Below are 133,283 nucleotides of genomic sequence, written 5' to 3' on the forward strand. Positions count from 1 at the left end.
TTCTTTTTTTTTTAAATAGTCTCTTCCTTACTGCATTCAGGGTTTTTTTTTAATTAATTTATTTTTTATTTATTTATTTTTGGCTGCGTTGGGTCTTCATTGCTTTGCGCGGGCTTTCTCTAGTTGCAGTGAGTGGGGGCTACTCTTTGTTTCCCTGCACGGGCTTCTCATTGCAGTGGCTTCTCATTTTGGAACATGGGCTGTAGGCGCACGGGCTTCAGTAATTGTGGCTTGTGGGCTCTAGAGCTCAGGCTCAGTAGTTGTGGCACGCGGGCTCAGTAGTTCTGGTGCACGGGCTCAGTAGTTGTGGTTTGTGGGCTCTAGAGCACAGGCTCAGTAGTTGTGGTGCATGGGCTTAGTTGCCCCGCGGCATGTGGGATCTTCCCAGACCAGGGATCGAACCCGTGTCCCCTACATTGGCAAGTGGATTCTTAACCACTGTGCCACCAGAGAAGCCCTATAATAATTTCTTAATGTCTTCAGATGATAATTCCCTTTTAAAGAAAAACTAACAGCAATGTGCTATGAGATTTATTTTACAACATATTTGAAGTAAAGCAATAGTATATACAGAATGGGAGGTGGAAATGGAAATGGAAGCTTGTAAGGGTCTTACAGGATGTGTGAAGCAGTATGTTTTAACCCTAGTCACATTCAGAGACAGAAAGTAGAATGGTGGGGGCCAGGGGCTGGGGGAGGGGTGGAGAGTCAGTGTTTCATGGGGACAGAGCTTCAGTTTGGGAAGATGAGAAAGTTCTGGAGATGGATGGTGGGGATGGTTGCCCAACGGTGTAAAGGTACTTAATGCCACTGAGCTGTGCACTTAAAAATGGTGAAGATGGTGAATTTTATATTTATGTGTATTTTACCACAATTAAAAATTAATGCACAGGGCTTCCCTGGTGGCGCAGTGGTTGAGAGTCCGCCTGCCGATGCAGGGGACACAGGTTTGTGCCCCGGACTGGGAAGATCCCACATGCCGCGGAGCGGCTGGGCCTGTGAGCCATGGCCACCGAGCCTGCGCGTCCAGAGCCTGTGCTCCGCAAAAAAAAAAAAAAAAAATTTGCAGGAAGACAGGATCTGAACCTGCACTTGACCAAATCTCCTCCTCTCCTCCTCCTAATCCCAGCCCTGTCAGATGCAAGTGAAGGGATACACACAATGTGGTCCCTCCACACGCGGGAGCATCACTCAGCCACGAAAAGGGGTGAAGCCCCAACACTCGCTACAACGTGCATGTACCCTGAGAACATGATGCTCAGTGAGAGAAGCCAGACGCAGGACACACAGTGTGTGATTCCACTGATAGGAAACGTCCAGAACAGGCAGATCCACAGACAGAGAGAGTGGATACCTGGTTGCCAGGGGCTGGGGATAGGGGGTGACTCTGATGGGGACAGGCTTCTTTTGGGGTGATGGAATGTTCTGGAACCGGATAGAGATGATTGTGGCACAACTGTGGGAATGTACTAAATACCACTGGATTGTACACTTTACAGAGTGAATTGCACATGAACTATATCTCAATAAGGCTGTTATTTAAGAAAATGACAAAGTAATTTCCAGTACAGCTCGGCTGGGCTGAGTGGTGTGTGTTTGATGATTGACTAAACAAAGGTGTGGGTGGGTGACTAGGTGGGATGATACAAAAGCAGCCCACAATTGAATGTAAATTGGTGCAGACACTATGGAAAACGGTATGGAGTTTCCTCAAAAAACTAAAAATAGAGTTACCGTATGTTCCAGCAATCCCGCTCCTGGGCATATATCCAGACAAAACTCTAATCCAAAGAGATACGTGAACCCCTATATTCCTAGCATCACTATTCACAATAGCCAAGACATGGAAACAACCTAAATGTCCATCGACAGAGGAATGGATAAAGAACATGTGGTACATATATACAATAGAATATTACTCAGCCATAAAAAAAAGAATGAAATAATGCCATTTGCAGCAACATAGATACAACTAGAGATTATCATACTAAGTGAAATAAGTCAGAGAAAGACAAATATATGATATCACTTAAACATGGAATCTAAAATATGACACAAATGAACTTATCTACGAAACAAAAACAGATTCACAGACATAGAGAACAGACTTGTGGTTGCCAAAGGGAAAAGGGGGGTGGGAGAGGGATGGATTGGGAGTTTGGGATTAGCAGATGCTAACTATTATATATAGGATGGATAAACAACAAGGTCCTACTATAAAGCACAGGGAACTATATTCAATATTCTGTGATAAACCACAATGGAAAAGAACATGAAAAAGAATATATATACGTATAACTGAGTCACTTTGCTGTACTGCAGAAACTAACACAACATTGTAAATCAACTATACTTCAAATAAAAGAAAAAAAAAAAACAGCCCACAGTTGAGCCTCACAGCCCCCCCTGGGAGGAAACGACCCGACTTTCCAGATGAGGAAACCAAGGCCTCTGAGCTGTGCCTGACCCGCGTCAGCCAGCAGAGCCTGGCTTCTTTTCGATGGTGTCATCCTCCTCCCTGAAGCCCTCCCTGATGGACCCCGGCTCCACAGGGACGTGGATGTTTAGCTGCTTCTGAGCCCGGCACGCAGCAGGTGCTCATAAAGGCGAGGTGACCACGCTTTGTGGGTGCTCCCACCCCCAGGGACCCTCTTTTCTGAGGCTGAGAGAGGAAGCAATGCTCCCAGAGTCACCGTGGCCAGCCTGGTGGTGGCTTTGTGCTCATGGGGGTGGGGCCAGTGCCTGGCCCTGCTCCGAGGTGGGGATGTGCCCCAGCAGGGACCTCAGGCCAGCCCTCCTTCCACCCCCGCAGCGGCTGAGGAGCTGATTGGCCCACCTCGCAGCCTCCAGCCACCTGCTGCTGTCTGTCTTGGGGCCACCCTCCCCATGCTCCATCCTGTCCACCAGGCCCAGCGTGGCAACAGCGGGGTAAGAGGGGCAGAGGGAGGCCTGGGCAGAGATGGTGGTCCCTGGGATCTGGGAGGGCATCCCTGAGGTCCACGGGTGTCCCCGACTCCTGTGGCTGCCCACACACACCCTTAGGGGCACCCCCTGGCCCACTGGGCCCCTTCCCCACGGCCTGCTCTGGCCCCAGGGATGGGTCACACTAACGCTGGCAGCAGAGACACTGGGGACCCCAAAGAGCAGGGCTGTGGAAGCCAACAGACGGGTTTGGCTCCAGCTCTGCACAACCTCTGGCCCACGGCTCCACCTCCAGCCTCAGTTTCTTCATCTGTCCTATGGGAGCAGAGACGGCCAGAAGAGGTGGCGACCCCAGCGTTGGGGTCTGGAGGCCCGGGACCCCTGCCCCTGCCTGCCAAGGCCAGAACCAGGCTGGTCCCGGCTGCTAGGGCTTGAGCTCCTACACCCAGGGTGTCTGGGGGGAGGCTGGGTGCCAGGAATAGGGGGCGAGGATGGTCCAAAGGGAGACCCCAGGGGGGCAAGGGCCTAGGAGGGGCTGGGCCCCACATTGGCCTGTCCTGCTGGCCTCAGGCACTGGATAAAAATAGTCGCTGGTCTCTGAGAACATGAGCCGACCCTGGAGCCAAGGGTTCCGGTTTGGGCTCTTTGCTCACCTCTGTGTGACCATGGCCAGAACCCAGCCCACTCTGGGCCCCAGCAGCCCAGCAGCCTGTCAGGAGGGGTCCTGAGGCAGGCCTGAGGGGGGCAGGGAGAGTGCCTGGCGGAGGGCTGTGGTCGTGCCCTGCGTGTGAAGCTACCGAGGAAAGGTGGCTCCAGGCAGAGGGACAAGGAAGGCGGTGTGGGGAGGTAGGGAGCCCCCTTCTCCCCAGGTCAGGCCCAGGCCCAGGCCCATACCAGGGGCTCAGCAAATGCAGGCTGCCTCCTCCCCCTCCCCCCCAAGCCGGACTCTGGACCTGCTGCTTCTCAGACGTCTCCATGACAACCAGGGCCTTGGAGGAGTTGGATGGAGGCCTGGGCAGTTGCCAAGTGGACGAGGACCTCTCTGCACTGGCTGACCCCTGCCCAGGCCGGCCCCGGGAGGACAGGGCTCAAGGTAGCCAAGAGGGTACCACAGGATGAAGCCCACGCCCCCATCCTCCTGTTGAGCCAGGTGGCTCACCTTCAGGGACCAGGACTTGGTCTCCCACACTGGACTGACTTAAACCATGCCCCCCATTTCCAACCTGTGTCCATTAGTGTGTTGGGGGTTTGTAAAGAGCCCAGAGAACACAGGTGCTGGGCCACACAGGTCGGGGTTTGAATCCCAGCTTGGCAGTGACGTGCTGTGTGCCTTCATGCAAGGCTGCCTCTGTGTCTGTCTGCTTTCTAATCTGCAGAACGGGAGCAGTCACCTGCCCCTCACCCAGCAGAACTGAGCGGAGGGTGGGATCAGCCTGGGGGTTTCCACGACTGTGACTGTCCCTCTTTTCCTGCCAACAGCGACATCCAGGCTGGCCGACTCCAGCAGCTGGCCCCGTGTGAGTAGCCAGGGCCCTGGGGTTTCAGCCCAGGGTGCCCCTAGAGTAGGGGACATGTTGGCCAAGAGGGTGCATTTCTGCAGCCCATGGGAAGGGTTTGGTCTCCCTTAGGGAAACACCCAGGATGACATGTTACTCCCCACAGGATTCTCAGGAGCCGGCAGCTGAGGGCAGCCCCGCAGGCGGTGTGGATGCTTGGCCCAAGAAAACAGAAAAGGAGCCTGTGGACAAAGTGGCCTCCGGACCGGGTAAGGAGAGGCTGAAAGCAGAAGCAAGTGGGTTTCCGGGAGGCAGGGGTGAGGTGGGGGGGGGGGTGTGGACCAGCATGGGGGTGGGGGATTGGTCCTGGGCTGGGTCCTTGGATCTGGGGGGCAGGGTGATAGCGTGCATGGGGCTCCTGACTGGGGGGTGTCTGGGTGTCACAGGCCGTTACTCAGTGGGCTGTGGGAGCCTCTGCTAATTCATGATAACACCAGCTTAGGTGCCACTAAGCTTCAGCTAATTATCTTCTAGAATATTCTCGGCATCCCAGTGAAGCGGCCAATCCCGCAGGGCTTAGTTCCTCGGCCCAAGGCCGCACAGCCGGGCAGGGCAGAGCTGAGTTTAGCCGCGGGTCAGCCCCACGCGGCCTGCGCCCAGCCCGCACTTGCTCCCGCAGGTCCCCGGAGCCCCGCGCGGAAGAAGGCGCAGGCCGCGCCGCCCTCGCAGCCGCCGCCCACGCCCCCGGTCCTGAGCGAGGAGCTGCTCTGGGGACACCTGACGCTCAACAAGTGCCTGGTGCTCGCCTCGCTCGTGGCGCTGCTGGGCTCCGCCTTCCAGCTGTGCCGAGGTGAGCCTGCGCCGCAGCACGTGGTTACTCCCTCCTGGAAGCGCGGACAGCCCAGGGGGCGGGTCTGTGCGCTCCCACTCTAGGCCGTGCGCGCCCCCTTCCCCCCAGTATGGACCTTGTGAGTGAGGGGGGGTTCCCCCGCCCCGTGCACCTCCTGCTCAGGGACAGACTGACCTTGTGCACCCCGACGGTCGCGCCCGACTCCCTCTATCCAGGACCAGCTTTGACCCCCGCCTCCCATAGACCTTAAGAGGAGCCCTGCCCCCCCACCCCCCAGCAAGGACCTCGGTGCATCTCCCTTTCCCGGTGACCGACCCTCACTGCCCCACGACTCCCACCCCGGGCCTTGTAGGCCCGGGATGGGCGTGTGCGCCCCCGTTCGGTAGCGTGCTGCTTTCTCTGTGCGCCAGGGCGGGCGCTCCTGCGTCCCTCAGAGAAACGGGAGCATCCTTTTGCAGCCTGAATGAGGGAGGTTTGAAGGGAAGGTCATCGCAGCAGCGGAAACTCGGAACCCCTTCCCAGGGCTCGGAGGGACCCAGCCCAGCCTCAGCGTACCCGGTGGGGTCCGGCTGGGCCCCCTTGCATGTCCCCAGGGAGAGGGGTCTCTGGGGGCAAGGGCGGGGATGGACGGTGTGCAGTGGTCGGTCCCCTGGGCCAGGCTGTTTCGCATCCCCTCCCGTCCCCTCCCAGAGGCCGTGGCGGGGGAGGCGGAAGCCCCTGCGCCTGTCCCTGAGCCGTGGGTCCCGCCAAGCTTGTCCCTGAAGGAGCCAGCGTCACCCCTGGTAAGCACTTCCTCAAGTGACCTGTCAGTGGGGCCTTCACTGGGGGAAGGGGCCTGGGCCTTGGAACTCTGTGCCGACCCCACCACCCCACACTGTCCACATTGCAGCCAAAGTCCGTGGCCTGGGCCCCCCCACTGGGATCGCTCGAGCCCCCGGCGAAGGTAGAGGAAAGGGCCGCGGTTCCCAGGAGCAGCAGGGCTGCAGGGAAGGACAAAGGGGAGTCTGAGGAGACCGCTGAGGAGGAGCGCGTGCCGCTTGCCGACCGAGGGCCCAAGGAGAGGCGGAAGAAGGCGGAGAGGCTGAGAAAGGAGAGGCTCCGGAAGGAGAGGCCACAGAAGGAGGAGAGGCCGAGGAGGGAGAGACCCCGGAAAGAGGAGAGGCCGCGGGCTGCCAGGGAGGCCCTACACCGACGCTGGGAGGCGCGCGAAGGGGGCCATCGGGCATGGGCGGGAGAGTCCAGAGACACCGAGCATAGGAAGAGGCAGGCCTGGGCCTCCCCGCGGCGCCCCGATGAGGAGGACCGGCCTCCCGGCCGCCAGAAGCACCACGCGGGCAAGGGGCAGGACTGAGCCAGACCTGGGTCCTGCGCGGGGGTCCCTGAACCTCTGCTCGACCGCCCCACAGTTCCAGCAAATAAAGCGAGCGCTGTGGTCCCCCTCATCACCTGCTCCTTTGTGCCTGGACTCCAGAACCTGCCCGGGGCCTGAGTGACAGGGATGGGGAGCTTTAGGCGGCTGTAGGGGGGGGGGGGCGGGGGCGGGGTCAGGGAGGCAGTGGGTGCCAACGGGGAGGACGCGGCCCTGCCTGCCAGAGGAGAAATGGGGGAAGGAGGCCTCCGCCTGTCCCCAGACATGCACGGACACCCCAACCGCGTGCTTTCTGGTCTTTATTGGGAGCGATGAAGGGGTCCGAATAAATATGGGCCGGCCGGAGCACGGCGCGGGGTCACCGGCAGCCGCACTCGGTGGCCACCATGTTGGGCACGTGGTGCGCGCTGATGCGCTCCTCGGACAGGCTGATGAGGAGCTTGCCGGCGTAGGCCGTGGGCACGCAGCAGGGCGGGCGCGCCAGGGCGGCGCCGCGGGCCTGCATCTTCAGCAGGAGCACCACGTGGTTGCCGTACCGCGGGTTGCGGTCCGATTGCGGCCAGCCGCACGCGCCCTGGCAGTTGTTGGCCTGGTACGTCTCCGGGATGAGCACCGAGCGCTCGGCGCGGAGGTCCACGCTCAGCTCGCGCAGCCCGCACGGCCCGTCGGTGGCCGCGGCGCCGGCGCTGCGCTGCGCCCGTGCCGACCCGCTCCGCTCCCGCCCGCGCCACTCGGCGCGCAGGCCCTGCAGCGCTTTCAGCAGCAGCAGCGCGCGCAGCGGACCGCCGGGGCCGACCGGGTTCCCCGGGCACAGCGCCAGTAGGCGTGCCAGCAGCGGGGTGGTGGCGGGCGGCAGCCCCGGGAGGCCGCGCAGTTCCGCGGCCGCCGCCTGAAGCTCGGCGGCTACCCGGCGCGCTAGGCCCGCGGCCCACAGCGCGGACGCCGGACCCTGCAGTGGCGCGGGGACCCCGGGGGTGGCTGCCGTGGGCGGCAGCAGCAGCAGCAGCGGCTCCTCGCCGTCGAGCAGGCGCTCCAGCGCCGCGGGGTCCGACAGGTTGACCTGGCCCTGCGGGAAACCGGTCAGCGAGCCCGGGTCCAGGGCCAGACGCGGCGGCGAGGCTCGGGACGCGGGTCCCCGCAGCGCGCGCACCAGGCGCGTGAGCGTCTCCAGGAAGGGATCGGCGCTGGGCGGCGCCTCCTCGGGCTCTGGGGACGGCCTGGACGGCAGAGTGGGGGATCGTGAGGGCGCAAGGCTGCGCCGCCCCCCACTCCCCGCGCCCCCAGGGCCGGGCCCGCGCGCACCTGGGCTGCGGGAAGGGCACCGAGTCCAGCTGGCCGTGCGCGGGCATCGGCGTGGGACCCCGCGGCGGCAGCAGGAGCAGCGCCGGGGTCATCCGTGTGAAGCAGCGGGAGTCGGCGCCGAACAGCAGCGCCTGCAGCTGGGCGGTGCTCAGTGGCGCACCTGCGACGGGAGGCGCGTGCGCGGCGCTGCTTCAGCGCCGGAGGTCTGGGGGTCGAGGACAGCCGTCCCCACCACGCTCCGCAGCATCCCTGTCCCTGTCTGGGCGAGACCTACCGTTTCCGCGGCGCCGCAGGGTCAGGGCGAGCCCAGGCCCGCGCCAGGCCGCCTCGGGGCGTCCCACAACCAAGGGCAGGTAGCTGGAGTCCCGGCTCAGGCAGAGGCTCTGCGGAAATGGGGGCTCAGCCAGGCAGTGGGCGCGCAGGGCGCTAGCCCTGCTCTGCCTGCTGCCCTTAGCATCCCTTCAAAATTCCAACCTGGGCACTTGCAGCCTTTTTGTTAAACCCAGTTAAAAAAATCAACAAAACCGTAACCCCTTCCTCGCCCTGAGTGAGGGCTCCTGGTGGCCCAGGGGCAGTCCCCTTCAACTCCCTGGTACCTGGGCGCCGGGCAGCCCGGCCCCGGTGACGGTGACCTCCGGGCCAGGCCCTGGGTACAGCACCATCAGCGCCAGCTCTTCGGGGCTGGCTCCTCCAGGTGGAGGCTCCTGGAACCTCAGCGAGGGTGTCGGCTCCCACGTCACTGCGGCCAGGACAGTGGGGAAGGGGATGCCTGAGCCCCTCCCCCAAGCCTGTCCCAGTCCTGCAGGAGGGAGAGCCCCCACCCCACCCAGAGCCCCGGGGAACCTAGAGGGAGAGGCTTGACGCCCCTGGACCCCAGGTGTAGCGCTTCCTTGGGACACGGGTGGCCTGGGAGGAGTGACAGACACTGGGCAGTGGGGTGGAGCCCTTGGGGTCTCTTGGTCTGGGGATGTCCTGGGGTAAAGCCCTTCCTTGTAGTGTGTCTGAGGCCAGCGGTCCCTGGGGACAGGCCCCCTGGGCAGCCTGGTCAGGGAGTGGGGGCAGGGGCCCTCCTCGGCTGGACCTTCAGGCTGTGCTGGCCCTGCCCCCTGTGGCTCCAAGGTCGGAGGAGAGGGGACCCTCCCCAGGCACTGCAGGAGGACTTGCTGCCCCAGGCAGGGCAAAGATAAGATCACCCACCTCTGTGGCCATCAGCCTCCACTTCCCAAGGGTTCTCCCACCCCGGGGCACCAGAGCCAGCCCCCTGCCCAGGCCCCTGGGTTAGGGCCCCACGTACCTTCCTCCAAGTGCAGGACCACCAGCCGCCGCCCCCCGGGCCCCCCAAGCCATGCCTGCAGCTGCTGCAGATGGGGCAGGGCGGGCTGCCCGTCTCTCGGGGGGCAGACTGCAAAGGTGGCCAGGTCCCGGGGCCCCCAGTGGGCACGCCGCACAGCCTCTAGGAACGCCCGCTCGTAGCCGCTCAGGGCCCCCACCACCCTCAGGGGAGCACTGCTCCTGTTGCCACCCCCATCCAGGGTCACCAGGCACAGGGGGTCCCGAGGGCTGCCTGGTGGCCAGACGCCAGGGGGTGGCCAGTCCCAGTCTTGGTGCAAGATGAGCCCTCCGCCTCCGCCGCCTGGGGTTGGCTCCCTGGGCAGGGCCGGGGTGCTGGGGACCTCTCCCCTGAGGGTCCTGGCCCCCAGCAGGGCCCCCATTGCCAACAGCACCAGGGCCAGCTGAGAGAGAGGTGGACCCTGCATCATGGGAGCTTGGAGGGGCCGGGCTGCCCCAGCTTATATGAGGGAGCAAGAATGTTTGTGCCAGAAGGCGGCCCCTATCTCCTTCAGGGATGTGACCTTGGGGGCCAGTGCCCGCTGTGAGCCCGGGCAGGCCAGCAGCCTCCTCAAAGCCCCTTCTGTTCCGGCTCAGCTGCCTATCTATCTTCTTCTCACCAGTGCTACAAAGTGTGGCCTGTGACCCATTTGTCAAAATGTCCTTGACAAGTTTTCTCCTTTAGAGCCAAGAGCAGGAATGTGAGCAGGGAGTGTGTGGCCCAAACGATCAACAATTTGGGGGGGTGGAGGGTGCTGGAGGAGGGCAGAGGTGCAGAGCCCCTGCCCCACAGGACCACTGGGTAGGTGGGGGGCGAACCCCCACACCCACTGCACGCTCGCTCACCACGCCTTCGGGGCCCACAGAGACCCCCAAGGAGAGCGAGCAGCCTTTGCTCTGCTCTCCTCCCAGAGGGCGACCCCAGACCCACTGCTGGCCAGCAGGGTCTGTCCTCACCCAGCAGCCTCCAGGGCACAGCATTGCCAGCGGCCACCCCCTGGGATCCTGGTGGGGCCCCGACCCTGAGCCACCCCCATAGGTGGCAGAGGGCAGCCGTGCGTGTTCACCCACAGCGAGTGGGTGCTTCCCGCCCACCCGCCCGCCGGCCAGCCCACACAGCAGTGCGCTCCAAGGTTAGCAGAGACTCTTTAATGGGCTCTGGGAACACGGCCCAGCCCTGTACAAAAAACTCAACTTCACTCTGCGGGGGGGAACACAGGAAAACAAGGCCAGACTTGCTGGGACAGGGGTGGCTTTTCAGTTGGTGGGGGGAGGGGGAGGAATGTTCCCAGGGCCTTCGGAGGGCAGCGGGGGCCTCAGCATCGGAGGCATGGGAGTTGGGGGATGCACCCCGGGATTTGAGGGGTGAACTCCAGGAGGCTGGGGATGGACGCCAGGAGCTGGAGGATGGACCCCAGGAGCTGATGGGTGGACCCCAGGAGGTGGGGGGTGGACCCCAGGAGGCTGGGGGTGGATCCCTGGGGCTGGGGGGTGGACCCCGGGAGCTGGAGGATGGACCCCCGGGGCCTGGGGGTGAACTGCAGGAGCTGGTGGGTGCACCCCTGGGGCCTGGGGGTGAACCCCAGCAGATGGGGGAGGATGGACCCCGGGGGCTGGAGGGTGGACCCCTGGTGCTGGAGGGTGGACCCCTGGGGCTGGGGGATGGACCCCCGGAGCAGGGGGGTGGACCCCAGATGCTGGTGGGTGGACCACTGGTGCCGGTGGGTGGACCCCAGGAGCTGGGGGGTGCACTCCAGATGCTGGGGGGTGGACCACTGGTGCTGGGGGGTGGACACCGGGAGCCGGTGGGGGCAGCTGAGGAGGGCCCGGAGGCCCCGAGGACGCAGGCCCACTGGGCGGCATGGGGGGCAGGGGCAGGCCTCCTGGCGGGGGCGGGGGCAATGACTCGGGCAGTGGTGGCCGAGGGGGCAAACCATTCATCAGCGGGGGTGGGGGCCGCTTCACCCCAGGAGGCCCTGCAGGGAGGCTCGGCGGGGCCGGTGGCTTCTCCATCTTAAAGTGGAACTGGAGAAAAAACTGGACAGAAAGGAGAGGCTGAGCGTGGCCCCTGGGCCTCGGGCTGGGAGAAGGTTCGGCAACTGCCTGGACCTGCAGTGACTCACCTGCTTAGTTTCCCGGTTCCAGTGAGTCCAAAACTTGCCTTCAGCCTTGTCAATCTCCCTGCTTGGCACCTGCGTGGGGTGGAGCAGGGGGCAGAGACGGGCCTTCAGGACCACGAGATGGCCTAGCTGAGGAGGCCCTTCTGTGAGGGGACAGGGTCTAGCTTAGGGGTAACAGAGTCGACTGATGTCCTTGCTCCACCGCTCAGCAAACCTGCAAGCCCGAGAAAGCCGTGATCTACGCTATGCCATTAACGTCCATCTGGGGACCAGATCCGGTCATGGAATCCATGAACAGCCAGCAGCAGGGACACCTTACTGCTGGGGCCATGTCAGGGGTCTCTGCTTCTGGGCGGACACCCACCTCGATGCCCAGCCCCCGGCCCTCGCGCTGCCTTGTCCTTTGCCACCCTCTCAAGAGGCAAGGGCCCAGAGGGATACCCCTGGCCCTGGCAGGAAGGGGCATCCTGGAGTGGGCTGGAGGCCAGCTGCCCGGACGGAGCAAACTCCTCGGCCGGCTCCCCACCTCTCGGGGGTCCAGTGCGCTACCTTGAAGGCAATGGTCTCGTAGGGCTCGGCGGCCATGAGCAGGTACTGCCAGCGCCGGTCCGGAGGCTCGATCCTCTGCTCGTAGGCGGACATGAAGCGGTGGCGGGGCATGATGCCCTCGGCAATCTCGGGGTAGTCGATCTGTGGGGACACGGCCAGGTGGCAGCACCGCCTCTCAGGGAGCCCCTTCCCTCAGAACTGGGTCCCCAGCCTTTGCTCACCTGGAAGAGGAGGCTCTGCTGACCCATCTCCGTGTCCCTCTGCTTGGTCACTGCAACACAGGAGGTGTCAGGACCAGCTAAGGGGCCCTGGGGCTGGCCTAACACCACCCACAAACGGGAGAGCAGGCCTGGGGGTGGTCACCTGGCTGGGGAAGCACAAGAGCCATCCGCAGCTGGATGGGCACCACCCAGGGCTGGGAGGGCTGCACCCCGGGTGCCATCTGCCCCAGATCACACGGGTGGGGGTGGGGGTGGGAGGGAGACCTCCCCACTGCCCGCCCCCCCACCTGGGGAGCATCGAGTGTGAGGGTCAAGACTGTGCCCCCACTTCTGGGAGAGGGTGCCCACTGCCAGAGCTCTGTGGCTTTGGGCTGCTTTCCACACGGGTGCTCAGTGTCTCCCCGCTACACCCAGGAAGACGCCAGATGGCCTGGACTGGCCAGAAAGCCTGTGGTGGCCTCCCCAGGGAAACAGTGCCATCCCTGTCCTGGCTCACCAAGCAGGCCCACTCCAGGGCCTTTGCACGCCACGCCCCGAAACGCCACCCACACGCAGGATGTCCCCACCTTAGCAGGACGCCTACCAGGTGGCCTGCCGTCCCCCCCCCCCCCCCGGCACACGGTCTCCTGTATCCCCTGTGCTCCAGCTGGGCCGCCTGACTGGCTTTCCGAACCAGGTGACACAGGCGCTGCTGCACGCACAGACCCTCCCCCTCCCCTTCCTTTCTCCTCAGGTGAAGAAGAGCCAGCACCCAGTTCCGTGGTCAGAGGAGAGAGCCACACCAGGGCTCGCGCTCACGTCCCACAAGCTCACCCACCTTTGCTAGGAGCGTAAAGAATAACGACACTGCTCCTCCTCCGGCATGTGTGTGAAAGTTCACGGTGGGAAGGCGGTCCCAGCCCCCAGGGAAGAAAGCCCTCTGACAGGAAGCCACTCCCCAGAGGCGGATGGTGTGGGTGTGGGTGTGGGTGTGGATGGGTGTGGGGTTGCCCGCCAAGGCCACAGAGCATCCTTACCTTTGTAGCCCGGGCGGCCGATCTTCACGAACTTCTTCACCTCCACCTTGACCTTCTCTGGCGCCGGCTGGGCGGGGGCCTCCTTGGCCTCCTTGGCTGCTCGCCGGGCCCTGCAGGTGGGACGGACATGGGGCTGAGGCCCCTCCATACAGGCCGCCAAGGCCATAGGCCCAGGTGCCAGGAGTGCCACCCCCCCGCCCTGCCCCAGCCAACCTTGGAGCTTCGAGGTCAGGGGGGACGGGGGTCAAGTGAGGTGACAGCTCTGGTGGGGGTGAGCGCCGGGCATGGGAAGGGGCGCGAGGTACTCACAAGTTGGTCTGATGCTTTTTCCCTTGGGTGTGCGCGAGGTAACTCCCCTAGAACGGGAGAGGGACGCACAGCTCAGGACAAAGCGAGCGGGGAGGTGCCGATAGGCACCCGATCACTGCTGAGTAGATGAGCGCTAGTGGGTCTGCACACAGGGGAACGAGACCCCCAAAAGCCGGGGGTGAGGCGGGCCTCCGGAGGGTGCGACGCGGGCAGTCTTGCAGCTGCTGGGGTGCAGTGTGGGCTGTGGACACTGCTTGGAAGTGGTGGGGAAACCCAGGAGTGATCATGTCCCGTGATTCCATCTCCACGATGCCCCAGGGATGAGACACGCGAATCAGTGGTTCTCAACGGGGGCCGGTGGGGGGGGCGGTTTCTGACCCCCGGGGACAGCATGCCCAGGACGGTCCTCCCCGGAGGATGAGCAGCCCCAATGCCGCGGGGAGACCCTCCCATGTCGGGCTGTTCAATTCAGTGCTGCCGACCGGGGCGGGCAACCACCAGAAACAAAGCACGTCCTCCACACGAGAAAAGGGACAAAGGGACCTACTCGTGCCAGGAGAGGGGCCCAGCGTGAGGGAGCATCAGACTCTCGCCTGCTTCAAAGGCGCAAACTAGAGCCACACCGGCTAGACTTCACGACCCCGGCCCTGACGTGGAACGTCCCAGGGTGTCCCCACGTTCCCAGATACACATCTGTGGCAACGGTGCCACCGGTACTGAAGAACTCGCCAAGTCCACAGCAGCACAGGTGGGGCGGGGTGGGGGGTGGGGCAGGGGCGGGGCCACACCTCGTTGTTGTGCAGCGTCAGGCACAGCTTGCACTCGTAGGAGCCCAGATGGTTCTTCATGAAGTAGGGGTCCTGCGGAGGAAGCACGCTTGTTATGCGGTGGGAGGGGCCCTGGGGACCCCGCACGGGCGCTGAGAGAACACCACTCTCTTCAGGGCAAACGCTCGTGGCGGGGGAGGGAGCGCAGAGGACAAGCAGGAGCCCCCCAGGCAGCACCGCAGAGCCCACTGGGTGGGGCTGGGGCTGACCACACGCCCCTGCAGCAAGCTCGGGGAAGGGTCCTCCGGGAGCCCCGGCCCCACGTCCTCGGCAGCCTGGGGTCCAGGAGGCAGAGCCGAAACAGCACCGCTGCTCATGCATCTCCATGGCGCCGACCAGGCCAGCCCTCCTCGTGCCGCAGCACAGCCTGACGCGGGCAGAGAAGCAAGCGGGCCAACCCGAGGCCCTAGGAGACCCCGTCTCTGCACATCCCGTGAGTGGGGCAGGGGCTCCAGGGCCAACTGGTGACCACTCAAGAGGCGCAGAGCAGACGGCAGGGGTTCAGGTCCCAACTCCACCGCCCAGAGAGCGTGTCGTCATTGGCGATGACAATCCCACCCTCAACTCTGTTTCCTCATCTGGAAAATGGGAAGAGTAACAGAACTGACCTCCCAAGCCAGGCCTCTGAGGGGCTTTGGGAGCGTCCGGCACACGGTGCGGGCTCGACACACCTCAGAGCGTTTCAAAGTCTAAGAGGACCTATACACTGAACACCAAGGGGCACATCGAGGGCAACTCTGCCTCCAGGGTCCACTGGGCAATGTCTGGGGACGTCAGTCGTTGTCACGAGTTGGGGGCTCCTGGCATCAAGTGTGGAGGTGAGGGTGCTGCTCCACACCCAACAGCGCCCGTGATGGCCCCCACGCCCCAGGGAATGACCGGGCCGCACCTCCAAGCTGAGAAACCCTTAGTCAGTTATTCGCGAAAACCTTGAGTCTGCTCCCTGCTCACGCTGGACACCAGGATAAATCCCCGATGCTCAGCTGGTGTAAACCAGGGGGGCCCCCATCATCTGTATCACCTCCTCTCCCTCCCACTCAGGTGTGGACTGAAATGTGTACAGCATCCCAGGACCACAGAGGTCAGGTGGTCATGGAACCCAGTCTCCTGGGGTCAGTGGAATCCCTATCCCTGGGGTCTCACCGGAGGTGATTCCGCCCCCCAAGGGACACTGAGCGACATATGGGGACATCTGTGGCCACTGTGACTGGGGAGCTCCTGGCATCTGGCGCGGGGGCAGGGCAGGGATGCTGCTGCACACCCCACAGCGCCCAGGGGGACCCACATACGTATCCCCAGGGCCGAGGCAGAGGCCTGTCTCCCTACAGCTCTGTACGGATAAGCTGCTGTCTTTCGCTGCCCGTGGTGCCATCAGGGCCCCCACCACTGGCGACTCCCCACACCTCTGGCTAAGTATAGCTTCCTGTGCTAACAGACCCTTCAAACGTGGGGCTACGAACAGCAGCCGGCCTCTGGTGGACACTGAGAGCTGCCACTCCAGGTGAAGCTCCCTGGTGCAGGGTGGGCACAGGCGGCGGGAGGGCACGTGTACCTTGTTGATGTCGATGGTTTCCAGGGCCAGCTGCCGGAGGCGCTCCCTACGGTCCCGGTTGCTCTCAGAGGAGGAGGCCACGCCCCCACTCCCGGTCTTGCCTCCGGGGCGATGCTGGAAGTCCATGGTGAGGACCTTGGGGCTCTACCAGACCAGAGAGGAAACCTGTGGAGGCCAAGGGGCGGCTGTGAGGCTGCGCAGGAGGCCTCGCCCTCCTGGTTCAGCCTCATCCCCCAGAGCTCTCGCAGCTCTCAGCCTCATGCCCACGCTTTACCAAGTCTCTTCCAGTGGCCGAGGGTCCACTATGGGCCAGGCACATGGAAATGAGGAAGAAGGAGAAACAGGGCATCTCCAGGTGACCTGGTGGGTGGACTGAGGAAGTCCCCCCAGCCTGAGGAGTGCAAAGGCCCAAGGACCCAAAATGGCAAAGGGCAAAATGAGACCAAGGTCTCACTAATTAGTCTCACCTCCTCCAAGAAGCCTCCCCAGACCACCCAAGCCCATGCTGTTCACTCCCTCCTCTGAATTCCCTTTCTGATTGTCTTACACTTATTTCTCTCAGCCTAAATTCTGCTTCTCCGGCTCAGCTGTACATTTGCTGGAAACAAGGAACACATCTACCAACCTATCCCCCCGCCACTGCCTAACGCACAAGATGTTCACGGCTCGTTCGCGGCTGAGGAAGGCTCTCCCGAGCCCTTGATGTCTCTTCCAGCCCAGCCACTGTTTCCCACCCTCCTTCAGGCTCAGCTCAGACCCAACCTCCAGGAAACTCTCTCATCTTACACTCCCTTTCCCACTGGTCAATGTTGGCCCCAGGCCCCTGGCATCTTGTCTCTGTTGGGGTAAATTCACAGGGATGGGGCCCAGGAGTGACTATGACCCCTGCCAAAGATGGCCCCATCTCAATCTCAAGGGTTCCTGGACGTGTCACCTCACGGGGCAGAGGAGACTTTGCAGGTGGGGTTAAGTTACGGCCCCTGAGAAGGGGAGGACCCTGGATTCCCCAAGGGGCCTAGTGTCATCACAGGGTCCTTATAGGAGGGAGGCAGGGGGGTCAGAGGCAGAGAGAGACAGGAGATGCTGCGCTGCCGGCTGTGAGGATGGAGGACGGGCCGCGAGCCAGGGATGCGGCGCCTCTAGAAGCTGGAAAAGGTGGAACCAATGCTCCCCTGGAGGCTCCAGAAGAAATAAAGCTCAGTGAGACTCACAATGAACTCCTGACCTCCAGAGCTGCATCATGAACTTAGGTCGTTTAAGCCACTAAGTCGGTGGTGGTTTGCTGCACCGACCACAGGAAACTAACAGTCCAGGCACCAGCCAGCTCTGCCACCGACCGGCAGTGTGACCTGATGAGTTTACAAAAACCTCACACGTGGTGAGGCTGCAGAATCCCAGGACTAGACTTTTTATTTCACGCCAAGTCCACCCAGAGCCGCCAACTGGTAAAGGCAAAACACTACCAGAGCCAAGAGTTCCAGTCAGTTTGGGGGGAGCCCAGTTTCTCTTCAAGCAGCCAGAACAAGCTCTTGTCCTAGCCGGGAGTACGCGCCACAGGTGTCGTGAGAGCACCTGTGGAGAGGATCCGACTGGCTCAGGAAACCCAAACGCAAGCAAGTACTTAATCACTCACCACGTTACAGTGAGTGCCAGTAGCTATCAGAGACTGAGATGAGGCCAGAGAGAAAAGGGGGCAGGTCCATCAAAACCCATCTGCTAGGGCTTCCCCGGTGGCGCAGTGGTTAAGAATCCGCCGGCCAATGCAGGGGACATGGGTTCGAGCCCTGGTCTGGGAAGATCCCACATGCCACAGAGCAACTAAGCCCATGCACCACAACTACTGAGCCTGCGTTCTAGAGCCCGTGAGCCACAACTACTGAAGCCCGCGTACCCAGAGCCCCTGCTCCACAACAGGAGAAGCCACCGCAATGAGAAGCCCACGCGCCACAACGAAGAGTAGCCCCCGCTCGCCGCAACTAAAGAAAGCCTGCGCAGCAACGAAGACCTGATGCAGCCAAAAAAAAAAAAAAAAAAAAAACCAACAACAAAAAACCCACCCGTTAAGCAGCAGGCAACACCCCTTCCCCTGGTCTGTGTCCAGCAGGCAGGAGACCCAGCTGGTGCTCCCAGCCCAGGGGAGATCAGGAGTCTTTTCTGGGAAGAGAGCACCAGAGACAGTATTCTCAGACACTGACAGTTGGGGGCCCCCCACACTCCCCAAACCCCAGCACTCTGCCAGGCCCACTGAGCTCGCTAGATGAGAAGCACTACTCTCCATGCAGACTGGTAACTTAACATAAACAGACGCAAAGAAACGTGTGTATCAGAGAAAAAAGAAACCTGGTGGAAACATCAATAGAAGATGTTAACGTCCTCCCGGATGACAGGAGACGTTACCACAGTCCTCCCGGATGACAGGAGACGTTACCACATCGTGAAACTAGAATAGACGCCAAAGGAGAGCATGGTGAATTAAAACCAGACGAACCCTGAGACTTCCCTGGTGGTCCAGTGGGTAAGACTCCACGCTCCCAATGCAGGGGGCCTGGGTTCCATCCCTGGTCGGGGAACTAGATCCCACATGCTGCAACTAAGAGTCCGCATGCCACAACTAAGACCCGGTGCAGCCTAAATAAATAAACAAATAAAGTTAAAAAAAAAAAATAAACCTTTAAAAGTAAATACGTGATGAACCTGACAAAACAATGAATACGAGCGCTTGAATGTAAGAGTTAAAGAAGGCTTTCATAATGGAGAACAGGAAAATGAACAACAATAACAACAATAATAGCAAAATAATAACAGGCAAAGCAAGAATCTAGAAATCACGAACTGAAAACAGAACGAAACGTGGGCACACTACTATATTTAAAATAGATAACCAGGGCTTCCCTGGTGGCGCAGTGGTTAAGAATCCGCCTGCCAATACAGGGGACACGGGTTCGAGCCCTGGACCAGGAATATCCCACATGCTGCGGAGCAGCTAAGCCCGTACGCCACAACTACTGAAGCCTGCGCACCTAGAGCCCGTGCTCCGCAACAACAGAAGCTGCCACGACAAGAAGCCCGCGCACCGCAACGAAGAGTAGCCCCTGCTCGCCGCAAGTAGAGAAAGCCCGTGCGCAGCAACAAAGACCTGACAAATCCAAAAATAAATAAAATAAATAACTTTATTCAAAAAAAAGATAATCAATACGGACCTCCTGCATAACACAGGGAACTGTGCTCAATGCTCTGCAATGACCTATATGTGAAAAGAACCTGAAAAAGAGCGGACACATGTACGTGTATAAATCACTTTACTGTACGCCTGAAACTAACACGATGTCGTAAATCAACTATAGACCCACATAAAATAACAATTAAAAAGAACAAACGTGGAGAATATCATCAAAGGAATAACCTATGAAATAAAAGAAAATACCCCAGAACTGAAAGAACCTAATTTTCAGACAAAACCAAAAAAAAACACTCTCAAACGAAGAAACCATTAAATTTCACAGCACTAATGAAAACCTAAAGTTTCTACTAGACAGAAAGAAAATCAGAAACAAGAGGTCGGAAACCAGAACGGGACGAGACCCTTCAGGACAGCAGGGAACTCCTAAGACGGGCAATGCTTTCACAGCTCCCACCGGGGGCTTTTGATCTGGAACTTTACACCCACCCTTCTGCCTGTGAGGGTAAATAAAGCCGTTTTCAGCTAACCGAGAGCTCAATATAAAAAAATGAGTCGAGGGCTTCCCTGGTGGCGCAGTGGTTGAGAGTCCGCCTGCCGATGCAGGGGACGCGGGTTCGTGCCCCGGTCCGGGAAGATCCCACATGCCGCGGAGCGGCTGGGCCCGTGAGCCATGGCCGCTGAGCCTGCGCGTCCGCTCCGCAACGGGAGAGGCCACAACAGCGAGAGGCCCGCGTATCGCAAAAAAAAAAAAAAAAAAAATGAGTCGACTTCTTCAAAAGCTACCTGATGAGCTCTGATGGAAGAAAGGAAGGGGAGTAGATGGTCACACTGAAAACAAGCCAGCCCAGGGGAGCCCGGACAACAGGTTCTAGGACAGCTACTCAGCTGCAAGGTGGGGCTCCAGTCCCGACCGGAGCAGGAGGATGACAGCTTTGAGAGGGAAGTTTCCACGGGGGAAAGGAAAAAAGACATCCATTTGTTTCAACCTGTTGGAAAATACAACCGCTAGGCGTGTGATGTGAAAACGCTTTGAGTACAAAGGTTTAACAACAAGCAAAGAAAATCAGGCGAATAGGAAAGGTGAAGAAGTTAATGAGCTTTGGGGGGCAGGAAGAAGAATGGTATAAGAAACCTAGACTGACAGGCGGGGAAGTCACTTAACCTCGGGGCTTCGCTTGCGAAACGGGCCCAGCTAACGGGCTCTGGTGGCCTCGGGCGCGGTGCCGGGCGCTCCGCCTCCGGACCTTCCTTTCCACTCGGTGGGCCTGGAACTGGGGCCGCCGTCACCCCTATCCAGGTGAGTCCCGGACCACAGATCCAGCAAGCCAACGGACGAGTCCTCGGGCGCAGGGAAGGCGCCCCGGACCACGACCCGACCGAACCAATGGGCCTTTGCAGCCGGAGCTCCTAGCAGGCGAGGGTGTGGGGGTCGGGCCTGCCCAGCGCCGGGCGCGGGCGCGGAGCCGGCGCCCGCCCCCAGCCCGCGCCCCTGCCGAGGCGCCCCTCGCCTACTCCCCTCCAGGGAGCCCCTCGCGGTCGCCGCCCTAGCCCCGCGCGGCTCTTAACTCTCACCCGCGGCCGCACCGCCGTCGCCTGTTCGGCCACCACCTCTGCCGCCGCGCCGACTTCGTTCTGCACATGCGCGCCGCGGGCTAAGGAAGCACTTCCGAGGGCAAGCGGGGCGGGGTTCTTCCGTGTGCGCATGCCCGGCCCGCCCAGCGGCGCGGGCTAGACGCTTCGGAGGCTGGAGGACTGCGGGCAGCAGGAGTGCAGGCCGGAAGCCGAAGCGCGCGTGCGCACCGGCTCTCACTGTCCTTATCGTCGGCCAAACTCGCGCGGAGCCAGTTCTCGCGGGATAGCGAGTTGCTTCTCGTCTCCCACTCCCGTCCGCCTGTTCCCTTGAGTACTGGGCGCTATAGGTCGTGGGGGTGCTTTATCGTTTCCACCCCGGGTCCACCTTGTTGCTTGGTTACGTGACAACCGTCCATCTTGCCTACTGCTCTGTGCGCCCCACGAGGGCTCTTCTCGGCCCCGGCAGCCCCCGGGACGCTTCTGCCACTCGCCGGTGTAGGACAGGCTGAGCGGCCCGGGAGCGCGCAGGCGTGGTAGCTCCGGCCGCGCTTCCGGGACGACGCCGTGGGACTCTTTTGGCGCCGGCAGCGGCGCGAGTGAGGACGGCGGCCCGGAGGGCGCGGCCCAGCGCTCCGCGTTCTGGGTCCCAGCGGCGCCATGCGCTATAACGAGAAGGAGCTGCAGGCGCTGTCCCGGCAGCCGGCCGAGATGGCAGCTGAGCTGGGCATGCGGGGCCCCAAGAAGGGCAGCGGTGAGCGGCCCGAGGCGCCGGAGCGGCAGGGCGGCCGGGGGGCGGGGGTGGGCAGCCGCGGAACGCGCGCGAGCCCGCCTTGTTCCCGCAGTGGTGAAACGGCGGCTGGTGAAGCTGGTGGTCAACTTCCTCTTCTACTTCCGGACGGACGAGGCGGAGGTAAGGCGGCGGGGAGGGCGGGGCCGGGGTTTGGGGTTGGGGTCGGGGTCGGGGTCGGGGTCCGGAGTTGGGTGGGGGCGGCCGCAGTTGGGGGGCGGGGTGTGGAGTCGGGGGCGGGGCGGGGGCAGGTTCCCGGTGCCCGCCCCCATGCCCCTGTCTGCCCCTAGCCCGTTGGAGCCCTGCTGCTGGAGCACTGCAGAGTCACTCAGGAAGAGCCCAGCGGCTTCTCCATCAGTGAGTGCGGCCTGGGGCGAGGCTACTTGACCCCGTCCCGCCCCGCTCCACCCCGGCGCGGCCCCGCCTGAGTCCCCAGAAGCTGAGTCCAGTGTCCCGGGCAGCCCCACTCGCGCTGGCTCCTCTGGGTGGGGACCCAGGCCGAGCGCACTACCCCAGAGGCCGCCCTTGTCTTGTTGGGGAGCGCTGCCCTCTCGGGGTGGATGCCTCGCTGTAATTGTTTCATTTCTCCTGGGATCAGGGCCCTGTGCTGGGGGACTGGGAGGATTCTCCTGGGTCGTCTTGAGAGGGTGGGGTCTGCAGGCGAAGACGGAGCTACTAACTAGTCTTCTGGGGAGGCTGCAAGAGTGCCACAGACTAGGGGGCTTAAACAGCAGAAATTTATTTCTCCCAGTTTTGGGGGGCAAGAAGTGTGACATCAAGAGTGTTGGCATGGCTGGTTCCTTCTGAAGGAGAATCTGCCCCCATGATCTCTCTCCCGGCTTCTGGGGGGTCGCTGGCGACCGTTTTCACTCCATCTCTGCCTTCCTTTTCATGGGATCTTCTCCCTTGTGTGGTAGTGTCCAGGTTTCATTTTCTTAAGAACACCAGTTCTGTTGGATTAGAGGCTCACCCTAGTGCAGCGTGACTTCAGCTCAACTGCTTGTAACTACTTAGACCTGCAGTGATTCCACATCCGGATAGATTCACAGTCCTGGGAAATGTCTCATGTTTTTTAAAACTCGAACATACATCTTTTGGGGGACACAGTTCAACCGACGCCCAGCTGGTGGGAAGCAGTGGGCCCAGGCGGGCCGGGGATGGAAAGGGGACAGTCGTGGACAATGGCAAGAGGAAGTTGAGGGCTGGGTGGGGGGGAGGTGGGAGCGAGCGGGGACAGATGGGGGCTATTCCTTCCGCAGGCTTTCTAGAGGACCCAGAGAGAAAGTATCACTTTGAGTGTTGCAGTGAGGAGCAGTGTCAGGAGTGGATGGCTGCTCTGCGTCGAGCCAGGTGGGGTGCGTCGAGCCAGGTGGGGTGCGGCCGCCTTGGGGGCCTGGGGCAGGGGCGGGGCAGGCCCTGTGGACTCACACCACCCTCCTCCCTAGTTACGAGTTCATGCGGAGGAGCCTCATCTTCTACCGGAATGAGATCCAGAAGATGACTGGCAAGGTGCGCGTGGGTGCAGGGGTGGGAGTTGGGGGTCTTCTGGGCCTAGGCTCATGCCGTCCCCCCCCCCACCATCGTCCACCCACACAGGATCCCCTGGAGCAGTTCGGCATATCAGAGGAGGCCAGGTTCCAGCTGAGCGGCCTGAAGGCATGAGTCTGGGTGTGGGGCTCCTCAGCTTTCCTGCTGGGGGCTGGATGAACCCTCCCTGGGTCCCCGGTTTCTTGGCCAAGCCTGGATTTGTCGTGGGAGGTGTCTTGGTTTACAGATTTTAAAAGCCCCAGGATCCGCAGGGGCTGCCTTTTTGAAGAAACCATCCAGCAAGCCCCTTCTGGATGCACTGGGACCCACTGGACTGTGGCATCTCAGTGCCACATGCTGCTGCCAGGGGACAGGTGTCCCCTCCCAGGAGCTGTGCCCAGCCCCTTGGGTGCGTCCATCCAGGCCTGGCAGGTGCCTGAGGCTGGTGCAACTCTCCTGCCCCGTGCAGGCTGAATGTACAACATTAGGTGATGCTGTGAAGGGCGTGGGCCCATGCTGGGGCTGCTGTGAATTCTCCTGCTGAAGGGGCAGGCCCCGGCCAGACGCCTCTGGGCAGAGCTGGAAGGTGCGCCTTTCGGGTGGCCAGTTTGTTCTGTTCAAATAAAGGTACCTCTTTTTCACACGGGACGGCGGTGCAGTGAATGCAGAGAGGGACCTCTGTCCTCCGCAGGCTGCCGGTCCCGCAGAGTCACAGCGGGGTCCTGAGGGAAGTGAAGCCCTGCCCAGGTTCAAGGTTTAAGTGCCCAGTAGGAACAGAGGAGAGGAGGCCTAGAACCCAGAGCCAGGAAAGGTGGGGAGGCTGGGGCCCAGCCCACAGGGCCTCTGGGGCTCACAGGCCTCCCTCCGAGTGCAGGCGGGACTTCGGGAAGGGTTTTGTTGGTGGTGTGAAAAGTACCCAAGCAGTCGGTTTCAGTTAGTCAAGGAGGAGGCCCACCCTGGGTGGGCCTGACCTAGTCAGGTGTTGGCCCTGAAGGAGGGGCTGGGCCTCCCTGAGGTGGGGCTCACTGTCTGCTGTGGTCACAGGGCCTGCCTTCCGGAGCAGGTGGGGCTTCTGCTGGGAGTGACCGTCCTCCCCAACTGGGGATGGCTATCACGGCCCGGGACCCCCTTTGCGCTCCAGGACCTTGCCATGTCACGGTCGGGAAGAAACACTGCCACCAGACCAGGTTCAAGTGAAAACAGGTATTTTATTACAGCGTCTACAGGTGGAAACGCAGTGCAGTGGGGTTCCCTTGGGAAGAGGGGGTGGAGCCAGCGCCCCAACTGAAACATAAGCTACCAGAACAAGAAAACAAAGCCCGTCTCCGTTACAAACCAAGGCAGGGATGCGAGAGCCAGCGTGGATGGATGTGTAAATGAGAACAAACAGTCCTAACTGTAGACGGGCCGGCTGGCAGGATAAATAAGGGCAGGGGGGGTGGGGGCTGGTTCTTAAATAGGTCACGATTCATAGCTGAACAGAAAACGCATCCCCTGACTGGAGGCTGTCCTAGTTGTTAGGTTTTCCTGAGCAAAGCGACAGCAGCCGTCAGACCTGGAGCACCCGCGTCGGCAGCAGCGGTGGGGCTCCCGCAGGGCCGCTCCCCACGCACGCCAGCCGGCGCCCTACTCCCATGGCTGGCGTCAGCAGCGGCGCTCAGGCTGGGACCGGAGGGTGGGTGTGGAGAGGCCGAGCTGGGCCCCGCTGTGGGGCAGGCCCTGCGCGGGTCGTCCGTCCCCTGGTGCCTGCGCGTGCGTGCAGAGGACAGACGCGGCGCGGTGGTCCTCCCGAAGTGACGCAGTGTTTGTGTACAGTGTCCTTTGTTCAGATGGGGGCTCCGCTGGCAGCGCCGTAGCTTTCTCGGGAGCCCTGTGTTCCTGACACGGGGAGGGGAGCCTCTTGGAGAGGCCGGGGGCCGGGGGTCAGGACAGCACCGTCGTGCACTGGGAGCACCGACCTGGGGGGAAGGGGGGCAGGGCGGGCGGTCACAGGAGGAAGGCTCCGTCTCTAGCCTGATTGCTGCCCCACACAGTGTAGAGGTGGCTGCAGGCAGCGCACTGGCCCGCTCTGACCCTTGTGGCCTGCGTCCCGGGGGTCAGGAAGCGGGGCCGGGCCTCGGCCACCACACCGACCCCACTCAAGGGCAGGCAGAGGACCCGTGGCGTCCACCTCTGAAGGGTATGTGGAGTCGGCCAGGCCGGGGAAGGCTCACGTTAGGCCACCACACAGAGGCCCACCCTCCCGCGCTCCTTGACGGGTGCCGCCTGGGTGGCAAACACCTGAGGATGGGGCTCCGACTGCCCACGCTCAGCCCTCGCCGGGGCGCCCACCTTTGGCCGATGTTGGCCCTTTCGGGGGACCGAGAGCTTCTCGGGAGGCACACAGACAACATTGCCCCACCCAGGGACCCAGGACCAGTCACAGGTGCTGTGCTCGAGGGACCGAGAACCCTACCGGCCACCTCGGAGCCTCAGGGAGCAGCCCTCCTGCCCGGCCACCCCAAGCGCATCCCTTCCCAAGCACCACCGTGGCCGCTCGGGTGGAGCAGGTGTCACCTCAGCAGAGTGGGCAGGAGGGCCCTGGGCCAGTGCCGCTGTGCACTTGAACAGGCGGGAGAGTTTCCCCTCACTTTCCTTTCCTCCTTTTCTCTTTAGTTTACTGTGTATTCGTCATACAGTCTAAAAATAAATGAAGTCCGTCTATGAAATTTATAAATTTTCATCATCTCTCTATAAAATACTGTCACCTGTCAGCGTGACTCCCTTGTAGACAAAGCAGGCACCCACAACTAACCCGCCTGCGTCCCCGGCCACCACAGGAGCCGACCCTGCGGGGGGGGGGGGGCTGCGGCGTGAGCCCAGGGCGAGCAGAGACGTACAAAAGTAAATGCACCTGTCACACGAGTGAGCCAGCCAGGCAGGCAGCAGAGTCGGGTACCAGACCCTCCTCACAAGCACCACTGAGAACGGGTCCCCTCCTCGAGGCTCCGCCACCGCAGCCTTGCCGCGCAGGACTGCCGTTCCGATGCCAAAGGCGCCATCCCGAGGGCTGAGCCGAGGCCGTTCACAGTGATGGCGGGGCGGGGCGGGCCTCCACCGGAGACGCCGCCTTTGGTATGGGAAGAGCGGCGGGAATGAACACGCCAGGCGCTAGGACCTGGCGTTGGCGTGGTCAACCTCGAGAGTCAGCACCAAGAGCACGTGGAGGCGCGAGCCTGGCGATGAGATAGCACCGGGCCGGCTGCCAGCGTCTCCGCGGTGGGCCGGTCCTTCGGCGATGTCTTTACATATATTCTCTCATATAATATAGTATCTACATCTCTCGATAGGTTGCCTTCACGACTTCGGTGAAATAAAATAAGTCAAAATTGTTTATACTTTTTAAAAAACGATAAATACTTTATCTAAGACTATCGACAGTACAGGCTGGAGCCAGGCCCCAGCGCGCCGTCTCCGCAGCTGTGCGCGGCGCTGATTCACAGTAGAGCCTGTCCTCTGGCCTCCATCCGTCCTCGCCGTCCTGCGGGGGGGCCCCGCGCCGCCAGCCCGCCCCATCCTTGCATAGTCTCGCGGTTGAGGTAGAAATCCTAGTTACCTGCGGACACGGCGCGGGAGGAAAGGCAGCATAGCGTTAGCCTCGCGCCCAGACGAGCCCGTCGCACCCCCAGGCCAGGGCGCCAGAGCCACCTACGGACGGACGGACGGACGACAGACGGCAGACGAGGTGGTGGCAGCACCCTGAGCCACGCCTCTGGGCCCTGTCAGAGGCACGAGGTCCTGTCCCCAGGCCCTTCCAGTGCGTGTGGGGCGCTGGCTGGGTCCTGGCCTCCCCTCCTCCCCAGGAGACCCTCCCCGGTCCCCACGCCGGGCAGCGCTCCAGGACAAGCCTGCATGCCCCAGGAGTGAGGCCGGCGCGGCCAGGACGGCAGGCAGGCAGCGTCCACTGTGCGCCTGGTCCCCGACCTCCCAGTGCACGTCTGCCCTCTCCAAGCTCCTCTGACGGTGCGAGGCCACTGCAGGCTGAGCCGCCCTACCTTCTGGGCTTTTCCAACAACCGAGGCACAGCCCATCCCCAGGCCTCGGGTAGGGCTGTCCACTGACCTGCATGCACCCTGACCAGGAGGCCGTCAGACTCCAGCGGCCTCCCATCTGTTTCCACTTAAAAACACGACAGACAGCCAAGGACAGCAGGCAGGCAGGACCCCCGCTCCATTCCTGGCCCCAAGGGGATGTGGACATGGCACCAGCAGTGGCCAGGCCAGCTGCACCGGGGCCCAGGACCCTCCCTGGAGGCCTCGCAGACACCTGCCCCCTCCAGCTCCCGAAAGCGGGCCCTTCCTACGCTTGTCTCCGCTGACCCCCAAACGGACGGTCTGAAAGGCAGCCCGTGCGCCTCGGAGGCCGGAGGAGCCGGGCCTCGGCCACAACTACAGAGCCCCGCCACCGGCCCGGCGTTCCTGCCTGTGGGGCTGGCGCCACACTCACCCTGCTGCCCATCGGCCCCTGCAGGCAGGCCCTCTAGCTAAGGAGCCCAACAAACGCGACCCCCACGTCCAGAAGGCCTGCCGTGTACCAGGTGCCTTAAACGCGTTGAGCTCTCCCCAAACCCTCATAAGGCGCGTTTATGGAAACGGGCTGAGGGGCCCAAGAGCGCACACAAAGGCAAAGCTGGGATCCTGAGCTGCCCCCATGACCCCACGCCGGGGCTGCCCAGGTCCCAGGCTGCTGCAGACGCCAAGCCTAGGGCGGCGGCAAGCTCGAGCTAGGCTCCACCCGGCCAGGACGCCAACCCTGACTGACTGACTCCTCCTGGCCCCCTCCCTGGGCGACCTGGGGGGAGGGTCCACCGGCAGCGGCGGAGGGGGCGGGGCCAGCCACACCCTCCCTCTCTCTGCTCTCGCCGCCCGGGTTCCCTTGCCTCCCTGGCTCTTCGCCTTCGCACCTCCCGGCCGCAGGAGAGCAACCTTGGCCCCCGGGCCCCTCCACGGAGCCCCGCGGGCCCGCCTGTTTTCTGCAAAGGAAGGTCAGTTCAGGTTCTCGTATGGGCCGCCTGGTCGAGCTCTAGCCTTACCTTACAGAATACGAACTGCTAGCTAAGCAAGGTCTTTATCGCGGCTTAACCCCCGCAAGGCGCGCGGCATACGGAGGTGGCATGCCAAGGGAAACCCACACGGCGGGCGGCCCCGTGGAGCTGGCCTGCGGGATCACGGGCGCGGCCTGGGCCAGGGCCAGCCCGGGCAGGGGCGGGTGGTGCACCGTGAAGGAGGGGCGGGACACCTTGTGCGGAAGTGAGGCGAGCTTGATGGACAGAGAGGCGTTAGCAGGCGGCACAGAGGCAGCAGAGGAGGCAGGTAAGAAAGCTTGGTTAGCTGGGAGGGACGCGAAGTTCTGCAGGAGCACGGGCTCAGAGTTAGCCGGGAGCAGCGCGGGGGGCGGAGGCAAGGCGGCGTTAGGAGGGGGCGGGGCGTGGAGGGCGGGCGGCCCCGGAGGGGGCCGGCCCAGGTGCGGAGGGGGCGGGGGCGGCCTCGGCTCCGCAGGGGGCGGGGCCTGAAAGGAAGAGGCCGGGGTGCTGGCCACCGCCTGCAGCGGGGTTAGGCTCAGCGTGGCGCTGCGACATGCAGCCCCACTGCCGAAACTGGCTCCAAACGGATGAGCGGAGGCGGGAGGCACCGCGTGGTTAAAGGCACCTGCAAACAGGAGAGAAAAACCCAGCTTCAACAGGCGGGCATCACCAGCCAAGCCAAGGAAGGCGCGCGGAGAAGGGGAAGCCGACGGCGGCTGCAGCTCCAGCTCCGCGTGCGAGCGGCACAGGTGAGGGTGAAGCGCAGGCAGCGGGAGCGCAGGCGCTGGGATAACCTGCAGGACGGCTCCCCTCCCCTCCCCTGCCCAGCCCAGCCCCGGCGCCCGTGCCCGGTGAGGGGCCGGCTGTGGCTCCCTGCGCTCCTCTCCACCCCGCACGCGCCACGGTGCATTTGGCGGGCGCCGCGGCCCTTGGCTCTTCCCCAGCGCCGGCCCCAAGGCTGCCCAGAGCCCGGGCTGCGTCAGGCCTGACAGGTGACCTCCGCGGGGAGGAAGGAGAGAGCTCCGTCTGGCGCCAGCTCCCCTGAGAGCGAGAGGGACGCCGTCAGACCAGAGAGCGTGGCACAGGCCGACTCACGCCTGAGCGCTCTGCCCACACGACAGTCACGTCTGCGTTTCGCGAAAAGGAACGAGGTGACGGGTGCAAAGTGGACCCAAGGGGATACGCGGGCACAGCCTCTCCCCCCTCAGGGGGCCCTGGAAGGGAACCTGCAAACAGCGGTGGTTAAACCCAGCGGTCCCGGAGGGCGCCGGTGAGAGCATGCGGCCCGCGGCCCATCCCCCAGCGGGTCCCGCACGGCCAGAGGGCGCTGCCTACCTCCGACTGCACCGCCGGCCACCCCGGAGGAGAAGCTGCCCATGGCGTGCGAGTTGGTCAGTCTGGTGGCGGCGGTTGAGACGTGCACCAGGCCGGCGGCGGGCACGGAGCTGAACAGGGACTGCAGCACAGACGGACCCAGGTTGGCCTGCAGGGACATGGGGCCCAGTGCGAACTGCGGGCCAGGGGCGAAGGCGCCCAGGAAGGGGCGGTGGGTCTGGGCGGACGGGGCCGTGCCCCCTGCCGAGGACGCCGCCGGGGCAAGGCCCGGGCCGCTGAGGAGGCCCCCGGGGGGGGTGGCAGCGGCGGCGGCGGCAGCAGCAGCAGCGGCCATGAAGAGGTTGTGGCCGTTCTTGACGTCGGGCTCGCGGTCACGGCCCTTGCCCGCCTTGCCGTGCGTCGCTGAGGCCTTGTCCGCGGGCCCGCACACAGGTGGGCCCCCCTCGCCCTTCGGGGCCAGTCCGTCCAGCTGTCTCTTGTTCACGAAGGGGCCGGGGTCTGCGGCGCCGCCCTCCTTGCCCCGCGGGCCGGGAAAGCTCAGGGGGGTGCCCAGGCCGGCCGCCTCGGGGGCCTTGTGGGAGAGAGAAGCACCATCGCTGAAGCTGTGTAAACTGAGGTCGGCCGCCAGGCCCCCGCCCAGGGCGAAGCTGCTGGCGGGATGGCTGCTGGGGCTCAGCCCGCCCGCCCCCGGCAGCGCGCCTGGGAAGCTCTTCCTGGGGTGGGCAGCCAGCTTGGCATCACCCGCGCCAGGTTCCTCCAGGCCGGGCCGGAAAGCGAACAGGGAGTTGTGGCTCAGAGCGGAGGTGGCCTGCAGCGGGCTGTCGGCTGCCTTGGCCAGGCCGAGGTCGGAGATGGGCGAGAAGGTGGACTTCCACTTGCTGCTGTTGACCGGCTCGCTGGCTGGCACCTTCCTTCCCACCAGGCCGCCCCCTGCCAGGAGAGGCAGCGGCTATGAGGCCTGGGCTGGGTGGGGCAGAGCGGAAGCTACGGGGACCAGACCACCGCCGGCTCGGAATGACCCCTGCCCCCAAGACAAGCCCCCATGGCGGAGGACGGGGCAGACCTGGCGAGGGTGGGGCCGTGGGAGAAACTCAGGGAGCAGGGCTGCTTGTGCGGGAGGGCCGGTGTGTCAGCACAGAGCACCACATGTGCCCCATCTACCCAGGCAGCACCCAGAGCGCCCGCCATGTCCACAGGGAAAGGGGCCAGGAGGCCGGGCGGCACCCACACCACCCAGGGACCACTCTGGAAGCCCCGTGTGGCTCCTCAGAGGCCGGGCACCAAGGACTCAGGCATCGGGAGCACCAAACTCACCATTTTCCAAGGTTTTCGGAGGAGATTTGCTTTCTAAGGAGATGGTTGCAATTTTTCTCTCAATTCTATTAGGAAAAAAAAAGAGATGATAAATGTTTGCAATCCACGGGCACACCAGAGCGCTATACGTTTACACCGAATTGCCCAGCGGGGTCAGTAAGCCGGCAATGCGTGACCCGCTGTCAGGGCCCCTGGGCGCCCCCATGCCCGTGCGGTGGCACCTGTGCCGGCACGATGACGGCTGTGGTGAGAGCCAGGCCCCGGCGGAGGAGCAGGGATGCCGTTTCCCAACACGCAAAGACAGCCGCGAGTCCCAGACAGAACTGTCTCCATGCTTAACGTGCTCTCAAGCTCTAGGAGACCGCGTCGTCCACAGAGGCAGATGCGCAGCACCTAGCACGTTAACTCCCCAGCAAGCTGTACCCATAGCTGTACCGAAGTACAGAGCAGTGTGTGCTTCATGTGTCAGGATTTTTGTGGACCGTCCCGAAGAACTATGACCTCCAGAGACACAGAACTCGCCAAAGAATCCAGAACTTGTACAATGTACTTTTCGTATGTGGAAGGGTAAGTCAACAAGACACTGAAAACACAGGCAACTGAAGAAAACACAGGGACGTCCCCCGGCGGTCCAGCGGGTAAGACTCCGTGCCCCTAGTGCAGGGGGCCCGGGTTCGATCCCTGGTGGGGGAACTCGATCCCACATGCATGCCGCAACTAAAAGTCTGCATGCCGCAACTAAAGATCCCACATGCCGCAACTAAACATGCCACAACTAAGACCCAGAGCGACCAAAATAAATAAATTAAGAATTAAATAAAATTAAAGAAAGGGACTTCCATGGTGGCGCAGTGGGTAAGAATCCGCCTGCTGATGCAGGGGACACGGGTTCGAGCCTGGTCTGGGAAGATCCCACAGGCCGTGGAACAGCTAAGCCCGTGCGCCACAACTAGTGAGCCTGCATGTCACAACTACTGAAGCCCGCGCGCCTAGAGACCCTGCTCCGCAACAGGACAAGCCACTGCAATGAGAAGCCCGTGCACCTCAACGAAGAGTAGCCCCCGCTCGCCGCAACTAGAGAAGGCCCTCACGCAGCAACAGAGACCCAACGCAGCCAAAAATAAATTAATTTTAAAGAAAAATAATAATAAAGAAAACACAGATACACAACACACGGGATCTTGTCAACACTGAACACTCTTATGCCTCAAAGGACACCAGCAATGGAGTGAACACACCACCCACAGGACGGGAGAACACAGCTGCAGATCCCGTACCTGACAAGGGATCCGGTACGTAGACGTCTAAAGAACTCTCATGACATAACAACAGCAGCACAAGACAATCCGACTCAAGAGTGGGGCCGGGACCTGAACAGACATCTGTCTGAGGAACAGATGATGCTGAATGTCGTCGACTGCGAGGGAGATGAGGTCAAAACCATGGCGACACCACCACACCCTCACAGAAATAGCTACCGTACTAAAAACAAACCCAGAAAATAACAAGTGCCGGTGAGGATGTGGAGAAACTGGCACCCTTGTGCATGCTTGGCAGCAATGTGAGATGGGGCAGCTGCCGTGGAAAAGTCTGGTGGTTCCTCAAAACGTTAAACCCAGACTCGCCACATGAGATCCAGCAATTCCACGCCTAAGTACTGGGTAAATTGCAAACACATTTTCAAGTAAAAACACATGTAGTATAGGGACGTTCATAGCAGCACGATTCACAACAGCTGAAAACGAAGCAACCTAAGCGTCCACGGACACACGGTGGATAAACAAAACGTGATATATACACACAGAAAGGAAGGAGGTTCTGACACCTGCTACACCACGGATGAACCTGAGGACAGGATGCTCAGTGAAATAAACCAGACACAGGACACATGCTGCCTGATCCCACTCACGGGGTCCCTAGAGGAGTCAGATCCACAGAGACAGGAAGTAGATTGTGGGGGCCAGGGACTGGGGGAGGGGCTGGGGAGTCAAGTGTTTAAGGGTACAGGGGTTCTTTCTGTGGTGATGAAAATGTTCTAAAACCGACAGCCGTGATGGCTGCACAACCCCACGAATACGTCAAAGACGACTGGGTCGCACGTTTCAAGCGCGCAGTGTGGTATATGAATTATACCTAATAAAGCTGTTATTGAAAAAAAAAACCCAGGAAGAAAGCACTCTTCACCGTCAGCTGAGTGGACACCAGGCACTGATGGGAGCCTGCACGCCTGCCTCTTGGCTCTGCGCTGTGGCGGCCGCCCTCCCCTTCTCTCTGCCACCAAGAAACACCCGCCTCGCGCCGCCGCCCCGGGAGCTACAGACTCAGGGGTCAGCCCTGCCCCACACGTACGTGGCGAGAGGCTCTCAGATGCCCTGGGCCCTTCACGGGCTGTTTCTTACACAGTTAAAGTGAACGATCCAGGAAGGGGCCTGTCTGCTCCAGGAAGTGCCCCAAGTGAGGTCGGGACCCTGTGCCCACCACCCAGCAGCAGGTGGGAAGCTGCCTGCCCCGCGTCCTGGCCACAGGGACCTGCCCCGTCGGCCCCACTCGCCTGGCACTGCTGGGCTCGTCCTCAGAGCCCTGCTCCTCATCCGAGGTCAGCGGGGAATAGTGGGCCCCGTTGGTCTGGCTCAGGGGCTTCTCCTTCTTGAGCACGGGCGGCTGGTCGTTGTCCTGGTAAGGGACAGGCGAGCTCTTCAGGGAGCTCTCGGGGGACGAGATGGCCGTGATTTCCAAGGGCTGGTTGATGTTGCTGACCTGAGGGGTCAGACGCACAAGCCCGTCAGCAGGCCCCTGGAGCGCCCTGGACCTACCGCCCCCAACGCCACTCCCAGCCTCACCATGGAGTTGAGGTTCAGGGGGGACCCTGAAGACTGGGTGAAGAGGCCGGCGACGGACGGCAGGGCCCGGCGCTTGGGGGACACGCCCGAGCTGAAGCCGGGGGTCCCTGCCGCTGCCCGCTTCCTCCTGCCCCTCTTGCGGCTGTCCTGCCCGTGGCTCTGGCCGCCGTCACCGCGGGCGCCCGAGGACAGAGGGCTGTGCTTGCTGGAAGGTGACTGCTTGGCGCTGCTAGAGCCGGCCGAGATGGTGAAGACGATCCTTCTCTTGGCTTCACTCTCGGGATCCGAGAAGCCGGCCTCAGAGGGCAGGTCTCCTTTGCTGGTGTCGGGGAGCGGGCCCTGGGCGCCGAGCCGGGGACTGGCGCAGAGCTGGGGGGCGGGCGAGGCCGAGCCGCAGTTGCGGGGCTGCGCCAGCAGGGGGGGGTGCTGAGGGGTGGAGCTGCGGGACCCCACAGTGGCAAAGAGGCTTCCGGAGCTGGAGGACTCGTCCAGGGCGGGGGGCTCGGCTCCAGAGACGAGTGGTGCCGGGCTGCCTGCCAGGGCCCCACTGATGGCCACTGAGCCGGCGTAGGCAAAGCCTGTAGGAAGGACACGCTTTCTCAGGGGAGCTCGTCCGGGAAAGGATGCCCACCTGGCCGAACCCGGCGGAGCGCAAGGAAGCTCAGCTCTCCGCATGCTCAGTGCCCAGCACCTTGAGACGGCACCACGGAACCAGGTTCGGGTGAGGACAAGTGGGGACCCCTGGGCCGTCACTTGTGTGCTCTTCCCACTTCTGGGCCTGGGTTGGTTGGGCCCTGGAGCTCACGCACAAGCCGGTGGACCCCGGGCACCACCAGCGGTGACGCCCTCCCCACGCGAGAGCAGCAGCGCCAGAGGCGGGACGCCCGTCCCAACAGCAGCCTCCTCACTGTGCTCTTTATCCCCAGAAGAACAGGCATAGATCAGGCCATGTGGACACAGGCAAGCAACCTGACCACACATGCCCGCTGCCCCCGATGGGATCCATGGCTGGGCAGTGGTGACAGGCACCCTCTAGGTCGCAGGGCCCCGCCCGGAAGCCTCACTCGAAGCTCTCTGAGGAGGAGCAGAACCGGCTGGAACGCGGTTGGATGAGGACGCCATCGCCCAGAGGACTGGCATGGGCCCAGGCCGAACACAGCCAGCTGAGATGAGCAGAGCGGGACAGCCCAGCTCGGAGGCCCCGAGCCCCGGGCCACGCTGTGCAGCTGACATGCTGAGCCCACCCAGCACCTCTGGGTCCTCGCACGGGAGGGAGCCCTAACCTGCGGGGGCCAGGGCGAGGCTTCTGCTCCCAGCAGCGTTGCACCCGGAGCCGTGGGTGCCAGCACCCATCTGCTTCTCCAGTGTGGACGAGGACTCTCGGGCCTGCGGCACGGGGCTGGGGGTGCTTCTCTGCGGAGAGAAAATGCAGGTTCTCAGCTGATCCGGCCATACGCCACAGGACGTGCCAAGGGCCCGAGGCCACGAGCACGGAAGGGCAAGTGGCCGCTCAGGGTGTGAGCCTGGTGGGCAGCCACGGGAAGGTTCTCACGAGGTGAGGCACAGGTGTCTGACCTCGGTTCTAAGGGATGGCCCTGGCTAACAGGCAAGCATTGGGCCAGGGATAAATGGGCAGGGAGAGCAGTGAGGGCAGCCGTTATGATCTGACCCAGCAACTCCACTCCTACATGGAGCCAGACAACAGCAAGTACCCACACAAAACCCGCACACGCATGTCCTCATTAGCACAATTCACAACAGCCCCGAAGTGGAAACACCCCAGATGACCACCAACAGGTGACGGATGCACACAATGTGGTCCGTCTGTATGGTGGAACATCTCTCAGCCACGAAAAGGAGAGAAGCCCTGACACTCGCTACCACGTGGATGGACCCTGAGAACACGATGCTCAGTGAGAGAAGCCAGACACAGAAGGACACACAGTCTGTGATTCCACTGACAGGAAATATTCAGAACAGGCAGATCCACAGAGACAGACAGTAGGCTCCTGGTTGTCAGGGGCTGGGGAGGGGATGGGGGTGACTGCTGGTGGGGATGGGCTTCCTTTTGGGGGTATGGAATGTTCTGGAACTAGAGATGGCTGCACGACTGGTGAATGTACTAAAACCCACTGCACCGAACACCTTAGGTGGGTGAGTTGTGTGTGAGTGACATCTCCATAAACACGAACAGCCCACTCCACAGGAGAGTGTCATTTCCAAGTCCATGCGTGTGACGCTGAATGCACATGTGAACTAGAAGGAAAGGGAGAAGTTTCTACAGAATCTGGAAGTTTTAGTCCCTCTCCGTTTGCACATGTCACCTTTTACTAAAAGGATCTAAAATAAAAGTGGCAAAATGTTACTGGAATTAAATGTGGACATCAGACATTCTGTTTTTCTCGGGCATCACGGTAAGCTCCAAACTTAACCACGTGCAATTGAACAAGAAGGCTCTGGGCCTCGAGGGGAAGAACAAGAGCACCGGCTCTCCTGGCGCCTACACACGGTGCCTGGGGACGCCAGGCTTCCAGGCCGAGGGCCTCACTCACCACCTTCTCGGCGCGGCTGGGCAGCACCACGCTGGCCAGAGGGATGCTGACTGGCAGCTTGCTAGGCTGCACGGTGCTGAGCGGGATGCTGACGGGCAGGCTGGTGATGGCCTCCCCACTGCTGGCGTAGGTGCGCTCCTTCAAACCCTGCAGACACACCACCGGGCCAGCCTGCTCCCGCTGACCAGGAAACTGGGCCTTGAGCACCGCCCCGAGGGACACAGCAGCCCTCCAACCAGTGACAAGTCACCCCCACCCCAAAGCGATCCTCCCGACCTGCCAGGGCCCCCACCCATCACCCCAGCACACACCCCATCACAGGAGTGCAACAGGCTTTTCCCTTCCCCTGTTGCTCAACCCGGCCTCTCCTTTCCCCAGAGACAATCCCACTCTTCCAGCCTCACCCCAGGGTTAGGGCGCGGCCAGGCAGCCTCCCACCTTCCCTCTCAGCCCTACTCCACCCCACGCGTGGGCACTTTCACAAGAGCGGTGGCCTCACCTTCTCACTGCCCTTCTCTCCCGTCATCTGCAAGGCCGCAGGGGACGAGGGCCGAGGGTCCTGTGGGCTCAGTTTGATGCCGTTGGCGATGCCGGGGCTCTGGTACGGGAGGCCGTTCTCCTTGGCATGCTCAGCTCTGGAAACGAGAGGTGTCCTCGGTCATTTTCTGGGGAGCCCTCAGAGCCACAATTTTGCGTTCAGAGCTGGCCGCCTGGGCCTAACAACCCCCGAGATTCTCTTCCAAACTGACGATCCCCCGCTCAGAAGGCCCCCCACCACAAGCTCACCGTGAGTGCAGCTCGCTGGCGGTCGCCCTGCTGTTGGCTGTGTGGTCCTGGCTCAGGTGGCGCCGCAGCACCAGCTTGGCCGGGGAGAGCCTGGTGTAGTCGGGCAGGGCCAGGCCGGACAACTTCTCGAGCCTCGGCCGGCCACTGTGGTTCGGGGTGCAGGGCACGACCTCCTGGTCCAGGGGGGAGGCCAGGTACTGGGGGGTGTTCTGCTTGGGCGAGGGCCGGCTCAGCGCGCCGCAGAGCTCATAGCCGGCCGCGTGGCCGTTCATGGACAGCTCCGGGCTCATGTTGCTCAAGTGGGGCAGGGAGAACCTGGCACAGTCCAGCTCCAGGTGTGGCCGGCCGGGCTCGGCCTCCGGCTCTCGGCCCAGGCCACCCTTCCCGCGCAGGTGCAGGGACAGGGCGTCGTCGGGCGGCACGCAGGACTTCAGCTGCAGGAGCTCCTGCTGCCGCTGGCTCTTCTCCAGCTCCACAATGCTGATCTGGGGGACGAGAGGAGGCGTCAGGCCTGAGAGGCCCCATGCCCAGCACCTCACTGGCAGGGATGGTCATGCAAGAGCGACAGGGACGTGGGCCGGCTAGAGGGACATGGGCCGGCTAGTGTGACGGGCAGACGCGCCGGCCTGAGGAAGCGAGGGGCCCAGGCTCCGTGGCTGTCACTGTGACTGCGAGGGTAAGGTATAGGCCCCGGGGGCTGGGGCCTGAGGCATCGTTTGGCTCTCCCCACAATGAATCAAGGGCCCACAGCTTCGGGCCGCCTCTCGGTGACACAGGAGCGTGAGGGCCCAGCGTGCAGCCTCCTGAGACTCCTGCACACAGGCTGGCAGCAGGGCCGGGCCACCACAGGAGGCAGCGCAACACCGTATCCCGTGACCTACAGCCGCTCCAACGGCTACTTGGGGGACGCGTGTCTTTAGGGACATAGCCTCCAGAGCAGCCTCCGGTGCAGAGGAATTCACTGCAGTGCCATTCTGCAGTAACCCATCCCTGAAAGAGCCCCCAGGGCCGGGCAACAGCGAAAGCTTCACGTAAATCACGAAACCTCGCTGGGGAGACGCAAAGTGGTGGGAGGCCTCGGCCTGCAGACGGGCTTCCGGAAAGCCTGCACCTGCGTGCTGATCTGTCCGTCCTTCCTTCCTGCACCATCCTCTGCTCACCTCGTCAGTATGAGCCGCTCTCATGGTGCAAGCGAGGGCCGCCACCGGCGGCCTCAGAAACAAGGCGCTCGCAAGCCTGGGCGGTGCGGCGGGGACTGGGCCTAGGACGCTGGTCCCGGCGCCCCAGCTGAAGCCCGGAGCCCCCCCCCCCCCCACCTCCGACAGGCTTCCTACCTGCAGCTCCAGGCAGTGCCTCTGCTTCTCCGAGATCTGGCTCTTCAGGGCCTGCTTCTCCTTCAGCAGGCCCTCAAGGGACAGCGTGGACCAGTCCAGCTTCAGCTCCTCGCACCGTGCCTTGAGCTGTGGGGATGGGTGGGCAGCCGTGAGGCGTCGGAGGCCCCTGGACGCCCCGCGAGGATCCTGAGGGAGGACGGGGACGGGGGGCGGGGGGCTGCCAAGACCCACTGCCGCAGACTCGGGGGCTGCCCTCGGTCATCTCTCCATCCCGAGACCCGGCCCGGCCTGGGGGGCCCCGCCTCGGGCAGACCGCCAGTCCCGCCAGCGCACCAGCCGCAGGCTCTGGCTCCTCAGCTCCCGGTTGCCCTTCTCCAGCTGCTCCGTCTGCTCCCTCAGCTGCTGGTTGTGAGCTGAGATCTCCTTCTGCGCTTGGATCAGGTCGTTGTAGGTCAGCGCCTTCACTCCCAGCTGAGGACAAACGACGGCAAAGGGGGGCTCTCACGGGGGCCAGGGGCATCGCGAGGCAGGAAGCCTCCCTCTGACCACCTCCGGGCCTCTCCATCAGGGAGACTCAAGGTGAAGAGCACCAGGAGGGCACCAGTCCCTCTGGATCTTGGCCAGACGTCCGGCTGGGCCCTGGGCCTGCCTGCCCTCCATCCCGCACCAGGGCCGTCTGCGTGGCCTCAGGGTGGCCAGGGCAGGGCGCCTACCTCATCCAGTTTCTGCTGGAAAAGCCTCTTGATCTCCTCCTTCTGAGCTTGGCAGTGGCCGAACAGCTGCTGCACGGCGCCCAGCAACCGGGCGTTCTTCTCCTGCGGGGCAGGGCCATGAGCGTGAGGCCCCCGGGACGGGCACCCCGCCCGACTTGCAGCCCGCCTGGCGGACACGGTGGCAGACACGCACCCGTGAGGAGGTTGGCCAGACCCCCATCCGGGCCTCACCCCGGAACGTAGCACCACGTTACCAGGAGCCACAGAGCCTGACGCTTCCCGCCCTCAGGAAAGCTGGGGTGCCCGCAGCAGGCCCGCATGAGGGCGGCCGCACCTCACAGCCCCCCACCCCAGCTCCGCCACCGAGGCTGCAGGGCACACTGTCCCCAGACGAGGACGCCTCAAACGGGGCAGCAGGGCCCGGCCAGCCGCGGCCCCGGGGCCATCGGACCCCGTAGGTAAGGGCAGCTGGGTCTGGCAGCACCACGTGCGGCTCACCTTCTCCTGGTCCAGCAGCTGCTGCAGGTTGGCCTTGTACTGAGGGGTCTTTGTGTACGCCAGGAACTGTAGGTACTGAATCTTGAAGGATTCTACGAGGGGAGCCAAGACAAGGTTTTAACTCAGAAACCCTCCAGCTGAGGCTCGAGGCGGGGGTGGGTGGAGTTCGGAAACGATGCGCAGGTTCCCCAGGGCCCGAGCGGTGCTGGGGTCGCATGGTGCCATTGTCGTGCCGGGGCCCGTGTCCCCACACTGCCTCAGCATGTCCTGCCGCCACGTGGGGCTCGCGCCCACGTGGGGACCCTCACAGCTCCTGCCATCCCCAGCCCGCGTTTTCGTTCTCCCCAAGGACACATGGGTTGTGGTCAGCCAGTCTGCCGGTCTTCTCGGTAAACATATGCTACCAATGTTGAATTGAGAAAATTGTACAGGAGTTTCCTTCATCCACTTTCTGAAGGGACGAGGCATCTCAAGGCAGCCCAGCCACGTGAGCACGAGCTCGACTCGGCAGGACAGGGCCCTGCTCCCTCGGGGCACCGGGCTCATCCCGGACAGGTCTCCCTGACACTGCAGACACGGGGCTGGGTCCTTCTCTGCGGGGCACCCTGGGCACCGTGGGTGGTGGAACAGCATCCCTGGCCTCCACCTTCTTGACGCCAGGAGCCACCCCTCCAGTTGTGATGATGCCCCCAGATGTGGCCTCACTTCCCCTGGGGCAGGACTGCAGCCTCAGACTGCCGCACGGGCCCCGCTGACCCCGAAGCCCAGGCGTGCCCTGGCAGGACTGAGCCTGAGCCCTGGGGGTGGTGCGCTTGGCCATGCAGCGTGGGTTTCCCAGGGGGTCTGCGAACAAGCCACCCCGTCCGCCCGGCCTCCCCCCGCGCCCCCCTGGGGCGGCTCACCTAGCAGCCGGTGTAGGGCAGGCGGGGCGGGCGCCAGCAGCAGCTGCTCAGGGGGGCGTCGCTGCGTGCTGGGAGGTAGCTGGTAGGGGGCGCCTGCGGGGAGACAGCGGGTCACGCTCTCTAGACGCCAGGCCCTGCGCGATGCCCCAGCTGCCCAGCCAAGCCGCCACCAGACCCCAAACCACGGCACTTCGCCCTGCCTGAGCGGGGCTTCTGCACGGGACCCCTGGAGAGCCCTCGGGAGGCTCTGGAGCTGGAGCCCCCCCACCCCCATCTCCGAGTACTCAGCACAGACGCTGTCGCAGTGGCTTCTGCCCGGGCCAGCAGGAAAAGGGACAGCAGTGAGGCTCCCCGGGACCCCAGAGCACAGCGGGGCGGGGGCGAGGAGGCACTCACCCTGCGGCAAGGGTGACGCCGCCCGCGACACAGTCTGGGCGTGCAGCAGGTCCAGTGCGCTCTGGGTCTTCTTGGGCTTGCGCTCGGGGTTGGCGGTGCTCATCTTCTTGGGACGTCCGCGCTTCCGGCCGGCCATCTTCCGGCCCTTCTTGTTCAGCTTCTTCTTCCGGGCCTTGGAGGGAGATGGCTTCTTGACAGTGGTCGCCCCGGCTTTCTCTTCCTCAGCACCAGAGTCCTAGCGGAAGACCACATGAGGGACCAGCCGGCGATGTGGGCTCCCGGGGGCAGCCTGGCTCCCTCCTCCGAGACCGGGGCCGCCCCATCTGGCCGGGGGCGGGGCGCTCACCATGGGGGTGTCGGCGGGCATGGCCGTCTTGCTCTCGGGCACCTTGGTGGGGGTGGTCGTGTTGCTCTTGTTCTCCCGCTGCTGCCGGCGCCGAGCTGCCTCTTGTTCCTCCTGGGGAGTAAGCGGGGGGCTCGTCCTCTGAACCGTGGGCACCGCGGAGACCCTCCTGCCTGCAGGGGCCCTGCAGCCCTGGCCCTGGGGGAAAGCGAGGTACACACACCCCACACCCAGTCTCTGCTGGGAACCCAGTGGGCCCCCGGACGGCCTGGCCTGGCCACCCCCGTGGCGGGTGGTCCCAAGGTCCCCACAACCACCTCCCCACCGAGGGGCACGCTGTCCACAGGCGAGGGCTGCGGGACACCCACGGCAACAGGAGGGAGGACAGGGCCACCCTCAAGGCCGTCCTCTGTCTCCAGGTGGGGGTGGCCATCACCATGCCCTGACCCAGAGGCCCTAGTACGGCAGGAAGGGCCTGGGCGGGGGGCTCCTTCAAGGCTCACGTGCTTGTCTGAGCCTCCAAAGAGAAAGTCACTGGGACAGACGTCCCACGAGGTTCAGAGACAAAGTGATGAGCACGAGGCCGCGGGACATTTTGAAAGGCTGTAACTCCAACCTATCTCCCCCCAAATCTCTCAAGAAACGTGGCCAGGGTGCAGCTGCTCAAGACGTGGCCGCCACAGCCAGGGGGCCCCAGCGCCCAGGCCCACGCCCGGCTACTCGGGATGCCTCGGGCCCTGGTCAGCTTAGAGATCAAGGACAAATACACAAACTTACCCTGAGTTTTGGATTTTTCAGACTAGAAAAATAGTTTTCAAGCTAAAAATGGAAAAGGAAAAGAAAACGTCTCATTAGCAATGGAAAACCCTGTCAGGACAAGAGCCACACCCCAGACCCACCGACGTCAGGCAGTGACGGGCGCGGTGAGCGCTGAGAGGCGGGTCGGGGAGGAAGGGGTGCCACTCACTATGGTGCGGTCGATGGTGTGCAGGTAGTAAGACACCGGCTTCCCCGTCCACGACACCGAGCCTTTTAGAGGCGACAGCTCCACGACGCGCATGATGGTGCCGATGTCTGCGCACAACAGGGCGCAGGGGTCAGGGGTTGCCAGGGCACCAGGGGGAGGGGTATGGCGGGGCTCAGGTCCCAGGCGTGTCCCAACTGCCAGCTGGGGAGGTGCCCACGGCCCTCCCCACACCCAGGCACCTGGCCAAGGACAAGGGCGATAAGCCCACAGGGCGGGCTCCAAAGGCCCGTGGGGGCCAATGTGGCAACCAAGCAGCCGCAAGGATGCCCAGCGCCTGAGGGTCCTGCCACCCCGCGGGCTCGCACACACCGCTGCTTGTCCTTGTCACTGCTCCCTTGGGTCCCGGCACCACAGTCCTGCCCAGGGCCATGTCTGGGGATGTCTGGGGTTGTCACAACTGGGGGCCTCCCGCATGGAGTGAGCGGCCACCGCTCCACATCCCACAGCACCCGGGACGCCCCCCGCCGTCACCACTGCTGGCGGGTGACCCCGCTTTAACCCACGGCAGGTGCTCATAATTACATGTGTTAAGAACTCGGCAACACGAGAGCTCTTACCACTCAAGTTTCTACTGTTTATTCTGAAGTTCAGAGGTGCAAAGGGCTTCGAGGACACGATTCTGCCACCTAAAACACAGAGAGGGATCAGTGCTGGCCGTGGGGACACCAGTGCGCGATACAAGCAAGAGCCTGGTGAAGCTTAGAGCACCAGGATGCAAAAGCATCCAGAGAAACCAGCCCTCTGAACACAGAAAAGCCGAGGGACTGGGAGTCCTGAGCTAACCTCACAGCTAAAAGCAAAGAAAGCGGCGCCTGAGGGCTCCGACCCATCTCACGATTTGCTTTCCTGCAAAACGTGCTCAGGGCCTCACAGTCCCCTGGGTCTCGTCGTGGGGCCCACTGGGCAGCCCCTCTACAACTTCTGCGCTGTCTAGATGCGCCACACCCACACCAGGCCCGGACCAGAACCAGCCCTGACCCCAGAGACAGACAGAACCTGAGGGAGAACCGGGTCCGGACACACAGACAGAACCTAAGGCTGGACCAGGCCCTAACAGAACCAACAGAACCTGAGGGAGAACCAGGTCTTGATCCACACACACAGACAGAACCTGAGGCAGGACGAGGCCCGACTCCAGGGAAACAGGACCTCAGAGAGAACGGGCCCAGACTCCACACAAACAGAACCTGAGGGAGAACTGGGTCCTGATCCACAGGAACAGACAGAACCTAAGGCAGAACCGGGCCCTAACCTCACACAGACAGAATGCGGAAGGGTCAGGTCGGGAACAGCTGCACAGAAAAGTTTTTCCAATTAACTCCCGGCACGTGTGCAGTCATTGTAGGGAAAAGAACCACAAGGACTCGCAGCCTCCTGCAGTGAGATCACCATGATTGACGATGTCACCCTCAGGTTACAGACGCTTCCCCCATCCTGTATGAAACACTGTCAGGAAACGTAATACACCAGAACGTTCCAGCGTAGGAAATACAGAACCAAATATAGAAGTCAAAGAAAACGCGTGGTGAGTAAACTGAAGCAATCAGGATGAGCCCTCTGCTCGCGCATGCGCTCACAGCTCCCCGAGCCCCAGCCTGGCCTCTGGGCGCCCCCCACCCCGAGGAGGCGGCGATGCCAGGTCCCGGGCTGGCCAGGGGCGAGTTTGGGCAGTCGGCTGGTTGTGACAGCAAAGTCACAGCAGCCAGAGGCTGAGGGGGTCCCCTGGGCGCACCTGAAGAGTGTCGAAGGGAGGACGCTCAAATTAGGAATGTGTCCCCTGCAAGGCTTCCGGGACAACAGGTAACCTGAGGGGACTTCTGTGGGCATGTCACCAGGGGCCCCGAGCCGGCCGCGTGCAACACCCAGGCACTCAGGTGGGACACGGGGTACAGAGGGCAAGGTCAAGATGACCACGAGGGATGAGTGAAGAACGGGCGACATCCCACGGGACAATGAGGCCCGATGCCCAGCGGGCCGCGTCCACAAAGATGGAGGGGCCACGACCCGAGGCCCTAAGGCTAGAGAGTTGGGACTGCACAGCCCAAGAGGTGCCTGTGGCAGCTGGCAGAGCAGGAATCCACGCTCCTCTCCTGGGTGGGGCACGGGGATGGGCGCCGAGTGCTCAGGAGAGGGGCCCGGGCAGGGCGCTCGTTCCCACAAAACCATCAGGAGTGACCCTGCCACACGCTCAGGCTCATGCTCACCTGCACACGCACACACGCAAACACACACGCAGCCGGCGGTGCTGAGGGCAGCTGGAAACTCTCTGCGTCCATGCTGGGTGATCCTTTCCCCTCTCCCGTTTGCTTGAAATGTTTCATAACAAAACTTGGGGGACACACCCCGTTTCTGTCTCCCGCCACAGAGATCAGGATGGCACGGGGGCCTCCCCGCAGCTGCGGGGACAGGGAGCAGTGGGGGGGCGGGCAGGACAGAGCGCAGCACATCTGCCCTGCCGGGGCTCCTGCGGCACGTCAGGGAAGACCTGACGTGGGAATCGGGGCAGCAGCAGCGGCCGGAGAAGCCACCCTCATGAGCCCAAGGATGAAGACGCTTTCTGGAGACCTCCCTGCAGGACAGGTGACTCCTGCCATCTCATGTCACGACTGGAGAAGCATGGGGACACACTGTCAGGGCTGCATCCCTGGCCAGGCCCCAGGAAAGGGAGCGGGCAGAGCCCAGCGGGGCCGTGGGCATGTGGGGCAGCATATCCGACCTCACGCTGAGGTCATAGCCCACGGGGGGCCCGGGAGACTGGTCCCGTCCTGCCAGGAGGACCCCGAGAAGGATGGGCACCCGAGGCTGGAGTTCTCACACGGGTGGCGACAGCCCCCGGCCGAGGACCAGAGCCCGGCCGTGTGCGACTGGACGTCCAGGGAAAGAAGCCCGCGACTCCACCAGCGGTGGGATGACCACCACGCTCCTGGAGCAGAGCGCGTCACAGGGCACAGACGGAGCCGCCGTCATCCTGAGTGTTCACCACACATGGGAAGCTACCGGCCTCCCCACGGGGAAGAAACAAAGCAGCAGGTGAGAAGTAGGCACGAGGGCACAGGACAAGGGGAAATGTGGGCCCTGCATGGGTCCCCCACTGCTGCCCTGCTTGTCAGGACCATCGATGGTGCTGGGACAGAAAGTGCCCAGCTTTCTGAGGGAGGCGGACTGGGGAGGACGGCCTGAAGAAGCAGCCACTCCTCCGTCTCCTCTTCCTGGAACACACCGGACCTGCTCTCCCACTCTGAGCCTAAGCGCAACTCACCACGGGACCCAGGGGCGGGCACGAGAACACAAACTAGGTTCAAAGAAACTGGTCAGCTCCCAGCTGTGTAGAAGGCTCCCACCCAGGTGTCTGCATCGGTCTGATGCTCCATGTGCACGAGGATGCCCCAAGCACAGCTGAGGGACACCTCATGTGTGCTGCTGGGCCTGGGCAGGCGCAACCCACTCTGGTGGCTAAGCCGAGACCTTGACGCAGCTCCCTCCCTGCACCTTCAGTGGCCTGGAGGGATCTCACTTGGGGACCACCCTGCTCAGGCTCACCACGCCAGAGGGAGGAGCTCGGGACACAAGAAGACCTAACAACCCCTGCCCGCGTTCCTGAGGAGAGGAGAGTCTGCTCAGACACCAGGAGCTCCCGTCGCCCAAGGTAACCTGTGAGTCTAAACGCTTTCATAAGCACGGGAGAACACGCCCCTCCTACTTGGACACAAGAAGGGTGAGGTCCCCTCCGGCGTCCGGGTCTCGACTGGCCTGGGGACCGAGTGTGAGGGGGAAGGGGAAGCAGCGGGAGCGGCGCTAGCCAGGCAGCCCGGGTCCAAGTACGGGAAAGACCCGACCAGCAAAGGCCGCAGGGGCTGGCCAGGGGAACCCCCGTGCCCTCAGTGCCCCCAAGTTAGGGTTCCAGATCGCGTGGGGACACCCAATCAAGTTTCAGTTTCCCATACACCGTGAAGAATCCTTTAGAAGGCAGGACGTCCTTGAACTAAGAAGTCACTCCCTGTCTCCACAACCGAACGAACCAGACAGCCTGCAGCTCCCCTGCTAATCTGGCCCCCGCCCCAGTCCTTCCGGCAGCTGCAAGCTGGGGCCTGAGCGGGGGAGGCGTCGGGTCTATTCCACCACACACGCTGAGCTGTGAGGCACCCTCCCACAACCTAGGTGACGGTGAGAACCACCATGGATGGGACCCGCTGCCTGAGGCCTTCCCACCAGGGCCGATCCCAACGGCAGTCCGGACCCCACCACCTGCGATCAGGGCCACAGCTGCAGAGCCCCGAGCAGGCGCAGACGCGGGATGCACGGGGTGGGGGTGGGGGGTGGGGGGAGTCCGTTACCTTCCTTCATGTTTGCGAACCGCTCCTTCAGCTGGTGATCCACCTCAGGACCAAAGGCAAAGTTATTCACAAATATAACACTGCAAAATAATATTCCAGTTGAGTGAAAGGAGGTTCTACTTGCACACACACACAGAGCCGCCGCGCCTACGCCGCCTACCGCCTCTGCCCGCACCACCTCCGCCCAGCCTGGGGACGGGTGCCAGGGCCCAGAGGCTGTGACTGCCACCCTGGGTGCCGTGAACACAGACACCGCGACAAGCAGCCCCCTGGCTTCCTTGGGAAGGCGTGCACGGACACAGGCCCAGGGCAACGGGCTGCCCCGCCTGCCCCTCCGGTGCCCCGGGGTTGGAAAGCGGGCAGCTCGAGCACCACCTGGGCAGAGAGGTGCGAGAACACCCGGGCAGGAAAGCAGCACAGACCCATCAAGCTGCACTACCACCCGGGGGCCCAGCGCCAAGTTCTTCCGAGGCAGGGCCTGGCCCATCCTCTCCCATTTCTCAAACGTTCTCTGGCACCCGATGGCCCGAAGAAGCGCTGCCTGAAGACGCCCACCGGGTGGTGGGAGGCTGCTGCCTGCACAGGCCCCCAACCTGTCCCCTCCTCTGCCTGCCGGCTCCTGCCCCCACGGAGGACCCCCACCAGGGATCCCTTCCCCATCTGCACGTGATGGGCAGCAGCATGCTGTCTGCCATTCCACGCCACTTGACTGGAATCTCGGGACTAGGACAGTAACGGAAGATCTGACCGGGGTGAGGATGGCCAGGGGCAGTAGGAGAAGCACTGAAGGTGTAAGCCAAGCTCTCTCGCTGCCGACTGCTTGGAAAGAAACCCAGGTGCGGTGCGGTTCAGGTTGGGGCCGACGGGCAGAGCCCTGATGAGAGCGGCGAGCTGGGGAGGCTCCGACAGGGAGTGGGGCCGGCCTGGAGGGGTCCCTGCTCTGGGACGGAGCCTGGGGAGGCTGCACGCCAGGGCCTCAAGGTGGCCAAGGTGGGTAGAGGGGGTAAGCCAGGACAGACCCTGGGCTGCCCGAACTAGAGTCACCCGAGAAGAAACAAGGAAGCTCCCTGAGGCCCGCAGAAGCCAGGATGAAGACCCCTGAGCGCAGAGGAGCTCATCAGGGCGGGGACGCCTCCAACAGGAAGCAAAGCGCCTAGGGCGCTCGCCGTCTGGGGGACACCGTCTGGGGGCCCTGGCAGAGCCCGGCCTTGGGGCCTCGCGGTGCTCTGGGCGAGCTCTTCCTTGCCAGGCCACAGCTGCTGGATGCCCCCCATGGGAGAGGCCCCCACAGCAGCTGCTCCAGAGTCCCCCGACCCCATCTGATCTGATGGGGACACCCACGGGGTCAGCACGGTCCCCTCAAGAAAAGGGGGACGGCGTGCCCAAATCAGGTGAGACATTCTCACAGGAGAGCGAGACGAGGACAGGCCTTTGTGAACGAGGGACGCCTGCTCCCTACCTGCCCGCACGGAACCCAGTGGTGGGGCCTCGGGGCGCCATGCAGCGAGCACATGCAGAAAGAAGGGAGGGAGGCCAGACCACGAGGTCGAAGGGAAATGGTGTGACCCGAGCCCCGCCAGAGAGCTGAGAGAGTGACACGCCCGCCCCGCAGTCACCAAGGCCCGGCCACCCCCACTGAGCCACACGAGCACCTCGCGCTCCACAGGTGCTGCCACTGCTGCCGCCAGGTGCGCAAGCGCGGGGTCCAGCCCGCTCCCCGGCCCCAGGCCTGGGCAGGACAAGGGAAGGAGCCATGGAGGCAGAGCCGCCGGCAAGCTCAGGACACGCGGCGGTGTCGGCCTGGAGACTGCTTGCCACGGTGCTACCGTCCATCCCGGGGAGGCCCGAGAGCAGGAACCTGCACTGAGCCCGGGCCCTCCCCGCACTCTCCGGGCCCTCCCTGCACTCTCCAGCCCCTGCCTGCTGGGATGACCCCCGGGGAGGGGGAGCGACCCGGGGTGGGGGTGGGGATGGGGAGCTGTGCCACCCCGTGCCATCCTGCCTTGCCCAGCAGGCCCCCGCGGCCCTCGCAGCCTCACTCTGGCCCGGCCGTACCTCGTGTTGGCGATCCGCTCTCTCCACTCCTCCGAGAGGAAATCTCCTCTCTCCAGCTGAAAGGAGAAAAGAGGGATAGCCCATCACTCAGGGGTCTCGCTCGCCTCTGCACCCCACCCCTGCCTGCCCCCCAAAGAAGAGATGGAATGAGCAGAGGCCCTGAGTGGGGAGGCCGCGGCGGGGCGGTGGCATTGGGGCCAGGCTCCCACAAGGGGACGGCGGGGAGGCCGAGACCACGCCATGCCCATGCAGGGCCAGCAGGGGGCGCCCCGAGGCGGCCGTGCTGGACAGAGCATACGCCGCAAGGGCTCAGCTCTCCTGCACCACCTCGCCTGTCTCCTGGGCAGCAGGGCTGTCCTTACGCCCTCAGCACTGCTCTGACCACTATCTTTGTTAGCCGACTAATCTCATTGTGCCTCAAGGCCAAAGTCTGCCTGAGACAACTCAGACCTTATTAACCTAACCGCCCAGAACTGTACCATTTAACAAACCAAGAAATCTGGCTTTATAATTCTTCAAAAAAAGGCTATCATCCCACTCCTGGGTGTCCACCCCAGAGAAATGAAAACAGACCTCCACAGGAAAACCTGCACACCCGTCCGCAGCAGCAAAGGTGGGAACCCACGTGTCCATCATGAACGTGAACAGATAAACACCCTGTGGTCCCTCCACACATGGGAGCATCACCCAGCTATAAAAAGGGGTGAAGACCCGACACTCGCTGCAACGTGGACGGACCCTGAGAACACGATGCTCAGTGAGAGAAGCCAGACACAGAAGGACACACGGTGTGTGATTCCATTGATGGGAAACGTCCAGGACAGGCGGCCCCACAGACAGAGCGTCTCTGGGGGAGGGTGGAGGTGGCTGCTGGCGGCCCCCATCTGCACCCCACAAGCCACCAGGTGACCGGAGGCCCTCCAGGCAGCGATGGGGCAGCGCCGCCCAGCAGGGCTGGCCCCTGAGTCTGTCTGGGGACGGGCAGGAGGGAAGACCCCAAGCGTAGGAGCCTGTGAGTGCCACGGCGCCCAGGCAGAGCAGCTGCCACATCCGGCGCCCTCCAGCACACAGGAGTCACCCAGGGGCATGAGGGGCCGAGCCCCGCAGGGCAGAAGGGAGATGGCCGTCCTAAAACACCCGGGTGCTGTGGGAGGTCTACGTCCTAGACGTCCGCGTCTGCTCGCTGGGTCCTCTCCCCTCGTGAGGCTGCCACGGTTCCCTGCGCACAGCCCGGCAGGCTCGGGGCACTGACCCAAGTCCAAAGTCCTTACGATGCCGCACAGGAAAACGCTCAAGCTGCAGGCCTGAGGCCGTGTCCTGGGAAGGGCGCTTGGTGTCTGGAACCCGACCTCGGGGGCTCCCTGTCCGCACACTCTCTGGGAAAACACGGGGTCCACACGGGCACCTGCTCTCCTCCCGGAGTCTGGGGTCTCGGCTGACCGGCCCCCAGTGAGAACCCTGGGCTGGGTCTCTGTGGCCAAGAGAGCAGACCACAGCCCCCGGGCACTGGGTCTTGTGAGCCTCCCTGGGGCGCGCACCTCGCTCGTGCTGTCACGTCTCGTTTGGGGGAGTGAAGCGCCTCCTATAGAGTCTGGAAGCTTGCGCCTGGTCCCCTGGACCCACCCTACGCCTCTTCCCTCTGCTGGTTTTGCTCCATCCTGTCTCTGAATAAACCACAATGTGAGGACGACGTCTGCTGCGTCCTGGGGTCCCGCAGGCTCGTCCTGCTGTGGCTTCTCTCTCCATGGGGGCTCACCCATCCAAGCCACAGCACCACTGCTCTGTTGTGGCCTCATGTTCAAGGCAAGAAAACGGCCACTGTCCCGGCCCCGCCGCCATTCGCCTCTTGACACAGACTGGCCGAGTCGGCTCTGTGTTGCTGGGGCCAGTGTGCCCGAGTTAACCGTGCCAGGAAGATGTCACCCCCACCAAGGACCCATGACTGGCCCCAAGATAACCAAGACCTCCAGTGTGGAGAAACGCACACGGGCATAAGAGAGAAGAACGGACCCCAGCCCGCAAAGGCACAGGGGCTGCCACTGCCTGCCTGGGGACCTGGCCGGGGGCACCTCCCCACATGGCACTTCTGTGAGGCCGCCACCGCCCCAGGCAAGGGAAACCTGTGCGCCAGGCCCACTGCCAGGGGCCGACAGCACGGGGTCACCCGGCTGTCGCCAGGCAGAGGGGGCGCCCAGAGGTGTGACAGACACAGGCAGAAGCCGGGCGTAGGGAGGGCCCAGGGCCTCCGACGGGAGGAGAGCTGTGGGCTCCAGGGCCGGGCAGGGACTGAAGAGGCGGCTCAGACGCCAGGAAACACACTGGGCTCGGAGGCTCCTGCTGGCTTTGTTCCCCTCAGTTACTAAGTGACAGGGGCAGGAACCTGCCCGCCAACCAGGGCACCTGCTCCCAGCCACAGAGAGCCGCAGTGAGGGCACCTTTCCAGACCCAGCCGGCAAGCTCCTGCCAAATCCAGGCGTTGGGCAGGGGCTGTCGCCACACCCTCCTGGAGCAGGGCCACGTGGACGCCAGAGGCACAGCTGGCTGCCGCTCCGGACACGGCCGCCAAGGCCACGACCAAGAGTCCTCTGAGCCGAGTTCTGCTCACAGCCACCTCGCGAGGCCACAGAGCAAGGGCAACTGACAAGCGCCCTGGACCTCACGAGGCCAAAGAGCGAGAAGGTTTACACACACGGAGCCCCGCCAATGAGCCAGCTGACGTGCCACTGACCCCCAAACACCCACCAGGCCAGGCGCTGCCGCCCAAAGGTGACGAGGGGAGGAAGGGAGGAGAGGTGAACCGCCGGGGCGGGCAGCCCACCAGCCTCACCCCCGCCTCTCCCTCCAGTCGCGGGGATTGTACTAACAGCTAGAACCACACTCCGTATAAAGCAGCGAGGGCTGCTCGCGGATCCATCGGGGCACCCCTGGGGCCTGTGTCGATGCAGACTTCTACGCTAGGGGATTGAACTGCTTGGCCCTCTCACCAGAAGCAGGAGGCACTTGTTAAATTTAAAAACCTATGTTTTAGGAGGTCATAAGGTCTTAGGAAAATGGTAAACCATCCAGGAACTCTTAGCAGCATGCCAGTGGATCTAGGGACTGGGCAGGAAGAAGTTTCCTGGAAACAGAAACCAACTGGACTGACTGCCGTCAGCCTGAGCAACGAACACCAGAGGACTTCAGATGCAGGAGGGACACAGGAGGCCAGAGGATACACCCCTCGCTTTTCACTGAGGGGAGAGAATCGTGCAAGAAATCCCACCAGGAAGAAGGGGAGGGGAGCTGGGCCCAGCCTGTAGATGTGCAAGTCCTGGTCCAAGAACAGCAGAGCAGAGGCAGAGAGGGCACAGCCGAGCTCACACCACGAGGCCACACCACCCTGATACCAAAGCCAGGCATCACGAGAAAGGAAAACTACAGACCAGCATCCCTCTTGGCTGCAAATACCCTCAACAAAATAGGAGCTATACCCCAGGGCCAGGCGGGACTTGCCCCGGGCATGGAAGTACATCAGCCTTTGTACTCTGTCCCCTCAACAGGCCAAAGAGGAAAATCACACAATGCAAAAGCAGCTTTAACAAAACCCAGTACCCATTCACAATAAAGATTTCCGGAACTAAAATAAGAACAGAGGTGAACCGCGTCAACTTTAGAAAGAACGTCCACAGAAAAATCCCAAAGCTAACATCACACCCATGGTGAGAAGCTCGAGGCTTTCCTGCTGAGGTCAGGGGCAAGAAAAGGATGTGCCCTCTCATCCCTGCTCCTCAACACCACAGTAAAAGCCCCGGCTAATGCAATAAGACAAGAAAAGGAAAGAGTACCGACTGGGAAAGAAGACATAAAAGTGCCTTTGTTCAAAGGTGATGGTATCGTCTATGTAGAAAATCCAAGAGAGTCAACGAAAACGACGACAACCCTGGAACTAACGCAGTAACTACAGGAAGGTTGCAGGATGAGGGCATGGATGTATGTCAGCACAGCGCAGACAGAAGTCAAGTCCAAACCCCCCAGAGTGGCCAGCACATCACTGAAGGAGGAGAACGAGGCTGGAGGCCCGATGCCACGCGGTTCAGGACTGACTCTCACGAAGACGCAGCTGTCAAGACACTGCAGTGCCACTGAGAGAGCACACGGGGAGAGCGTGGGACGGAGCGGAGCGGCCGCTGGCCTCGGACGAATCAACAAAGACGGCTCAACAGAGAGAGGCAGCCCTGCAGCAGACAGGGCGGGGTAGCTGGATGTCTGCACACGGAGAAATGAATGTAGACGCAGACCTCACGCCCTCCGCAAGAAGTAACCAGAAAGAAACCACAAACCTACAGGCAAAACGCAAGCCACAGAACTCCTATACCATACCATGAGGGTAAATCTAGGTGAGCTGAGGCTTGGCTTTTTTAAACACGACACCGAGGGCACGACCCATGAAAGGAGAAATGGCTAGGCTGTTCTAAGAGCCTGGAGCCCCCTTTCCTGCGCCCCCATCCGCCTCCCACCTACAATTACGTGACCCACTCTGGGTCCCTGAGGCGACAGGGATGCCGACTCTGGCCCCACAACCCTGCCCGCAGGACGGCGCAGGGAGAGCAGCGAGCACGGCAAGGAACTCCGGGAGGGGGCGTCAGGACCACGTCGCAGCCAGCTGGGGTCTAAGTGACCTGGGGGGCGTGAGATGGGAAGTGGTGGGTGTGGTGAAGATCCGGTTGCGGACCCCGCCCCCTGCGATGCCCCAGCAGCGGCACAGGGGATGGTGGCTGCATGGCGGCCGTGCGTCCACAGGCAACCGAAACCTGGCAGAAAGACTGATGAAGCCTTGAGCACAGAAACGCACTCGAGCCGAGGATGCGGACGCGGACACCCTGGGTAGGAGGAGCAGAGAGAGAGGCCAGAGCGTCCAGGATCCAGGAGCGAGACCCGAGGAACCTCGGCGTCGAAAGGCCGGGCTGAGCGATGCTGAGTGAGGGGCAGAGGGGCAGGCGGCACCGGGACAGCCGGGGGACTCATCCGCTGGGCCCCACGCTGCTGCGGGGGGCAAGCAGGAGAAAGATGCCCTCAGCCGGCCCGCGGACGGGGCAGAGGCCGCCTCGCCCGCCCCCTGCCGCCCCCACGTGCCAACCCGGGAGGGGCGCTGCCTCTGAAAGAGCCGGTGCTCTGAGGCCTTGACAGTGCCTGGGGGGCTGAGGAAGAGAAACACCACGTGGGCCACCTCTGTTCTCTGAGCGCCTGCAAGGGCCCCCAGGAGGGAGGATGAGAGTGTCCGGCAGAGGGTGGAAAGCGGTGGGGAGGGGGCTCCGGGTGGGGTAGCTGCCCCCGCCCCCGGGGGCAGAGGCTCAGGGCAGGCACTGCACCAGCAGCCACGGGGCATGGAGCGGTGGCACTCACTGTGTATTCTGCATGCTTTTTTCCATACCATTTCATCCACTTCCTGAACTCTCGGTCCATGGTCTGCAAGGGAGCCAAACCAGACAGCCCATCAGGAACCAGGCAGCCGGGATGGCACCCACGGCTCCCCAATCCCCCTTCCTCCCCTCGCCCTCCCGCTCCAGGGTTCCTGGCAAAGGCTCCCAACCACAGGGAACCCGAGTCAGCGGGCGTGCGAACCACAACTCTAAACACGTTCCTGTGGGGATGACACCGCTCAGACGTGTGCTCTCCCCAGACCCTGCCGCCCCCCAGGCAGACGCCGGCACAAGGGTGATGCCAGCTGACCCCACGGTGCTGGGGGAACTCCCCTCCCCTTGACCCCCGGTACAGGCCACTCCCTTGCCCCACAGGCCACCACAAACCAAGGTTAGAAAGAAAAGCAACAGATGCAACCATGCCCGGAGCCCAGAAGCGCTCACCTCCGCGTACTTGGCCGGGATGTCAGCTTTCTCGACACCATAGTGATGTTTGCAGTTGGTAGCCGCAGCGACCTGCAGCACAACCTGGCCCACTCCTTCAGAGAGAGAGAGAGAGAGAGAGAGAGAGAGAGAGACAGCAGCAGGTGTCAGATGTGCACTGTGACAGAGGCCACACCCCAGCCACTGGGGCGATGGCCACAAGGTCACCAGGCAGAGGCCACGGGCTCTCAGCGAAGGTGCCCGAGCGCTCTCCGAGGTCACAGAATGTGTTCAGATGCCCCAGGCCGTGGGCTGAGCCGCCACCAGGGGACAGCCATCTGGGTTTCACTTCATCATCCAAGGACAACACTCCACAGCCCCTCAACCAGAATCCGTCCTTGGTCCACGGCCCCACATGGCATTAACTGTCCAGACACAGACCCAGCTATGTGGAACTCAGGAACCCCTCGGGAAGGCTCCCGCCCGCCCTGGACACACCACTGTTCCACTACACGGCCAGTTCGCATCCTCAGCCGAGTCCGAAGCGGGCTCAGAGAGGGGGCGGGGGAGCCCCGCACCGCACACACACACCAGCAGGACGCAGGCAGAGTCTGCAGCATTTAGCCTTCACGACAAAAGGAAGCTTTTTAAATGGTCTCTCCCTGAACTTAGATCAGTTGCACTTTAAATAAAGTGTCAGGAGCCCCTTGACTTCCCATTTTGAATAGAATGTACTCCAATGATGAAAACAAACCTCTATTCAGAAACACGGGGTAAACAGGGGAGAGGACGAGCGGTCCCTCCCAGGGGACAGGGGGAAGGCGTGGAGAGCTCGGCCTGAGGAGGCTGGCGCTTCTCAGAAATCATAAGCCTTTTGACACTAGGGGAGTTTTACAGGCTTTTAGAGAAATGACCTTTGAAGTACGTGCATTCTTATCAAAATATGAATCATACACTTAAAAAGGACTTAAACCGATGATGACACCACGTAAGAAGCCATCTTCGTCCCCATCTGCAGGGCCCCTGCCCGGCTGAGACGGGACTTTCGGGTCTGTGAGCAGGTCACGTGGGATGGCAGAAATGCCCCAGCAGGCTGTGCTGGGGGTTCCTGATGGAGCCGCCCAACAACATGCCGGACAGCCCCCCATCAGCCCGTGACCTCATGGGTCCCACCAGGAACCAGTCAGCCCAATGCTTACTCAGGCAGCACGATGTGCCACGTGTATGCCTGCCAGGCCCTACCCCCAGGAGTCTTGACTCTGTGCAGAAGGACACCCCGTGAGCAAGCAGAGGGGCCGCTTGGGCTGGTGAGTGCGGGAAGAGGGGAGGGACCGCCAGCAAGGTGGGGGCTGGTCTGCCTCGGTGGTCCCTGGGGCCACCTGTGGGCCAAGAGCCAGGAGCAGCCCCAGGCCCGGGAGGGAGCAGGAGGGAGTGCGGCCACGAGGCCTGGGGGCACAGGGAGCAGGGCTCTCCTCTCAGCAGGAGCAGGCCGGGGGTGGGGGGGGTGGGGGGGGTGAGAAGCAGAGCCGCAGCTCAGCGCTGGCGGCTGGGCGGAGCCCATGGACCTTCTCAGGCTGGCTTAGCAGGAGTGAAGGGGCAGCTTTCTGGGCACCGGAAAGGCGGGCTTGGTTTGCGGCCTGCCGGGTGGGGAGAGGGGTGTGCTGACTCAGGACTGCAGGGTCAGGGCCCCCCCCACTGCCTAGCACTTGCCCCGGACCCCTCCCGGCGGGCACATGGGCGTGGCCCACACTCACCGCTACCCAGGTCCACAAACAGGTCGTCTTCGGTCATCTTGATCTCGTCGATCATCTGGGCGACCAGGTCGAAGGAAGTCTCCCCGTACACCTCCGGGGAGAAGGGCTCATAGTTGTTGAGTTTCTCGGGGTCGGTCACCGAGTGGTTGTAGACCTGCTGCAGGATGTGGCGCAGGAGCCCCGTGGACGGCCGCGTGTTCAGCTTCATGGGCTGCGTGGTGCCCTTCCACTGCGGCACAGGGGGCGCCAGTTGGTCCACCTGGGCCCCGCCCCGCCGGCCGTGCCGCTGCCCCCAATGGTGACGCATGTGTGCGGGAGCGTGTGTGTGAGCCTGTGTGTGGATGTGTGTAGTATGAACCTGCATGCATGCATGTACCCGTGCAGGGATACGTGTGCACACGTGTGCACCCCTGGACCCAAGCAGTGTGAGCTCCCCAGCATAGCTCCCCTCTCCTAGCTGGTCTGTCCCAGCGCCCAGAGTGCCCGAGGGGTGGGTGAAGGACGGAGAAGCCCCAGGGAGGCTCCCTGTCACCCGCCCGCCTGCCATGGCCCCCGGGGGGCGCACCAGGGCCCGGGACCCCTTTGGAAGTAATGAGGCCGCTCAGTCCCGACCGTCTGCGTCACAGCGGCTGCGGTTCCCCACCTCCTACCCACTACAGGGTCCAACGCCCTGGGGTGCTGCAGGCTCTGCACTCCCAGGGCCTCAGGGGCCGGGTTGAAGCACCCAGGAGACTCGACAGGCAACAGGGTCCTGAAGCACAGCGTGGACCTGGAGGAGGAGGCGGGCCCGAGGGGCGGGTGAAGGCCACATACCAGCTGGTGGATGCTGTCGATGGCCCGGTTGTACTTGTCACAGAGCCTCTGCATGCTTTCGAAGCTGAAAGAGGCAGGTGATAGCCGCTGGCCACTGCCGAGCTCGGAACAAGCCACCGGGCCTCGTGGGAGGGGGCAGAGGTCCCAGGGGCATCATGGGGCCTCGAGACCAGCGCGGCATCATGGGGCCTCGAGACCAGGGCGGAGGGGTCGGCTCACGGGTCAAAGCCTCGGGCAGCGGTGCCCTGCAGGCCTTGGGTAGGGAAAGGGCTACCACAGCAGAGAGAGGCGGGCGGGACCAAGGCCGCCTCACCCCCAACCCGTGGATGCAATGAAGTCCCACCGCCCCACGGCTGGGCCGCCCCTTCCCTGTCCTAGCCGGGGGTGGGGGGGCCTCCATGTTTACCCCTTGGCCTAACTTGAGTGGGTGGGGGGACAGCCGGGGTGCTGAGGGCCACGCTCAGGCAGAAGGGGCTCCCACTCTGCTGGTCGGGTGGAAGGGGACGACGGCCGACACCCCGGCTCTGCAGAGAGTAGGGTCAGCACCTCCCCCCTCACGCTGACAGCACTTCTGTTTACTACACCTGTTTAAGTTTCTGACACTTTCACAGATATAAGCAGCCTGTGTTAGATACTTAACGAGGGAGTTGTCGGGAGTTTTTAACAAGACTAGGTTCTCCCAAACACCAAGGGAATGAATTTTCAATGGAACCCCCTAACCCAGGGGTACCCCCGGAGCGGTATGTGGGGCCATTTGTGGTTGTCACCACTGGCATTGAGAGATGGGGCGGGGGCTGCCTGGGATGGCCCCGCGGAGGATGACCTGCCCGACGCCTGCAGTGAGGGGCTGTGCCTGGTGCCTGCGCTGCACAGGGGAGGGGCTGTCACTCGAGGGCTCGTCCAACGCCCCCTACAGGCAGGGCAGCAAGACGGCTGCTCCCCAGTGAGATGCCAGGACCCCGGGGAACCCAAGGACGCATACGGGGGTGCAGGGAGCACCCCCCGCAGCCCCTCCCCACCTGCATCTTCGAGACCCCCCGGCCCACGACCCCGGCCCTGGAAGGGCTCTGGGAATTGAAGTGCGCCTTCCTTCCTTCCTAACAGAAGGAAAAGAATTCAACTGGGACCTGTAACCATACGGCAAGTTCGGTTTCCTAGAATGGCAGCTGCAGCTGAAAAGCCAGAGATCTCGAGCAGGAAAGAGCAGGCGCGACTGAAGCCTGTGAAACTCACACACAGACACACAGCGAGGGATACGCGGTTCCAACACGCTGGGAGCAGGCTGACACGCCGCAACAAGGCAGGAAACCCACATTCCAGGGGAGCTAACCACGTGCACAGGCGCGAGGGGTCCAGCCCAGCACTGGGCCGCGGGGTCTCAGGGAGCACGGCCCAGCAGCCACCCGAGTGCAGTGTCTGTGAGTGACACGCCCGTCCCTGGCCCCAGGCACCCACTCTTCGAAATGGAAGGGTGGACGCGATGGCCAGTCCATCTCCAGCTCCTGTCTTCCTACGCGGGCCTCAGGGAGAAAACAATGCACTAGTTCACAACCTCACTTCCTTGTGTTCTGACTTCTACACCTCCTTCAAAGCCTCTGGCTACACCCTGGAAGAGACCTTTTCTGGGAGGATGAGCAACACGGAAGCTCAGGGGAACCTGGGCACCCTGATCCCTGCCGGGATCCACCAGACAGAGGAGCTCGGCTCTCTGCGCCGGCCCTGCTGTCACAGACCCTGAGGTCACACGGGTCCCTGGGGTGGGCACCGTCAGATGGCCCCCTGCCCTCTCCCAGCCCCACGTCCTTCCAGTCTTTCCTCAACTGGCTGAACACGGAGGGAAGAACACCAAACCCCCACCTGCAAGCACCTTGCACCAAAAGCGCCTTTAAGCACCCCAGCTGCTCTAGGCCAGGCCCACGGCACTCAACCATCACGAGATGTGAGTTGCACGGACCTCGAGACCATCATTCAAGGTCAGCGGCCACAGGCACCCTCACCCCAGGGGCAGGAGGCGTCCTCATCAGGGGTCAGGACCCATGGATGCGCTGGCCGCCCAAGGCCGTGCGGCCACCTGTGCCGATGCTGGGGGGGTCTGGCTGCTCTGGACCAGGGGCCAGCACGGGTGGCCTCTTGTCACAACAGCAAGTGCTGATGACTGAACGGGGAGGAGGGGGAGGCAAGGGGGTGGGACCAGGGGCTGACTGAGGCTGGGAAGGCCGGCCAGGACCACAAGTCCTCCAAACACAGAAGTGAGCCCACGTGAGCAGGCCTGGCAGCAGGGCCTGTGCGGGGCTCGAGGGCGCCTCGGGGCCGCGTTCTCTGCCATAAGCAGCTACTTAAGCCCGAGCCTGCGTGCCACCTCGAGCCTGCCAAGGACAGAGACAGGCAGGAGCGTTTCTCAAAGAAAAACAAAAAAAATTCCAGGCAGGCATTCCAGACACGGCCTCGCCCTTCCCCACCCAGAGGACTCTCCTTGGAGACCCAGGATGTGGCTGTAGGAAACTGCTAGACGTGGCCAAAGCCAAGTGAGACCTTGACCAGAGCTGGGCAGGGACCAAGGCTCCCCAGGCCAGGCCGCCGGCGCTGGCAGCTGCCTGCCGTGAAGAGTGACTCCTAACTTGGGGTAGTTTCACACACACACCAATCCCAGTTGCTGCAACGTGCAGTGTCCAATTATGTCCTCACTCTGACAGCCTCCGCCAATATTGGATAAACATTTCCTACCAAAATAACTCAATGCTGGCTCTGAAAGGAAACTCTAAAAGGAACTTTCCCATCAGCCTGCAGCATCGAGGAAGATCTAATTATAGGCTGTGTCCACACACGCTGAGCCCGTCCCAAGTGGAGACGCAGTCCAGGCAGAACCTGGCTTACCTTTTGGTGTCGTAGTCGATTAAAACATAATTCTCCATAGCGAGCTTGAGATCTGGGATTTCTTCACAGACCCACCTGAAACACAAAGAAAACTAGTATTAGTGCTCTATTTTTTACTCTCAACACTGTTCTTAAACACTGTTTACTCTACAAATACAAAAACAAAACATCCTCGTTACCCAACTCAAAATGTGAAAGAGTGAAGGGAGGTGTTACTTCAAAACAAAGGCTGTGGGGCTTCTCTGGTGGCGCAGTGGTTGAGAGTCCGCCTGCCGATGCAGGGCACACGGGTTCGTGACCCTGTCTGGGAAGATCCCACATGCCGCGGAGCGGCTGGGCCCGTGAGCCATGGCCGCTGGGCCTGCCCGTCCGGAGCCTGTGCTCTGCAACGGGAGAGGCCACAGCAGTGAGAGGCCCGCGTACCGCAAAAACAAAAAAAAAAACAAAAAAACACAAAGGCTGTGAACTTTACAATGCCATCATTACAATGATGCTGTCCTTATGAATTACACAAGTATTACGTTGCTTCAAGTTCCAACAATGTTGTCCATTGGGAGCTAAATGGACTTAATGTGTTACAGGGTCTGGGAAATCCAATCAGCTCAAATCAGGGAGTCTGAAAAGCAACGTATCGACCAGAAATGAAAGGGAACTATTATTTGAAGAATTAACTAATTCCAAGACAAACAACGGGGCTTCTTCAACAAACACACTGAGGGAATTCCCTGGTGGGCCAGGGCAGTGGTTAGCACTCAGAGCTTTCACTTCCAAGGGCCTGGGTTCAATGCCTGGTTGGCGAACTAAGATCCCAAAAAACAAAAAAACAGTGCAAGGGAAAAAAAGAGATGGAGGGGGAACCTGCGGACTGAAAGACAAAAATATATCCACCAATCCCAAGGTGTAACCCTGATTGGATCCCGATACAATCTTGAGAAAAGTTGTGAAAGAAGAGTCATCACTACAGAACTTACAGAGAATAAAAGGAAATTAAGGGATATTATGAAAAATGGCATGTCAATAAACTCAACAACTTGGGAGAAATGAACAAATTCCCTGAAAGACACAAATTACCAAAACTGACAGAAGAAGAAACAGAACATCTGAATAGCCCTATACGTATTAGAGAACGTGACTTCCTAATCAAATACCTCCCACAAAGGAACTCCAAGCCCAGGTAGCTTCGCTGGTGAATTCTATGAATCACTGGAGAAGTAACACTAATCCTTTTCAGCTTTATGAGGCCAACGTTACCCTGACAGCAAAACCAGAGAAAGACAAAGCCTTGTAAAGATAAAGTCATCACGAGGAAGGAAATCTACAGACCCGTACCCCTCACAAACACAGACACAAAAATCCTTTAGAAATATTAGTAAACTGAAGTCAGCAATACATCTTATTCAAGTAGAGTTTCTCCCAGGAATGAAAAGTTGTTTAACATTCTAAAACTAGTCACTGTAGGGACTTCCCGGGCAGTCCAGTGGTTAAGACTCCGCGCTTACACTGCAGGGGGCATGGGTTCGATCCAGGTTGAGAAACTAAGATCTCACGTGTCGTGTGGCACGGCCAAAACAAAAACAAAAACAAAGACAAAAACAAACTAGTCACTGTAATTTACCTCATTAAGAGAGTAAAAGAGAAAAAAAGTCATACGATCGCCTCAACAGATGCAGAAAACGCACACGACGAAATTCAATTCCTATTCACATAAAAACTTCCAGGAAAACAGAAATGGAAAGAGCCACCCTCCGCCTGATGAAGGGCATGGGGTCGTGGTGGAGCTACTATCTCTCAGCAACAAGCCCGCTGGTGCCTGGGGCTCTGCCAGGAGGGGCACAAGGAGACCACAGATCTGGAGAGGAAGGAGAGCTGGCTCTCTTGTGCCCGCCCGGGTCCCTGTGTCATCCAGCGAGACTGCCTCACCCAGCAGCAGGTACTTTTCTCCATCGTACAGACCCCAGGCCCCTCCAAACACACGCACCGGCCCTAGCCACTGGTGGCCGGTGCTCCCACCTCAGGGGTCTGGCTCCCCTCCCTGCGAGACCCGCCCAAGCTCACAGTCACCACAGCAGCTGAGCAGTGCTGGCTTCTGTGTGTCATCCCCCCCAGCCCCCGGCTCCCTCAGACCCAAGGGCCCCTGGAGTCACTGCCCCCATGGTCATCAGAGCCTCTCCACCTGGGCCTTCAGGGTGAGCGCCTTCACCGCTGGCGAGCTCTTGTCCAGCACACCTGCTTTCCCTTGGGAGGCCCCTAGCACAGAAGGCAAGGGCCCCCGCAGCCAGCACCAAGCTGGCGGTGCGATCCTGCGCTCCCCAAGGATGGGATGGGCAGGGACCTTCAGCCTTCTACCACAGGTCCTGGACAGCACCACAGGCAGGAAAAAGGAATGCACAGAATAAAGGCCAGGAAGGAAGACGCAAAACTGTCCCTACTCACATACACATGACTCAATACACAGACCATCCTAAGGAATTTACACAGGACCTACCAGAACTCATGTGAATTCAGCAAGGTCACAGGACAAAGGTCAACTATATTTATAAATGCCAGCAAGAAAGAATTTTAAAAAGGAACAATTTTTCTTTTTTTAAAATAAATTTATTTATTTATTTTTGGCTGTGTTGGGTCTTTGTTGCTGCACGCAGGCTTTCTCCTAGTTGCAGCGAGCGGGGGCTACTCTTTGTTGCGGTGCACGGGCTTCTCATTGCGGTGGCTTTTCTTGTTGTGGAGCATGGGCTCTAGGCGCGTGGGCTTCAGTAGTTGTGGAAGGCAGGCTCCGCAGTTGTGGCTCGCGGGCTCTAGAGCGCAGCCTCGGTAGTTGCGGCGCACGGGCTTAGTTGCTCCGCGGCATGTGGGATCTTCCCGGACCAGGGCTCGAACCTGTGTCCCCTGCATTGGCAGGCGGATTCTTAACCACTGTGCCACCAGAGAAGCCCAAGGGAACAATTTTATATGTTACTAAAAATAACATTAAAACGTGGACTTCCCTGGTGGCCCAGTGGTTAAGAATCCGCCTGCCAATGCAGGGGACACAGGTTCGAGCCCTGGTCCGGGAAGATCCCACATGCCGCGGAGCAACTAAGCCCGTGCGCCGCAACTACTGAAGATCCCACATGCTACGGAGCAACTAAGCCTGTGCACCACAACTACTGAAGCTCACGCGCCCTACAGCCTGCATTCCGCAACTACTGAGCCTGCGAGCCACAACTACTGAAGCCCGTGCACCTAGAGCCCGTGCTCCGCAACGAAAAGCCACCGCAAATGAGAAGCCCCCGCGCCGCAGTGAAGAGTAAGCCCCTGCTCGCCACAACTAGCGATAGCCTGCATGCAGCAATGTAGACCCAACAAAGCCAAAAATAAATAAATAAATGTAAAAAACAAACAAAAACAAAAAAACAACATTGAAATGTAAATCCTTAGGGATTATCTTAATGAAAAATTTGCAAGACCTCTACATTGAAAACAACAAAACATCACTGAGAAAAATTAAAGGCAACATAATAGTAAATATAGAAACAAACAAACAATGCTCATGGAATACAAGACTAAATATTGTTAAATCTCCTCCTCAAACTGAACTGCAAAATAATTCCTATAAAAAAGTCCAGTAGGCTTTCTTCTGAGTAACAGACAAGGTGATTCTCAAATTGAGATAAAAAAGGCAGAGAATCCAGAACAGCCAAAATAGTCTTCAAAACTAACAGCACTGTTGCAAGATTCACACTGCCTTAATTTGAGACTTAACTTAAAGCTACAGTAACCAAGAGTGTGGTATTGGCAGAGAGGTGAACAAACAGATCAGTGGTACAGGACATGGAATCCACAGACAGACTAAATTTTAACAGCTGATTTTTGACAAAAGCACCAAGGCAATTTGATGGGGAAAGGAACATCTTTTCAACAAATGAGACTAGAAGGATTGAATAGTGAATGGAAAAAAAAAATCTTGACCCCCATAAACACAAACCCTCATCAGACATAAACAAAGATTAATTCACAATCGATCTTAAACCTGGATGTAAAAGCTAAAACCACAAAGCTTCCTGAAGAAAACAGGAGAATAACTGCATGACTCTGCAGGCAAAGATTTCCTGGATATGACCCAGATGACCCACCATCAAAGAATAAATCGGTAAGTTAAAAACTTCCACTCCTCAAGATGCCGTTCAAGCTGCAATCAGCCACACTATGCACAATACACTACCTCACTAGGCACTCAGTCAGAACATGTTAAGAATTTCTATAGCTCAGTAAGAAGACAAGCAACCCATTCTCAAAAACCAGCACAGCGCTTCCCTGGTGGCGCAGCGCTTAAGAATCCGCCTGCCAATGTATGGGACACAGGTTCAAGCCCTGGGCCAGGAAGATCCCACATGCCGCGGAGCAACTAAGCCCGTGAGCCACAACTACTGAAGCCCACACACCTAGAGCCCGTGCTCCACAACAAGAGAAGCCACTGCAACGAGAAGTCCGTGCACCGCAACGAAGAGTGGCCCTCACTCGCCGCAACTAGAGAAAGCCTGCGCGCAGCAACGAAGACCTAGCACAGCCAAAAATAAAAATTAAAAAACAAAAACAAAAAACAGCACTAACTCTTCTCCAGGGGAAAAACCAGAGCTCTCTGGAGCAGTGGCCGACTCTTGGGCTGGGACACAGCAAATTCAAGATGACTCTGGAGCATCTGGCGGCTCCAGAAAGTGAGGATGTGCTCAGAGTGGGCAAGGCCAAGTCAAAGGGACTGGGCACAAACCCAAAGAGCCCCCCAGGCCAGCACAGGAACAGTCTGAGGAGCAAAACAAGTAATGCAGCAGCAGGGTATGACCCACAGAATGAAGTCAATGCCTGCGGAGGAACAGCCCTTCCTCACAGAAGAGTTCCAATTAATAAATGGAGGGAGAATGACGGAAACAGAAAAGCACCTTTTGGGACTACCCTGGTGGTCCAGTGGTTAAGACTCTGCGCTTCCCCTGCAGTGGGCATGGGTTCAGACTATGATCCCGCATGCCACGCAGCACGGCCAAAAAAGAAAAAAAAAGTATCTTTCAAATGCCCCAGTAACTAGTCCTTGCAGGTGAGACCAACCTCTGGATGCTAAAATCAGAAGCAAAAGTCCAAGAAGAAACAGGATATCTGCACAGCCTCCCAGTATTGGGCTGGCCAAAAGGTTTGTTCAGAAACCCGAATGAACCTTTTGGCCAACCCAATATTTCCCCCACGATTTTTATTAATTAAAAAGGGGAAAACAGTAACTTTACATCGGAGAAATCTGGAAGATACCACCTCAACCACATGATCCAAGTTAATGTCATCGTGGCAAGACATGTAGATGCCATGTGCCTCTTGCTGTACTCAGAGCTCTTATCAGGAACACTGTTTTGTCAAATGCTTTTCCTGCACCCATTCCATACTATTTGGAAGCAGACCACACGTGACGTTTTCATCCATAAATATTTCAGTATTTAACTGTAAAAGTTATGGCTTCTTTTTTTTTAAAACATAAGTGGATGCCACTGTCACACCTAGGGAAAATAACACCAGGAATAGTAGAGAATTCCTCAAACTCATAATGGGCATCTGTGAAGAACCTACAGCTAACATCACCTCAGTGGTGGAAGACTAAACCTTTCCCACCAGGATCAGGGAAAAGGCAAGAATACCAGATTTCACCACTTCATTGCAAAACAGTCTTGAAGGTCCCAGGCAATTCAATAAGCTCCAGAAAAAGAAATGAAATCATGAAGCCTGTAAAGGAAGAAGTAACGCTGTCCCCACTTACAGGTGATACAATTATTTCCACAGCAAGTCCCAGGAAATCTATAAAACTACCACTAGGATTGATGAATTAAGCACAAGGTCATGGTTAATACACAAAAATCAACAGTATTTTTACCCACTACCAGAAGGCAAATAGAACATAAAATTTAACACACAATCCCACTTATGGTAGTGCCAAAAGCATGAGTGAGCTAGGAATAAACCTAACAAAAGGTTGTCCAAGACCTCAACACTGCAATGCCAGAGCTGCCAAGAGAAGTGTTGAAAGGCTTAAGTAAGTGCAAAGGTATACCATGTTCATGGATTGGAAGACTCAACAGTGATGGTAAATCTCTCCAAGATGACCTACAGATTCAATTCCTAACTAAACTGTGCAAAAATCAACAAGCTGATTCTAATATTTACATGGAAATGCAAAGGAGATGGAATAAACAAAGCAATATTTCAAAAGAAGAACAAAGATGGAGGACTGACTCTGTCTGATTCCAAAGCTTACCATAAAGCTGTGGTAACCAAGGTTTTGTACTGCCCAAAGGAGAGAGCCATGAATCAGCGGCACAGAACAGAGTCTAGAAATAAACCACCTGGTACACTGTCAACTGATCTTTCATAAGGGTGACAAGGAAATTCCACAGAGAAAGGACAGTTTCATCAACAAATGCTGCTGGAACTACTGGACGTCTGGCATGCAAAACAATAAACTTGAGCCCATACTTTGCACCACATGTAAAAATTTATTCAAAATGGATGAAAAGATGTAAATGTAAAACCCAAACTATAAAACTTCCAGAAAACACAGGAGAAAACCTTTGTGACCTTGAGTTAGGCAAACACGTCTTAGCATGCAAAAAACCCACAAACTATAAAGAAAAAAAAAAAGGTGATAAACTGGACTTCTATCAAAATTTAAGATATCTGCTCTTTAAAAGACAATGTCACGAGCATGAAGAGACAAGCCACAGACCAGAAGAAAACATACCTGATAAGGATAAATCACAATGATAAAGAATGCTCAAAATTCAATAATTAAAAAACAACCAGTTTTTAAAACGAGGCAAAAGATGATGAACATCATCAATTATTAGGAAAACTCTCATTAAAACCGCAATGATACCACCCCACGACTCAAACAGGACCAGCAAGAACAACCCAGTGAACATCACCTGCCAACAACGGGAGCCACGGGAGCGGTCCTGCACCGCTGCCTGCAGCGCCAGGTGGGGCGGCCCCTTTGGAAAGCACCTTGGCAGCCTGTCTTCAAGCACAACCCAGCAATCCCACTCCCGGGTATTTACGCAGAAGGAAGGGAGATGTGTCCACACAAAAACCTCCGCGGGATGTTTACAACAGCTTCATTTACAATTGCCGAAAATCGAGATCCACCCAAACATGTCTGTCATCTGGTAAACGAATGAGAGAACTGTGGTCCATCCTGCAATGATGCACTCCTCACGAATAAAAAGGAAAAACTATTGTTACATTTTTAAAAAATGTAAAATTCTAGAAAATGCAAAGTAATCCACAGCGGCAGAAAGCAGGTTGGGCTGCCTGGGACAGAAGGGAGGGAGAGGTGGCCGAGAGAGGGCACAAGGAAACACAGGGGTGACTCTGTACACTGGTACATGGGGACACCCACGCATCCACGTCGGCCACTGTACACTTTCCACACGTGCAGTCTCCTGCACTTCAACCACACCTCGACTGTGTCATAATAAACCCTAACATGGAAAAGAAGAAAGTGAATGGAAGCACAGGTGAAACAAAAGCAGCTGAGAGTCGGCGAGTGCTGGGCTGGGTGGCTCATAACACCCACTGCCTACCTCTAGGCATGTCGTAAATCCTCCAGGATAAAAAGTAAAATAAGAGGAAAAACAAAATAGGTAACCACTGTCTTTGCCAGTGAACAGAACCCGCCTTCGGGGACACGAGGGAAGGAGGTGAAGTCGCCTGTGAGACGAGGACCAGGCCCGGCTGGACAGCTGCAAACCCAGTCCTGACGCCCCGCACTGCAGGGACACCCCCTCCCTGCAGAAAGGAAGCAGGTAGGGAGGCTGACCCACCCCCGGAGCTCACTCGGCTCCGGCTCCGGGGAGCGGGTGAGAACCCAGGCCGGCCGACTCAGTGCCCCCTGCCTAATCACACAGCCCCACTTCCTAACCAGCAGTCTTCTTTAAAAATAAACCATTATTTTTATGATATATTACACCATTAACAACAAAAAAAGTAGATCCCAAATTCTCAGCACCACCCCTGGACAGGCCCACCCTGCAAGACTCACACCCATGATTTCACTCAGTCTTCCAGACAATCCTGCAGGAGGCCCTGCTCAGACCCGAGAGCAGAGAAAACAATCTCAGGGACTCTGAGGTCACTCAGCCACCAGGGGCAGGACGGGGCCTCATGTCACAGCCCAGACCCCAATCCTGACTCCTCCTTGGGCCACTGCCAGCCCGTCCGCCCCAGGTTCAAGTGGATATAATGGCGTGTGGCCCAGGCAGTGGCTACACAGCTAAGGATTTTAAGGAACAATGCAGCGAGATGCCAGGGCCACGGTCACACACGTGGAACATCTAAAGCCAAGAGCGGTCGCAGGATTCCGCGCGTGGGCCCCTGAGGGCACTCTGGAGGCCGTCGCAGACCCTCAGGTCCCACGTGAGGAGACAGCCCACTAGAAACACAGCCGGCGGCCCCCCTCCCAGATCTCGTCCGGGTCAGCCTCCTGGGCACCCGGCCTCCTCTGCACAGCACGGGGCAGGCTCACAGAGGGAAGAGCAGCCCAAACCCAAAGGTCACACCAAACCCCACGGGAGAAGAGTAAAGCAAGGTGATGAGGCGAGAGGGGAGGGGGGGGTCCCTCGGGAAGCTGGCCACTCAGGATTTCCAGCCTCTTCCACAGGAAGCCAGCTCACGAAGCACCAAGACCTGTCCTGGGTCACACTCAGAGGACTTGACCCCTGACCCCACAGCCCCGCTTCCCAAGCCGCCTCGATGCTGACGATGCTGACACAGATCAGCATGGAGGAATGGGGGAGCGCACAGCTGGGGGGCTGCTGGGAACTCAGGACTGGCCCACCCCGAGGTCCCGCCCCTGAGGCCCAGCCCCAGCAGGTGCCACACTCACCGGATGGTCTCGATGATTTCATGAGCAGCATCGTGGTGTTTGTCCTGAAAGACAATGGGACAGGGTTTAGAGCCGTCCCTCCACCCTCCGGTGATGGTGGCGACCAGAGGAGGCGGGTGCTGCAGCCCCCAGGACTCCCCGCCTCATTTCCCGACCCGCGGGACCTACCAGAGAGCCCTACCCACAGCGCTGGGGCCATGTCCTGTCACGTGGGACACGCTGGCTTCGGGAGCGCCTGTTCCTGCAGCGCCCTGCCGCCCAGTGGGCTGCGGGGAAGGGACCGGGACGGAGTCTAAGCCCCCGACCCTCCTTCCCCAGGACTTCCCCCGGGCGCTCCTGCAGCCTGGAAGCCACAGGCCTGGCTCTGAATCCCTGAACCGCTGCAGGCCTCGGTTTCCATCTGTAAAATGGGGAAACACCAGTCGTGCAACCACCGGGAGCGGGCAAGCAGCGGTCCTCCCTCCCGGCCACAGCGGCGCTCTCCTGGCCCCACTGCGCCCGGCGGGCTGGCCTCGCCGCTTTTCCCGAGGAGCACATCGGGGGTCGCTCTGGCCTTTCGCCGGGGTCTTGGCGGCCAGCTAACCCAAGACCACGCAGAAACCAAGTGAGGACGACGCATCGTGTGGACGGTCTGTAACTCTAGACTGCACCTCTGCCCCGCCAGTGAAGGTTTCTATCGTGGTGAGGAGGGGTCTCGAAAGGATGCACAGCGAGAGGAGGGGCTGCGAAGAGCATGGGCTGAAGCCGGAGGTGAGATGGTCAGGCCCAGAGCTGCCAGCCCTGCCCCGGGACAGCGACTGCCCCTCTCAGCCCAGGCCACCATTTCCACGATTCACAGAGGAGGATGGCAACGCGGGCAGAGTCCCTGCAGGTCAGGGCACGGATGCCCGTAAGGTCCCAGGACAGGGCCCCCCACGGCGCAGTGTTCCTAACAGGTCAAACAACTCCGGAAACACCCTTTGTGTCCTAAGCCTCATGTTTGCAACAGCAGCCCTACTGAGATATAATTCACACAGAATGGGCCTCCACTTCAAGTATACAGTTCAGTGGGTTTTAATACATTCAGAGCTGTGCAACCATCACCTCTATCTAGTTCCAGAACATCCCATCACCCCATTAGCAGACGTACCCCAATCCCCTCCCCAGCCCCTGATAACACTAACCCACTCTCTGTTTCTGTGGATTTGCCAGTTCTGGACCTTTGTAAATAGAATTACGATATGTGACCTTTTGCCCAGAGTCTTATTTTTTAAGGCAAAGGAAAAAAACCAATCTTCTATCGTTCTTAATAACATCCTCCAACTTACCAAGGACGGAGCAGTAAATATCCATTGAACTCATATTACTTAGACAAGGCAGGGGGCGGGAGATGGAGCACGTGCGGTCCAGCACAGGACAGCCCTGCAGACCAGTGGTTCCCGAGACGGGGGAACCGACCCGCAGCATCAGCACCACTGCTGACCCAGAAACCCTTGGGAAGAACCACTGATCGGCCCCAAGGCCTCCTGGCAAACGGCAGGAAACAGTGAGGACAGCTGGGTTTGGAAAACAGTCTGGCAGCTCCTCAAAGGTTAAACAGTTAGCAAATGACCCAGCAATTCCTCTCCTGGTGTCTGCCCAAGAGAAATGAGAATATTTGTCCACACAAAACGCTGAATATTGGGTTTCCCTGGTGGCTGGTGGCACAGTGGTTAAGAATCCAGCTGCCAATGCAGGGGACACAGGTTCGAGCCCTAGTCTGGTAAGATCCTACATGCCGCGGAGCAACGAAGCCCGTGCACCACAACTACTGAGCCTGCATGCTGCAACTACTGAAGCCTGCGTGCCTAGAGCCTGTGCCCCGCAACAAGAGAAGCCACTGCAATGAGAAGCCCGCACACTGCAAGAAAGAGTAGCCCCCACTCACCACAACTAGAGAAAGCCCATGCATAGCAACGAAGACCCAACACGACCAAAAAAAAAAAACCACACACAAAAAAACCCCTGAACATTAATGTTCACAGAGGCGTGATTCACAACCGCCAAAAGGTGGAAACCACCCAAATGTCCATCAACAGATGAACAAATAAACAAATGTGTCCCTCCACACACTGAAATATTATCCATCCATGAAAAAGTGTGAAGCACTGACCCTCGCTACAACGTGGACAGACCCTGAGAACACGATGCTCAGTGAGAGAAGCCAGACAGAGGAGGACACACAGGGTGTGATTCCATTGATGGGAAATGTCCAGAACAGGCAGATCCACAGAGACAGAGAGTGGGTTCCTGGTTGTCAGGGGCTGTAGAGGGGGGTGGGAGGGATACTAATGGGGACGGGGTTTCCTCTCGGGGTGATGGAATGTTCTAAAATTGGTAGTAGTGACGACTGCACTCAATGAATACACTACAAAGCAGGGAACAGCATGCTTTAGGTGGATGAGGTGAAGACTGTGGGAATTACACCTCAAAACAGCTATCAACAACAAGAACAACAGGGACTTCCCTGGCGGTCCAGTGGTTACGACCCTGTGCTCTCACTGCCGAGGGCCCAGGTTCAATCCCTGGGCACAGAACTAAGATCCCACATGCTGCACGGTGTGGCAAAAACAAACAAACAAAAAACCACGACCAAACTACAGGAGGAAATGCACGGTATCGTTAGAAGCGCCTCCGCCTCAGTAGGAAGACACTGAGCATCTCAGACACTCACACGGCCGACAGACTCTGTTCCTGGTCCCCAACATTCAGTGAGTCCACAAAGGCAGTCCTGGCAGCCCTGAACTCCCTGGGCTCCTGGACCCACTGAAAGCAGAGAAGACGCCACGCTGTCCTGCAGGGTCTGCTCAGAGACAAACGCACACAGCACAGTGTACAAGGCGCTGAGGTAGTCACAGGATGAGGAGGAGGGTCTAGAACTTTCCACCAACGCTCTCCCACGTCACACTCCTCCTGAGGGGAGCCGGCCCCCGTGCACTGAGGAGCCTCAGCAGCCCTGCGGGGCCCACGTGCAGAGGAGCCACGGGAGGGGCCTCCTGGAAGCCAGGCATCCCGCCCGGTCCGGCCTTCAGATGGGGCAGCCCCGGCTAAAGCCCCTACTGCAGCCTCCTGAGGGACCCTCGGCCGGAATCCCCTGGCCCGCCTGCTCTGAATCCCTGCCCTCAGAAACCACGGGAGGTCATCAGTGTGCGTCGTCTCAAGCTGCTAAATTCACGTCTGCGTTTAGGCCGATACACTACCCTGCGAGCACGGCCCGTAAGAACAAGTCTTAGAGCCACAGGAGGACGTGGCAGCAGCCAGGAGAGTCTGATTCCAGTCACCACTGTGGAGTTACAAAACAGGGTGTGCGCTCTGAAAGGACCCCGTGAGCATGCGCGTGTGCCTGAGCGTGCGCTGCGTGGCAGCCCCGTGCCGGCTCGGACTGCGCTCCCTCCCTCGGCGCCCCCCAGGAGGCTGGACGCGCCCCAGAGACGCTCCTCCTGCAGGGGCGGCAGGGGCCCTCACGGCACGCGGGCCGTAGCCCTGGCTGAGCCACCACGTCTCAGACCGAATCACGCAGACCTGGGAAGACGGGGGCCTGGAACGTGGTCTCATCTGTGATGAGATGAACTCAAGCTTTCCCAAGCTTTCAACTTTCAAACCAGAACAAAAGGAAGGAAACAGTTTATGATGTGCCTCCTACTATCTGAGGATGCTGCTTTAGGGACTGGCCAGCTTCCAGCGACCGTCCTGAGTCGTATGATTTAAGATGCCCTGATCACCATCGATGATTCAGAAGCTCTCACAGCTTCTCGGCTGTGGCCTCTTCTTCTGCTTCACAGGCCTTCAGAACAGATTGACGCCAGAAGCCGACCCAGAAAGGTCCAACTGAGAACAGCCCTGAGGAAGCCCGCGCTTAGGAGCGCCCACACCTCCTTCCCCAGGGGAACCCTGGAACTCCGGAGTTTGAGGCCAGCCCTGGTCTTGCTGCACGGGACGCCCGGCCTCCCTGTCCCAGCCACAGCCCCGGCCCGCTGCTGGCTGCCTGCTGAGTCAGTGACTAACCCAGGCTCTTCTCACTGACAGCCTCAGAGCCTCCGCAGGAAGCCGCGCAGAGGCTTAGCGAAATGCTGCTCAGCACAGAGCCGCGGCCTCACTGTGGGGTCCTGGGAAAGCAGCCGCAATAAGCACAGCCGTTCCCGCCTGAAAAAGCACGCTGTGCGCAAGCCGGGGGCTGTCATCAGGCCTGAGCCGCCACCAAGCCCGTCCCGTCCGCTCCCCTCCCCTGCCCAGCTCAGGGGAGGGCGGGGGCCGCCCACGGGGCTGGGGAGTCTGGCTGTCCCACTCGGCAGGCCCCTGCCTCCTCCTTGACCGTGAAGACAGGTGTGGGAACAGGAACTCCACCCGGACGCCCGCAGGTCTGGTTCTGCCCCTGCTCGTCCCCGCAGGCCCTGCACCCGGCGTGAGGAGCCTGGACAGGAGGCCTCCTGGGTGCTCGCTGCCAGGGCACAGCCCACCCCTGAGCACACAGGCTGGTTCACGGTGACAGGGGCACGACATCTGGAAACATCGTCCCTCGAGGACCCGGCGAGAGGCAGGGGGCAGAGACTAGGGAGGAGACAAGACGTGGACTCCGTCCTCCTCTTCCCACTTACAGCAGGAAGACGCCGGGACCCAGGGGGCCTCTGAGGCAGGGGCATCACACCGGGACGAGCATCAGAATCCCTGGTCAGAGTGGAGCTCTGGGGCCCACCCGCAAAGTTTCAGAGTCAGCAGGTCTGGGCCCCAGGAACCCGCATTCCTAACCAGTTCCAGCTGGTGGGGAAGCTGCTGGCCCAGGGGCCCTGCTCAGAGAACCACCGGCCTGAAGCAAGCAGGGACCACACTCTGTATCACCGTCTGCTGGGGGCAGAAGTGCCCAGGAGGTGCCGAGGGGGAGCACCCTGGGACTCTGCCCGCGGTCCCCACTCCCCAGCAGGCTGCAGGGGGCACTGCCTGCGGGCTGGGAGTCGCTGCCTTCTTCCCCGAGGCTCTGCACACCTCTGGAGACCTGGGGTGGAGGCCAAGGCAAGTGGGACAGAGCGGCCAGGATGTGATGCACGCACTGCTTCCCAAAGTGGAGAAGCACAGCGGGAGGAGTCAAAGGCACGGGAGATGGAACACGGCGGGAGTTCTGCCGGCTGTCTGTCTGCCTCTCTCAGTGGCAGGGCTTTGAGAGCAGAGGTCTGGCTGGAGGAGTGGAAAATCCACAGAAGGCTCTCAGTCTGGGAGGAAAGCCAGGTGGGTGAGCAGAGGGCCCCGAGGCCCAGTGAAGGAGCTCAGCCTCACCTCTCAGCCTGCAGCCCCGCTGGGGAGCACCCACTTGCCAAGGAGAGGGAGCAGGGCGTGAAGGGGGAGGCAGAGGGCCAGCGCCTGCGGTGGGCCTGAGTATTCAAGAAGCAAACAGGTTTTCAATTGAAAATGAGTGCATTTCACACAGGGGCAGGGGTGGCAGAGAGATTGGCTGTGTAGCATCACACGGGTCTCGTCCACAGTCAGCCCTGGATGTCCGCAGGCCCCCAGCAAGGGGGTGCTGCCTGGCCCCAGGACCGTACCTGAGGACAAGCCAGGCCAAGGATGGGAACCGCCCGGTAAAGCGATGCAAAGGAGAGAGCCAGGAAGGAGGCTCTCCTCCCACCGCCCACCCGGTCCTCTCCCCGCAGGGCCAGGCGACAAACCAGGCTGGTCTCGGGACTGAGCCGCGTCTCAAAACCCTGCCCGCGAGACTGGCACTGCAAGAACAGTCAACATGGGAAAACAGGAAGGGGCTGCCGGGACCCCATGAGGCCAAAGTCCAGCTGGAGGAGGAAGAGAGAAGAGGGAGCAGGCTCGTGGCTCCCGGGCCACGGACACGGTGCAGGACACGGTGGGCCCGTGGCCCTGACCCGGGCGGGTGGGACCCGCTGTGCACACTGGGGTCCCGATGACCAGGGTCCAAGGAAGGAGCCCTCACAAGGGAGAGGGGTCTAGAGCCTCACTGTGCCCACAGCAGCCCCTGGCCACCTGGACAAGGGGCAATGGTGCGCGCTGGCCCACTCCAGTGACGTGTGCTGTGAGCACAAGATGCACGCAGATTTCTAAGACAGCACGCGCAAGCACACACACACGAAGTAAAACTGCCCTTTACTAATTTTTTAAACGACACGTTGAAAACGTAGTATTTGGGCTATACTCGGTTATGTACAACGCTATGAAAACGTACCTCGCCTCCCCCTTTTGACTCGTCACGTGGCTCCCAGTAGGGCACGTGCGTGGCTCCTGTGCCCCCTCACCTACCGCCACACCTGCGGGAGCGTTTCCAGACCTGACCCTGAGCTCCACGCCTGGGTCCGCAGCTCACGGAAGCTAGTCTGCGCAGAGCCAGGACCGGCTGGGACGCCCTGCTGTCCGGGCAGCCGTCCTTCTGCAGGACGGGCATGGGTGTGTCCATAGGAGGACGGGGTGCCACGGTGGCTCCAGGGGTGACAAGACCATTTCAGTTGCTTCAATCCAAACTAGCCCACCTGTAACAGCCCAGGTCACCCACCCACACAAGGAGCGCCTGCAAGTGCTTAGCGCCTGATGCCGGGGGTCCGCATGGAGGGGCCGTCGTGCAGTGACTCCGGTGGGACGGGGGAACACAACAACCAAAAGTTCACCACCAGAACTTTTCTTGCCCTCACCAAAGAAAATGCTTTACTGCCACAGAGCAGTCCGGCCTGAGGCCGAGGCCATGACGGGAAGGGAGGGAAAGCCCAGGGACCGAGGGGGCACAGCTGGAGAAGGACTCACCTGGAGCTCCCCAAGCGACAAGCAGCAGCATGGCCTCCACCCCGCGGTCTCAAAGGCCAAGGCGAGCTGCACCCCCAGCCTTCCACTGTCTCCCACTCCAGCAAGCGGTCCTGTTAGCACCGTATCAGTGCAACTGTCATCGCCCCACCCCAGGACCAAGCCAAACGAACGCCTCTCCAGGGGCTTCGAGACCCCACAACCTGGTCCACACACACGGGAGCATCACTCAGCCACGCAAAGGGGTGAAGCCCTGACACAACAACGTGGACGGACCCTGAGAACACGATGCTCAGTTGAGAGAAGCCAGACACAGAAGGACACACAGTGTGTGATTCCACTGATGGGAGCCGTCCAGAACAGGCAGATCCACAGACACAGAGAATGGGTTCCTAGTGTCAGGGGCTGGGGCAGGGGACTGCGGGCCCTTTGCGCTGATGGAACGTTCTGGAATTAGAAGTGATGGTTGCACCGCTCTGTGAATATAGTAGAAGCCACTAAATTGTACACTTCACATGGGTGGTGTGTGAATGCTATCTTGACAAAGCTGTTATTTAAAAAGACACAAAACCCACAAGACCCAGCACGGCTCCTCTTCCCCTTGTCCCGCCCCTTCACCTGGTGTCTGTCCCAGACCAGGTGTGGGCCCAGCGTGTCCTGTGGCCCCAGCACCTGCTCCCCGGTGGGAGCCTCACTCAGCCTGCAGGGTGAGCACAGAGCAGACGCCAGGGAGCCACCTGCAGACCACGGGAAATGTGAGCCACCACCACCATGCGACGTGCAAATCCTTCCCGAGAGCTCCCCGCCCCAAGCCTCACGACTCCCGCCATCCCTGTGGGCACCACCCCGTGGCGGCCCCCTGGCCCCAGCACACAGCCTGCAAAACCCCTTCCCCACCCGGGAAAAGACGCATCAGGTTTTTAAGGGAGAAGCATTCTCAGAGGTAACCTCTCTCACACACCGGCTGCCCGTGCACCTGGTGTGAGTCTAACGCGCTTTCCTGGCATTGGCCGCGCACCCCATGACTAACTGAGGGGATTTAAACGGAAGCCCCTCAGAGATGAGGAGACATCGTCATCCAAGGTCAATACTCAGTGAAGCACACAGCCTCCGACCTCCCAACTGCAGCTCACGGGAACCTGTGACTCGGCAGCCCTGCCAGGCGCCCTGGACAGGAAGAGGGCCCGGTCCGACACAGGGGCGCCAAGGAACAGAGCCCCGGGCCAGGCACCGCGACAGCGCCCATGGGTGGGGAGAGAGAGTCTGGGAAGGAACGACAAAGGCAGGCAGTGAGGGAGGCACTACAGAGCCACGTGTGAGCTGCGGAGCACGGCAGACAGACACCCGGCACGTCCTCTGTGAACACCCTTGGGACCGCTCAACGCCATGGGCGCGGCAGGAGACCCGGCTGGTGGGAACGGCAGGGACAGCTTGAAGGGACAGAGAAGATGCCAAAGAGGCCTCCAGGCAGCGCCCTGAGTGGGAGGAAGGAAACAGGACTGTCATCCCACAGCCAGGGAGAGAAGGCGCACGCACTGGGGCAGAGCGCCAGGACCACGAGAGGAGGACACGGCAGAAAGAAAGAGGCAGGAGAGGGGTTTCCTGGGAGACGAGCGCCGGGCCGGGACCCAGGGACGCGCAGACACAGCCAGTCGCACCCTACAGGTCACCGAATTCAAAAGGGACACCAAACACTCTGTATCTTGATTGTACCAATGCCAACAAAATCATTACATCGGTGCGTAGCTTTGTAAGATGCCACCATCAGGAGAAACTGAGTAAAGAGAACGTGGGATGTCTCCGTCTTATTTCTGACGGCTGTGCAAGAATCTACAATAATCTCAAAATAAAAAAGTTTAATTAAGGAAAAAAGGATGCAGTTCCTAGAGGTAGACTGGGGGCAGGTCCCCTGCAGTTCCCGCCACCTCCTGCCTAGTGAATATCCAAAGGGCCGGCCACCTCTGGCTCCTCCCACCAGGAACAGAGTACACAGGCAGCATTTGGACATTAAGGTACAAAAGTTCAAAAGCTAACAGTCACGCACGTATGGAATATCAGGCTTTTCAGGTGATCCCTTCCTCTTTAAAGAGGCTACTTCACCCACAGAAAGTCGTTAAAGGGTTAACCTGCCTTCCACCTGAGCTCAGATCAGGCAGGACTCATACCAGCAGAGGTCAGATCAGAAAATATTTTCTGAGTCACAGGGAGGGATGGCTCACTCGGCCACCCACTTCAGCTACTACTCACAGTCGAGTGAAGGGCATGACTGCTCAGCGGGCATTCATCAGAGACTTGTGGGCTCTGAGGAGGAAGCCAGAAGCAGGCGGGGACAGTCACGCTGGGGCCGCTCCACGCCCACAGCCTCAGTGAGTCACGGAGGGGAAGGACCACTGCACACCCTCGCAGGCTCCTGCCCTGCCATCAGGCAGCCGAAGATACCACCTGCTCCCTCCTGAGCTGAGACCCGGTTTTCCCACCAAAAGAAGGGCCATGCTGCTTTAGAAATGCTGCCGTGAGCTACAAGTGGATATCTGGGAACTCTCAGTCACAGAAGGAACAAAACTCGCCCTGCACCCCCTGCACCCCGCCCTCCCACTTGTCAATTGCGCAAAAGCCCATTTTGGAGGCTGGACACTTCCGCGTGCGGACGGCTGTGGCTGTTTGCACTTCCTCCTGCAGGTGCCCCCTCCTCAGAGAAGCCACCCACACCTCCCCCAGGGCAAACCTGGCAGCCCCACCCTCTGGGACCTCAGCTGGTCCCATATATGGGGCACTACACCTCAGGTGACCTTCTGTGTTTATAGATCACCTACCGTCCTTCGTTCATAAGTTTCTTGAGAATAAGAATACTGTCTACTGTCCTCCGCGCCCCCTGGAACACTGAGTGTAAATATCCAGGAGGTGCTTGCAGAATGAATGAATCAATGAACAAACAAGCTCAGTCATTTCAAACGTGCGGTCACATGAGTAATCTGACCTTCTGAAAAGTTAAGCTTCTAGAAGGAGCCCATTTTCTTAATGTACTCAGCATCGAGTCATCACAAAATACGAACTCTTATAAAGTACCGCCCCCTCACTTCCCATGAGAAAGCAAAATTCCTCAGCGGGGAAATGGGAGGGTAGCAGACGTTACCCGCAAAGCTTTAGGAAGGCTGCAGCTCGCTGAGCCCTTCACTAGGGCCCCTGACTGCTTGCCTGGTAGTGGGACAGACACACCAGGAACGGCTACTGACCAGCAGGAGGAGCGCCCGGCCAGGCAGGCAGCACACCCCGCACCCTGCCAACCGAGGTCCGGCCAGCAAGGGAAAGACGCTCTCCACTTCAGAACCGCCCACCGCTAGAAAGCCAGGTCCTGCCAGGGCCTGGACACATGAGGCCTTTCTTACAAGGGTTACAAATCTGTGGCCTTGCTCTGCCTCGAATAAAAGACAGAGATGGGGACAACGTGACCATCTCCAGATGAACTTTCATCTTTGTTTCAAGTGCCTGGGTGCTGGGTCACAGTGGATTTCTAAATTCTTCCAATACTCAAAAATACCAATTTCTAAGAGGCAGAAGGGTTGTTAAACATACACTTAGCACAGTCCCCAGTCCCACTCCTGAGTATTTTCTCAAGTGACGTAAAAACCCAAGTTCACATGGAAACCTGCCCTGGGATGTTTACAGCAGCTTTATTCCTGATCCCCTCAAAACTGGAAATATCCCACAAGTCCTGCCACCCGCAGGCGAATGGACAAACGGAAAATGGAATACAACACAGGAAGAAAAAGGGGTGACTTCTCATACCCGCAACAACAGGGATGACGGACTTCCCTGGTGGTCCAGTGGCTAAGACTCCGCGCTCCCAATGCAGGGGGCCTGGGGTCCATCCCTGCTCAGGGAACTAGATCCCGCACGCCGCAACTAAAAGATCCTGCACGCGGCAATGAAGATCCCATGTGCCGCAACTAAGACCCACCACAGCCAAGTAAATAACTAAATAAATAAATATTAAAAAAAAAAAAACAGGGATGAATCTCTGATAGGTTTTGCTGAGCCAAAGCAGCCAGAATCAAAAAGCTACATACTGTTGTTCCGTTTATCTGACTTTCTGGAAAAGCCAAAACCTTAGGGACAGAGAGGAGATTAGTGGCCAAGAGGCTAAAGGCGCGCTGGCGCCAAAGGGCAGCAAATGGGATGACGGGATTGCTCTGCCGCCTGACGGCGATCATCTGTCAAAACTCCTAGAACTGTGCACTACAAGTGAACTATGCTTCACGGCTACTAAGGATAAACGAATTATTACATTTTGAAAAATGCGCCGGCCAGCCAACCGGTACATGACAAGTGCAGTAAAGAGGGGCGGGGGAGGTGAGGCAAGTGGATCAGCTGGAGTTCTGAAGGTTCTCCCCACTTTCAGTTTCCGTGCCCTGGGATGTCTCCCCGCCCTGCCCACTGCTCAGGCCGCCCACCGGGCCACCCGGAGCTACCCAACCGGAAAAGCCAGAGCCCGGGCTCAGCCGCGCCTCCGGGCGCAGGAAGAGCAAAAATAGAAAGCGCCCGTGCGCAGTGGCGGGCTGGAAACCCTCGGACCTCGGAGAACCGGGGAGAACCGCGGCCCGGAGCCAACATCGGCTCCCGGGCGGTCCCAGCGTCCCGACCCCGCCCCCGGCCGCGACACAGTTTCCACAAACTGACACACACGGAGCCCGCGCGAGGGGCGGGGCGCGCGGGCTTCCCCGCCGGGTCCCTGGAGGCCGGTCCCCCGCAAGCCGAGCGCGCGAAAGAGCGCCCCAAAGGCGCCGGCCCACGGCGCCCGCTGCGCTTTCCCTCCCGAAGGCGGGCTGCAGGGCCCAAGCGTGGACCCTGGGACACGAACACGCGCACCACGCCGCCACCGGGGACGAGAGGCCGGGCGCCCACCCGGCTGGGCACCCTACATTTCTGGAACCACCGGGACGCCTGTGTAAATTTCCGTTTGCCCTGTCATTTTCCAAAGGCCACTCAAAATCAGGGGACAGAATGCCTCCTCTCCAAGGGTCCGGCCAGTCCACCCACTCAAATTAGGTGACAGAACTCCTCCTCTCCAAGGGTCCTGCCAGCCCTCCCACTCAAATTAGGTGACAGAACGCCTCCTCTCCAAGGGTCCTGCCAGCCCACCCACTCATGATCAGGGCACAGAACGCCTCCGTTCCAAGGGTCCTGCCAGCCCACCCACTCAAGATCAGGCAACAGAATGCCTCCTTTCCAAAGGTCCAGCCAGTCCTGCCACTCAAGATCAGAGGGACAAAATGCCTAACTAAAACAAAACAAAAACACAAAAAACTGGAAAGAGGGAGAAAAGGGTGTCCTCAAAAATAAAAAAGCTAAGCACGTTGACAGCGCCAAGAATTAACTACCAGGAAGAAGAAACCCTACATGTCAGATCATAAAGTACGGACAGGCAAGCCCGCCGGCAGTCCAGGCCCGGGGGTACCGGGGACCCCAGCCCGGCAGAGCCAACGGCAGCCCGGCTCGGGCGCCCCTCGGAAGCGCGGGGTCTCCGCGGCCAAGTCTGCGCCCCCGGCCGGCCCCGGCTCCCCTCTGCCCACCCTGCGCGCGGAGGCTGGAAACGGCCGCGGAGAACCACGGCGGGGCGGGAAGGAGGGTCCAAAGAGGGTCTGGGGACTCGAGTCGCTCCGTTTCTCGGTGGGCCCAGCGCTCGCCGTGGGGGAAGAGGGGCGGGGGTCCGGGGGGAGGGGACGGGCGGCACTCACGTAGACCGGCAGCGGCCACGGGTAGACGGCGGGCTCAGCCCCCACGGGCGACTTGAGCCTCAGCTCCAGCTTCTCCCCCATGTCTGCGCGCGCGGCCGCCGCACCATGCTAGTCGGGCGGTTGGGGGAGGGGCGGGGCGCCGCCGGCGGGGGCGGGGCAGGCAGGCGGGCGGGCGGAGGAGGGCGGGCGGGCGGGCGGGAGGCTGAGGGGAGGGGGCCTGGCCTGGGCCTCAGCCGCCGCCGCCGCGCTCCCGTCCGGCCCCCGGCTCCCTCTTTGTGGTCACAGGCCCAGAGCCTCCAGCGCCGCCGCCATCTTGGGCCGGCGTGAGGCGAGCACAATGAGCCGGGGGCCGGGCTGAACCACTCGCGGCGCGCGCGCGGGGGGGCCCGGCGCGAAGAGGCGGCGCGCTCCCGCTGCCCCGCCCGCCGCTCCGCGCGCGCCCCCCCTCAGCCCCGCCCCGTGGGCTCGCCCGCTCTCACGCACGCACGAACGCACGCACGCACGTCCTCGGCTGCCCCCGGCCTACCCCACCGGCCCGACGTGGGGACCCGGGGAGACCCCTCGGGGCCTGCGGTGGCGGGTTCGAGTCCACCTCTTGGCGTACCGTGACCACCCACCCCCCCCCCCCCCGTCATTAATGACTGTAATTCCTCATTAAATGTGACAGCCGGAATCCCTGCTTCTGTTCCCAAGAATGCCGTTTATTTAGCCTATGCTAGGCACCAGACCCTGGACGCTCAGTACTGGCAAAAAAGGAAATGCCCTGCCCTCTTGGCGCTCCCATTTTAATTGGAATAGTAGTGACAATGCTCGGGGGAGAAAGTAAAGTGTCATCAACGCTACGGGGATGGTTAATTTCATGTGCGCACTGCGCGGGGCCCCGGCAACCACAAACATCCCAGATATGGTCAGGAAGGTATCCTGACCTGGAAGGACCTGAAATCGGTCCACTTTGCGTAAAGGAGATTGTCAATGCCACGGCGTGGGTGGGCCTCGTCAATCAGTTGAAGGACGAGAGAAGAATGAGCTTCCGTAGAAAGAGGGAACTGTTCCTCCAATGGCCTTCAGACATCAGCTCTTCCCTGTGTCTCCAGCCCAGAGTCCTGCCCTGACTTGCCTGCCTCACGGTCACATGAGTCAACTCCTTAAAACAAAACTATATATGTAAAAATACTGAATATATACAAGCCTATTAATTTGTATATGTGTGTATACATATTATATATATGTGTGTATGCATGCATATATATTGAATATAAGGTATGTACATACACGTTTATATGTATATACACATATGTTTATATGTGCGTGCGTATGTAGTATATGTGTAAGTACTATATATAGTATACATAGAAACCTATATATTTGTGTGTATATATTGTATATATGTATGTATGTGTATATATAGTATATGTATTATACATGTGAACATGCTGTATATATACACACCCATATATTTATATTTGGGTGTGTATATATACAGTATATGTACACTGTATGTATGTATGTATACAGTGTATAGGTGTGTATATATGTTGTATACCTGTATGTGTATATGTTGTATAGGCATTATATGTATATATGTATATACTGTATATATACCCACTTGCGTATGTATTTATATGTATATACATGCGCATATTTACGTATAGGTGTGTATGTGTGTATATACATTGTATATATGTATGTGTATATATTTTATACATATGATATATGTATGTATATATACTGTGTATTTATATATACAGCACATATATATTTTTATGCTATATGCTTTTATATGTAGGTGTATATGTGTGTCTATATGTATGTATGTGCATGTATTGCATTTATTATATGTGTATGTATAGTATATGTATGTATACTGTATATATACACACCTAATATATCTTTGTATGTATGTATATATATATGATATATATACACCTAGGTGTGTATATTGTATATGTTATACGTATGTGTACGTACTGTATATATACAACTATGCATTTTATTATATGTGTGTATGTATAGTGTATATGTATGTGTGTATTGTATGTATTATGTGTATATGTGTGTATACATACTGTATATATACAAACTATGCATTTTATATGCGTGTATATATGTATGTGTGTATTGTATATACTATATGTGTATATGTCTGTATGCGTACTGCATATATACACAGCTGTATATTTTTGTATGCGTGTACATATGTACGTGTGTGTGTATATACACACACACCCTATGGATTCTGTTTGTCTGGAGAACCCTCACTGATACGGACACTTATGACAATTGAGCACCTGCTCTTTGCCAGCCAGGGAGCCAAACGCTTGTCCTTTCTGTGTCTCCCTTAAGTGTCACAAGTCCCGGGAGGGAAGGTGATGCCGCTCCTACCAGTTGAGGTGCCTCAGGGTCAGAGAGGTGCACAGGGCGGGGGGCTGGAGCCCGGTGGAGCCCAGGTGGAGTTCTAGCAGCAGTACAGCCTAGCAGTCCCACTTCCCCGGGTGCCTCTCACGAAGACGCCGAGGGAGAGACCGGGTCTGAAGAAGGGGATGAGGAAGCTTCCGTGGGTCTGCAAGCCCAGACCAAGGCTGACTCGTCAAGGGTGTTAGAGGTCAGGACTCTGGTTACCCTGGGGATGGGCTTACACAGATCCATTCCCATTCTGAAAAAGTATCCATTCTGCTCTTGTTTGTATGTTCACCCCCCTCCCCCAAATCTTTTAAAAACAGATTCTCTTGGTTGCTGGGAGCACACACGGGGAAGTTGTGTGTGAGGGGGTGTGATCCAGGGGACAGGGAGGATAAGCCCCCCACTCGTAGGGCCAGGAGTGGCTCAGCTTTCTGAGCTGAGGATGGCCCACGAGGTCCCAGAGAGAAGGGTCCCTGCTCCGTCCCTGCTCCGTGCACCCCATTCCCAGCCTGAGAAGTCCAGAGCACCCACACACACACACACACACACACACACACACACACACACACACACACACACCAGGGAGGAGAGCCAGTCACCCTGGCTCCCAGGCTCCGGCTCCAAGGCTCCCAGCACTAGGAGCTATTTTCAGCTTTCATGCCCTAGGACACGCCAGAGCTATTGTCTCCGGAAACTCTCTGTCTCTCGCCCGCCCGCCATCCCTCCCTCCCTCCTCCGCCTCTTCCCCTCCCGCTCCAGCTGTCCTGCCCTCCACCCTGCATTTCTACATAGGATGGCTCGCTTCTCCCCATGCCCACCCCCACCGTTCGATGGATGTGAAAGCAAGCCCTGGGGACTTCCCTGGAGGTCCAGTGATTAAGACTCCGAGCTTCCACTGCAAGGGGTGAGGGTTCGATCCCTGGTCAGGGAAATAAGATCCCACATGCTGCCTGGCACGGCCAAAGAAATAAATGAATAAAAAATAAAGTTATAGTGATGAAACAGCCCTAGTGGTGCAAGGATGGGACGTATAGCTCTATGGTAGAGAATAAAGGTCCAGAAACAGATAGATGAGAACTTGATATGACAGAAAGTGGGGAAATTAAGGAGTTTTCAATAAATGGCATTAGGACAATTGCATATCCATGTGGGAAAAAAGTAAATTAAAAAAAAAAAGCAAGCCGTGGTCAGGTGTGACCTTGGCCCCAGGGCCATTGGCACAAATTGTGCTGTGGGACGTTCTTCCTTAGACTCCTCCCTCCCTCCTGTGTCACTGTCACTTCCTCCAGAACCTTCCTGGACTCCCCTACACAAGCCCGGGGTGTGCCCTCATCCACCCTGGATCACCAGAATTCCAATCCCGGCCCACCCTTCCCCGCCAGGTAAAGAACTGGGCCTGGTCAATAAGACCGTAGAGGTCCTCGGCCATTGCTATTGCAGTTGGAATTGTTACTGTGTTTACACAGGGTGACCAACACCCGCCCCCAGTTTGCCCAGGACCGCTCAGGTTTGAGCACTGGAACTCTGGGGAAACCCTCATTTCCGGGGAACCCCAGAAGGCTGGTCAGCCGATTTAGGACGGATCTTTCACTTGAGATCCCAACGCCCGAGAGCCAGAAAGGGAATCTCCCCCCTCCTTCCATGGTAACCTTCATTTATTCATCCACTCATCCCTTTATTCAACTCCTTTATTCAGCAAGTATTTAGGAAGCATCTACTACATAGCAGACACTCTTCTAGGTGCTGGGGACAGTAAACTGAGAAGGTGTGATTTGTCACATGGGGATGATGTCTCGGAGACCACTGAAGGGCAGGGGAGGTGGGAGAGGGAAGGGGCAGTTCTAAATGCAGGCGCTGACAGGATTGGGGCGGACCTTGCCCTGGAACAGGCTGGTTGCTTCAACACAGCTGTCCTCGCCCAGGGCCATCCTGCCCCCACCTCACCCAGTTCTTCGGTGATGTCTGGGGAAAATCTGTGGTTTTCACACTTGGGAGGGAGGGGCCCCTGGAATCAAATGGGTGGGGCCAGGGATGCTCCTGAACCCCACACAGTGCCCAGGAGGGACCCCCAGCAGAGGATGACCCGCCCCGAGTAACCCCAGTGCCACGGGGGAGACTCTGTACTAACATTATTCAGACCAGCTGGTGCCCCCAGATTCCTGCACAGGCAGGGACTGTATCCGGGCCACCTCTGTATCCTGAGGTGACCTAGAGTGGGGCAGCCAGGAAGGCTGAGATGAGTATCGGGGGTGAAATGACAAATCTCTGTGCCCACCCTCCCCGCCTCACCCCAGGGGCGATGGCCTCTATCTCTTCCCTGTGCAGGTAGCTTTTCCCTGAGCCATTTCTTCTTGTCAAGGTCCCTGTCGCAGATTGGATTCCCCGAAGATGACGTTGAGAGCAAGGATTGGAATGCAGGTTGTTGATATGAGACGTGCAGAGAACAGATAGAGCTGCCATAGGGTCCTGCAATTCCACTCCTGGGCATAGATCTGGAGAAAACTCTAATTCGAAAAAATGCATGCACCCCTGGGATTTCCCTGGTGGTCCAGTGGTTAAGACTCCGTGCTTCCAGTGCAGGGGGCATGGGTTCCATCTCTGGTCGGGGAACTAAGATCCCACATGCCGTGTGACAAAAAAAAAAAAAAGAAAGAAAAGATACATGCACCCCAATGTTCATTGCAGCACTGTTTACAATAGCCAAGACATGGAAGCTACCTAAATGTCCACTGATGGATGAATGGATGAAGAAGATGTGGTACATATATACAATGGAATATTACTCAGCCATAAAAAGAAGGAAATAATGCTATTTGCAGCAAAGTGATGGACCTAGAGATTATCATACTAAGTGAAGTAAGTCAGACAGAGAAAGACAAATATCATATAATCTCACTTATATGTGAAATCTAAAATACGACACAAATGAACTTGTCTACGAAACAAAAACAGACTCACAGACATAGAGAACAGACTTGTGGTTGCCAAGGGGGAGAAAGAGGGAGGGAGGGTTGGTTTGGGAGTTTGGGGTTAGCAGATGCAAACTATTAAATATAGGATGGATAAACTACAAGGTCCTACTATCTAGCACAGGGAACTGTATTCAATATCCTGTGATTAGCCATAATGGAAAAGAAAAAGAGTTTTATTTATAGGTTCCATCCCTAACTGAGCTGGCCCATCCCCTCCCATGGTTCTAAGTGCAGCCCGAGGCTGCAGACTTCCTACCATGGTCTTCAGCTCCAGAGCAAGCCACCTGCCAACCAGCCGCATCTTCCCAGGGGCTGGCAACTCTCCTTTGCTACTAATTCCAAGACACATCCAGATAGCAAAAATGTGACCATGAAAAGAAACTCAGGTATGTTCAAATCAAGGAAATAACATACTTATCTCTGTTTAGCACTTGCTTAATTTTAGAATAGCTTAGAGTTACAAAAATGTTGCAAAGATCTGTACAGAGTGTACAGAATGCCAGTGGACCCCGACTCAGTACCCTTATTTCCAACACATTAGTACGACTTGTTTATCCAACTAAGGAACCAAGATGGATACATTACGATTAACTAAAGTCTACACTTTATTAGAATTTCCCTAGTTTTCCCCTAAGGTCCTTTTTCTGTCCCAGTCTCCTCTGGGCTGTGACATTTCTCAGACGTCCCTGGGTTTTGATACCTTGAAAGTTTTGAGGAGGACTGGTCAGGTATTTTGTCCCTCAATTTGTTTATCTGTTTGTTTTCTGATGTTTTTCTTATGGTTGGTCTGGAGTTCCGGGGTTTGGGGTGGAAGATCCAGACAGAGATAAAAATGCCATTCTCCTCAGGTCACATCAAGGATACACACCATCAGTGGGACTTACGACAAACGAATTTACCCTTGATCACCTGGCCAGTATCGTCTTTTTTTTTTTTTTTTTCCTGCGTTTGGTCTTCGTTGCTGCGCGCGGGCTTTCTCTAGTTGCGGCGAGCGGGGGCTACTCTTCGTTGTGGTGTGCGGGCTTCTCATTGCAGTGGCTTCTCTTGTTCCGGAGCACGGGCTCTAGGCATGCGGCCTTCAGTAGTTGTGGCTCGCAGGCTCGGTAGTTGTGACTTGCGGGCTCTAGAGCTCAGGCTCAGTAGTTGTGGCGCGAGCTTAGGTGCTCCACGGCATGTGGGATCTTCCCGGCCCAGAGCTCGAACCCGTGTCCCCTGCATTGGCAGGCGGATTCTTAACCACTGCGCCACCAAGGAAGTCCCCAGTATTGTCTTTTAACCCTCAGGTGGACATTCCTCTTCCTCAAAGGGCCAAAATTAAAGACACAGACAACGCGGAGTGCTGGTTCAGGTGGGAGCCACTGGAACACCCGTATCTTCCTGGTGGGAGTGCAGATTGGAGCAGCCACTTTGGAAAACTGTCCAGCATGATCCACCAGAGCTGACATTACTACTCCAGGTCTCAGCAGTTCCCCTCCAAAGGGCACACCCAAGAGGAACATGTCTACTCCCTTCTAAAGGACGTGCACCAGAATGTCCATGGTGGTTCTATTCACAGTAGCCAACAACTGGAAATAATGTAAATGTCCTTTCAGAAGACAACGGGTGAGGGACTTCCCTGGTGGTCCAGTGGTTAAGACTCCGTGCTCCCAATGCAGGGGGCCCAGGTTGGATCCAGATCCCGCCGTGCCACAGCTAAGACCTGGCACAGCCTAAATAAATAAGTATTAAAGAAAAAAAAAAAAGAAGACAGTGGGTGAATAAACTGTGGTACATTCATATCCGGCGTCGCAAAGGAGGAGACTGCCACTACACACAACAGCCTGGATGAATCTCAAAATACAAAGGTTGGGTGAAGGCTGTCACACACAACAAAGAGGACATACTTAAGAACTCCATTTACATGAAGTTCAAAAACAGGAGAAACTGATGAAATTAGAAGTCAGACAGAGGTTTTCTCTGGGGGATATTGACTGAGAATGGGCATATAGACTTCTTGGGGGCTGGTTACTTAGAGAAAGAGATGGATAGTTAGATTATAGATAGATAGAAATTTATTAAACTGGTCACTTGGTAATGTGTCCTTTTTTTGTTTGATTTTTTTTTTTTTTTTTTTTGCGGTACGCGGGCCTCTCACTGTTGCAGATCACAGGCTCCGGACGCGCAGGCTCAGCGGCCACGGCTCACGGGCCCAGCCGCTCTGCGGTATGTGGGATCCTCCCAGACCGGGGCACGAACCCGCGTCCCCTGCGTCGGCAGGCGGACTCTCAACCACTGTGCCACCAGGGAAGCCCCTCTGTGTCCTTTTTGTATGTATCTCATACCTCAAATAAAAATGAAAGAAAAGAATAAAATAAACCTAGGTCTGCGATGGTGGAAGTGTAAAATGGTGCAGCCACTGTGGAAAACAGTTTGGTGGGTCCTCACAAAGTTAAACATAGAATTGCCATGTGATTCACTAAATTCTATTCCTAGGCAGAGAGCCAAAAGAATGGAAAACAGGGACTCCAACAGATATTTGTACACCCATGTTCATAGCAGCACCATTCACAATATGCAAAAAGCAGAAACACCTCAAATTTCCATCAACAGATGAGTGGGCAAACAAAATGCGGTCCCCCCATACAATGGAATATTATTTAGCCTTACAAAGGAAGGAAATTCTGACACTCGTTACAACATGGATGAACCCTGAGGACATGATGCTCAGTGAAATAAGGCAGGCACAAAAGGATAAATACCATCTGATTGCACTCACACGAGGTCCTAGAGAGTCAGATCCACAGAGACAGGAAGTAGGTGGTGGGGGCCAGGGGCTGGGGGAGGGGGACAGAGAGTCAGTGTTTCATGGGAACAGAGTTTCAGTTTGGGGAGATGGGAAAGTTCTGGAGATGGATGGTGGGGATGGTTGCCCAACAATGGGAATGTACTTAATACCAGTGAGCTGTGCACTTAAAAATGGTTAAGATGGTACATTTTATGTTTATGTGTATTTTATCACAGTTAAAAGAGAAACAGTGGTAGCAAATACAATCCTAATAAGCAGCTTTGCAGGCAAAGCTTCTGCCCCAGAAATCTGGACCCCCCTCAGCGTCCTCTTGATGCCTTCCCGATGCCTCCTTTCCTTTGTCCTGGGGTCAGTGAGCTCATTCTTGGCAAGACTGGGAGCACGGATGCATCTGTCTCAGCAGGGAAGGAGGATGAGAAATCTGTATGTCAAGGTGAAGGTCATCCAGCAGATGTAACTTTGGACAGATGTCCTCATGGAGAAAAATGGACACCATACATTCTACGAACAAAGCAAGGTGCTGAGGGGTGTGCAGAAGAAACGCATGTTTGCACACACACACGTATATACAGTGTGCTTGCGTATGATGGGCTCTTTCTGGCTCACAAGAAACACACCACGCACGGTACCTGGAAGGGAAGAGTAGATTGCTATTCCCAGATATCCGAGTCTCTCCCAACAAGAGGACCGTGCACATCCCCACGCTCTGCCATGTGTGTTTACAGGGTCTCCCGCTAGAGTGCTCACAACATACACCCCTGCCCCACAGACCCCAGGCTTGATGATGCAGAGAAGTTACCTGCTGCTGCATACAAACCAGCACACAACTTAGAACATCCACCATGTAATACGCTCCTTGCTCTGTAGATCAGCAATTTTTCAAAAAAAATTTATTGGAATATAGTTGCTTTACAATGTTGTGTTAGTTTCTGCTACACAGCAAAGTGAATCAGTTATACACATACATATATCCTCCCTCTCTTTTTTGGATTTCCTTCCCATTTAGGTCACCACAGAGCACCGAGTAGAGTTCCCTGTGCTCTACAGTAGGTTCTCATTAGTTATCTATTTTATACATAGTATCAATCGTGTATATATGTCCATCTCAATCTCCCAATTCATCCCACCCCGCTCTTCCCCCTTGGTGACCATATTTTTGTTCTCTACATCAGTGTCTCTATTTCTGCTTTGTAAATAAGATTGTCTATACCAATTTTTTCAGATTCCACATATATGCATTAATATACTATATTTGTTTTTCTCTTTCATTCTAACCAGTATGAGGTGATACTTCACTGTAGTCTTGATTTGCATTGCTCTAATGATCAGTGATGTTGAGCATCTTTTCATGTGTTTGTTGGCCATCTGTGTATCTTCTTTGGAGAAACGTCTATTTAGGTCTTCTGCCCATTTTTGGATTGGTTTGTTTGTTTTTTTGATATTGAGCTGCATGAGCTGCTTGCATATTTTGGAGATTAATCCTTTGTCAGTTGCTTCCTTTGCAAATATTTTCTCCCATTCTGAGAGTTGTCTTCTCATCTTTTTTGTGGTTTTCTGCCATGGTTTTCTGTTCTCTGTAGCAGAAACTAACACAACATTGTAAAGCAACTCTGCTCCAATAAAATTTTTTTTTAACATCAAGCCTGGGGTCAGTGGGCAGGGGTGTATGTTTTGAGAACTCTAGACCCTGTCTTTAATCAATATTCCTTAGGGGAGAAAGCATGGGCCCTTAAAGCCTCTCCAAATGGCCTCAAGAAGTCTGGAAACTTCCATCCTTGTCCTCTTTTTTTTTGCCAATCATGATTCAAGGATTTATTAAGTCATACATGCAAAACATACTGCTAATCGTATTAACAAAAGATCAATGTAAAAACACTCCACAATTCTGCAACTGTCAATTTAAAAAATTTTGTTCTAGTGGTTGAAAGGTCCAAGCTCGTATTCTTGCCAGCGGGTAAGTTGTACAGAACTTCGTTAGTACGAGCACGGGGTTGACAGAACCTCACAGACCCCAAGGAACATCGTTAAGGCAAGGACAGGAAGCGTGTGCACGCTGTGAGGCAAGAGGCGGTCAGTGTTATTAGTCCAGGTGCAGTGTCGGTGATCTGGCAGGGTTTACAGTTTAAGAATATCTAAATATGGGCTTCCCTGGTGGCGCAGTGGTTGAGAGTCCGCCTGCCGATGCAGGGGACATGGGTTCGTGCCCCAGTCCGGGAAGATCCCACATGCCGCGGAGCGGCTGGGCCCGTGAGCCATGAACGCTGAGCCTGCGTGTCCGGAGCCTGTGCTCCGCAACGGGAGAGGCCACAACAGTGAGAGGCCCGCATACTGCAAAAAAAAAAAAAAAGAATATCTAAGTATTTTAAAAACTGTAAAGCTGCAACATAGGATTTTTACACCTAGTTACTAGAAAACCAAGGAAAGCACTTATAGCTTTGGATAAGGTAACATGAAAACAGGAATGCACTTTTACTAATCTACAAAAAAAATTTTCTAATGCATATTCAGAACGATTTTATAATACAAGGAGGCATATTGCTCATTAAGAAGGGGTTCTATAAGAAAAGCACTTATTAAGTTAGCAACTATGAGAATGATGAGGTCAAAGATGGATTAAATGCCCAATTTCAGGAGGGATGGGCACATTTAAGGAAAAGGAAATGCTTAAGAAAACACTGATAATACCGGCCTTTCTTCATCATCTACTGCATTTGACAGAAATTAACCTTTTAAAACGTTTACCCGTGACACTTTTAATAGTTTAATTATTACGTATACAATGTAGTGTAAATTAATCTCCATATTTTGTTAAAATACTGTCTTCATCCTCGGATCACAAGTGTTCCACACACTCCACCCAGTGCACCCGCGGCCAGAGCAGAATGCTTCATCGGAGGGAACACGGGAGTAAAAACTCTGTTCAAAATCTCACCAAAGCTAATACACTAATTTGTTTTAAAAATCTCACTACAAAATCAAAAAGATGGATCCAAAGAGCTGAGCTGTTACACTCGTTCATTATGACGTACAGTACAGTGTTAGGTAGTGAACGTGGGCTGGTAAATCAGGATGCGTTAAATGGCAACGTTTCAGGAAGGAGGCTGTACTGCTCTTCACGTCTGAAACTCATTAGCGAGTGTCTGCATCTCCTGCCTCAGAAGCTAGTCTCTTCCAGACAAAGGTCTTTGAACAGTTTAGTGCTTAGTGTTCTTAGCCCAACAATGCAACTTAGTTCACAAGATATTTTGGCAACCCTTAATCTGAGCAAGAATAGGGGCTTTGAGAAATAAGGCTTTAAGGAAGCTCGTCATCTTAGGGCTAAACTTTAATAGGATGTGAAAGTTTGAACTCTTACACTTTAAACAAACAAAACCTAGAAATTACTGATTGGTTCAAAACGGTTTTATGGAAAAACTAATCTGTAACAAAAACTTGGCATTGAGTGCGAAGGCTCCACCGTTTGAGCAAAGCGTACAAAGGGTCTTGGGGGACGGGGACAGGCGGGAGGGGCCCGGACATTCACAACAGCAGGCATTTTCTCTTCCTCTTCTTGACGGGGGGCGGGCAGAGAACCGCCCGGATAGCTTCATCAAACACCGTCTTAAGACCTCGCTGCGCGAGCGCCGAGCACTCCAGGTATTTGACGGCACCGATCTCCTTGGCCATGGCCAAGCCCTGCGGTTAGGTGTCAGCTTCTTCTCCTTCAGTTTCTCAATCGTGTCTTTATCATCCCTCAGATCAAGTTTCGTCCCCACCAGGATGATAGGAGTGTTGGGACAGTGGTGTCGCACTTCAGGGTACCACTCTGCACGAACATTTTCAAATGATGCAGGACTCACAAGAGAAAAGCAAATCAAGAATACATCCGTTTGCTCATAGGATAGGGGACGTAATCGGTCATAATCTTGTCCAGCTGTATCCCACAAGCCCAGATTCACCGGTTTTCCATCCACCATAACATTGGCAGAATAGTTGTCAAAGACAGTGGGGATATACTCTCCAGGAAAGGCATTGGTCGTATAACTGATCAGGAGGCAAGTTTTACCTACAGCTCCGTCTCCCACCACCACACACTTGATGGCCTGCATCTGGGCCGCTCTCTGGGCTGCGGTGGCGGCGGCCGGGCACTGAGGCGAAGAGCGGAGAGCTCGGGGCGCGGCGGGCGGGCGGGCGCGCGGCTGCGGGCGGCGGGGCGCGGGGTGCCGGGGCCGCTGTCCACGCCGCCTTGCCCTCCGCCGATGGGAAGCCGGAGCCCAGCAGTAGCCACCACCCAAAGCTGGGGGAAACTGCAGAGAAACAGCCATCCTTGTCCTCTTACAGGAACGTCAGGATATACTGCACTGAAGTCTGGTTTGCCTGCTGGAGGACCAAGATCAGAGATGAGCCAGCCCAGCTGAAGCCCTCTAGAGCAACCAGCCTGCCGCCCACCGGCTAAATAAGCACATATATATGAGTGACCCCTGGCAAGACCAGCAGGGGAACTGCTCAGCTAGGCCCAGTCCAAATTGCTGATTTACACACTAATTATTAGGACATTTTTTTACAATAGCCAGTACCATGGTTTTTTTTAGAGTCCATATATATGCGTTAGCACATGGCATTTGTTTTTCTCTTTCTGACTTACTTCACTCTGCATGACCGACTCTAGGTCCATCCACCTCACTACAAATAACTCAATTTCGTTTCTCTTTATGGCTGAGTAATATTCCATTGTATATATGAGCCACGTCTTCTTTATCCATTCCTCTGTCGATGGACACTTAGGTTGCTTCCATCTCCTGGCTATTGTAAATAGTGCTGCAATGAACATTGTGGTACATGACTCTTTTTGAATTATCGTTTTCTCAGGGTATATGCCCAGTAGTGGGATTGCTGGGTCACATGGTAGTTCTATTCTTAGTTTTATTTATTTATTTTATTTTTGCAGTACGCGGGCCTCTCACCATTGTGGCCTCTCCCGTTGCGGAGCACAGGTTCCGGACGCGCAGGCTCAGCGGCCATGGCTCACGGGCGCAGCCGCTCCGCGGCATGTGGGATCTTCCCGGACCGGGGCACGAACCCGTGTCCCTTGCATCAGCAGGCGGACTCTCAACCACTGCGCCACCAGGGAAGCCCATCTATTCTTAGTTTTTGAAGGAACCTCCATACTGTTCTCCCTAGTGTCTGTATCAATTTACATTCCCACCAACAGTGCGAGAGGGTTCCCTTTTCTCCACACCCTCTCCAGCATTTACTGTTTGTAGAGTTTTAAAATTTATTTATTTTTAAAGTCTTTATTGAATTCGTTACAATGTTGCTTCTGTTTTATATTTTGATTTTTTGGCCACAAGGCGTGTGGACCAGGGATTGAACCCACACCCTCTGTGATAGAAGGGTGCTTCCACTGGACCACCAGGGAAGCCCCATATTGTTTGTAGACTTTTTGATGATGGCCATTCTGACCGGTATGAGGTGGTATCTCATTGTCGTTTTGATTTGCATTTCTCTAATAATTAGTGCGTAGATCAGCAATTTGGACTGGGCCTAGCTGAGCAGTTCCCCTGCTGGTCTTGCCAGGGGTCACTCACATATATGTGCTCATTTAGCCGGTGGGCGGCAGGCGGGTTGCTCTAGAGGGCTTCGGCTGGGCTGGCTCATCTCTGATCTTGGTTCTCCAGGAGGCAAACCAGACTTCAGTGCAGTATATCCTGACGTTCCTGGAAGACGACAAGGATGGAAGTTTCCAGACCTCTTGAGGCCATTTGGAGAGGCTTTAAGGGCCCCTGCTTTCTCCCCTAAGGAGGATTGATTAAAGAGAGCGTCTTCATCCTGACCACCTCTGGTTTTTGTAAATAAAGTTTTATCAGAACACCCGTTTGTTTACACACTGTCTGTGACTGCTTTTCTGCTGCAACAGCACAGTTGCACCATCGGACAGAGACCACCTGGTCTGCAAAGCCAACAACATTTACTCCCTGGTCCTTTACAGGAAGTTTGCCAGCCCCTGACGTCATGCATCAGAGCACCCTCCCCTTGGGGTCAGTTGCCGAACTGCCAAATGTCCCTCTGAAGCGAAATGATGGAGCTGCCAGCTCTTCCAGGCCTACTTTAAAGTCTCCGGAGGTGGACTTCCCTGGCAGCCCAGCGGTTAAGACTCCGCACTTCCACTGCAAGCGGGCGCGGTTTCGATCCCTGGTCGGGGAGCTGAGATCGCCCATACCATCTGGTGCAGCCAAAACAAACAAACAAACAAATAAATATAGTCTCTGGAGGCGTTAAGGGAACCATGGACCAAAACCGCCCGTCCCGGCCAGACATGATAGTAACCACTTGCATGAGTTATCTTACAACAGGAGGTCCTGGTAGGGACGTGGAACTAACAGGCTACCACCAACTGGAAGAACTTGGGAAAGATCTAAAGGAGAGAGGAGACACCAGTCCGTGTCCTACCAACTCCCAGAATCCTTCCCGCTGGAATCCATCTCCTCTGAGTGATGCACGCGCCACCAGGAAGGACCCTGAGTCATAATGATTGCCCAGAGGGACTTCCCGGCTGGACCGGTGGTTAAGACTCTCTGCTCCCAATGCAGGGGGCCCGGGTTTGACCCCTATTCAGGGAACTAGATCCCGCACGCCAAAACTAAAGATCCTGCACGCTGCAACTAAGACCCCTAGCAGTCAAAATAAATAAATAAATATTTTTTTAAAAAGAGAATGATTGGCCAGAGATAACCCGGAAATTAACCCCATTATCATAAAACCCGAGACTGTGAGCCCTGTAGCAGAGCAGTTCTCCTGGCCTCCTTTACCCTGCTGTTCTCTGCCTGGGCGCCCCTTCCCAATAAAGTCTCTTGCTTTGTCAGCACACGTGTCTCCTCGGACAATTCACTGCTGAGTCTTAGGCAAGAGCCCACTCTTGGGGCCCGGAAGGGGTCCCCCTTCCTGCAACAGAGGGACAGCAAGGGCTGCAGAGAACAGAAGAATCACATTGGCTCTGCTGGGCCAAAGTCCAGCCTGCCGACCCCTCCGGAGCCCAGAGTCTCTGAGTTCCCTGCTACTGGGGACTTAGGCAACTAAAACACCTCCAATTACTGAGCGACTACTGCGTGCCTGGGCTGCACCACGCACTTTACACACAATCCTCACTCCATCCTTCAAGGGCCCCCGTGGGAGACATTCTTTTCATATCCGTTTCCTACAGCTGCTGTAACGAAGGACCACAAAGTTAGTGGCTTAAAACAACACAAATTCATTATCATACATATATTGTTTCCCTGGAGAACACTGACTAGTACACTGGGCTAAAATCGAGGTGTCATCAGGACTGCATTCCTCTCTAAAGGGTCTGGGGGGGATCCGTTCCCTTCCTCTTTTCAGCTATTGGAAACTGCCTGCAACCCTTGGCTCGTGGCCCTTTCCTCCATGTTCAAGGTCAGAAACATCAGGCTGAGTCCTTATGCTGCCATCCCTCTGGCCTTTTCCCATTTTTCAAGAACCTTGGGATTACCTTGTGTCTACCAGCATAAACCAGGATAAACTCCCCGTTTAAGATAAAATCCCCAGTTTGTCTCTCAACAAGGTCAGCTAAATCACAATGTGAATTCCACTTATAACGTTAATTCTTTTTTTTTTAATTTTATTGAAGTATAGTTGATTTTTATTTTTAATTTATTTTTGGCTGAGTTGGGTCTTCATTGCTGCGCGCGGGCTTTCTCTAGTTACAGCGAGAGGGGGCTACTCTTCGTTGCGGTGCGTGGGCTTCTCATTGAGGTGGCTTCTCTTGTTGTGAACCACGGGCTCTAGGCACGCAGGCTTCAGTAGTTGGGACTCGCGGGCTCTAGAGTGCAGGCTCAGTAGTTGTGGCACACGGGCTTAGTTGCTCCGCGGCATGTGGGATCTTCCCGGACCAGGGCTCGAACCCGTGTCCCCTGCACTGGCAGACGGAGTATTAACCACTGCGCCACCAGGGAAGTCCCTGAAGTATAGTTGATTTACAATGTTGGGTTAATTTCTGCTGTACAGGGACTTCCCTGGTGGTCCGGTGGTAAAACTCCGAGCTCCCAATGCAGGGGGCCAGGTTCAATCCCTGGTCAGGGAACTAGCTCCCACATGCCGCAACTAAGAGATCTCGCGTGCTGCACTGAAGATCCCACGTGCCACAGTTAGGACACGGCAGAGCCAAAACAAACGAACACATACATACATACATATATATATACATAAATATTTTTAAAAATTTCTCCTAGGGCTTCCCTGGTGGCGCAGTGGTTGAGAGTCCGCCTGCCGATGCAGGGGACACGGGTTCATGCTCCGGTCCGGAAAGATCCCACATGCCGCGGAGCGGCTGGGCCCGTGAGCCATGGCCGCTGAGCCTGCGCATCTGGAGCCTGTGCTCCGCAACGGAAGAGGCCGCAACAGTGAGAGGCCCGCGTACCGCAAAAAAAAAAGAAAAAAAAATTTCTCTTGTACAGTAAAGTATATACATTCTTTTTCATATTCTTTTCTGTTATGATTTGACACAGGATATTGAATATAGTTCCCTGTGTTATACAGTAGGACCTTGTTGTTTATTTAATTCCTTTGTATCCTAACATATTCACAGCTTCTGGGGACTAGGGTGTGGACCTCTTTTGTGGGGAGGCCCTTTTACCTGCCTACCATATTTTATAAAACATCCCATGGGTTCAGTGACTTGCTTGGGTCACAAGGGACTAGTCAGTGTTGGTCTGGGTGGTCTAACTCCAGAGCCCAGGCTATTCACCAGAGCTGTGATTGTCAGGGCCCCAAGTGCCTGTGGACAGGAGGAAGGCAGTGGAGGGCTGAATGCAGGGTTTAGAAAAGTGGAAACCCGGTCTTTCACTAAGTAAAGTAGGTGGAGCTATTTTAGGGCACTCCACATTCCCCATAAAGTCCCTGGGGTCTGAGGTTGCATCTCCTCTGCCCCCTTAGTCCAGGCTGCGGCGTCCTCCCCACTTCAGCAGGATCTGGGCTCTTGTCTCTTTCTGGGCAGCTTGGCGCTCTCCGTGGTACTGAAATGCCCCCCCCCCACCCCTAGTTTGTCTCTAGAGAGAGTTGAGGGTCTCTGAAGTTCTAGCTCCTGCTTTGTCTTGCTAACTACACCCCAGGCCTCCTTATTTCCAGATCCTTACTTGGTCTCAAGCTGGGGGTCATCCTCAAGTTCTAGCGCAGCCCATATCTTGGATCTTTCCTGGAACCTCTAAATATTTTTGCACTTAGAGACTCTCAATGGATGTGCAGTAAGGGAGGTCTGTAACTGAAGGAAGCGCTCCCTTTACTGACATGTCTCTTAGGAATTAGGCAAGGTCAAGTGTCCAGGTTTGGGCTTCAAATTATACCAGTTGGTTTGAGCATGCTGATTAAAAACAAAGGGAAAATAAACAAAAAACAAATTCTGTTCTGCTATTTTGACCTCACGGCAGCCTCCAGAAGCCATCTGGTCAGCCACATAGGATCCCTGGAATCTCCAGATGTGCTTTTTTAAAAAAATTATGGTAGGGACTTCCCTGGCGGTCCAGTGGTTAAGACTCTGGGCTTCCACTGTAGGGGGCACGGGTTCGACGCCTGGTCAGGGAACTAAGATCCCGTTTGCCACGTGGTACAGCCAAAAATAAATTAATCAAATAAAATTAAAAATTTAAAAATTTGGTAAAATACACATAACATAAAATTTACCATTTTAATCATTTTAAAGTGACAATTCAATTGCATTAAGCACACTCACATTGTTGTGCAACCATCCCCACCATCATCTCCAGAACTTTCTCATCTTCCAAAACTGAAACTCTGTCCCCATGAAACACTGATTCCCCAGCCTTCCCCCAGCCCCTGGCCCCCACCATTCCATGTTCTATTCTCTGTCTCTATGGATTTGCCAATTCTGTGTCCTTTTTCTGTTCCAGGATCCCATCCAGGGTACCACATGACACTTAGATGTCACGTCCATTCTCTTAAGTGCCTCTTGGCTAACACAGTTTCTCAGAAATTCTTGCTTTTGATGACCTTGACAGTTTTGAGGAGTGCTAGTTGGAAATTTTCTGGAATATCCCTCAAATGCAGCTTGTCTGGTGTTTTTCTGATGATTAGGCTGTGGTGATGGGTTTTCAGGAAGGAAGACACTGCAGAGGTGAAGGGCACTTCTCATCATGTCGTATCAAGGGTCTGTGCCATCCACATGACTTATCCCTGTGGGTGCTGGTCTTGATCACCTGGCTGAGGTGTGTTTGTCAGTTTTCTCCATCGTAAATTTACTCTTCCCTACAGTCTTTCCAGCCCACACTCTTTTGAAAGAAGTCAAACTGCACAGCACAGACTTTTTAAAAAAAATTTATTTTATTGGGACTTTCCTAGTGGTGCAGTGGTAAAGAATCCTCCCGTCAGTGCGGGGGACATGGGTTTGATCCCTGGTCTGGGAGGATCCCACATGCCGCGGAGCAACTAAGCCCGTGTGCCACAACTACTGAAGCCTACGTGCCTAGAGCCTATGCTCCGCAACAAGGGAAGCCACCACAAAGGGAAGCATGTACATCACAATGAAAGAGTAGCCCCTGCTCGCTGCAACGAGAGAAAGCCCTCGCGCAGTAATGAAGACCCAATGCAGCCAAAAAAAAAAAAAAAAATTAATTAAATAAATAAATTTTAGAAGTTTATTTTATTGAAGTATAGTCAATTTACAATGTTGTGTTAACTTCTACTGTACAACAAAGTGATTCAGTTTATCCATTCTGATGGGAATTCAGTTTATCCATTCTTGCTGTTTATCCATTCTCTATATAATAGTTTACATCTGCTAACCCCAAACTTCCGATCCTTCCCTTCCTCACCCCCACCCCCGCCTTGGTAACCACAAGTCTGTTCTCTATGTCTGTGAGCCTGTTTCTGTTTCATAGATAGGTTCATTTGTGCCATACTTTAGATTCCACATATAAGTGATATCATATGGTATTTGTCTTTCTCTTTCTGACTTACTTCACTTCGTGTGATAATCTCTAGGTCCACTCATGTAGCTGCAAATGGCATTATTTCACTCTTTTTGATGGCTGAGTAGTATTCCATTGCATATACACCACATCTTCTTTATCCATTCATCTGTCAGTGGACGTTTAGGTTGTCTCCATGTCTTGGCTATTACAAATAGTGCACAGCCCATACCTAAGAAGTGGGGAATTATGCTCCCTTTCCTTGATGACTATTTATGTAAACTATTTTGAATTCTGCTGCCTGGGAGGTCTGTCTAATCTCCTATTCATTTAATCATTTATTTATAACAGTATGGAGTCATGGATATTTATGTTAATTTTGGGGTTATAATCCAGCATTGCTTTATCTTGCAGCAAAAGTTGTTCTAGCTTTGGGCTTTGGGAACTCCTTCATTTGGTTTCTGTGTTTCTACAACGTACTCCCATCACTGTGGTAGTGTTTTTTTGTTTTTTTGTGTTTTTTTTTTGGCTGCACCGGGTCTTAGCTTTGGCGTGTGGGCTTTTAGTTGCGGCATGCAGGATCTAGTTCCCTGACCAGGGACTGAACCCCGGCCCCCTGCATTGGGAGCACGGAGTCTTGTTTATTTATATATTCATATTGATTTTATTTATTTATTTGGTTGCACTGGGTCTTAGTTGTGGCAGGCAGGGTCCTTCGTTGTGGCATGCACACTCTTAGTTGTGGCATGTGGGATCTAGTTCCCTGACCAGGGATGAACCTGGTCCCCCTGCATTGGGAGCTTGGAGTCTTAACCACTATGCCACCAGGGAAGTCCCAATTGTGGTAGATTTCTTAACACTTTCTGTAGCACAAGATGCTCCAGGCTCATCTTCTATATTTCCTGCCCCAGCTTAGAATCAGCCATTTCTCCACAAAGCTCTGGTTCCTTTTATTGGAGAATGGTATTAGAAACCAAGATCTGGGTGCTGGATGTCATGAACTTTTCAGTGTTCCATGTGATGGGGCAGGGATATGTGATGTGAGTCTGTATAAATGGCTTTTGTTAATCACATTGAGGATATAGTGCTGGACCACACTGTACTCTAAAATTATAGACTGCCATTGCTGTTTTGAGTCCCGTTAGTGAGAATCCAACATCTTGTTCTTGCCTGGAGGGTGTGAACCCTGTAGGTCACTTTGACCCAGAGAAGCAGCCTGGTTTTCCAGCCCAGGTGTGGAGCTTCAAGTAAAGGTTGTCTAGACAAAACATTCTATTTGGTAGTTTCCAAGGAAACAGGACCCTGCATCCTCATCTCAGCCATATATATATACATATATATATATATATTTTTTTTTTTTTTTTCTGGCCACACTGTGCAGCTTGTGGGATCTTAGTTCACTGACTGGGGGTTGAACCCGGGCCATTGGCAGTGAAATTTCAGAGTCCTAACCACTGGACTGTCAGGGAATTCCCATCAGCCCAAGCTTAATGCCAACCTCTTTACTCATAGCTCTGCCTAGCTTTGAGCCTAACAAACTCCACTTTATGTAAATATTACCCAAACTCTACATCTCCCCCAAATCCTATAATATGTCTCTGTCTTTTTGCTTTTTTGTTTGGGGAGATAACCCATACTTTGTCTACTCTTGCTGCATCAAGTTATTAAGCCTAACTTTCAGAGACCAAAATTGTGTCCCGGGAGGTCTTTATCAGATGGGCTTTACCAGTGAAGGGGATGGGGGTGGTGAAGGGCCATTTCTGCAACACAGAGAAGGAAGTGGGGATTAGCCCTTGCTAAGTCCAGGTCTTCAGACTCATTTTTTTCTGTGTAATGTTCCACAAGACATTCAGTTGTTCTGAGACACAGTTGTTTCATTAGCATAATGGGGTCAGTAAATTTGTTCCAGTGAACTTCCGCGGATGTTGTGAGAATGGAAGAGGAGAGAGAAATGAGACATATTTCAACTGTCCTCTTCGCGGGAGGAAAGAAAGGAAGGGTCTCGGGGAAAGGTGAGGCTGCAATGTGGGTGGGAGGAGGGAGAGACAGGATCAACAATCCAGATATTTAGTCCCTTTCCCCTTCCCTCCCTCTGAACCGCCTGCAGTAGAGAGTTTCCAGAATCAGGATTGCCAGATTTAGCAAATAAATATACAGGATTTCCAGTTAGAGTTGAATTTCAGATAAACCATAATTTTTGTAGTATATGGCCCAAATATTGAATGGGACATGGTTATACTAAACAAAATTCACTATTTATCTGAAATTCAAATTTAACTGGGCAGTCCTGTATTTTAGGTGGCATTCCAACCCAGAAATATACTGGCAGCCTTTTTGGAAAAATGGTCCCGGGCAATTCCTGAGGCCTGGGTTTGTTATTTGTTATTACGTGACCCTGTCACGTGACCATAGTTCCTTGTCAGGGATTGGATCTCCCAAAGCTTCCAGCCGTATGTTTGGAGAAGCAGCCTATCAGGTAGCCTGGAGCTCTAGCCAATAGGGGCATTGGGCGGTGACATACTGGACCAATGAGAGCCTTCCTCTGTAGGAATAGTGAAGGGAGAAATAGAAGTGGGTTCAAATCCTGCTTCTGATCCTTAGTGGCTGTGTTTTGGAGGGTCCTCAGCCTCAGATTTTTTTTTTTAATTGGGGTATAGTTATTTTACAATGTTGTGTTAGTTTCTATTGTACAGCAAAGTGAAGTAGAGTTCCCTGTGTCATACAGCAGTTTCTCGTTAGTTATCTATTTTTTTAAATAAATTTATTTGTTTTTATTTTTGGCTGTATTGGGTCTTCATTGCGGTGCGCGGGCTTCTCATTGCGGTGGCCTCTCTCATTGTGGAGCACGGGCTTTAGGCGCGAAGGCCTCAGTAGTTGTGGCGCACGGGCTCAGCCGCTCAGCGGCACACGGGATCCTCCCAGCCCAGGGCTCGAACTCGTGTCCCCTGCATTGGCAGGCGGACTCCCAACCACTGCACCACTAGGGAAGCCCTAGTTACTTTTTTTTTGCGGTACGCGGGCCTCTCACTGTTGTGGCCTCTCCCGTTGCGGAGCACAGGCTCCGGACGCGCAGGCTTCAGCGGCCATGGCTCACAGGCCTAGCCGCTCCGTGGCATGTGGGATCTTCCCAGACCGGGGCACGAACCCGTGTCCCCTGCATCGGCAGGCGGACTCTCAACCACTGCGCCACCAGGGAAGCCCTAGTTATCTATTTTTAAGCCTCAGATTTTTATATGAACTTCATAAAGGGAATTAATCGAGGCACCATAGGCAAAGCTTATACTAAGTGCTCAATAAATCTGCCCATTGTTATTATTATTATTATTATTTGGCCGCACCATACGGCTTGCGGAATCTTAGTTCCCCGACCAAGGTTCAGACCCCTGCCCCCTGCAGTGGAAATGCAGAGTCTTAACCACTGGACCACTAGGAAAGTCCTGTTGTCATTATTAGCGTCCATATAATTAACAGCTTTACCCTTCCTTCTTTTCATTTTCCTGTCAGCGCTGCCTTTCCTTCTTCCCATGAAATTAGGCAAGCAGGGAATACGATAACCCCACTTTACAGTTGATGAAACCAAGGCCCGGGATCACATTGTTGAGTTGAGCTCCTGGTGGAGCCTTGGCTATGACCCCTCGAGGCTCCTGAACCAACTCCCTGGCAGCCCAGCTCACACCGAAGCCGTGACAGGAGTTACCAGCCCTCCCGGCGGAACTGGTGCCTGGTACCGCAGGTCATGCAAGACGATGGGCACTTTGCTGGGATCTCCTTCCTGGCCACCAGGGGCCTGAGGCAGCCTAACTGGTGTGTCTGGGGGCTGGAGGTGCCTAATCGCTCACCCAGACACAACCCTCGGGACTCCACCTTTCACAGGCAGAAGCAGAGGTGTCTTCTGTCTCTGAGCCAGATGGCTGTTCCTCTGCCATTGACCTTCTCAGTGACCCGGGCAAGCTTCCTCACCTGCCATATGGGCACCAGAACTATCGCCTTATGGGCATGTATTAATTGAACAAACTTTTTGACAAAACCAGGAGTTGGCGAGAATAGATAGCACCAGAACTCCCACCCATTGCTGCTGGGATTGTAAATTTGTACAATGCTTTGGAAAACTGTTTGGTATCAATGACTAAATCTAGCAATCACTTACCCCATGACCCAGTGATTCCATTCCCGCATACACAGCCAAGAGAAATGAGAGCACTTGTCCACCAAAAAACATGCACAAGAATGTACATCTTTTTTTTTTTTGCCTGCTCCATGAAGCTTGTGGGATCTCAGTTCCCTGGCCAGCGATTGAACCTGGGCCACAGCAGTGAAAACTCCAACTTGTAACCACTAGGCCACCAGGGAACTTCCAAGAATGCACACCATTTAGATAAATGTCACATCGTCAGAAGGAAAGCATTTTGTGCTTCCTGGCACACCACTGAGAAAATGAAAGGACAACCCACAGAATAGGAGAAAATATTTACATCTAGATATCTGAAAAGGGACTTCTATCTAGACTACGTAAAGAACTCTTACAATTCAAAAAATTTTCAAAACTCAGTAAAAAAAAAATAGGCAAACTTGGGGCTTCCCTGGTGGCGCAGTGGTTGAGAGTCCGCCTGCCGATGCAGGGGACACGGGTTCGTGCCCCGGTCCGGGAAGATCCCACATGCCGCGGAGCGGCTGGGCCCGTGAGCCATGGCCGCTGAGCCTGCGTGTCCGGAGCCTGTGCTCTGCAACGGGAGAGGCCACAGCAGTGAGAGGCCCGGGTACCGCAAAAAAAAAAAAAAAAAGGGCAAAGTAGCTGAATAGACATTTCTCTAAAGCAGATATACAAATAGTCAATGTGCTCCTAAAAGTTGCTTAATGTCATTAGCCCCCAGGGAAATGCAAATCAAAATCACAGTGAGGTATCACGTCATATCCACTAGGATGGCTAGAATCAAAAAGACATAATATCAAGTGTTGTAGAGGAGGTGCAGAAATTGGAACACTTATACATTGCTGATGAGGATGTAAAATGGTGCAGCTGCTTTGGAAAACAGTCTGGAAATTCCTTAAAAGGTTGAACAGAGTTATCATATGACTCACCAATTCCACTCCTGTGTATATGCCCGAGGGAAATAAAATATGTGTCTACACAAAAACCTGTATATGAATGTTCACAGCAGCGTTATTCCAAATTGCCAAAAAGTGGAAACAACCCAAATAGTCATCAACAGATAAATGGATAAACAAAATGTGGTCCCTCCATACATGGGAACATCACTCAGCCATGAAAATGGGTGAAGCCCTGACACTCGCTACAGCGTGGACGGACCTTGAGAACATGATGCTCAGTGAGAGAAGCCAGACACAGAAGGACCCACAAGGTGTGATTCCACTGATGGGAAGTGTCCAGAGCATGCAAATCTACAGAGACAGAAAATGGATTCCTGATTGCAGAGGCTGGAGAAGGGGGTGGGGAGCGACGGTAGTGGACACAGATTTTGTTTTTGTTTTTCATTGATGAAATTATTCTAGAATTAGATGGAGTGGTGGTTGCACAACTTTGTGAATGTACTAAAAACCACTGATTTGTACATTTAAAAGTGTAAATTTCATGGTATATAAATAATATTTGTGGGACTTCCCTGGTGGCACAGTGGTGAAGAATTCACCTGCCAATGCAGGGAACACGGGTTCCATCCCTGTTCCGGGAAAATCCCACATGCCATGGAGCAACTGAGCCCGTGCGCCGCAACTACTGAGCCTGCTTTCTAGAGCCCACGAGCCATAGCTACTGAGCCTGTGCTCTAGAGCCCACGAGCCACAACTACTGAGCCCATGTGCCACAGCTACTGAAGCCCGTGCGCTCTAGGGCCTGCATGCCACAATAAGAGAAGCCACCGCGATGAGAGGCCTGTGCACCGCAACAGAGAGTAGCCCCCACTCTCACAACTAGAGAAAGCCCACGCGCAGCAACAAAGACCCAACGCAGCCAAGATAATAATAATAATAATATTTGTGAAACAATAAATATATATATATAGGTCTCTGGCCCCTGGTTTCTGGTGGCCAAAGCTCTTAAATCTCTTTTAATTTTCTGGTTGATTGGAGTGTTTTTTGGTGTAATGAGATAGCTCTGGGTGGGCCCCTGGCCGGGACGGGTCACCAGAAAGACCAGGCCATGATTAGAAACTTGGAACTTTCAGCTTCACTGCCACCCTCCAGGGAGGGGAGAAGGGCCAGAGATGGAGTTAATGATGGAGATCATGCCTATATGATGAAACCTCCATAAAAATCTCTAAACTATGGGGCTCAGGGAGATTCTTGGTCGGTGAACATGGGGCGGGGCTTGGAGAGAGAGCATGGAAGCTCTGTGCCCCTTCCCACATACCTTGCCCTATGCATCTTTTCATTTGGAGTCTCATCTGTATCCTTTATCACACCCTTTATAATAAACCAATAAGCAGTAAGGAAACAGTTTCCCTGAGTTCTGTGAGCTGCTCTAACAAATTAATCGAACCCAAGGAGGGGGTCATGGGACCTCCGATCTCTAGCCAGTTGGTCAGAAGCACAGGTGACAACCTGGACTTGAGGTTGGCATCTGTGGGGAGGGGCAGTCTTGTGGGACCGAGCCTTTAACCTGTGGGGTCTGATGCCATCTTCAGGTAGAGCGTGTCAGAATTTAGTTGAATGGTAGGACTCCCAGCTGATGTCACAGAGAATTGCTTGCTCTGGGGGAAATAAAACCATGTATCTGGTGTCAGAAATGTGAGTGGGCAGCAGTGTGCAAGTAAAAGAGAAACACAAGAGGACAGAGGACTCAGGAGGTGATATTAGGAGGTGGGCTATTGGGATGAGGTCATAAAGGTGGAGCCCCTATGAATGGGATGAGTGCCTTGTAAAAGAGATCCCAATGAGCTCCCACACCCCTTCCACCATGTGAGGACACAGCCAGGAGATGGCCACCTAGGAGCCAGGAATCGGGCTCTCACCAGATGCCAAATCTGCCGACACCCTGATCTTGGACTTCCAGCCTCCAGAACTATGAGAAATAAAAGTCTGCTGTGATGTTCTGTGACAGCAGCTCAAACAGACTGAGACAGTGTGTAACGGCCCACCCCTCCATCTTTCTTCCTAATTCTGCACTCGGTGATGTCACAATGGTAGCTTGAAATCAGTGAGAGTATTTACACGGCAGAAATTGGCAAAGGTGACAAATCAATGCCCCCACCACCCCACCTCTTCCAAGGAGCCCGTGGTTAAACACTTGCCAGCTCACCTTGCATGGAACACACTTGAGTCAATTTAAACTTTGGAATCAAGACCAGCTGAGCCAAGTTTAGACCTACTGAAGCCTGGCTGACCATGGGTGACTATGATCTAAGCCACTGAGCTTTGGTGTCGTTTGTTACATGACATTATCACAACACTTGCTGACTGATACACCAGGTGTCCACCATGTTGGACCAAGAGAGCGTCAGAGCAGTGAAGCCAAGTGCAGATGGGAGAGTGTGTTAAGGGTGATGGGTGGGGTCCAAAGGTAGCTGGGAGCACAGGCGAACACGAGACCTCGCTTCAAATCCGGCAACTTAATAATAGCTGTGGGGTTTTGGCTAACTGACCTCAATTCTCTGAGCCTCTGGCTGTCAAGAGCAAATGGATTCCTCAGAAAACTAAAAAGAGAATTACTGTATGATCCAGCAATCCCATTCCTGGGCATGTATCCTGACATCACTATAATTAAAAAGATACATGTACTCCTATGTTCATAGCAACACTATTTACAATAGCCAAAACATGGAAACAACCTAAATGTCCATGGACAGACGAATGGATAAAGAAGATGTGGTACATATATACAATGAAATACTACTCAGTCATGAAAAAGAATGAAATAATGACACTTGCAGCAACGTGGATGCAACTAGAGACTATCATACTAAGTAAAGTAAGTCAGAAAGAGGAAGACAAATATCATATGATATCACTTATATGTGGAATCTAAAATATGGCTCAAATGAACCTATCTACAATACAGAAACAGACTCACAGACATAGAGAACAGACTTGTGGTTGCCAAGAGGGAAGGGGGTGGGGGAGGGATGAATTAGGAGTTTGGGATTAGCAGATGCAAACCATTACATTTAGAATGGATAAACAACAAGGTCCTACTGTATAGCACAGGGAACTATATCCAATCTCCTGGGATAAACCATAATGGAAAGGAATATGAAAAGGAGGATGTATATATATACATATATATATGGATGTATATATATACTCACACACATATATGTGTATAACTGAGTCCCTTTGCTGTACAGCAGAGACTGGCACAACATTGTAAATCAACTATACTTCAATTAAAAAAAAAAAGAGCAAATGGAGATAACCCCCACCCATTGTCTCGAGGATCAAAATAGAAGAACATGGGTGCAGTATACCATAAGCACTCAATAAATTCTCCCATAAGGTGATGCCTGATCTGGGCCTTGATGACCTTGCCAAACTCACTCTCCTTCACTCCCTTCCTTGCTCACTCTGTTCCAACCACACTCGCCTCCTCTCTGTCCCCACATCATACCAAGAACCACAAGTTCATTCTAACCCTTCACTTTGTCCTGACATCTCTCTGGACCATTTCCCCAAAAACTTCTCTCGGCTATGACTTTGTTTTCCACCTCTGCTCACTGCCAAAGTCAGCACACAATAGACACTCAGTATACTGTTACTGAATGAATGAATAAATGGGTGGGTGGATGGGTGGATGGATGGATGGATGGATGGATTGATGGATAGACAAATTGGTGGGTGGGTGGATAGATGGATGGATGGGTCATTTTGGGATGAGGGAACTGATTCAGGGCTGGAAAAGGGACTGATCATACATGTCCAAACTTCTGGCCAGATCCCCATGCTCAGGGCTCCAGGCCTAGATCATTTCAGAGAAGAGCCATCCCTTCTCTGAGCCTGACTACCGCTGCCCTCTGCTGGCTGTCCTGGAGTTTGCATGCAGCCCACCAGTTCTCAGTAATGTAAAAATAGGCTCTTGTCAAAATCCTGCTTTAGTCTTCATCTTCTTCTTTTTTCTTTTTTTTCCGACATGCGGGGTATTTTTTAGCTGTGGCATAAAAGATCTAGTTCCCTGAACAGGGATCAAACCCAGGCCCCCTGCATTGGGAACACGGAGTCTTAACCACTGGACCACCAGGGAAGTCCCCAGTCTTCATCATCTTAATAAACATTTATTAAGCACCTATCCATACAGCAAACAAAAAGACAAAGATCCATAGATCATAGAATTTGAGTTCAGGGTGGGAGAAGTGGTGGACACTGATTATAAGCCTAGTGGTCAAAAATATGGTGCTAGGGACTATCCCTCATGGCGCAGGGGTTAGGAATCTGCCTGCCAATGCAGGGGACACGGATCTGATCCCTGGTCCGGGAAGATCCTACATGCTGCGGAGCAATTAAGCCAGTGCACCACAGCTACTGAGCCTGCGAGCCACAACTACTGAGCCGGCATGCCACAACTACTGAAGTCCCTGTGCCTAGAGCCGTGCTCCACAACGAGAAGCCACCACAACGAAGAGTAGCCCCCTCTTGCCGCAACTAGAGGGAGCCCATGCACAGCAACAAAGACCCAACAGAGCCAAAAATAAAAAGATAAATAAATAAATTTATTTTTTAAAAATATGGTGTTAGAAGATACTAAAGTTTATGGAGAAAAATTCAGCAGGAAAGGGAGCAGATATCACAAGGTTTCATTTCATTTTTTTTAATTTATTTATTTTTTAAAATATTTATTTATTTATTTGGTTGAGCCGGGTCTTAGCTGCGACAGGTGGACTCCTTAGTTATGGCATATGAACTCTTAGTTGCGGCGTGCATATGAGATCTAGTTCCCTGACCAGGGATCGAACCCAGGCCCCCTGCATTGGGAGCTCGGAGTCTTAACCACTGCTCCATGAGGGAAGTCTGGGGGGGCTTCATTAAAAAAAAAAATAACAGCTTTCTTGAGGTATAACTGACACAGTAAAAGGCACATATGTACATTACAGAATCTGGTAACCTTTGACATTAGTATACCCCGTGAAACTATCAGCACAGTCAAGGTAGTGAACACCCCACTATCCTCAAAAGTTTCCTCATGCCCTTCTGTGATCCCTCCTTCCTTCCCTCCTCACCCCTTGTCCCCAAGCAACCACTGATCTGCTTTGCGTCACTATAGGTTACCTTGCATTTTCTAGGGCACAGTTTCTCTATTTCATCACGGCTGACATTGGGCCTGCAAAGGTGAATCCGACTTAAGAAGCTGGATTCCGGGAAAGAGATGATCACTCCTACAGCTTCTTAGCCCTCCCCCCAGTCGTGACAACCACAGATGTCCCAGACGTAGCCCAGTGTCCCCTGGGGAGGGGGATCGCCCCCAGGTGAGAGATTCTATATTAATCCTAGTTCAACCCCATGAATCAAGGACTTTTGTTTAGTTTTCGTCTCAAAACAGATGAGAAAACTGAGGCTCCAATACTGAGCTGCCTGAGTCCCCGACAGAGTCATGGGCATAACCACGGTGTGCAGGCCACTCCTCACTCCACCTCACCCCGCCCCCATTCAACCTTTCTCTAAATTTCTGCTCTGCAACACAGCAGTCACTCGCCACCATATCCAGTTTTTTATTGCGGTAAGATACACGTAACACCAAATTGATCATTTCAACCATTTGTAAGCGCACAGCTCGGTGGCATTAAGTACCCTCACATTGTCGGGCAACCGTCCCCACCATCATCTCCAGAACTTTCTCATCTTCCCAAACTGAAACTCTGTCCCCATGAAACAGTGATTCCCCCTCCCCCTCCCCCAGCCCCCGGCCCCCACCATCTACTTCCTGTCTCTGTGGATCTGACTCCCTAGGGATCTCCTGTGAGTGGGTTCACACTGTATGGGGCCTTTTGTGTCTGGCTTCTCTCACTGAGCGTGATGTCCTCAAGGTGCATCCCTGTTGTAGCAGGTGTCAGAATCTCCTTCCTTTTTAAGGCTGAGTAATATTCCACGATAGGGATGGACCACATTGTGTTTATCCATCATCCATCAATGGACACTTGGGTTCATTCTACCTTTGTCCATTGTGAATACACTGCTTGGAACATGGGTGAAACCCTGCTTTCTTTTTTTATACCCGCTTTATGAGATATAATTTACATACTGTACTCTTCACCCTTAAAAAGCATACAGTTAGTAATATTGAAATGTGTGAAGACAACCCAAGAGTTACTTATCGATGGATTCCATTTCCTATGGTCAAATGAACAGTACCGGCCCCGTGAGCTTCTGTAGAATCTTAAAATACCACTTCACCTGATCATTACTAAAACATCCATTGGTCGTTACCAAAATGGCATACAAAGTGACCGAAAATAATTTAACCCCCTTCCACAAGGGCTGCCTGTACAAACCTCACCCTGACGAAGTAGCTAACGTGCACTGGCAGAGTTACAAGTCACAGGCTTATCTCGAAAGCACCGAGGAACTTTGGAATACTCTCCCTGAGCTATATGTATATATATATATATATATATATATATATATATATATATATATATATATATTTTTTTTTTTTTTTTCGGTACGCGGGCCTCTCACTATTGTGGCCCCTCCCGTTGCGGAGCACAGGCTCCGGACGCACAGGCTCAGTGGCCATGGCTCACGGGCCCAGCCACTCTGCGGCATGTGGGATCTTCCCGGACCGGAGCACGAACCCATGTCCCCTGCATCGGCAGGCGGACTCTCAACCACTGCACCACCAGGGAAGCCCCTGAGCTATATATTTTGAAATTTGTAAAACGACGTGATGTCTGTGATGGTAGGTCTGTGGTTCTCAACTGGCGGCGATGCTGCCTGCAGGGGACACCGGGCCACATCTTTGGTTGTCATCACTTAGTGGGGGCTCCTGGAATCAAACGGGCAGGACTAGGGAGGCCGCTCCACACCCCACGGTGCTCAGGATGGACCCCGACAGAGGGCGACCCGGCCGCAATGTCAGCAGTGCTGGGGGAGACCCAGTTTAATTTAAACTGTCAGAAAACATGATAGGGGCTTCCCTGTTGGTGCAGTGGTTGAGAGTCCGCCTGCCGATGCAGGGGATGCGGGTTCGTGCCCCGGTCCGGGAAGATCCCACGTACCGCGGAGCGGCTGGGCCCGTGAGCCATGGCCACTGAGCCTGCGTGTCCGGAGCCTGTGCTCTGCAACGGGAGAGGCCACAACAGTGAGAGGCCCGCGTACCGAAAAAAAAACAAACAAAACATGATACAATATAAAATATCATCAGGACAAAGCCTTGTTAGTTAGTCCAAACACTTTTAGCACACATGGGCCGTCAGGGTAGTTACCCATGAAAACAGGTCTGCAGGAGGGGCTGAGAGGGCTGCCTCTGGATTCCGAGGCCCCAGTTTGAGTCCCAACCAACTGTCCCATGTCCAGATCCATGTCGTTTGCCGGGAGAAAGGTACCGGTCATGCCTGTCTCTTTGCGTTGCTGTGGGAAACCCGCCTTCATTCAGACTGGGAGTGCTCTCACCCCACATCACCTGGTCCCCAGCTCCCTGGTGTTCCCCCGCCCCAGTTATGGACTAGTTACACTCCTTCCAAAAGATACGTTCAAGTCCTAACCCCAAACCCATTTGGGAACGGGGTCTGCTATAGGGTGAATGTTTGTGTTTCCCCGCCTCCAGATTCATATGTTGAATCCTAACGCCCTCTACTTGTGATGATATGAGGAGGTGGGGCCTTCAGGAGGACGCTAGGTCAGGAGGGCAGAGCCCTCGTGAATGGGATCCGTGCCCTTATGAAAGGGACCCCAGAGAACACCCTTGCCCCTTACGCCACGTGAGGACACAGCGAAGAGGAGGTGTCAGCTTTGAACCGGGACACAAAATCTGCCGGTGTCTTGATCTTGGGCTTCCAGCCTCCAGAACTGTGAGAAGCACACTTCTGCTTATAAGCCACTCCGTCTGAGGAATTCTCTTTTTTTGTTTGTTTAATTTATTTTATTATTTCTTTATATTTTGGCTGTGCCGGCTCTTAGCTGCAGCATGCATGCGGGATGTAGTTCCCCCACCAGGGCTTGAACTCGAGCTCCCTGCATTGGCAGCGCAGAGTCTCACCCACTGGACCACCAGAGAAGTCCCGGGAATTCTGTTGCAGCAGCTCGAATGGACCAAGGTAGAGTCATTGTAGATGTAATTAGTTAAATGAGGTCATACTGGAATGTTGGGGGCCCTAATCCAGTATGACTGTGTCCTTATCAGAAGAGTGAGATTTAGAAACAGAATATCCATGCGAAGACGGAGACAGATGGGGGTGATGTGTCCAGAATCCAAAGGACACGGAGCCCCAGAAGCTGGAGGGGGCAGGAAGGACCCTCCCCTGGAGCCTCTGGAGGGAGCTAGGCCCTGCCACACCTGGGTTCAGACTCTGGCCTCCTGAACGTTCGAGAACAAATGATTGTTGACTGAAGCCCGCCAGTATGCAGTCACCTGTTACAGCAGCTGCAGGAAACTCAAACACCCTGAATATTCACACACGCACCCCCATTTGGTGAGGCAGAGAAACCCAGCTCCCCTCCTCTGGGGGGACCTCAGCCTTCAAAGGGGCATCCTAAGGGGTCCTAAGACCTGCAGCCAGGTGTTTGCAGCTGGAAAGCGTGGGCCACTTTGGGACCCCTGAGAAGAAAGGGAAGTGGATTTCTTCAATGAGTCTCCACCAGTAAAAATCCTGAGCACATAACCTCACTGCCCTCCCCACCCCCGGAGACACCCGGAGGCCAGACGCACCTGCCCACCTTCGGGGCCGAGGCCGAAGGCTTCCTGCCCCCTCCCACCTCGCTCAGAAACAGCTCTTACTCTCTGCCTTATGACGCAGGCAAAACCTGAACATTAGAAATGTACCCAAGTTCAAAGAGGACAGTTTTTAAAACACCCGCCTGCTCCCATCCAAAAACAGACGCTGTTTAATAATCAAGGGTTCTCTCCTCAGATGTTTTTGTAACCTTGTGTTTCAATATTATTTACATATTTATTTTTACAAGACTGGCATCATTAGTGAAGGTCTGAACATCTTGTTTTGGAACCTACATTTTTTCTTTTCCTCTTAAGAGTATATTACGGTTTGGCAGTTCCTCAAAAAGCTAAACATAGAATCACCATATGACAGCAATTCCACTCCTACGTATACACCCAAAGGAGGAGAAAGTGGGGACTGGAATTGATATTTCTACACGCACGTCCATGGCAGCATGTTTCACAAAAGCGAAAAGGTGCGAATGAGTCAAATGTTCTTTGACAGATTCATGAGTGGATAAACACATGTGTCCCTCCACACATGGGAGCATCACTCAGCCATGAAGAGGAGAGAAGCCCTGACCCTCGCTCCAACGTGGACGGACCCTGAGAACACGATGCTCAGTGAGAGAAGCCAGACGCAGAAGGATGCACAGTGTGTGATTCCATTGATGGGAAACGTCCAGAACAGGCAGATCCACAGACATAGAGAGTGGCTTCGTTTTTAACTTCTTATTTTGAAATAATTTTAGGCTCGCAGAAGAAATTTACCATTGTACGCATTGGTGGGATCACGTCCAGGCTGGGGTATTGAGCTGCTGGCGTGATTCCTTCCAGGGCCACAGTGAAGTCCAAGAGGGTAGGGTGCCCGGGCCACTCTGGGAAGCAGCACCCCGTGTGGGCCCCAGAAGGCCACCGGGCAAGAGGAAGAAATACCCCTGGATTGTGGGTGTGGGGTGCCTTTTTTTTTTATTGTGGTAAAATACATATAACAAATTCACCATCTGAACCATCTTTAAGTGCACAGCTCAGTGACGTTGAGCACATTCACACTGTCGGGCAACCACCCCCACCACCCATATCTAGAACTTTCTCATCTTCCCAAACCGAAACTCTGTTCCCATGAAACCCTGACTCCCCAGCCCCTCCCTCAGCCCCTGGCCCCCACCATCTACTTCCTGTCTCTGTGAATGTGACTCCTCTGGGGACCCTCTGTGAGTGGAATCAGACGGTATTTGTCCTTCTGTGTCTGCTTCTCTCACCGAGCATCATGTCCTTGAGGTTCATCCATGATGTAGCAGGTGTCCTTCCTTTCTAAGGTTGCGTAATATTCCAGCCTGTGGATGGACCACATCGTGTTTATCCATCATCTGTCAAATGGACATTTGGGGTGTTTGCACCTTTTGGGCTGGTGTGACTCAAGCTGTTCTGAACACGGGTGTGCAAATATCTCTTCAAGACCCTGCTGGACTTCTCTGGTGGTCCAGTGGTTAAGACTCCATGCTCCTACTGCAGGGGGCATGGGTTCGATTCCTGGTTGAGGAACTAAGATCACACATGCTGCAGTATGGACAAAAAAAAAAAAGACCCTGCTTTCGGTTCTTTTGGGGATGCACCCAGGAGTGGAATTGCTGGGTCATATGGTGATTCTATGTTTAACCTTTCGAGGACCCTCCAGACTTTTACACAGCAGCTGCACCATTTTATATCCTTCGGAGCAGCCGTGCACAAGGGTTCCAATTTCTCCACATCCTTGCCAACACTTGTCGTTTTCCATCTTTTTGATAATAGCCACCTTACTGGGTGTGAGGTGGCGTCTCACTGTGGCGAGCCCCTCGTGCTTTAAGCCAGTGAGCTGGGGGCTTTTGTTCCTGCAGCAGACCTCAGTACCCAGACTTCCTGACTAACAGAAACACAGCAGAAAAAAATCTCACCACGTGGAAACTCTCCAACCCCACAAGTGACCATTAACACGCACATTAAGGCAAAAAGAGTTCCAAAACATTTTTTTTATGATGATACTTCCTTTTGGTGAGACCATGGCAAAACAGGCCTTCACCTCTGCTGCCTGTGGGAAAGTAAATTCTTGTAACATTTCTAGAAGCTCTTAGGTAATAGCTATTTCTTTGACCTAGAGATTTCACTTCTAGGAATTGATCCTAAGAAAGTTATCTAGAATGCCACAAATATGTATACACCAAGAGAGTCAACACAGCCTTTGTGTAATGACCACAAAAGCAGAAACTCCAAAGTACACAGCAAGGACCTACTGTACAGCATAGGGAACTCTACTCAGTACCTTGTAATTACCTATAATGGAAAAGAATCTGAAAAAGAATATAAATACATATGTATAACTGAATCACTTTGCTATATACTTGAAACTAACACAACATTATAAATTAATTATACTTCAAAAAATATATACATGAACAACATAAAAAGTAGCCCAGAGTTTGAGATAAGCCTGCTCCTTTCTCCCGTCACCCCCTCTAGTCCTTGGTCATGGTGTTTTTACGGGGCTGTCAAAACGCCAGGAGCATGTTAGGGTGTCCTGTACTTTATCACTCGGCAACAGACGTGTGTGCGGATTTGTGGCCAAATCCGGCCATTTGAGGCTGTTGTCCTTTGGCCCGGTTCTCACTGTAGGAAAAGTGGTCGTTTTTTGTTTACTTCCCTCTTCTGGCTGCCTCCGGCCTCCTGACTTTCTGTTTGGAGAATAAGGTTAGGAGAGAGGGCCAGGCTTGAAAAGGATGCTGAAGGCGGTGAAAGGACGTTAGCCCCTTTTATGTTTACTTTTTAGCAATTGATGACGAAAATTTTCAAACGGACAGAAAGGTCGAGGGAACTCTGCAGTGAAGGCCCACATTGCCGCCGCCTAGATTCTACAAGTCATCTTTCGCTGTGCTCGCTTTGTCCTGTCTTTGTTTACCCACCTTACTTTTAAAATTTCATTTCAAAGTCTACTGCAGGCATCAAACCCCTTTAGCGGGCGCACCGTTTACTGGGGATCCATAAATGTTTGTGTCTTTAATAGGGACTTTCCTGGCACTCCAGTGGTTAGGGTTCCACGCTTCCACTGCAGGGGGCGTGGGTTCAGTCTCTGGTGGGGAACTAAGACCCCATAAGCTGCGTGGCCAAAAAAAAAAAAAAAAAAATCATTTGACAAATGTTTGTGTCTTTAATGTGTCTTTAATGTTTGGATGAAATTCACTCGAGGGAAATGTACACGTCCCCACTGCACTGTAAGGTGGGTTTTGTCAAATGTGCCGAATGTCACCAACGGCCCATGAAGATGCTGAATGTTGCCCTCACTCCGTGTATGAGCTCCCTGGGGCGGCTGTAACAAATCATCATCAGTGTAGTGACTTAAACAACACAGATTTATCCACTCACAGTCCTGGAGGTTGGAAGTCCAACTCGGGCCTCATGGGGCTAAATCCAGGCGTGGGCCGGGCTGGTCCTTCCGGAGCCTCCAGGGCAGCAGCGGTTCCCGCCTTTTCCAGCTTCTAGAGGCGCTGCATCCCTGGCTCCCGGCCCCTCCTGCATCCTCACAGCCAGCAGTGCAGCATCTCCAGTCTCTGTCTCAGCCTCTGACCCTCTCACCTCCCCGTTATGGGGACCTTGTGATGATGCTGGGCCCTCCCAGGGAATCCAAGGTCACCCCCATCTCAGGGGCCTTAACTTAACCCCATCTGCAAAGTCCCTTTGCCAGGTGAGGTGGCACATTCACAGTTCCCAGGACTAGGATGGGGAGGTGTTTGGGGGCTGTTACTCAGCCGACTACACTCCACGAATCTTTCTAAAAATCAGAGTGAGATCCGTGGCATCCTCCCGCCTCGCCATACTGATTTTAGCAGGACACCGGGCATGGGCCCTCCATCCTTGACGTGCCTGTCCCATGTCTTCTGTTATCCCTTTCCAGCAGCTCAGCTCTCACCTCCTCCAGGAAGCCCTCCCTGATGTCCCCCTCTCCCTCCCTGCAGTCTGGGGCCCTCGCCTCTCACAGACTCCCTGCTCCCAGTGAGGCACCGCCCCTCTGTCTGATTTCTTTCTTTTTTTTTTTTTTTTGGCCTTTTATTTTTTATTTATATATTTATTTTTTATTCAAGTATAGCTGATTTACAATGTAGTGTCAATTTCTGCTTACAGCAAAGCAATTCAGTTACACATATATACATTCTTTTTCATATTCTTTTCCATTAAGGTTTATCACAGGATATTGAATATAGTTCCCTGTGCTATACAGTAGGACCTTGTTGTTCACCCATTCTCTATATAATAGTTTACATCTGCTAATCCCAAACTCCCAATCCTTCCCTACCACATCACCCCTGTCACCTCATCTGATTTCTCTCTCCGTCCCCAGCAAGCCCAGCCAGGGTGGCTGCCTTGGGCACCCATGCCCGCCCTGAGCCTTCCCCACTGTGTTCTGCTCAGTGTGTAGGTTCCCCCTTCCCAGCATGTGCAGGTGCCCCCAGATCAGTGGGAGAAAGTAGGAGAAGGTGACACTGAGGGGGGAGACTGGATGATGTCTGGGGACTTCTGTGGTTGTTACACTGGGAGGGGGCTCCTGGCATCGAGGGGGTGGGGGCCAGGGAGGCTGTTCCACACCCCACGGCACCCGGGATGGCCCCGAATGTGGAGAGTGGGCATTCATTTCTGCCTCGAGAACCCAACCTAGGACTTCCCTGGCAGTCCAGTGGTTAAGACTCTGCGCTTCCAAAGCAGGCGGCACGTGTTCGATCCTGCACGCCACATGGCATGGCAAAAAAAAAAACAAACACAAAAAAACCCCACAAAAACAACCAACCCTGACTGCAGGCTCACAACCGAGATCTGACAGCGAACAAGGTTTTTGGTGCCAGATGAAACCTGGAAGGAGAGTTTGGTCTTGTTCAGAGTTTACAATCTTAGTGGCAGGTGCTTTGGTGCCCCCAACATGCACACACAGGGATAGAGCAGAGGAACATGGTCCCCATCGTGTGTCATCCTGTACCAGGTCACTCTCACCTCCCCAACAGCAGGCAGAGGGAGCTGTCCCTAGAACCGGAGCCCACCCTCCCCACGAGGAAGACGTGACACTGCTCCCCATATCCCCGCCCAGAGCTGGGGGCCCTCCAACACCTAGAGACCCCACGGTGACTTTTCCAGACACGTCTCACCCCGACCTCATGGGCACCCATTTTCTTCTCCACCCATTTTTTTCCCCCAGCTGCTGCAGTTTGTTTTTTTACCAAGAGGTTACATACTTTTCCCCTTTCCACCCACAGTGATTCCAAATTAAAGTGTGCTTTGGCCAGCAAGGGCGCACGGCCTGCTGATGAAGAAGGAACCTCCCACCCCAAGTCCTGGGTCTGGAGTTTCCTGCTGGCTCTCGTGGACTGCAGAGACCTGGACGTGGCCTAAATGTCATCCCCCAGAGACCGGCCTGGCATGCGAGGCATTCTTGGAGACATCTCCCTGGACCAGGGTCTGCGTGGCTGCTTGAGCCCACTGTGCTGACAGTCACCTGGGAGCCCTGTCACTCCCTGGCCTCAGTCATGGGGGGTAAACATGGCTCGACCCGGTGACCAGTGGCCAGCCATGGGCTGTTCCAGATCCTGGACTCTTAGCCCAGAATTGCCCGTCTGTAACACACCGGAGAGTTACCATGAGGCAAAGACCCAGATTTCGAAACCCATAGGCTCTTCCAGCCTCAAGAAAACAGAGCCTAAATAATGGTACACCAGGGACTTCCCTGGTGGTCCAGTGGTTAAGACTCTGCGCTTCCACTGCAGGGGGTGCAGTTTCCATCCCTGGTTGGGGAACTAAGACCCCACATGCCATGCGGTGTGGCCAAAAAGTTAAAAAAAAAAAAGCATACTAGCCCCACAAATAGTGAAGACACTTAAGTGGCACCCTAAGTGGGTCGGTGGGAGTGAGCCCTGGCAGTAAAAGAAACATTGAAAACAATTAGAAAGTTAACCACAAATTCATCTGCTTTTGGTTTTCACCATGAGCGGCAATTCTAAGCAATGTCATTCATTAACTATTCTTTCTCTGGGAAATTTCTTTGGTTGGCCTAACATTTGCAATTATTACAGTCTCTGTTGAGTTTTAATAATGTACATACGGAAGCTGTAAATTAGATGTTTGTATTACTTATAAATGCTGTATACGTAAACAATAAATTCTGCATTCCACGTGGAAGGGTATTTGGAGACACACAGGGACTTCGCCACATGTTTGGAGAGTAAATTTCTATCAGTTTTGTAATAATTCAAGGTCCTTTTGCAGAAAGTTTGTGCCTCTAACCCCAGTGGACACAGTAGCTTGGAAATAAAAATGAGATAAAAAGGACAGGCAAGGATTGTAAAGACAAAGAAACAAGTAGGAGTTACTTCATTCCATGTAACTCTTCAGAGACTCTGTGCTTAAAACGTAAAAACATGAAACAAAGTGGGACCTGCGAGAACAATATTTTGCTTGGGGCAAATTTTAGTTCACACGTGAAATATCTTTGTGAGTTTATCTCCAAGGAAAAGCATTTTTGCTTAAGTCCAAATGTGATGCGAAATATTTTACTGAATTTGAATAATATCTTTGACATCGAAAGTAAACTGCAAATTGTTTTAACACGTGAAAGACCGAATCCAGAAAAACCATTATTAGGATCGATCATTATGAGGTTATTACTGAAAATAGTTGTGTTTTATGGGGCGGTGTGGGAGCTTGGACCCTTCTCTCCAAATACCCGGGACCTTTGTCGCCCAGAGCCGCCCAGGATAGGAAGTCCTTTAGAGGGAGGGGACCTTGGGGAGGGCGACAGGGATCACCGCGGAGACGTAGCCACCGCGAGTCCCCCAAAAGCGGGCACAGCGACACGCCTCGGCCCCCAGGCGCGGCTGCGGGGAGGGGCGGGGCGGAGCGGAGCGGGGCGAGGCGCGGCGCGGCCCGCGGCGCGCGTTCCCGACGCCACGCCGGCCCCGCCCCCTCCCGCGCGCCCGCAGAGCTACGACGGGGAGCCGGAGGGGGCGGGACCCGACGCGTCCTGCTCAGTCCGAGGCGCGGCCCCACCCCATGTCCCTCGCCGTCTGCCAATCAGACGCCGAGAGGGGCGGGCGCGCCTCGGCTTCCTGATGGCCCCACTCCCTCGTGCGGCCGCGTTCCCGCGGCGTGGGGGGGCGTGGCCTGGGCGCTGTGCGTATAAAGGCGGGCGGAGGCGGAGGCGCCATTTTGCGAACGGCGAGCAGCGGCGGGGGCGCGGAGAGGCGCAGCGGAGGTTTTCCTGGTTTCGGACCCCAGCGGCCGGATGGTGAAATCCTCCCTGCAGCGGATCCTGAACAGCCACTGCTTCGCCAGAGAGAAGGAGGGGGATAAACCCAGCGCCGCCGTCCACGCCACCCGCACCATGCCGCTCCTTAGCCTGCACAGCCGCGGAGGCCGCAGCAGCGAGAGGTGAGCGCCCCGCCCCCGCCCGAAGCTTCCAGAAGCGCCGCCGCGCAGGCCCGCAGGGGCCTGGCCGCGGGGCGCCACGGAAGTCCCGGGAGCGCGAGGTCCGCCCCTTTGTCGAGGCAACAGTCGCGCCGGGGGCGGGTTCTCGGCGGGGTGGGGGCGGGGCGGGTGGGGGCAAAGGGGGTCTCTGATTGGATTGAGGGGCCCGCAGGCTACTTGGTCGGATTGGGGGAGGGACACGAGGATTTCCGGTTGGATTGGGGGTCGCCAGGGAACCTGGTTGGGTTTGGGGGGCACAGGAGTCCACAGTCCGGTCTGGGGGTGCGAGGTTCCGGGATCGGGTTTGGGGGGCGGTCGGGCCGGCGGGTCGCGGGAATCTGCGCTTTGCGGGCGCGGAGGTTGTGAGCGCTCAGCGGAGCGGCCCTTCCCCCTATCCCGCACCCTGACGTGGCCCCGGGACGCGGCCGCCCTCGCGGTCACTTTTCAGCCCCGAGGATGCGCGGAGCCGGGCCGCGCCACGTAGACGGCGCCCGGGGCCCTTCTCGGCGTGGCTGCCGGCCCGCCTCTCCCCCATAGGACGGCTGGGTCGAGGGTGGCCGGGGCCGGGGGTCCAGGTGAGCCGCGCTCGCCACGGATCGTGAGGTCTTAGACCACGGCCCCGGGGGTGCTCTCGCGCGGGCCCTGAGCCAAGATGCCGCCGCCCGCGGGTCGGGCGCCCCGGATGGGAGCCGAGCAAAATGGAGGCGACCGCGGGGCCTGTTGACACTGCGCAGCAAATGGCTGCTGGCGCTGCCGGCTGCGCGATTGTGAAAACCTCCCCCGGGGCCGAGGGCCGCTCTGCCGAGATGACGCAAGCGGAGGCCTCGGGGTGCGCGCGGGAGGGCGTCTGCGCGGGCCCGTCTCTCTGCGCCTGCGGGGACACCGAACGGGTCCCGCGCCTCCCGGCGGGTGCCGACAACGAAAGAGCCGCAGCAGGGGCTGCTTCAGTGGAAGGACGGTTTTGCTGGACTCCTAAGAAAAAGCTGTTAGAGGTTCAGGTCTGCTGGAGACTGCAAAGTGGAAAAGGGGAAGCTGAAGCGCTGGACTTAGAAGTGGGAAGTAGAACCTGGCGCAGGGCTGGATAGGGCGACACTTAGTGCTGGGCAGAAGAGGCACTCGGGACCGGTTGGACCTTTAATCGGCGTCACCACCCGAGGAGGTGGATTTGAGTGGCCTCTTGTTCCTGTGGCTGCTGACCCGACGGAGGCAGATGTTGATTCTGCACCCGGTGTAAACATTGCGCTTGAGAGAGGGAGGCGCGTTGCAGGGAGCTGGGCTCTGGTAGGCCTTGGTCTTCTGCTGGCCTTGCTGTGCTCGGGGCCCTGTCAGCGGAGGCGGGGCGTCTCCCCCAGTGCTGCTCACCAGCACCTTTTCTCCAGTTCCAGGGCGTCCATCAACTGCTGTAGTAACCTGGGCCCAGGGCCTCGGTGGTGCTCCTGATGTCCCTCACCCACCCCTGAAGATCCCAGGTGGGCGAGGGAATAGTCAGAGGGATCACAGTCTTTCAGCTAATTTATTTTACTCTGTAAGTATTCTTCTTCCTCGGACTTCTGGGTACCTGAGGTGGCGGAGGGGGAGAGTAGCCAGACCCACGAAATGTTTTATGCACCTGTTGTGTGCCAGGAACTCTCCACATGGTTTTCCTGAATCCAAGATGGAAGGAACAAAGGTGCGCACTGCAGCGCAGGCTTTGTCTGAGCCTGTAGTAGCTGTTGGCGCCTCATGTTTGCGCCTCAGCTTGGGGTCCTGCTCTGGCCTTGGGCGGAACCACCGTTCCTCAGAGGCCCGGGAGGCCCCGCAACCCAACAGCGCTGCAGGGTCATATGGGTGCTTTTCTGGGTTTTCCAAACTGTCAGAGTAGCAAGGGGGAAGATCCCCAGGCTGTGAAGGCTGGCGTCCAAGGTTGGGTTTGGTCTTCTTCCACAGGATAATCGGCTGAATGTAACAGAGGAACTAACGTCTAATAACAAGACGAGAATTTTTAACGTCCAGTCCAGGCTCACGGATGCCAAACACATTAACTGGAGAGCGGTGCTGAGCAACAGCTGCCTCTACGTTGAGATCCCAGGCGGCGCTCTGCCCGAGGGGAGCAAGGACAGGTGAGGGCGGGCCTGTGTGTGCCTGGGGGGCAGAGCAAGGCAAACTGTGTTTGCACCTCAAAGTTGGACTCCAGAGGAGGGAAGCCTGAGTCAGGAGCCAGGCAGTGGTTATTGTTTCCGGAGTGAGGGTTCCCCTTTTAAGCAGTGGATCAGCAGTATCACCCAGGGGACTCCAGGGGCCATCTATGGTTGTCACATTGTGGGTGTTGCTCCTGGTGTCACGTGGGTGGGGCCAGGGACACCCCACAGTGCCCAGGACAGTCCCCCAGAATGACCTGGCTCCAATGTCAGCAGTGGCAAGGCTGACCCTGGATTAGACCCGGGAGAGGCTGGTGCTCCCAGTATGCAGATGAGGCCACAGACAGAAGTGGGAGAGCTGGGCTAGGGCCCCTGTGGGGCGGCAGGGGCGCGGGCCCTGACGCTGGAACCTCAGCTTCGCAGTTCTCCTCGAGTTTGCTGAGGAGCAGCTCCGCGCTGACCACGTCTTCGTTTGCCTCCATAAGAACCGCGATGACCGAGGTGGGTGATCTCCACGCGGGGGAGAGGAAATGGGAGAGGCTGCCCACTGCCCTGGAGGCCAGGCCTAGGGTGGGGTCCATGCTGTCCGGGGGCCGCACCACACCCTGTGAGCAGCCCCCTTGCCCTAGACTCGGGCCTTCTGTCTCAGGCGGTCCCTGGGCCGGCAGGGCTCTGGGCCCTGCAGGTGGACGGGGTGGTTCTGACCTGATGGCGTCTCCTCCGCAGCCGCCTTGCTCCGTACCTTCAGCTTTCTGGGCTTTGAGATTGTGAGACCGGGGCATCCCCTTGTCCCCAAGAGACCCGACGCTTGCTTCATGGCCTACACGTTTGAGAGGGAGTCCTCTGGTGAGGAGGAGTAGTGTGATGCCCCTGAGGCCCCTGGGGCTCGATTGCAGACCGCTCCGTGTGCACTTGCTGCTGTGCTTCGGGCGGGTGGTGTGATCAACTGCGCGCTGACCTGCGTCAGCCTGCTCACCTGCTGGGTTTGTCCGCATGTCGTAATTGTGCAAATAAATGCTCACTCCAAATTAGCCGTGTATTTCTTGAAGTTTAATATTGTGTTTGTGATACTGAAGTATTTGCTTTAATTCTAAATAAAAATTTATATTTTACTTTTTTATTGCTGGTTTAAGATGATTCAGGTTATCCTTGTACCTTGAGAAGGAGTTTCTTATTTGAAGTCTTTTGGAAACAGTCTTAGGTCTCTTAACTTGGAAAGATAGGTATTAATCTACCCTTCTATTGCTCTCAAAAATCCAAATAAAACGATTGCCCTTCCAAGACCTGTGTTGGCTCAGTGGTGTTGACAGGGGCGCTGTCCGAAATGGAGGGCAGGTGGAGGGGTGGCCAGGGGCCAAGGGGAGAGGGGCCTCAGGGTTGCCTGGGGTTCAGGGAGCTGTGCGAGCGTCCTGAGCTGAGTGACCCACGTACACACACTTCCTTCTTTCTACAGAGGGGTGGGGAAGCCAAGGGCCCGGTCTCACCTCTGGCCACAGCCAGCCTTGGCCTCCTGTGGGCAGCCCGGCCCTGGGGCTCCACCCCGGCTGCTCCATACCTCGCCCTCCCGCCACCTCCTGCCCCACCCCACACCTTAGGCCGTCACTCGCCTTCCCCAGTGCCATTCCCTGCGGTGGCTGAGGCCTGAGGCTGGCTGGAGTGGCCTAGTTCCAGTCTGAAGCTGTTTACTGGGTCCTGGGAAGTGGCGTGGCGTGGGGCGGGGCAGGGGCTGCCCGGGACTTTTCCAGCTTGGGGGTGGGGTGGTGTTTAGCCGTGGGCACCCCGCCCTTTAGCCTTTGTACAGTGTCGTGCTGGGGCAGGAGCGCTGCTGGTGGGTGTCCTGGCCGGGGCAGAGGTGGGGAGGTCTGAGAGCCAGAAGGCAAAGACACTGCAGTGGCGGGGGGGCTGGGGTGAGGTGGGGGGTGGAAGGCGGAAGAGCTGCGGGGCTGCAGCGCCACCTGCTGGCTGCATCTGCGAGCGTGGCCCGGCGATTGACAAACAGGCGGCCAAGCGGGTATCTTTTACTGAGGAGGATGGAGTTTAGGGGATTCAAGTATATTTGGGGGTTGGGTGGGCTATTCAGCTACCTGAGTGATAATGGGGTTGGCTTTCAAAGGTTTGGGGAGACAGCTGAACACACTCCAGTCCACGTCAGCAGGGCAAGGGCCGAGAAAGGGGTTTGGAGTCGGGGTGTTGGAGGAGGTACAGGAGTCTGAAGCAGAGGTAGAGGGGAGAGTGTCTGCAGTGGAGGGAACAATGGGCAAGGCCTGGAGGCCAGAAAGCACCTCCGCAGATGGCGATGTGGCAGGAGGGGCTGGCCAGAGAGCATGTAGAGCCTTTAGAAGAGCCCGATTGTACTGTGAAGGTACTAGGGAGCCATGGGAGAGGTCTGAGCAGGAGAGGGCCCTGGTCATACCTGGGGGTCAGAAAGTTCCCCCCAGGATCGCCATGGTAGGGTTGGGGTGAGTGAAGGGGCATGACTGGAGACCCCAGGCTATGGCAGTGGGACCCCTCAGGGCTCCTATGTACATTTTTCAGAGGTATAAACCGAGACCTCATTCTCTTCCTCAGGTCCCCTGATGTGTACCACTTTGTTTATTCCATCAATTAAACGCCTAGCGTGTGTTCAGCCTGGCCCCTGCCCTCAGGGAACTCACAGCCTGATAGGTGAGGTGAACAGGTGACAGGTAAAGAGATGAATAAATACTTCCAGGTGGTGACAAGTGCTCGGGGAAGGCAGGGCGCAGAGCTAGAGAGGGCCCAGGAGGGGCAACTTTATTTGCTTAGAAAAGGTGAGTGAGATTTGGACAGTCTGGCAGAGGGAACAGGCCATGCAAAGACTTGGTGGCTGGACGGAATTTAGTGCCACAGAGGAACAACAAGGAGGCCACGGTGGGTGGAGGAGTAGGGGGTGCAGGGCATGGGCACGTTTGGGCAGGTGAGCCCAGACCCCACTGGGGTGGGCTGGCTGTCTCAGGTTCCAGGGAGCCTCCCTCCTCCTGGAGGCCCCAAGCAGTTCTTGACAAGGTCGTTCACAGCACAAGGGGGTGTTCCAGGGCCAGGAATGCCTCTGATGCCACCATTCGGAGGAGTGTCCACACTGTCATGGAGACAGTGGCCATCAGACCCCAGCATTAGAAGGGCATCCTGGCTTCTGCTGGAAGGCGGTGGGAGCGGTTCTACCCACTGGGAGAGACATTAGCTGTCGGGGATTCCACACCTGGAAGAGGGGTGGGCATCTCTGGCATCAGAAAGCCTCAGCAGGCACTGGCCATTAGCCCCCAGCCCTGGAAGGGGGGCACCTGAATTCTTAGGGGGCCTTGGGCCAAGTTCTCAGCTGCATCCTCTGCTGGTCTCCTGGTTCCTGCTGGAAGGGGGCGTCCACCCTATCACCAGCCCCAGCCCTGGGAAGGGGGACCTGCCTCCTAGAGAGGCCCTGGAACAGGTGCATTGCTCACGGGAAGGATCAGTTACACAGCAGCTCCAGGGCGAGGTACAAGGAGTCCTCGGTGGCCTTGGCCAGGTATTCACAGCACAGCCAGTCTTCCAGGCTGGGCACCTCCCCACCAACGGCCCGCTCGGCTAGGTGCAGGACCAGCAGCGCGCGGCGCATCCGCAGCCAGGACCCCAGCGGGGCTCCGCGGCCGCGCAGCTCGGCCCCGGGCGCCCAGAGCAGCACCGCGCCGCGAGTCCCGGCCTCCGAGGGCTGCGCGCGGGCCAGCTGGGCCGCCAGGTGCTGCAGGCCCACGGCCAAGGACGTGGCCAGGGTTGCGCCCGGGCCAAGCAGCTCTCGGAGTGGGCTGCCCAGCTGCCGCGCGTGGGCGGCCGGGGGGCCGCGGCCGAAGTCCGCCAGCAGCAGGCGCTGGGGCCTGGCGGCTAAGCAGCCCCGCAGTGCCGCCAGCATCAGGTTCTTGGGCCGCAGCTCGGCCAGGGCCACAGCCCGCGCCTCCCTCCGGGCGCTCCAGGGCTGCAGGAGCCCCAGGGGCACGGCCTTGCGAACTCCTGGGCGGCTGCGCGCCTGTCTCCACAGGCCGCTGGACCACCGTGAGCTCCGGCATCTCCGCCGCCAGCGCCACGGGGCTGCTCCAGGGCGTCTCGGGAAGTGCGCCCTCGGGCGCCAGACCACACAGCTCCTGGTGGTTGAAATGCGGGGCCAGCGAGGCCTGCGGCCCTAGCCTACACGCGTGGGGCTTGTCAGCTCCTGGCTTGGGCACCTGCGGGATAGAGGGACGCTTCAGAGCTCCCTGCCACCAAACCAGCACAGCTCGCCCAGTGCCTCTACCTGTTCTAAAGACTTCCCACCCAACCCAACCTGCCCACCATCGCTGTATCCCTCCAGAAGCGGGGGGGTTCGTGTTAATTCGGATGTTGGTCACCAGTATGATTTTAAGGAAAGCTACACCAGGGAGGATAGCGTTTAGAGGATCGGACTTTCCACTCTGCCAGAGGGGCGGATGCTTGCCACTTGGTAGCAAGGGAGATGACAGCTAAGGTGCCAGAGCTGGGCTGTCCACTAGAAATGCAACTCGGGCCATGGTGTCATTCAAATTTTCCAGTAGCCACATTTTAAAAAGTGAAAAGGAGCAGGTGAAAGTAACTTTCTTTCTTCTTAAAAAAAAAAAATTTACTAGTTTGTTTTATTTTTTAAATTCCAATACAATTGAAAACTTACAGGATTTGTTTTTGTCTTATTTCACTAAGCATAATACCCTCCAAGTCCATCCATGTTGCTGCAAATGGCATTATTTTGTTCTTTTTTATGGCTGAGTAGTAGTCTATTGTAGATATATTTCACATCTTTTATTGAGGGACGCTTAGGTTGCTTCCATGTCTTGGCTATTGTAAATAATGCTGCTATGAACACTGGGGCGCATATATATTTTCTAAATAGCGTTTTCAGTTTTTTCTGGATATATACCCAAGAGTGGAATTGCTGGATCACATGGTAGTTCTATTTTTAGTTTTCTGAGGAACTTCTAGACTGTTTTCCACAGTGGACGCACCATTTTACATTCCCAACAACAGTGTACAGGGTTCCTTTTCTCCACACCTTCGACAGCATTTGTTATTTGTGGTCTTTTTGATGATGGCCATTCTGACAGGTGTGAGGTGATACCTCATGGTGATTTTGATTTGCATTTCTCTGATTAACGATGTTGAGCATCTTTTCATGTGCCTGTTGGCCATCTGTATGTCTTCTTTGGAAAAATGTCTCTTCAGGTGTTCTGCCCAGTTTTTAAAAAATAAATTTATTTTTATTTTATTTTTGTCTGTGTTGGGTCTTTGTTGCTGCGTGCGGGCTTTCTCTAGTTGTGGCGAGCGGGGGCTACTCTTTGTTGCAGTGCGCGGGCTTCTCATTGTGGTGGCTTCTCGTTGCAGAGCACGGGCTCTAGGGGCACGGACTTCAGTAGTTACAGCATGCGGGCTCAGTAGTTGTGGCGCACGGGCTTAGTTGCTCTGCAGCATGTGGGATCTTCACGGACCAGGGCTTGAACCCATTTCCCCTGCATTGGCAGGCGGATTCTTAACTGCTGCGCCACCAGGGAAGTCCCCTGCCCAGTTTTTAATTAGGCTTTTTTTTTTTGATACTGAGTTTTATGACCTTGAAAGTAACTTTCATAATCTATTTTATGTAATCCAATTTATCCAAAATATTATCATTCAACAGGTCACCAAATGACAAAAGTATTAGTGAGACGTTTTACATTATTGTTATTATTATTGATACTGAGTCTTGGAGACCCGGTGTGTATTTGGTACTCAGAGTATATCTCAATTGGCACCAGCCCCACTTCAAGCGCTCAGAAGTCACCCATGGCCAGCAGTTGCAGTACTGAACAGCAAAGCTCTTTCTAGAAAGTAGGGGAGTATCAGCCCTGGGGATTACATTTGAATCACCTTGGGGCAGGGGTTAAAAAGGACAGGTGCTGAGGTGGGGCTCTGGGAGTGTGATATTTAAAAATAAACTCCCCAGGGGTCTCTGAGATGGATGGAACCAGGACGGAGCTGTCAACTAAAGAACTCACAGCCAGCAGCAACTTACTCCCTCCATGCTCCGGTCTGTAAAATGGGTCCATGATAACACATTCTGCCGAATGGGTGAGGTTCCTCCAAAATGGTGATGTGTCTGACACTTGGTAGTCTGGTTTATTTGATGGGAATCTTTTTTTTCTTTTTCTTGGTGGTGCATAAAACAGAAGCATCTTATAACGAAACGTGGTGACGCTTGCATGAGGATTAGCTGAATGAAAGTGTCTAAAAGTCCTTAGAACAGCACAAGACATGAAGGAACAGTGCTCAGTATATTTTGTTGAAGATGATGATGGAAAGTGGGAGCTATCAGCCGGCTGTGGGTTTCTCGCGCCAGAATTCACGGGTGAGTGAGTTAAAATGCAGACTACTGGGCCCCTGAGAGTCGTGGGGGAGATTTTAACAAGACTCCCAGGTGATTTGAATGTAGGTCGCCCCACACCTGAGAAACGCGGTTCCAAGGGCTGACGGTGTTAGTTCGTACGTTGGTTGCAAAATAAGCAATTGGACCTCAAGTCTAAAGAGCCCTGGGTTACGCCTTGGTCGGGACACTGGGGAAACCTCCGAGGAGGCGGGGCGGAGGCGGGGCGAAGGCGGGGCTCACCTTCGCAGCCAGGAGGTGCCACGCCTCCTTGTCCCTCCGCACCAGGCGGTGGTGGAGGGCGTCCCAGTTCTCCACGCAGGGCGAGCTGTCCAGGAGGCGGAAGCGGTGGCCGGGGCGGCAGGGGCCCGGGAGGCCCCCCAGGAGCCGGGCGTGCAGCCGGGGCGTACACGGCGCGGAGGCCCTCCAGCTGCCGGGCCTCCAGCGCGGCGGAGAGAGAGGCCCAGCTCCGTGTCCAGCGAGCAGAAGGGCAGCTCTGCAGGGCGACAGGCTGGCCCCGCTCTGTCGTCGCCTGCCTGGCTCTCGTGCACACTGCGGGATCCCAGAAGGGGCTTCTGAGGCTGCCCTGCTCGAGTGGGGCCGGGGCTGGGGGACTTGTGGGTGGGCAGCGACTGGGCCCTGGTCAGGGTCTTCTTGGGCAGGGGCTGCGGGTCAGTAGCGGGGCGCTCAGATGTCGGTGAGCAGCAGGCCTTGGAGGGCAGCAGGCGGGCACGGGGAGGGAGTGGGGGAAGGGCGTGAGGACACGCAGAGCGGGGTCCTGTGCGCATGGCTCCACCCTCAGCCATAATTCCTTCATCTCTAGAATGGAAACAATGGGGAGCTCCCTGGTGGTCTAGTAGTTAGGACTTGGAGCTTTCACTGCTGTGGCCCCGGTTCAATGCCTGGTCAGGAAACTGAGATTCCACAAGCCACGCAGCACGACCGAAAAAAAAAAGGGAAAAAATACCAACTCTAACTACCCTATGCCCTGTGGGGTAAGGATGCCATCTCCAATTTACAGATGAAGAAACAAAGGTTCAGAGGAGTGACAAGTCAGTGGCAGAGAAACATCTGGCTCAGCACAGGTGACCCCCACTTCCCTGTGTGGCTCTGGGCAGGTGACTGAGCCTCTCTGAACTCCAGTTTCCTCATTTTTAGAAGCTGGTTATCCAGCTGCTTTTTTTTTTTAAACAAAGAGTTTTATTAAAGGTAGTTAAAAAGCTGCTATAGGACTTCCCTGGTGGTCCAGACTCCGCGCTTCCAATGCAGGGAGCACAGGTTTGATCCCTGGTGGGGGAACTAAGATCCCACATGCCGAGCAGCACGGCAAAAATGAAAAAAAAAAACCAACAAAAAATCCCTGCTGTGATCTAGTTAAACCATCATGGGGCAGAGCGTTCCTTGCATGGTAATGAAACACTCAACCTTTCTGCTCTGGCTGCCTCACCGATCACCTGTCCCACCCCCATCCGGGGCCCCTCCCAGGCTCTCACTAAGGTTGCTGTACGTGGGCTGGGTCAGCCAGGTCGGGGCGTTGGCCCCGGGGGTCTCGGTGGGTGGCTCTGGGCTACTCATGCTGCTGGGGGAAGGTCAGAGTGCAGGGTATGTGTGGGAGGGGCCCAGCACCTGCTGTGTGGCCCTGGGAGGGTTGCTTGACTTCTCTGGGCAAATGTCGCCCATCAACCTTTCAGGGCGGCGAGAAGGACCCTGTACTTTTGTGACATGGACAGAATGTCCAGCTGTAAGGACAAGACCTCAAGGGGGTGGGGGAAGAAGCTGGGGGCCGGTGACAATACCCAGGGAACCCATGCTTAGGCCTTGTCCCCAGAGCTCAGCCCCCTCAAGCTGTGTGGTTGCCAGCAGCAGCCTGGGCCCCAGCTCTGCCCCACCCAGATTCCAGGTTGCCCAACCTTGAAAAGCAGCTGCTTCTGCCCACTCCCTGCCGCAGTCCCCCTCTAGGAGCGCCCTAGCTTCAGGACTGGAGTGACCTCGGGGCAGGGGGATCTTGGGGACAAACTCCCAGTAGCTGCAGCCCCTGGCCTCCCGGACTGTCTGACCGGTTGCTGGAAATGCCCAGGCAACTGTTAGACCGCAGGCCCCGGCAGGAGGGGAAGTTTTCTGCGTTACTTCCTCATGAAGGCCACCCGGTTCCAGGGCTGAAAGCGGGTGGCAGGAGATGGGAAGACGGGCGGAGGTCCCAAAGTTTACACGAGGTGGGTGGCAGAGGGGAGCCCTGAGAGGTGGGGAGGATAGAGACTTTTTAGACTCCCCCGCCTTTGGGGAGGGCAGGGAACCCCAGCAGTGACTGTTTAGGGAGAGATTTGACCAGGTGACCCTTTCATCTGTGGCTTTCACTTTCCCCAGAGCCACTTCCCCTTCTGCAGGATCATCTGAGAAGCCTCCACTGCGCGTGCCCCCACCTCTGACCCATCCCAGGACCCTTGGCAGGTACTGCTCCATTTGAGCCCCAGCTCCGCTCTGACTTGCTGTGTGATGTTGGGTCAGTCACCACCCCTCTCTGTTCCAGCAAATAAAGAAAAGTGGCTCCTGCTTGCTGCCTCCTGACAGCCACAGAAGCTGGATTTTTCTTTAAAAATTTAATCAACTCATTTCCCTTCCCCCCACCACCTTAATGCATTGATTCAGAAAAAGGCATTTGATATAGAATTACCATACACAGAAAATCAAGAAGGGTGAAAATCCAGGGAAAGCCAGACAGTGTGAAATTCTAGCTTCAGCACACACTGTCGAAGCTGTCTGGGGACCTGAGGCTTGCCCTACCTGCCCGGAGGCATGAGAGGTGTCTCAGCTGAAACCCAGCCTCTTCCCCTCTGTAATGGAAGAACCAAGAAATCACTGCAGATGCGAAGATGCAAAGACGTTCTTGCTTCCTAGCTTGAGTGTCTTTCATGCTGAGTTTCTCCCTCCGCCCCATCTCGTTTCCCTTAGGGGCAGTGAGCACAGAGAGGGCTGGAGTCCATGGATGGTCACATAGCAGGTCCAGGCTGGGCAGAGGGGTCCACAGGCCATCGCTGGGTGCCCCCTGGGTGTGGGAAAGAAGACAGATCCATCTCACGGAGTCCTCCAAGTGGGTCTCCTGCCACAGTTTGGGCCACACTGACCTGCTAACAGCCAGCTTTTCGAGCGTGAGGGTCTGTAACTTGATTCAATATTTTGTTTTTCCCAGCACTCAGCTTCTGTAATTCATAGAATTTATACTTTTTGTCTTAATCCATGGGGCAGCCTGTGATTTGGGCAGATTTCAGAATCATGCAGTCGGAGAATGGCAGGCTCAGGGAAGGATTTGCCAATTATATGGGACAAGGATTCCAGAAATCCT

The 133,283-nt window shown here is 56.5% G+C and overlaps 7 protein-coding genes and 1 pseudogene across 23 annotated transcripts; 3 read left to right on the forward strand and 5 right to left on the reverse strand.

Annotated features, from left to right (window-relative positions):
- Positions 1–2,804: 2,804 nt before the first annotated feature.
- Positions 2,805–6,710, forward strand: JSRP1 (junctional sarcoplasmic reticulum protein 1). Of its 2 annotated transcripts, none has more exons than XM_067734380.1 (7): positions 2,805–2,928; positions 3,863–4,015; positions 4,402–4,439; positions 4,585–4,687; positions 5,098–5,268; positions 5,959–6,050; positions 6,158–6,710. In XM_067734380.1, the coding sequence occupies exons 2-7, from the start codon at positions 3,898–3,900 to the stop codon at positions 6,617–6,619; spliced, it is 984 nt and encodes a 327-aa protein (XP_067590481.1). In that variant the 5' UTR covers positions 2,805–2,928; positions 3,863–3,897; the 3' UTR covers positions 6,620–6,710. The 2 variants fall into 2 exon arrangements, with proteins under 2 accessions (XP_067590481.1, XP_067590482.1); XM_067734381.1 differs by having other exon boundaries at positions 4,594–4,687.
- Positions 6,711–6,926: 216 nt separating this feature from the next.
- Positions 6,927–10,258, reverse strand: AMH (anti-Mullerian hormone). Of its 2 annotated transcripts, XM_067734421.1 has the most exons (5): positions 9,234–10,258; positions 8,536–8,678; positions 8,214–8,322; positions 7,940–8,099; positions 6,927–7,854 (listed from the first exon to the last, which is right to left on the reverse strand). In XM_067734421.1, exons 1-5 carry the CDS (start codon positions 9,697–9,699, stop codon positions 6,996–6,998), a joined length of 1,737 nt encoding a protein of 578 aa, XP_067590522.1. In that variant the 5' UTR covers positions 9,700–10,258; the 3' UTR covers positions 6,927–6,995. The 2 variants fall into 2 exon arrangements, with proteins under 2 accessions (XP_067590522.1, XP_067590521.1); XM_067734420.1 differs by having other exon boundaries at positions 6,927–8,099.
- Positions 10,259–10,402: 144 nt separating this feature from the next.
- On the reverse strand, positions 10,403–20,772 carry SF3A2 (splicing factor 3a subunit 2). Its single transcript, XM_067734451.1, has 9 exons — positions 20,616–20,772; positions 15,863–16,027; positions 14,272–14,343; positions 13,484–13,530; positions 13,175–13,284; positions 12,159–12,208; positions 11,938–12,078; positions 11,392–11,460; positions 10,403–11,305 (listed from the first exon to the last, which is right to left on the reverse strand). The coding sequence occupies exons 2-9, from the start codon at positions 15,986–15,988 to the stop codon at positions 10,526–10,528; spliced, it is 1,395 nt and encodes a 464-aa protein (XP_067590552.1). The 5' UTR covers positions 15,989–16,027; positions 20,616–20,772; the 3' UTR covers positions 10,403–10,525.
- Positions 20,773–20,841: 69 nt separating this feature from the next.
- PLEKHJ1 (pleckstrin homology domain containing J1) lies at positions 20,842–23,570 on the forward strand. Of its 3 annotated transcripts, none has more exons than XM_067734471.1 (6): positions 20,842–21,366; positions 21,458–21,525; positions 21,693–21,759; positions 22,662–22,771; positions 22,848–22,911; positions 22,999–23,570. In XM_067734471.1, exons 1-5 carry the CDS (start codon positions 21,273–21,275, stop codon positions 22,887–22,889), a joined length of 381 nt encoding a protein of 126 aa, XP_067590572.1. In that variant the 5' UTR covers positions 20,842–21,272; the 3' UTR covers positions 22,890–22,911; positions 22,999–23,570. The 3 variants fall into 3 exon arrangements, with proteins under 3 accessions (XP_067590572.1, XP_067590573.1, XP_067590570.1); XM_067734472.1 differs by having other exon boundaries at positions 20,844–21,366; positions 22,662–22,757; XM_067734469.1 differs by having other exon boundaries at positions 20,866–21,366; positions 22,662–22,752.
- Positions 23,571–24,117: 547 nt separating this feature from the next.
- DOT1L (DOT1 like histone lysine methyltransferase) lies at positions 24,118–81,377 on the reverse strand. Of its 13 annotated transcripts, XR_010942565.1 has the most exons (30): positions 81,077–81,375; positions 68,577–68,620; positions 59,684–59,758; positions 56,810–56,873; positions 55,997–56,225; positions 54,264–54,358; positions 53,803–53,865; positions 48,421–48,476; positions 46,366–46,445; positions 42,589–42,657; positions 41,972–42,078; positions 41,782–41,823; positions 41,008–41,118; positions 40,662–40,896; positions 40,266–40,358; positions 39,364–39,455; positions 38,866–38,967; positions 38,486–38,623; positions 38,153–38,278; positions 36,819–37,303; positions 36,532–36,667; positions 36,033–36,212; positions 34,764–34,893; positions 33,481–34,058; positions 33,192–33,397; positions 30,641–30,705; positions 29,327–30,256; positions 29,087–29,217; positions 25,823–26,524; positions 24,118–24,887 (listed from the first exon to the last, which is right to left on the reverse strand). XR_010942565.1 is itself a non-coding variant. In XM_067734396.1 (29 exons), exons 1-29 carry the CDS (start codon positions 81,155–81,157, stop codon positions 26,330–26,332), a joined length of 4,938 nt encoding a protein of 1,645 aa, XP_067590497.1. In that variant the 5' UTR covers positions 81,158–81,375; the 3' UTR covers positions 24,118–26,329. The 13 variants fall into 13 exon arrangements, 12 of the variants coding, with proteins under 12 accessions (XP_067590497.1, XP_067590492.1, XP_067590491.1 ...); XM_067734396.1 differs by having other exon boundaries at positions 24,118–26,524; XM_067734391.1 differs by lacking the exons at positions 24,118–24,887; positions 29,087–29,217 and adding an exon at positions 28,001–28,616 and having other exon boundaries at positions 26,298–26,524; positions 36,033–36,179; positions 81,077–81,377.
- An 11,236-nt stretch (positions 81,378–92,613) lies between these two features.
- On the reverse strand, positions 92,614–93,463 carry LOC137222719 (ras-related C3 botulinum toxin substrate 1 pseudogene; annotated as a pseudogene).
- Positions 93,464–121,163: 27,700 nt separating this feature from the next.
- Positions 121,164–124,836, forward strand: OAZ1 (ornithine decarboxylase antizyme 1). The gene is given in 6 exon segments (XM_067734458.1): positions 121,164–121,402; positions 122,818–122,875; positions 122,877–122,963; positions 123,365–123,537; positions 123,971–124,056; positions 124,282–124,836. Coding segments are annotated over 6 exon segments (684 nt in total). The 5' UTR covers positions 121,164–121,256; the 3' UTR covers positions 124,416–124,836.
- Positions 124,837–127,018: 2,182 nt separating this feature from the next.
- On the reverse strand, positions 127,019–131,518 carry PEAK3 (PEAK family member 3). Its single transcript, XM_067730272.1, is given in 6 exon segments — positions 127,019–127,544; positions 127,546–127,766; positions 130,187–130,345; positions 130,347–130,392; positions 130,394–130,679; positions 131,431–131,518. Coding segments are annotated over 6 exon segments (1,326 nt in total).
- Between the last annotated feature and the right edge of the window lie 1,765 nt (positions 131,519–133,283).

The sequence above is a fragment of the Pseudorca crassidens genome, chromosome 3, assembly GCF_039906515.1.
Source record: "Pseudorca crassidens isolate mPseCra1 chromosome 3, mPseCra1.hap1, whole genome shotgun sequence".
In the NCBI taxonomy this organism is placed as follows: Eukaryota; Metazoa; Chordata; class Mammalia; order Artiodactyla; family Delphinidae; genus Pseudorca; species Pseudorca crassidens.

Bases quoted from the DNA above. Each gene is read 5' to 3' on its own strand.
- JSRP1 (XM_067734380.1), top strand. From the start codon at position 3,898: ATGACAACCAGGGCCTTGGAGGAGTTGGATGGAGGCCTGGGCAGTTGC. The intron at 4,688-5,097 runs GTAAGGAGAGGC...TTGCTCCCGCAG, and splicing joins CAAAGTGGCCTCCGGACCGG to GTCCCCGGAGCCCCGCGCGG. The intron at 6,051-6,157 runs GTAAGCACTTCC...TCCACATTGCAG, and splicing joins AGGAGCCAGCGTCACCCCTG to CCAAAGTCCGTGGCCTGGGC.
- AMH (XM_067734420.1), bottom strand. From the start codon at position 9,699: ATGATGCAGGGTCCACCTCTCTCTCAGCTGGCCCTGGTGCTGTTGGCA. The intron at 8,679-9,233 runs GTACGTGGGGCC...TCCTGGCCGCAG, and splicing joins GGTCCTGCACTTGGAGGAAG to TGACGTGGGAGCCGACACCC. The intron at 8,323-8,535 runs GTACCAGGGAGT...CCATTTCCGCAG, and splicing joins CCGGGCTGCCCGGCGCCCAG to AGCCTCTGCCTGAGCCGGGA.
- SF3A2 (XM_067734451.1), bottom strand. From the start codon at position 15,988: ATGGACTTCCAGCATCGCCCCGGAGGCAAGACCGGGAGTGGGGGCGTG. The intron at 13,285-13,483 runs GTGAGTACCTCG...TCCCACCTGCAG, and splicing joins AAAAAGCATCAGACCAACTT to GGCCCGGCGAGCAGCCAAGG. The intron at 12,079-12,158 runs GTGAGCAAAGGC...GTGTCCCCACAG, and splicing joins AGCAGAGCCTCCTCTTCCAG to ATCGACTACCCCGAGATTGC.
- PLEKHJ1 (XM_067734469.1), top strand. From the start codon at position 21,273: ATGCGCTATAACGAGAAGGAGCTGCAGGCGCTGTCCCGGCAGCCGGCC. The intron at 21,367-21,457 runs GTGAGCGGCCCG...TTGTTCCCGCAG, and splicing joins GGGCCCCAAGAAGGGCAGCG to TGGTGAAACGGCGGCTGGTG. The intron at 21,526-21,692 runs GTAAGGCGGCGG...GTCTGCCCCTAG, and splicing joins TCCGGACGGACGAGGCGGAG to CCCGTTGGAGCCCTGCTGCT.
- DOT1L (XM_067734390.1), bottom strand. From the start codon at position 81,157: ATGGGGGAGAAGCTGGAGCTGAGGCTCAAGTCGCCCGTGGGGGCTGAG. The intron at 46,446-48,420 runs GTACGGCCGGGC...ATTATTTTGCAG, and splicing joins GAGCGGATCGCCAACACGAG to TGTTATATTTGTGAATAACT. The intron at 41,824-41,971 runs GTGAGTGGCACC...TTCCATTTTTAG, and splicing joins ACACCATCGACCGCACCATA to CTTGAAAACTATTTTTCTAG.